The following is a 107,700-nucleotide window of genomic DNA, read 5'->3' as shown; positions in this document are numbered from 1 at the left end:
GAAACTCCCCTCCTTTTCTTAGAATAGAATTTTGTTGTAACTATTATAAAAAATAAAAAAAAATTAGCGACGCTTATTTTCCTAACCTAAATGACATGCTTGCATTGGAGCTAAGCAGTGTTCCTTTTTCGTTTGCTATGATGATGTGGTACGGTTCTTTTCTCTAGTTTCATACAAAAACTCAATATCGTGGACCAACTCTATGAACAGTAGATATTCACCTTTGAAGTTGCCCAATAGGCACCTTATTTAACAATCAATTCTTAATCATCACAAGCGTCTGGTCCTCTTTAATTGATTATCAAATACGTATGCACAAATTCATATATTTATCTCTCCATCACCAACTCCCTGCCCCCAACAAACAATCCTATCTATATAAAAATATAAAAGAAGAAAATTAATTCCTTTAAATGTGCAACACGTGTTGCATTGTACGGTTAACTTTTAATTTGCAATATTAAAAAATAATCTTACATGTGAACTACACCATGACTAAAATGGCGAGGAAAATATCAAAGTGTATGGCATTTAGCTTCAGCGGCAGAGTACTTATTCTCTCACATCTTCCGCAAGAGTTTTATTTTTTTTGTTTTCATCCCCTTTGAATTAGTAGTTAAGTTAGTAGTTGGTGAATACGTGCATCTGTTTGAATTTTGAACCACACAGTAGTTTTCTTAATAAACTCCAATCTTTTATAATAATAAAAACTCCAATTTTCTATTAGACTGATCTCTCTCTCTCACTCAGCATAAAACAAAGAAAGACACCAACATAAAAATACGCATGCATCATACGTGGAATGATAATATTCCACATGCACATGTTACCTACCATCTCAGAAAATTCCAAAAGCCACATAAAATAAAGAAAATAATGTCGAAATCCCTCGGATTAATAATTACGTGGATTAATGTCTTCTAGTGCGTAATTTGTCCTTTGCCAATATTGTAGAGTCCATTTTCATATTGTTTGTGTCGACGGATTCTGAGCTTTTGTATTTAGTTATAGCGTCTGCCTACCAAAGAAATTTTTTAAGCCACTAATTAAGACCATTCACAATGATGCTCTCTATTTCTTAGCTAAAATTTAGTTAAGAATATAAGAAAGCTATTTTAGGAGCTCTCTAAAAAATTTCAACTCCAACCATACTCCCTAATTTGGAGAGTCGTAAATGCTATAACTCTTTTTAATTGGTTCATCTCTATTAAAAATAAAATAAAAAATAGTTAACATTAAATAAAGGTTTGAAATATTCATTAAATAAAGCAACATTAAATTATAGGGAGTCACTAGGAGTCCTTTCTCTCTCTCAGATTTAGGAGCTCCTAGAGGACTCTCTATTTTAGGAGGTAAATAGGGAGCGTGGTTGGAGTTGCATTTTTACGATTCCTCCCTAAAATTTGTCTAAGGAGGTGGTTTAGGGAGCCCATTGTGAATGCTCTAATTGGCTAAAAATATAAAAACCCACATAAAGTTTGGCAAATAGAGCTCTCTTGGGGTGACATACTAGCTTTTTTGTTGCCAGCGCTTTTACAACTTTTGTCAAAATAATCGGCACAAAGCATGTCTGGCTTTGCTGCTACACTTCAAAAGCTGAAAGCGCATGCCTAACTTTATAATAACTATAGCTGATTAAAGTTCATAGACGCCATTAGAGAAACTTGCAATGCACATGTGGCGTTCTCGAGCTTTGAGCCCGTGACCAGAGTACAAAGAAAATGCATCCATGTAAGATTATGAGAAAGACTCAAATTATTGTGGGTTCTAGAGGAGCTTGAAGTGGAGTATATGATTTTTTTTTTCTCCAAATACAAGCGATACTAAAAAAGGAAGAAATGCGAACGAAGAATGTCAGATGCAAAAGTAGTTGGTCTTGATCATTTGAGATATAAGCTCCTTATAAAATATATGATGTTAATTAGAAATTAATGTTTTAATTCACATATATTTTTTAATAGGAGATTCACAATCTGATGAAAGTGAGGTCTAGATTCAAGGAAAAACAGCAAGAAATATGATAATTGAATGTTGCTCCTCTTTCCATGGGGTTCCTACTTTTATTAGTTATGATTCATTTTTACTCTCCAATCATTTCGTTTTCATTCCATTCATCTTCTCCTTTTCTATTCTTATTATATGATTAATTGTAACGGTGCTTAAATTTGTACCCGAGTTTTATGTCTAAATGAAGAAATTGTAACGTGCAGGAATTGAAAGACGACATAAACTGAAAAACAAGTTGGAAAACCAAAACAAAACTTGCGTATAAACTCAAGAACCATTATAATAAATAAACCTGAATAAATATGATCTTCAAAAGACAGCCATCAACTTCATTATTGCATTTAAACAAAAAAGTATCTTATATATTAGGCGTGTCCTATCACGTCTTTACTTCATGCGCAAGGCTTCAACCAACACATGCTTCCAAAAACTTGGTACACTATTCACTTCAACGGTCCAAATCAAGCGATTCCAATTCTCTAGTCTCATCACATTATTTATATATATGGTCCATGATGATCTTGATAACCTAAAGGACCACCCTTGTGCCATCACATCTGGTCTGATATGAATACGACCTAAACCAACCAATCGCATGAAGCTGACTTAGACCAACCAGTCAACACAATAAAAAAAACAAAATGCACGTAATGTATGACGAAAAATACTTAACTCATTACACGTAAGGAGCCAAGAAATGTCACGATACATTTCTCCAATTGGCCATGAGCAGGCCTCGCGATCAAATTTATAGGTGAAGCTTCATTTTCCCTTATGGAAATTTCACAAGTAGTCGAAAACATGAAATGTCAGCCGCCGGATTAGAGGACCATTTCAATGATAATGTAGGGCTACACAATTGATGGGGTCGTACCGTACGTCTTCCTCAACATAGCCATTTCCATTTTGTTAACTAAGAGGCATCCTCTGCGGTCTGATAAGCAACCACCAGCTAATTTTTCCTTCTAAATATGAAAAAATTTACATGGATGTTCGGAAATTTGCAATTTGCAGAAATTTGGACATTTGAGCACTTAAATTCCCATGGTTTGTATTCTACTAAAAGTTGTATATTTTATTTTATTTTTTCTTTTTCTTTCCTATTCTACCTTTATCTTACATTAATTATTTTTTATCTTTATACTTAATTTTCCAACTTGAACTCCATTGTTTAGGCAAAATTATATGGTCCACCTGACACAAACACTCATGTCCTAGAAATAAACCTTGCAGCCATAGTTTTTTTTTTTTTTTTTTTGAAAAGGAATTAAATTTGAATGCAAAAGACAATAAAATACAGAGATGGCTAAAGTGACCACAAAGAAACAGAAAACAAAGAAAGAATTGCTAGACTAAACAAAATCCTCATATACTCAACACTAGAGCTCAAATTAAAATCACAACATGACTTGCCAAAAAAAAAAAAAAAAACATGTCTGGTGGCTAGGAAAATTCAACCATACAAGTGCAAACAAAAGTTATAATAACAAGTAAACCAAAGTCATATCAAACAAATCCAACCAAATTGATTCAATAATGCTTCAAAAGTATTAAAAAGCAAAAGGAAGTGTAAGTAGAGAAAAAATAAAACTTTAATGTAAGGTAAGGGTATAATAGGAAAGAGAAATAACAATAAATAACAAAATTGATTAAAAAGTATTAAAAAAACAAAAAAGAGTGTAAGTGAAGAAAATATGAGTGAGAAAATCAACTCCTTTTCATAAATTACGTGGAATAATTTGAAATAATATTCCATTATGCTTCTGTACTTCACTAAAAGGCCCTTTTTAATGACTGGTGAAAATGCCCTTTAAAAAAAGTTAGGATAATGAAATTTATATTAGTAGCAAATCAATAAACGTACAAGTTAATACTTTTAATTTTGAGGATGAATCAAACTTAAGACCAAATTATGAATTAAAAACAAAACTTCCTATGTTCAATGTACTAACATATTTTTAACCATTTAAACTAAAAGCCAAACTAACCCCATCAAAACCAATTTGACTAACATTGGCAGGAAAATCCATCAAATACTTTTGGCCTCCCAAGGGGAAAAAAAAAAGATTACTTCCTCCATCCCTACAAGAAAATACTCATTCTTCCTGTAAATTACAATTTGACACATATACAAAAATAATTCATTAAAAACATAAAAAGAAAAACTTATGCACACGTGTCACATTGCTATTAGGAAGAATATAGGAGCTTCTACTTACTACTTACATGATAAAGAGAGAAGTATTTCCAAAACGAAATCTTTAGATCCCAAACCCCCTTAAAAAATGAAAAGATAAAAACCCAAGATTTTCATCATCTTATACACAAAAATAAGGGGAAAAAGGAATCTATATATCCAACTTGGCATTATATATTTCATCTTCTTATATAAGATGATATTTTTAAAAATAATTCCACTATATATTCCTGACAATCCCAGGAGTACTTTCACAATTGTTTGGATGCATATCAATGCTCGATCATAAATATTAATGAAACGAAAATAAATAAATAAGCATATCCAAATTCTAGACACATATATGCTTTTCCCTACCAAGATCCAGATTGAACTGAGCCATACATAACAATGCGCACCAGCCTATACATATGATTGCTTTTCTTACTGGACAGAACGGGACAAAAGTTATCAGAAATGGTATCAAACTTTGTTGTGCGCTTTAGAGATTTTCCACTAATAAAGATAGAGCTCAGATTAGATAAAATTTCAGACACAGCCCCCTTTGTGGCTTTATTTTCCCTGCAGAACGCAGCCCGAGATAGAGAAAAATAGTTGTAAGCTTCTTGATCAAGAAAAAATAAAACCAAAATTGCAAGTCGTATTTCCTCCCTTTTCCCCTCTTCAACTTTAAAATTTAGAGGCATACAGTTATTTCACTCGTGTATATATCGTTCCTCTCACAAAATCTAATAATTTTTTCGGTAGGTAAAAAGCGTACGTCTATAAAACTCATTGTATGTAAGAATTTCGGTACTTTTTTTTTCGGTGAGACTGAGTTGGGGTCTCATATCCTTGCTTCTTCAAACTTTGGCAGACACTATGGAGTAAATACCTTTGTTTCTTTAAAACTTTTTCAGACCTATCACAATATTTATAACCAGCCAAAATGACCGTCCCCTATCAGTGTATATCAGCAGCCAAAAATGACCGTCCCCATTCGAGCTCCCACGTGATATTGCCTACCCTTTCAATAAAACACACATACATACACTGTTGAGTGCCAAAATATATATACCTACAAATTTTTTGTAATTATATATACTACACAAATTCATTCTTGTGCTCTCTCTCTCTCTCTCTCTCTCATAACCATGAAAAACACTTGAACTTCATTGTCGTTGTGGTCCATGATCCCAGAATTAAAGTGTACTCTCATACTTGCCAAAGCCTTTCTCAACCGAAGTTTATTTATAATTGAGTTCTCTTGAACTCATTATATTAATATTATGAGTCTGAGAAATTCTGAGGTCAGTCCATAGAAGAAAAAAAATCCGTCAGCAAAAAACTACAAGAGAGAGAGAGAGAGAGAGAGAGAGAGAGAGAGAGAGAGAGAGAGAGAGACTGAAGCTTTAATCTGGATAGAAGCATGGGTTGGGAAGACATGCTTGACTTTCAGACTGCTATAAGTAAGTTTTATCAGTGTTCTTCTTCTTCTCTTTGTTTTTTGTATTTCTTGTTGCCAGTTTTCTTGGTGTAATCGTCGTCACCATCACCAAACTAATGGAGAATAAGAGTTTAATGGGTTATTCTTAAAATAAATCCAAAATTTTAGAACGGAAATGACTTTTTGCTATTTGGTCAAGAACCCTTTGTAGCTTTGCCTCCCTATTTTCATAAAGTTCATTATAGCTGACCATGTATATAGCTAACAACACCCCGATATATTTGCCAAGTAGTGTTCACAAGCTCTTCATTAATTTGTGTTATAGACTTGACTGGACCTTTTGGTTTGTGGTTATAGTAGTAGTTTTGATTAATTAATCACACTTTGCAAGTCCTGACTGGTTATTGTCTTTGTTGGCCAAAGATATAGAGAATGGATAGGGGTAGTTTTTTTTGTAATGCAGTGTTGTGGTACTCTTTTTCTTTGACCCGATTTTCTTCTTTGATGTTTTTTTTATGGAAAGGTTTTAACGATGCCACATTTTCACACTGCACATGGATCCGGTATTTCTAGTTGTATGTTTTCTTCGTCCTTGGTGGATGAGATACGTCCATTTTATACACATTCATCATAATTTTTATCTACTTAGCGCACTCTTACACATACTAAAGATGAATCAAACTACGTGGCGATGTAGAGATAATGATATAGATGAAACTTCAAGTTCTTATGAAGGGAATTTTCAAGTAAAATATGAGGGTTAGAAGCAGTGAAATCATCAACATATCAGAAGACATGACTATAGATTTTCAACAAAATGGTAGCAGACACATACTGTACAGATTACAGAACTGCTTAAAAGACAGTATTAAGGAAAAAAAATTGATTTGTATAAATTACGACAATTACTTGCACTGCATTGGACCGAAATATGCGTGACCAGATTTGTTTTGTGTGGCAGATTTTACGCTTCCTCAATTTCAGTCAGAATGGCTCCAGCAAAATTTGCCCTGCTTGTCTGAGCACACTAGCATAGTTATGCAACTTAGTTTCCTTGGAATCTCAGTACTACATTTTCTGAAAAATAATATGGACCTAATCTGCAAACGAAGAACAAAGTTCCCAGATCAAGGCACAGAGAAGCATGGCATTGGCATACGCTTCAGCACCACTCACAAAACCAGCATGGCTTGTTCTCTTTTTCTGATGGGAACTCATTTCGTAGTGCTTCTGTTGTTACTCAATGGAAGTGTGACTTACTGCAACCATAAACTTCGTGCTTATTTATCGGAGAGTATGCAAGTCATATCATGGACAATTTCATCTGTTGCAGTATACTGGATTGTGACTATCAAGTCCATCAAGTTCCCTTGGCTACTAAGAGCATGGTGGCTTTGCAACTTCTTCTTGTCCATTATCTCTGTGGCTGTTGATACTCATCTCCGAATCACGTACCATGGTGAGCTTAGATTACAAGATTATGCTGGCTTCCTCAGTCTCCTTGCATCCATCTGCCTGTTTGGTATTTCAATACGTGGGAAGACAGGACTAACCTTCATTGTCCCAAATGGCATCACTGAACCACTTCTCAATGGAAAAGGTGATAAACATTCAGAAGGGAAAAAAGAGTCTCTATATGGAAAATCTACTCTTCTCCAACTCATCACATTCTCTTGGCTCAACCCCTTGTTTGCCGTTGGAATCAAGAAACCCCTCGAACCAGATGAAATCCCAGATGTCGATATCAAAGACTCTGCTGAATTTCTGTCTCACTCATTTGATGAGAGACTAAAATATGTTCAGGAGAGAGATGGAATCACAAACCGAACAATCTACAAGACAATGATCTTATTCATCTGGAAGAAAGCAACAATCAACGCAATGCTTGCTGTAATAAGTGCTGGAGCATCATATGTTGGCCCATACCTCATTGATGACTTTGTAAAATTTCTGAATCAGAAGAACACTCGAAGCTTACAGAGTGGCTACATTCTTGCACTTGCCTTCCTAGGAGCTAAGATGGTTGAGATGATAACACAGAGGCAATGGATTTTCGGGGCTCGACAGCTAGGCCTTCACCTTAGAGCTGCACTTATATCTCAAATTTACAAAAAGGGCTTAGTTCTGTCAAGCCAATCCCGCCAGAGCCACACTAGTGGAGAAGTCATCAATTATATGAGTGTAGATATCCAAAGAGTCACAGACTTCATCTGGTACTTAAACATAATATGGATGATGCCCGTTCAACTCTCATTAGCAATTTACATTCTTCATACGAACCTCGGCATGGGTTCAGTTGCTACATTAGCAGCAACTTTTGCAGTACTGCTTTGCAACATACCAATGACCACTATCCAGAAAGGATACCAGACTAGGATCATGGAAGCAAAGGACACCAGGATGAAAGCCACATCAGAAGTTCTTCGAAGCATGAAGACAATCAAACTTCAGGCATGGGATACTCAGTTCCTACACAAGTTAGAAAACTTGAGAAAAATAGAGTACGATTGGCTATGGAAGTCACTAAGACTGTTCGCAATTGGGGCTTTCGTCTTCTGGGGATCACCCACATTTATCTCTGTGGTGACTTTTGGAGCTTGCATGTTTATGGGGATAGAACTCACAGCAGGCAGAGTTTTATCAGCATTGGCCACCTTCAGAATGTTACAAGACCCTATATTCAATCTACCTGATTTGCTCTCCGCGATTGCACAGGGAAAGGTTTCCGCAGATAGAGTAGCTTCCTATCTCCAGGAGGATGAAATTCAGCAGGATTCCATTGAGCATGTTCCAAAAGATCAGATGGAGTTTGCAATTGAGATAGAAAATGGAAAGTTCAGCTGGGATACTATGTCAAGCAGCATAACTCTTGATTCAATACAGTTAAAAGTGAAGAGGGGTATGAAAGTGGCAATTTGTGGGACTGTAGGATCAGGAAAATCTAGCCTGCTGTCATCCATTCTTGGAGAAATACAGAAAGTTTCAGGGACAGTAAAGATCAGTGGTACCAAGGCTTATGTTCCTCAATCTCCATGGATACTGACAGGAAATATCAGGGAGAACATTCTGTTTGGAAATGCATATGACAGGAACAGGTACGACAGAACCATTAAAGCATGTGCTTTGGAAAAGGATTTTGAGCTATTCTCCTGTGGTGATTTAACAGAAATTGGAGAGAGAGGAATAAATATGAGTGGAGGACAGAAGCAAAGGATACAAATTGCTCGAGCAGTTTACCAGGACGCTGATATATATTTGCTTGATGACCCTTTTAGTGCTGTTGATGCTCACACAGGCACCCAACTTTTTGAGGTTAGTCTTCCTGGACTTGCTGTGTCAGGAGCAACAACATGAGGATTCTACTTAAAGTAGATCCTGTTATCAAACGTTTCCTAGTTTGATGAAGCAACAGCCTGGTGAATTATGACACTGATTATAGTTTGTATACTCTTGCAGGACTGCATGATGGGAATTCTCAGGGAAAAAACTATACTATATGTCACCCACCAAGTTGAGTTTCTCCCGGCCGCAGACTACGTTCTGGTAAGCGTATAAATTATCTCTAATTCATCAGTCTTTTTTTCTTGGTTTCCTGTTTGGTGATATTTCCTTAGTCACTTGTGAAAATGGACCACGGAAAATATACAACATATAATGTTACTGAAAATTAGCTTATGTTTTGATCCCTACTAGTCAATGGGTAACCTAATAAATAATATGGGTTTGATAATATATACGCTTCATGATTCCAAGTTCAAAGAACCATCCACAATTCTTAGGGTTGTGAGGAACTTGAATCAGAGTTAAACTAATATGGGTTTCAACAGGTTATGAAAGATGGAAAAATCGCACAAGCTGGAAGATTTGAAGAAATTCTAAGACAAAATATAGGATTTGAACTTTTGGTTGGTGCTCATAGCCGAGCTCTAGAGTCAATCCTCACAGTTGAAAATACTAATGCAACTTCTCAAGGTCCAACACCGGACGGTGAATCCAACATTGAGTCCACTTCAAATGCTGAACTACAACAGACACGACATGAATCAGAGCATAATCTCTCCCTAGAGATAACAGAAAAAGAAGGAAAGCTAGTGCAAGATGAAGAGAGAGAAAAAGGAAGCATCGGAAGAGAAGTTTACTGGTCTTATTTGACCACTGTGAAAGGTGGAGTGCTAATACCTATCATACTCTTGGCACAGTCATCATTCCAAATACTACAGGTAGCTAGTAACTACTGGATGGCATGGGCTTCACCTCCTACAAGTGAGACTGAGCCTAAACTGGAGATGAGTTCCATACTACTTGTTTATGTACTACTTGCCGTTGGAAGTTCACTTTGCGTGCTGCTGCGATCCTCACTAGTAGCAGTAGCAGGACTTTCAACAGCACAGAAGCTCTTCACAAATATGCTACATAGTGTACTCCGAGCTCCAATGTCATTTTTCGATTCAACCCCAACTGGAAGAATCTTAAACCGGGTAAGTTATAATTAAATATGCATGATTTTGAGCTCACATCACTCTCCAGAAGGACCACTACTACCCCAAGGAATGAGAACCAATAATTCATGGTACACAGGCTCATATAATTCAAACTCAAAATTTGGATTTATGATCGAGAATAAATTCACATGTTAAAGAATTAGTAAATACCTAGACGAAGTAGACTGAAGGAGCGACAAGTCAACAAATCAAAATATAAATGTCTGATAAAAGAAATGTATCTGTCTGTCTCTGTGTGTGTGTCTAAAAGAGAGGTGCAGGACTGAAAAGCCCTTTATTTCATTGTGCAGGCATCGACTGATCAAAGTGTTCTAGATTTGGAAATGGCAAACAAATTAGGTTGGTGTGCTTTCTCAATAATACAGATTTTAGGGACCATTGCAGTAATGTCGCAAGTAGCCTGGGAAGTCTTCGTAATCTTCATTCCAGTAACTGCAGTCTGCATATGGTACCAAGTAAGGACTTCTATCTCCTCTTAACATATAATCAATGTAAAGATGATTAGTTAATTTTAAGCAACACAGAAAACGGAAAACGGAATGGAAAATTCCCATACAATCTCAGTGTTCAAGTTCCTCTTCTAAACAACAACATTAAATCATGGATATATTATGATATATTATAGTATTAAAACTTAATTCGTGAAACTTTTCAATAATCAGAAAAGCAACACATAAAACCATTAAGGAAATTATGTAAGAAAAGAAAATTGAACTTGTTTGAAATTCTACTGATCAAGAAAACATGATACAAATGTTAAGTGGCTTCCAAATGAGTCCTCTGTGTGTGCATGTGTGTGTGAATCTGGATGAATGATCTCAATTAGGGGTATTGACTGAAAATTTGATAATTGTTACTTCAGCAATACTACATACCAACAGCACGAGAACTGGCACGGCTATCAGGCATAGAAAGAGCTCCAATCCTCCACCACTTTGCAGAGTCACTAGCAGGAGCAGCAACAATCCGTGCTTTTGATCAAAAAGAGCGTTTCAGTCATACAAATCTCATTCTTATTGACAACCACTCAAGGCCATGGTTTCATAATATGTCAGCAATGGAATGGCTTTCCTTCAGACTAAATCTACTCTCGAACTTTGTTTTCGCCTTCTCTTTGGTTTTGCTGGTGACCCTGCCCGAAGGAGTTATCAATCCAAGTGAGTATCATGATCATTCAAACAAGCAAATTCATTCATCTGCTGTTTTGTTTCCGGGCCCGACTTTTAACAAACAAAATTACGTTTCTTTTGTGAAAGAAAAATTATTTAGTCATAAGCAGAGCACTTACACAGAATTAACTTTGTATTTTTTCTTTTCATTCAAACAGGCATTGCAGGGTTGGCGGTAACATATGGAATAAATTTGAATGTTTTGCAAGCTTCTGTTATATGGAACATATGCAACGCAGAAAATAAGATGATCTCAGTTGAAAGAATTCTACAGTATTCAAACCTAACAAGTGAAGCACCTCTGTTAATTGAAGAGTCCAGGCCACCAATCAATTGGCCAGATGTTGGAACAATTTGTTTCAAAAATCTGCAGGTAAGCCTCTGGAAGATTTTAAATCATGGGACCAAAAGATTAAAACTTTTCATTCAATTCTGCACAGTCCTTATACACACATTTGGCTGCCGTGCAGATTCGTTATGCTGAACATCTTCCATCGGTGCTGAAAAACATTAGCTGCACATTCCCAGGACATAAAAAAGTTGGTGTTGTAGGAAGGACAGGAAGTGGGAAATCAACCCTCATACAGGCCATTTTCAGGGTAGTTGAGCCTAGAGAAGGAAGCATTATAATTGATGATGTGGACATTTGCAAGATTGGCCTTCATGACTTAAGATCAAGGCTTAGCATCATTCCACAGGACCCAACAATGTTTGAAGGAACGGTTAGAGGAAACCTTGACCCGCTAGAGCAATATTCCGATAGTGATGTTTGGGAGGTAATTATTCTTATCAAATAAGCATTAACAAGCTACAGATGATGAGTTATTTATTCCACAAATGAAAATTACTTCGAATCGATAGTCACCTTTATAACTATTGAAAACAAACTCCCAAATTTTCAGGCTCTAAATAAATGTCAGCTAGGTGATCTGGTGCGTGCAAAGGAACAGAAGTTGGATGCCTCAGGTCAGATTCATTATTTCGGACTGTTATTAAACATAAGTTCTCTAGTAAACTTCTAACATGCATGACTCTAACAGTGGTCGAAAATGGAGAAAATTGGAGTGTGGGCCAAAGACAGTTAGTTTGTCTTGGAAGAGCCTTGCTAAAGAAAAGCAAAATTCTGGTGTTGGATGAAGCAACAGCATCAGTTGATTCTGCAACTGATGGAGTGATACAGAAGGTCATCAGTCGAGAATTCAAAGATCGAACGGTTGTTACAATAGCTCACAGAATCCACACAGTAATTGACAGTGATCTCGTTTTGGTGCTCAGTGATGGTAAGTATAAACACAAACACATTCACACACATGTATGCAAGCATGCAATATATAGGAAACTAGAAAGCCATAAACACAATGTACACACCATATTAATTCAGAGACGTACATTAAGATAATTGCAAGAGAGTTTAAGCAATTTTTGTGCAAACAGGACGGGTTGCTGAATACGACACGCCAGCCAAGCTACTAGAGAGAGAAGAGTCCTTGTTTTCTAAACTCATAAAGGAGTACTCGATGAGATCCCAGAGCTTCAACAACTTAGCAAATCTACAAAATTAAACCCTGCTTGATGGATCAATAGGAGATCCCAAGGCATAATTCAAAGAACCATGAATTGGGCTAGGATCATTTTATACCAATGTCTGAAACTTTGATTGGAGCCAAATGAATTGTAGCTGTTATAGTCACTTCTACAATGTAAACTAGAAGCCCAAATTCATGTTTCTTCTCATAGATGCAGCATTCAAGAGATTATGAATTTTATATCAATGTCAAAATAAACAAAGGTGTTCTCTGGGGGATCTGTTATATCTATATCAAGTTTGTAAGTAGCAGAGTTTACCAATTTAAGCATTTTGGCTGATAAAAGAATTCCAAGAATCTTCTGGCAACTTATCTGCATTGAATTGTGTAAACAATGTGTTAGATTCCAAACCCAGAAAAATTCCAACGTAACCCTTCAGAAAGAATTTCATCATTTATATTTTCTATTAATACCCACCTTTTTGCTGACCCATAGTATAGAAAAAACAACTCTGCAATTTTACTTTTTGAGGTTAAAAGTTTGCTCTTCTGTCAAAAGACAAAATCATTTTCATTTACTTTTTATGTCAATCCATAACCCATGTACACACCCATCTTCTTCAACTCACTCTCTCTTATCTTTTGTGTTGGGGCATTTGGAATGCAAGGGTAAATGACTTGGTTATAAATGGAAAACTAATCACTCTGCCGGATTGCATTGAATTGTTGCTGCATGCATTGGTGTGAGGTTACAGATTGCCAGAGACTTGGGTTTAGAAAGGTTAATTATTCTTGAATGGATGTTAAGAATTTAATCTCCAAATTATCAAGTGAAGGATATATTTTCATATAACCTTTGAAAAATGGCAGCTGCTATATTTGATTTTCTCTCCATAGCCTTAAATGCTAGTTTGACTAGTGTGCACTGTGTAGTTAAGTCCCTATAAAAGGAATATCAGTTTGTACATTTCATTTGCAATCCATTCCAGCTGAATTGTACTCAGCCAATACAGCTGAGTGTTTTCTCAAATATCTTGCTTGATTTCTTTACATTTCTTTTCCATTTCTTCGACAGTGAAAATGAGAGAGGTGTGATATAGTTTGTAAACTTATTGCCCGCGTTATTTGGTATTAGTTTGTACACTTTATACCAACAATCACTTCTAAACATCGTCTTAGTTTTGTACCTAAATTGGTGTAAACAACACATGAATTAGTAAAAAAACTTCTGCAACGAAATGTTCTTCTCAGTCTCCTTCTTCATTACCTTACCAACTGCCATCTCAAAATCTTCTTGCATTACATGAACCCTCCTCTACCTCAAAGCAAACATCCCGGCTTCTGTGCAAACAGCCTGCAGCCAGGAGAGCGAAGACAGTGTTTTAATATGTGCACACAAAACCCTGACTTCCTAAGAAACCTCTGAGATATAAAATACCTTCATCTCTGCACCAGATGCACCATTCATCTTCTCTGCAATCCTCTTCAAATCAACTCCACGCCTTAAATTCATTTTCCTTGAATGTATTTTCATGATCTTCCAACGAGACTGCAGTTTGTTATATGCATTAGTAAGTATTCTTTTTAAATAAAAGCTATGACTTCTATGAAATTTCCTGTTCTTTGTTGCACCCTCATCAGATAACAACTTTAAATAAGTGGACTTATATTACATAAATGCGAATCGTTTAGCAGTGACCAACCTCCGTTAACGACATACAAGAGCGAAACTTAAATGTACACCTATGAATGCATAAATAAACCCCCTAATATTAATCCATGGTGTAGTGAGTGGCATGTACCTGTTCAGTAGGATTTGGAAATTTAATCTTCCTGTCAATTCTTCCTGGCCTAAGGAGTGCTTGATCCAGAATATCAATACGATTTGTGGCCATTATAACCTGTATAACCCATAATTTAAAAATGGTGGTTGTCATATGAAAGATATGTTAGAAATATTACATTGCGTTTCAATATCAATGAATCCACATTCTGTATAGCACCTTGATGTTGCTTGATGCCTCAAATCCATCCAGCTGGCTGAGAAGCTCTAGCATAGTCCGCTGCACCTCACTGTCTGTTCCACCACCAGATTGCACACGAGCAGATCCAATACTGTCAATTTCATCCGTGAAAATAATACATGGAGCATATTTCCTAAACAAAATATAAAGTTAGAATACAGTAAGTAAATGGGAAGCAGAAGGATAAGACGAAGCAGATTAGCAGCCATAAGTCTATGCAATAATTATATTTCATTTCATTCAATTTGGCAGGCTAAAAAGAAGCAGATCAGCGAATAATCCACAAACAAAATCTTTGCAGCCGAGAAAGGTAAACATATATTCAAAAGCTCAGGGACCAAAAAGCTATTGTTCTTTTGTTTCTTTTAGTTGCCACTAGCAAGGATACCCTATTTACTGTATGAATATATTTCAATACCATTGATGCCTAACGTCACAATTACAAATAAAAAGCTTATTCTAGTTCAGAACTTCTCTTCATGAATTAGATCCTCACAGTAAATCTGAGCATAGAATAAGACTCGAGAAATAGAGCAACAAATTTCAAAAAGAAGGTAACAAACATAACAAGTGGAGACAGAGAAACAGAAAATCATGATTAGTCTCCATAAAAAGAGATCAAAACAAACCTGGCCAGGAAAAAAAGTTCTCTAACCATCTTAGCGCCTACCCCAATGTACTTCTGAGCTAACTTAGTTGCAGAAATGTGCCCGAAAGAACATTTAGCGTGATGAGCTACAGCCCGAGCCAACAGTGTTTTCCCAGTGCCAGGGGGCCCATAAAGCAGGATGTGCTGTCATATGGAAGAGTGAGTTTCAGGGCACAAATGTAACACTTAGTGCTTACCAAGTAAGCAAAGAACAAACGCAAGAACTTGGCAGCATATATCTACCTTTGGTTCAGCTATACCAAGGAGCTCAAATAATTCAGGATGTCTGATTGGAAGTTCAATGACCTGGGAAGATGATCACATACCATTAATGATGAATGCAGAAGAATGCGAAGAAATAATGTAACAGAAACCAATCCAAATCACAAAAACCACACGAGCAATGAATTGTAAATTCAGAGAGTAAGAATGTGCAGAAGAAAACCTCCTTTATTTCTTTTATTTGCTCATCAAGACCACCAATCATATCATATGTACATTCAGGATTATTTTGAACTTTCGAAAGTTTGAAGACAGGATCAATTTTTTTTTTGCAGTATTGCATGAATAGTATAGCTGCGTCTTCGGAGAGCAATTCTTGTTGATAGTTGGAGCTCTATGACATCAATGTTTTCATCAACATCAACAACATGCATCCCTTGTCCAACAATCTGGAAATTGAAAAGAAACAGAAGTGGGCACAAAAAAAAAAAAAGTATCAAACAACTTAGTTAGCATACCGAAGGGTGAAAACAAGCGTACAAATAAAGCTGATGTTAGCAAAGAAAATGCACAACCACTCACCCTAACCAAAACCATGTGCTTGTCAATTACTTGTCTAACTAAACCAACATGAGAATAAGATCCAGGGTCCTGAAGCAGCTGGACTTCTTCCTTAATCTTTCTCACTGTTCAATTCACAAAATTCAATTTATCAATCCAACAAAATAATTCCATGAACACAAGATCCACATTTTACATTCACATTGTAACTAAGACGAAACTCAGATTCAATAGTTGACATCATGGTTGGCATAACCAGAAAAAAAGTTGCTTCCTCGCTTAAGTATATAAACAATAGATGCTTTTGCTTAAAACATATTACTAACCGAAACCAAAGAACGAAACTTTTCATTAGATCCCAGTTCCCACAATAGAAACAGGGTTGTATCTCAACATTTACTAAAATAATCACGCCCAGAAACAGATTCGAATCCAAATTTTTAGAACCCAATTACAAACATACCCAAGAAAGTCAGTACCAAATTCCAGTTTTCAATCTATGGTATTTCCTCAGAGAAAACGATAGTTTTGATATATTGGTGAACTCAAAATGTCTTCTTTCTTATCAATATTTACACCCCCAATCCCAAATATTACTACACTAGCAAAATCAAGAAACAACATCACAGAGCAAGAATCGAATCAGAAAACCCTAAGGACCAGTACCAATCGCAAAACACTAAGAATCAGCGTGAGGGCTTAAAATGTGAGATAAAAATTGAACCTTGTGAGTTGAGAATGCTGGTTTCAGCTTCGAGGTGAAGGAGATTCTGCTCCTTCTGGTGGAGCTGGTGCAGGACGTCGTGGATTTTTCGGATATAGTAGCGTCTGATACCCTTGAATTGGGTGACAGCCATGGGAGATTCTTGAGAGCTTTTAGTTTCTTTCAGGTGTTTTCTGTAACCCAAGACTGAAAATGCCAAACTTCAAACGTAGTAGAGACTTGACTTACATTCCAAGTCATTACAGGGATTTGATTAGGATACGTGTTATATTCAGTTAGAAACTGTTTGTGGTCAGTTTGATTACTAGAATTAGTTAGTTGTTTGTTAATTTAGGCGCCAAAACGGTCTCTCTTTTTTTGTTTTTTGTTTTTCTTTAGATACAAGCGATATTCTAAACTACAAAGAAGATGGGGTTTCTTACATACACTATCAATGTGTCATGAGGGTTCGACAGAAGATCATTAATATGCAAGGTAAAGGCTTTTTTTATGAGATTTTCTATTTAAACCCCACACTTCTCTTAGTTCACCCCATGTTTTAAGTTCACCCCAACTTTTAATTTAAATTTTCACAATTTCTAAGAAAACCCCACTATCTTCCCAAACTACCCTTAAATACACCCCAAACTAAAAAAATAAAAACTAAAAGATATTTTCTATTTAAATCTCACAATTTTCTTTGTTCTCAGCAAAAAAAAACACAAACAAATGAAACTCCAAATCTGAAATTTAATATTTTCTAGAGAAAGAAAACAATTTTACCTTTCTCCAAGAAAGGTAACTGGAATTCTAACACTTGGGTATTGTTGAGTTGAGAGAGAGAGAGAGAGTTTGTAAACAGGAAGTTGGAAGGAGGTTTTTAAAACTTAATATAAATAGTGGTGGGGTGTGTAGGGTTGTGTGTATAGATATACTAGGGTTAATTATTAAGTTGGATGACCTTTTTTTGTCTTTTTATACAATAATAAAACTTACAGCTTAATGATTTAAGTATTAGGGTGAACAAAGAAAAGTGCGGGGTTTAAATAGAAAATCTCTTTTTTATTGGGCTAAACTCTGTTGGTAAAAAAGAAAAAATTAATTCCTCCCTTTAACATTATCATTTTCTATATAAAAGGAAAAAAAACGCAACGAACATTATAGTTTCACGGATTTGGACATATCCATTTAGGCCTTTCCGTTTCCAATTTATAACGCGAAGGAGACCCAAAAGGCCAACCAAAGCGAAGTGGACGCTGGTAGTGGTAAATGGCACTTCGAAGCCTGAGCTCATTTACAGCCGTCCGATTCGAAGCTCCCAAATCCAACGGTGCTCCTATTCCTCCTCCACGGCATCAAGACCCTTTGCCCCGACTCTCCGTCACCAAGCCCTCTTGGGTCGTCCGCACAGAGGCAAGTTATCAAGTTCAACACTTTAATACTTCATATCCTTCTTTTTCTTTCTTTTGGCTCCTATGAAAATGGTGGGAAGTGAGAGAATGCAAGTAAAAGTAGGGAATTTAAAGAGTTGATGTTCAGATGTTGGGCTTCCAGAACGACCAGATGGGTGCTCTGTGTTGGGTTTGTTTAAAATGGAATTTTTAGTAGGTGAAGAATTATATGTTTTGGTTTTCAAAAACTCTGCTTTTAGTTGGGTTTTCTGTATTCTTGTTGATTATTATGATTATGATTTTGAATATATTCATCAAGTTTGGTTCACTCATATAGTGACTCTTTCAGGATGGGATTTCATTATCAGATTTGGAACTGTGAAATACGATAGAAATTTATGCACTGAAATCATCGTGTTCTGGTAGAACCATCCACTGACATTAACACTGAACCATATTTGTGAATATATGCTCCTAATACCTTTTTTTATTTATTTTAAAACTATTACATATATTCAAGTGCCTATATTGACATTAGTTTGTTTGTAACTTTGTAAGAGTTTATCAAAATTATCTCCACTAACATTAAGTTGGGAACTTACTAAATTCAAAGGGATGCAAATATGACGTATTATTTCATGTTTTCTATGTTTAACTTTTCGACCACCTCTGTTTGTTGCAGTCAAATGTTCACAGAGAAGTAAGAAGGAAGCCGGATCCACCTTGTGAGGTCTGCACAGGGAGTGGAAGGGTCAATTGCCACGATTGTTATGGAACAGGTCTATCTCTTTCTTTCCCTCTTATGTACACAATGTGTTCTATGTATTCTCATTTGCTCATCTTTCAGAATTTGGATAATTGACTTTAATTTGACACGAGCAGATGTTGAATTGTCTCCTTTAGTGTAGCTTGTGTGCCACCCTAGAAGGTCTGCTTTTTCTTTATGAACTTAAAACCCGAATATTTCAATAGTTCTGAATCATACAACAAATTTAGTTCAGCTTTCCAAAGTTATGAAAGTTGTACATGAATTGCAGCCAAAAGTTCCTCGAGCCTTTGACATCTTGACCAAAAAAATGCTTTAAGATTTTTACATGTTCCCACAGAAGTCTGACGGTTTTTGAGAGAGGTTGAGATTCAAAAGTTTCACCATCAGTGTATGCAACTAACTGTGGGGAACTGAACTTCACCATCACATTTGTTCATTACTATGAATACTTAACTGGCCCCTGTTTAAAGTTTTTGAATACAATTGTGTTTTACTTACATAAGGATTTCACTCACCTATAGAAGTAGTTTTCAGATGCACACATCTTGCCTTTACTTAATAAGATCCAATTTATCAGGGGATCACAACCTAACTTCAGCTGACCTGTGATGTACACATTCTTGTTAAAAGAATTTCTTAACCAACGCTGAGGTTAGGCAGGTCAATATACAGCAAACATATGAACATGATCCTGCTTTATACAGATGTACTGGTCATTTGCACCCAGTCCTTTTTTTCTTTTTTCCTTTCTCTATTGGTGAAATTTTAAATTCAGACTAAACCCCTCACCCAACTGCAACTCAACCTTTAAGCTTTGAATTTAGCTCAAATGTACTCAATACTCTGGTCCGGAAAGTAGATGTTTAAAATCCTGATATCTATTGAAAGACAAGGAGATCCGCTGTGTATACGTTGGTTAGTGACGTTTTGAGCAGATTTCTTGAAAGGGCTCAAGAATTCAATCTAATACGTGGGTTTGTTTTTGGACAAGACTATGTAGAAGTTTCTCATCTCCAGTTCGCTGACGACACTATTTTTTTTCTGGACGACAAGGAGGAGTCTTGGGTAAATTTGCTGGAGGTGTTGGATTTGTTTAGTAAGGTCTCAGGAAAGAAAATAAATAAGGCTAAAAGTTCCCTCTTCGGAATTAATTTCAGTAACGATTCTCTGGAAGCCATTGCCAGTAGCTGGGGTTGTGAGGTGGGTAGTTGGCCTATGGTGTATTTGGGTCTTCCTCTTGGAGGAAATCCAAGAATTCTTACATTCTGGAACCCAGTAGTGTAAAAGGTAGAGAAACGATTACAAAATGGAAACGGGCTTGTTTATCGAAAGGCGGAAGGCTAACTCTAATTCAGGCGGTGTTAAGTAATATCCCCTCATATTTTTTGTCTCTTTTCAAAATGCATGTAGGTGTTGCTGCCAAGGTGGAACAACTGATGCGCAACTTCTTGTGGGAGGGAGCAGAGGAAGGAAAGAATGTCCACCTTGTGAATTGGGAGCGGGTGTCCAGAATTAGGGAAGCAGGAGAGCTTGGCATTGGGTCCTTGAGAGAAAGAAACGAAGCCTTGAGGGCAAAATGGTTGTGGAGATTTCCAATTGTAACCAATGCTACGTGGGATAAGGTAATTAAGAGCAAATATGGACTAGACTCCGATGGTTGGGATTCTAAACAGACAGTAACAGGTTCTTGTAGGAATACTTGGCTTGATATTTCGAAAGGGTATAAATCTTTTTTTCAGTGTTGCTGATTTTCTGTTGGCAATGGAGAAAAGGTTAGATTTTGGGAGGAATATTGGTTGAAGGAAGGTTTATTGTGGGAATTATTTCCTAGAATATTCTCCCTGTCCAGGAAAAAGGATCAATGTATTTCAGACTTTGTTATCGACGCAGTGATACCTCACAATTGGGATTTTGGTTTCAGAAGGAATTTGACTGATGCCGAGATTGCAGAAGTGATATTACTTCTGGATATTCAAAGAGAGGTACGTCTAATTCATACGAGATCGGACAGATTTGGGAGATTGAGGACCATGGGTCGTTTTTGTGCAAATCATTTAGGTCTTTTATCCTGTCTAACGGCACGAGGGATGTTTTCTCCCCTTTCGCCTTAGTTTGGAAGGCGAAGACTCCCCCGAAAGTTAAGTTCCTTCAGTGGCTGGTTGCGAATGGGAAAGTTAACACTTGCGATCTTATTCAAAGGAGGAGCCCGAAGATGTGTTTATCTCCTTACTGGTGCATTCTGTACAAGTCGTGCGCTGCGCAGAAAACATTGATCATCTATTCATTCACTGTTCGTACTCACTAAATCTATGGTGGAAACTGTTAAACGAACTCAGAGCCGTTTGGGTGATCCCTAGAGGTTGTATTGAGCTCCTTAGTCCCAAACTGACAGTTCTGAGGAAGGGGAAGAGAGCTCGAACTTTACGGGACTGTCTTGTTGATGCTATTTTCTGGAATTTATGGCTGGAACGCAACAGAAGAATTTTTCAGGGGTATGATGGAGTGAGATCCGAAGAACCATGGGATAGAGTAAAATTTTGGGCTTCTCTTTGGGCATCTGTCTCTGGGCATTTTAAGGATTACCATTATTCTATTATCTTGAGAGACATGAGTGCTGTCTTAGGATAAGTTTACTTAAGTTGTGCTTTAGCTTCTAACCTATCCTTGGTTGGAGTAGTTTTAGATGAATCTTTCTTGCTTCGTGCTTATAATGAGCAGGTTCTCTCTTTGGTGTATAATTGAGGATAGCTTTTCCTCTTGACAATCAATACAAATGTTTCCATTCAAAAATAAAATAAAATAAAATTGAGTGCAGTCCTGCTGCACCAGCTTTCGCAATAGATTTCAGACTTGCTTGGATGTTTCTTTGTTCTGTTTTGAGTGTTTGGCTAGGTCTGTGGGTTCTTATGTCTGTTTCCAAATGCTTTTTATTTATTTATTTGTTGTTTTTGTTCAGATTCTTATATTTTTTTATCATCTATATGAAAGGGAGGACAAACTCAGTTGACATGCGAATACTCCCCAAAGGGGAATGGCCAAAATGGTGATCTATCAAGACTTCCCATACATTTTATACTGAGAATTCTACCCTGTTCTGAATATGCTCACATAAACTGCCTTCAACCACTCTTGCAGGTGCAGGACTTGTGGTGGAAGTGGTTTAGGTTACTGCTCCCGCTGCCTCGGGACTGGAGAGTATCGATATTTAATGGGCTTTCAATTCATGAAGATGGATTCTTCTCATAACCGAGACAACAAGAATGAGGTTCAAAGGAATCAAGACCGCCGTACTGCTGCAGATTTCTATGAAGAATAGGTAACTTTAAGCCCTAAAATGTGAAAGCTCAGTCAGGGTAGAAAACAACCCTTGTGTATAGAGCAGATTTGTTAAGAACGGTAATAAAATAGTGAGGGAAAAGCAGAGAGTGAGAATGGGAGATAGCAACCCATGGTGTATGTATACATATCAGTAGACAGAGTCTATTCTGTGCCAAAATTTGGTTTTGCCAAGTGGAAATGCTATTAATGCAGATAGAAAATTGAGGGCTATAGAGGTTCAACTATTATTCAATACAGATTGTTTTATACTGTCGGAGTCAAAACTAAAAGAAACATTCCACACAGTAAACATTCCATACGGTTTTATTGGTTCTCTCATACTTGGATCTTAAGGAATAAAAGTATTTTATTATACAGTTAAAGGCAAAAGTTGCCTGCATCGACCAAAACGTTGACGATATGACCTGGGGTGTTAAAACGAGACTTTCAGCTCTTTGCGTCACAGTACGGTAACGGTGCCTGCCCATTGGTACTTAGTCTGCTGGTCCTTGAAAGCTAGGGTTTAAGCTCTGCTGTGAAGAGGGGCATATTTTCAACAGTCAGGTAAGCATTCAAGCTCTGTAAACCCTAAATTTGATCCAAAATCATAGTTCTGTATAACCAGAACTCAATGATTTATAGGAGGAAGCTGTGCCCAATAAATTTTTGTAGACTCACCAAAACCCCCACCTTCTAACAATCTGATCTGGACAATATTTCTATAAGTATGGATCATCCCAAACATAATACTTACTTGTTTTGACAAGCTTATCCTTTTGAGAGTGAGATCCTCCGGAATCAGTTTTGAAGCCTTGTAATTGATAACGTCAGCGTACCAAGGGTCCTTGGCGTCAAGGGTGAAGAGTTGCTCATCGGGGAAACTTTCACGTAGAGGAAGGACGTCCTCTTCTTCATTGGATCCGTGCACTAGCCTACTCAAATGCTCAGCCACCACATTTTCACTCCCTTTCTTGTCTCTAATCACCAAATCGAATTCTTGAAGTAAGAGAGTCCACCTAATCAATCGCGGCTTGGCTTCCTTCTTTTGGAGGAGGTACCTTAGTGCTGCACGATCAAAGAATACAATTACTTTAGTGCCAATAAGATATGATCTAAATTTCTCTAAAGCAAAAATAACAGCAAGCAACTCCTTTTCCGTAGTTGAACAATTCAACTGAGCATCATTCAAAGTCAGGGAGGCATAATAGATGACATGTGGTACATTGTGCACTCTTTGTCCAAGAACGGCCCTCACTATATAATCTGAGGCGTCACACATCAACTCAAAGGGAGAATTCCAATATGGAGGCTACATGATAACGGCAGACGTCAAGAGCTCCTTAAGCTTGTTAAATGCAGCCAAGCACTCTTCATTAAACTCGAATTCCACATCTTTGCCAAGCAACCGACATAGGGGCCTTGATATCTTTGAAAAGTCCTTGATGAAACGCCTATAGAACCCTGCATGTCCTAGGAATGACCTAATCTCCTTCACGGTTTTGGGGGGCTTCAAGCCTCTCACAATGTCGATTTTTGCCTTGTCCACTTCAATTCCCCTACAAGAGATAATGTGACCTAATACAATACCCTGCTGTACCATGAAGTGACACTTCTCCCAATGGAGTACTAAATTGCATTCTTGACACCTTTTCAAAACTAAAGAGAGGTTGTGAAGACAAATATCAAATGAATAACCAAAAACGGAAAAATCATCCATAAATACCTCTATTATCTCCTCCACCATATTAGAAAAAATGGACATCATGCAACATTGAAAAGTGGCAGGTACGTTACATAAACCAAAAGGCATACGCCTATAAGCAAACGTATCAAATGGACAGGTGAAGGTGGCCTTTTCTTGATCTTCCGGAGATATGGCAATTTGATTGTATCCAGAGTATTCATCCAAGAAGAAATAATGACTATGACCTGCAAGATGCCCAAGCATTTGATCAATAAATGGTAACAAAAAGTGATCCTTACGTGTCGTGGTATTTAGCTTTCTATAATCTATGCATACTCTCCAACCCGTGTCAATAGAAGCCTTCTTCATGACTATTCAATTCAATAAACCAAGAGAGAATAAGCAACTACTACTAAAAGCTTTCAGCGGAATAGGTTTTCACTTTTCAATCATGCGACTAGGAAAGCAGAGAAAAGATCAACTGTTGAAGTGAATCTTCATATGTGAGCTTAGTAGCCTACACTAAGTTACAAAACATCAGTACATCTTGCTCTTAACAAAATTTCTTTTGATTTCGATTTTTCTTTCTATTGTTTGGTTTCTTTAAAACTAAATAGAATAAATAATAAAAAATAATTATTTAAAAATAAAAATAAAATAGAAAAGAAAAAGAAAGTCAGCCAGCCACCTATGTCAAGAAGGATGGGGCCTCCATGATGGAAGCTAAGCTAGCTGCATGGATTGACACGCCCAATTACGGTAGACCATTTTATAAAAAACTAAAAAGAACATTTTATATATTCTAAGTACGGGTGGGCATTGGAACCCCAAAACTGCAAAATCGAACCAAACCAATTCGAAAAAAAAAACTGAATTAAACCGTGTTGACCCAAAAAGTAAAAAACGGAGACAAATCCGAACCAAATCGGTTCGGATCGATTTTAGTTCCGATTTTCCTCAGGAACCGAGTTCAATCCAAACCGGTCCAATAGAATTAATTTATATTTTTTATATTATATATATATATTTATATTTGATATTATATATATTTTCATACGTGGCGAAGTTTGATTGGGTGTGTATCTGCTACCATAGGTAAGCGCACACACAGGATTACACCAAAAAGGCCCTTACTTACGTTTTCACTTTCTTCGTTCATTCCTCTCCTCCCGTTCGTTTCTTCCTCCCATTTCGTTTCATACTCACCAGCCGCCCGATTCCAAACCTCTCTCGACCATCACGTCACGCCTCTCTACTGCGCTCTTCTCTCGGCCTCTCTCGATGCCGTCACAGTCGATTCTCTCTCTCTATCTCTTTATTTTATTTTATTTTATTTTATTTTGCCCCAATTCGATTTTCTGACTCTCTCTGTTTCTCCAGCAAATCGGAGATCCCATTCTCTCGTAGCGTCCACCTCTTCATCTCGTATAGCTCTTTGTCTCTGTCTCTCTCAGGTCTGTTCATCTTCTCTCTCTCTCTCTCTCTCTCTCTCTCTCTCTCTCTAAACTCATCTTCGATTCTGTGACTAGGGTTTTGTATCTGTTTGGGTATTTAGGTTTTGATTGCGTGTGCATCTGTTTACCCGCTCCTTGCGGAAAATCAATGCTGGAGGAGCTACCGATTGTTGTTTGCAGATTTATTTTTTGATTTTCTGTTTTTGATTTTCTGATTTTCTGATTATTTTGATTTTTATTCATTGAATATGTCATGTCTTGTTCTGGAAAAACCATCACGTACTCCTTGTTAGGATTTTTGGCTCGTCAAATATGTCCTAGTTGGTTTATGATTGTTTTAGGAAAATTAGAGGTATACCAATTCTTGTCCTAGAGGGATTAGGAAAGAATTTCAGTTTTCCTTATTCAATTTAGGTTTGGATTTCTAGAATTCTATTAGGATTTGGATAAGTGTAATTTCCTAATCTACTTAGGAATAGGAATCCAATCAGCCTTGGGACATGTAAGCCAACTCTATATCTATAAATAGGGTGTGGCAAGGCTTATTTTAAGGAGAGGAAAAACAGCCAGAGATAGCCAAGAGTTTTGAGATTAGTTCTAGGGTTGCAAAAGTTCTGTAATCTCTATTATTAATCAAAGGAGCGGTGATTTCTCTACCTAGAGAAATCACAACTGGACGTAGGCAAAAGTTCTGCCGAACCAGTATAATTCTTGTGTGTTTCTAAGTGTTTTAATATTTGCTAGTTTAGTCTATTGCCGTTGGTTACATCAAAGAACAAGATCTAGAAGGCGAGTTATTTAACAAGTGGTATCAGAGCCTAGGTTAAGGGGTTCTACGATGTCTAAAGGGAAGATGAATGCGGATCTAGGACCTGCGTTAAAGCCCTTTGACGGCAAGGATGACTTCACGGATTGGCAAAGGATGATGAAGAACGTACTGATACAGCAAGATTTGGATGATGCACTCAGCGGTGAGAAGCCAACAGGCATGACAGACACGGCATGGACTAAGGTTCTCAAGAAAGCCAAGAGTTCCATCGAGATCCATCTCACAAGATCAGTTCGGTCACACATCACAGAAAAGATGACTGCCCAAGAAGCATGGGAAAAGTTGGAGAATGTTTATATGGGCAAAATCGTGTCCAATAAACTTTTTCTAAAGGATGAACTATTCGGACTTCAACTGGAAGAAGGAGGTGATATTGAAGATCACGTATGCAGGTTTCAAAATTGCATAACTAATCTTCAGAAGGTCGAAGAAACTTACAAAGATGATGATATGGCTATCATCTTGCTGAGGTCTCTACCTTCGTCTTTCAAGCACTTTCGAACAACTCTAATGTTTGGAAAAGAGTCCCTGAAGCTTGAAGACGTGATTCAAGCTCTTCAGTCATATGCTAAACTAGATGATATAACCGAAAGCTCTCAAGGCCTTTATGCCAAAGGCAAGGAGAGGGGGCGGGAAAAGACAAAGGAAGAGAAAAGCAGGCAACAGAGGTAGGTCAAAATCCAAGAAGAAAAAGGAAAAGAAGGAAGGTTGCTTCGAATGTGGTTCAGCCGATCATTGGAAGAGGAACTGCAAGATTTGGAAAGAGAAGAAAGCCAAGAGGGAAAGGAAGCTCGGGTTCAGCTAGTGCAGTCACCGAGCATGAGAGTGACGGGGAGCTTCTTTCAGTAACATCAGGCTCCAAGGCTTTCACAAATTGGATTTTGGATACCGGATGCACTTTCATATGTGTGCAGTAAGAGAATGGTTCGATACTTACAAAGAAGTCATGTAGCGGGGAAGTTTTAATGGGGGACGATTCTTCATGTCTTGTAAAAGGAATCGGCACTGTTCAAATCAGAATGTTTGATGGGATGATACGAGTTTTGGGGAACGTTAGATATGTCCCTAGACTAAGAAAGAATTTGATTTCCTTAGGTACTTTAGATGAGGCCGGCTGTGGGTATGAGTCTAAAAAGGGAAGACTCAGGGTAGCCAAAGGATCACTGGTGGTAATGCGGGGTGACCTACAACCCAATAAGCTGTATAAGTTAATTGGGACCACTATAGTTGGGGAGCAGCTGTTTCTGTAAATCAAGGTATAGAAGACAAGACTGAACTCTGGCATCATATGCTCGGGCACATAAGCCAGAAAGGGTTGCAAGAATTACACAAGCAAGGCCTGTTGGAAGGCGTGTCATCTTGCAAACTGGACTTTTGTGAATATTGTGTTCTTGGAAAGCAAAGGAAGGTATCATTCACGAGTAGCAGTGCAGATAACCGAAGCAAGGAGCAACTCAGCTATATTCACTCAGATGTTTGGGGCCCTGCACCAACCAAATCAAATGGTGGAGCCAGGTATTTTGTTACTTTCATGGATGATTTTTCTAGGAAGGTTTGGGTTTATTTCATGAAGCAGAAATCCGAGGTTTTTGCAAAGTTCAAGGAATGGAAAACAGAAACCGAGAATCAAAGCTGGAAGAAAGATCAAGTACTTGAGAAGTGACAATGGAGGTGAATATACAAGTAATGAGTTTACCGATTACTGCAAGCAAGAAGGCATCACAAGGCACTTCACAGTAAAGAAGAATCCCCAACAAAATGGAGCTGCTGAGAGGATGAACCGAACTCTCATGGAGAGAGAGAGGAGCATGCGATTTCATGCAGGATTGCCTGATAGTTTTTGGGTAGAAGCTGTTAATCATGCAAGTTATTTGATTAACAGATCACCATCTACAGATTCTCGATTTTAAGAGTGCAGAAGAGGTATGGTCTGAGAAGTCGGTGGACTATTCCAAGCTCAGGGTATTCGGCTGCAGTGCTTATGCACATATTCCAAGCTCATAGTCAATTTCATATATGTTGATCTAGACAATTCTAGGATCGTGTAGGATTCGACGGATCTTGAATCAGAGTCCCTGATAACCCGAAAATGCCAACCCTAGGTTTAGGTTTATAGTAACCGTCTGATTGTGTGATCGTGAGCAATCCAACTGTCCGATCGAGACCAAACTCTCGGGACATGTGTCCTAAGCATATTGGAACTTTTAGGAACTCTTGGATTGGAATTGGGAGGTCATGGACCCCACGGGCCTGGGTTGACTTTTTGGGACTTTATCGCTTTTTAGTCCCGGATTTTTGTAGACCATTCTAAACATGAGGAAAGCTTATGATGGTTTAATGAAGCACACAGGCTCAGGCAGTGAGTGGACTTTTGTTTTTATAAATGAATTTAAGCAATTCAATTTCATTATTTGATCTTGAATTAATAAATATTAAATAGCTCGAGTTTTTCTAGCATATTTTGCTGAGGTTAAATATTTTATTTATATGCTGCCGAGTTGAGAACACTTAAAGAACATGGAAAATAAGAATTTCAGAGAACTATCAGATGGGATGGCAACAGAGTTTTAAGATAAAAAGAATTTGTTTTATTTATCCCAAACCCTTCAGAAATTTATATTTTCTTAAAACCACCCTAGGTACCCAAATATAATAAATGTTGCCTTCGGTGCTTCTGTTGCCTTCAGATAATTTGGTTGCATTCGATTAGGTCAACATGCTTGACTATGCCCCACGAGTCTTAGGGATATCTGGACCGTGTGGAGCAGATGCGGATCGGACTAAACGCGTCCCGAATCTTGCGAGGATCGGGCTCGGGTCGACTTTGTGCTACCGAGACACAGGAGGACGTGTTACCAATGGTGACACGAGGAATTGACAGTTATTTGTGGGATTAAACGGAAATAAAGGAATTGACGCCTAGATATGAATGCGTGATTTTTGTACAAATATAGATAAAGAACTTGTTTAAGTTTTTTTGCAACTGTTTTTACTGCGGGGTTAGTACGTTCATAGTTAGTTTCAAAACTTTATTTTTGGTCGACTCACGTTTTCAATGTTTACGCCCTGTGCGAGGCGTGCACCAGTGAGCCACCACCGGTCAGATTTCCACCTTTCGTCTCATCTTTTGCCGATGTAAGGTTATGTAGAATGGAATTATACCTATAAATTAATATGTTTAGTTGCTCTGGTGTTGCCCTAGGATTCAAATTTAACTGTTGGAATGTAAATATATGCATGCTGGCAATTGGTTATATAAATATATGTTTGTTTTACAGGTGTAAACTTGGGAAGTGATCGATTTACAAGGGAGACTCGGCAGAAGTCGAACCTAAAATAATTTGAATTTTGAATAGAAAGGCAATTTGGTCATTTGAGCCCGGCACCTGCCAGTGTCGGACACGCAACAGGGTTCGCTCGAATTCCAAAGTGGAATTTGGGTCGGGTCCTGTCACATGATAGTCATCTTGGAATATGTCGGAAACATTACCAATGAGAGAAGTCAAATTATTGAAACATTTGGGAATAGCACCTGAAAAGTTGTTGGGGAATATGTCCAATAAAAAATTTGGATCGCAATCGTAGTAGGTACAACATGGATACATTTGATCCTCCTATCCAGGAGGTATGCTCCCAGATAATTTGTTGTCTCCAAGATCGATAATTTTCAAAACGGAGCAATTGTGCAAAGAATCGGGAATATTACTGCCAAAATTGTTGTTATTTAACTTCAATATTTCAAGACAACTTAACAGCCCTAATGAAGTGGGAATATTACCAGAGAGATTGTTGTAGGCAGCATCTACAAGGCTTATCTGCCTCCTTGAACTCCATCGCGAGGGAATTCTCCAGAAATATGATTGCACCTCAAGGAAAGGACTGTCAAGTTTTGCATGTTGCAAATAGAAGGTGGAATTGTACCATTCAAATGATTCTCCGAGATATACAATTCTTTAAAGTTAGGCATTAGCTGGTCAATATTCGAGGGAATTGGCATGGAAAATAAATTGCTTTTGAGATCAAGGAAGGTGGTATAAGTGGACCATAGTGGGAGTGGGCCCTCAAGTTGATTATGATCCAAATTTAATGAACGTAACTTCAGAAATCTCATCAATTGGTTGGATGAAAGCCTTCCTCGGAATTGGTTGTGAGATAAATCTAGGTATACGAGTTGGGAAGATAGCTTCAACAATCATTCCTCTAGTATAGAATCTGATATTCCAATTCTCCTAAGGGTGACATCTGCCAGTTCAGTCTGACAATGAAACCATACCCCAAAACAAGGACCTACTTTACAGTTTCTAATCCCAATATTGTGTAGCTTGAAAGGAGGAAACCAATCATAAGACATGTTGAAAACGAGGGACATGGGCTTTTGTATGTCATCGAAATAGTTTCCTATTGAAAGACTTTTCAAGTTGGTGAGATTAATGAAATGGGCTTCCGTTATATTGCCTTCCCAAGAATTCCCAGACAGATAGAGATCAATTAGCTCGGAGAGTTGTCCCAGACTTTGTGGAAATGAAGAAGTATTGAAATCATTAGCTGAAAGATCAAGGACCGAAAGTGAGGTGAAGTTAATCCTCTGTAGAGATAGTGGATGGCTTACTAATCCACAATAGAAAAGTGTAACTCCAGTAAGGAAGGAAGCATGTTAACAACATGCGGCCAATTTGTGTTGCTATGAAGATCCATTCCATTGAGATTGAGGTATTTTAGGGAAGAGAGATGAGAAAGCCAATTCAAGTTTGGAATGTCTTTTCAGTGGATAAGAATAATCACCTGAAATCCAGATAGTTCAATATGATAAGTTACCAAGAGAAGGGGGAATCTCTCCTACAAACTCTGCAAAGGAGATATTGAGATACCTCAGAGTTGTTTCCCTTCAAAATTATTCAAACTTAAGTCCATGTAATGCAAGTGTTTCAAGCTAAGCAAAGAAGAATTTATCTTACCCCCAAGCAAGACTTGTTATAAGCCAACTCGTCCCACTCTTCATCATACCAGACATATGGATATGGATTGCGGAGATCAATCTGGGAAACATGACCGGTGCAGTTGTTGCATGAAATCCCTTCCCAGCGGCAGCAATCATGACCCACCCAAGAAGAAAGCCTACCAGATGGATCAGTAAGATCTTGTCTGAAGCTCACAAGTGCTTTCCTTTCTTCCTCAATGCTTATTGATTTCGCTTTCACATCAGTACTGGTTGCAAGTCCAATACCCAATAAGCACAACGAAAGGAGCAAATAGTGAGAAATATTGATGAGGTGATGGATTTTCATTTTTTTTGGAATCAAGTTTTCTCAATTTGATGAAGATAAGCACACAATAAGTGAACTCGATCATGCATTTATACAAGGCTGCGATAGCGCGTGTAAAAATCAAAACCATATCAACGGTCCAAGTCCTCAACCTATTTTGCAAGGTTGCAAGTCCAATCAGGTACATGGAATTAGTGCCACAATGTATCGTATCATGATTATAAATTTATATTCTTCATTTCTCTTGACACAGCCACAATGTTTTCTTTAATACTCATGATGCTGCTACTATATTATGCCCAAATATTCCCTTTTATTTATGCTATTTCGACACAAATGGGTTTTCAGTTTTATTTTCATTTTTTAAAGCTAAGTGAAACATGTAGTAGAAAAATTAAATCAAATGCCAAATGCCAAATGGTGTTATTACATCAAATGTTGTTCCACTCTGAAATTTCAAACAATGCGAGATAGGGGGTTCTCTAGTCTAGTCTCCACGTGACAAATTTAAGCACATAAAAGCTCCTATATATCAATCAAGAGTCTCACAATTTTTGTTTTGTGCATGGTGCCAAAGCATGCTCTCATTCAGTGGCTCCCTCCTTGGACAACGACTTACATCCACTGGGCTATATACTCTTTTAGATATGGAAATCTTGGATATCCAAATATAAGTCTTTGGTGACCAGTAGCTTTGAGAATTAATACATATGCCGTGAAGACTTTGAGGGTCTCCATAGCATCCATTAGCGATCAGATAAGTTATTTGTGGTTTATTTTTTCCTTCTGTTTTTCTTGTTTTGTTTTGAATGGGTTGTTGTTATTCAAGGCTTCTAGCTAGTACATATATATATATCTTTAAGGTCACTAGTCTATATATAAGTCTTGGTATGTGTACATGTGTTTAGTATTACACCACTTAATATACTCAACTTCTATACATATGTATCTAATATAGAGCAATCTTAAGGACCATTAATGTCACATAAAAAAACATTAAAGAAGAAATGTGATAATTTCGCGAACCTCGGGAACCATTTACCATAAAAATAGAAGAACCAAAACTTAATTATCATTGTTTACCTTAGAGATTGTTGTATGCAACATCTATAGTTAGATTTTATGCTCAAGGAAATTCTCCTGATAACTCGATACTTCTCAGAGAAAGGACTATCAAGTTTTGCATGTTGCAAATAGAGTGGAATAGTACCATTCAAATTATTCTCAGCAAGATACAATGCCACAAATTATGGAAATTGTTGGTCCAAATTCAATGGAATTGGCCCCAAAAAACAAAACGAATTGGAATTGAAGTGAGTTGGTTGTAAAACAAATTCAAATAATAGACTGGAAGATATTTAGAAGAACCAGTAGTCTTCTGTCATGGAATCTGAGATTCCAGTACCGTGAAGTTTGACAAAGAAAAGTTGAATTTGAGACTGGAGCATATATTAAGGGACATGATCTCGGAGGAAGGAAAAAAAAAAAGGAATTGTCATGTGTATTTAGCATATATTTTATTAACTTTATTTTATTTTATTGTGTCTTTGAATTTACAGTGCGTCAAGTTGTTATTCTCTTAGGAAGTTCTTTGGTCTTGTTTTCTTCTTCATCATCCTTGTAACTTCTCGTAAGTTCTCTCTCATATCCCCCAATTAACAAAACGTTATATATATATATATACACGTTGAGAAGCACTTAACTTAATTATCATACCAATTAATATATTAAGATTTGTGATGAATTAATATTAACCCTATACTATTTAATGCATATAAACACACCCAAAATAAACCCAAAAATCGACAACTATCGATTTTTTCAATTCAACAATTATATTGTATTACAGTTTTGCCCTTTTGGGTGCAATTTTGAGAAACAGCCGACTTAAATTTTTTATTTTATTTTATAATCTTTTATTTAATAACAAACTATGTTGTAGATTGAAGAGGAATAAGAAGAAGAAGAAGAGCATCGACCATGGCGTGCATGAGCTGATGACTCGTGGAGTAGCATGTGCAGCTCCTAGCTCATCTTCTTCTGCCAATCCTTTCGGTGCTCTAGGCAACGCTCTTATCGATCGGTTCTTCTTCTAAGACTTAGGTTCGTCGTCTTCCTCGTCCCTTCTTTCACTTTCACTTTCTCTTCTCCATTTCAAATTTTCAATCCTCAACTGGCCTCAACGGAGTCATTTTCTCAAGCTTTCGTTTGATTCACAAGCAGGAAAAGGTTGAAGGAGATACCTCATCCACGCCCATAGCTTCTTAGCCATAATTTTATCCAGACGCTCATGGCCACGTGCTGCACCAGATCTAAGAGTAGGCTCACAAGGATGAGCTTAAGAAGAACGAAGAGACCATTTCAAGGTCATGTGAATCATATTAGTATGATCCGGTTTGATTATCACCGAATTTCGAAGCTCGTTGAGCAGTTTCTTTGCGATTTTGTGATTGATTTGAATATGTCTACGGGTTTTTTCCTTAGTTTTGCATTTCGTTTACAAATTGCAATAAATAAATTGATTTTAAAAAAATCTGAAAATTACTTGCTTGCTTATTTGTGTTAGTTCTAATATGATTTGTAATGCTAGTACTGTGTTTCTAGTTCTTAGCAGAATGGTTGAGCATCTACATAAACATTTACTGTTTTTATGTACATGCTAAGCTACTGTTAGTTAGCAATTTTTGTTTCAGTCTTACCATTGCTTTTGCTATTACAGAAGGATAATAATGTTGTTTGCTTGTTAAATTACTTTTTCAACGGGTTGAGACCTTTAAGTTATCTAGCCTGGTTTTGCTGTTGTGTATATATATTTTTAATGTGAAAATATATTGTATTATGCCTTTCAGAATAATGAACTGTTAATGAAGGCACTGTCAATGCTAATCAATCTTAACAATCCAGATCTTATCTTGTTTGTTGGAGAGGCACTGGTTGGAAATAATGTTGTTGATCAACTTTCAAAGTTTAATCAGGTTTGAGTTCCATATTCATGGTTTTTTATAGTATTGTCCAATTAGGGTTTGTTTGTTGATTCAAATGCAACTTCTTCTTCTTGTTTGAGTATTGATTTTGAATGGAATGGAGTTGTACACTTTTATCTTACCTATTATGCAAATGAAATGATGTAGTTGTTAACTTCCAGTAAGTGGTATGCACAGTTGTTATATTGTTCATACCCTGCAACTGAGTTGATTTCTATGACGTAGTATTAACAGTGTACGTCTATGCCATAGTATTAACATATTTTCAGTAACAAAGCATGCTCTATATTTTTCTCTATATATAGCTGTGCACTTGAAGTTTATAATATGCAGAATGTGATTTTTATTTGGAAGATTGTTCTATGACATAGTATTAACAGTGCACTTTTTTCTTTTTCTTTTTTCCTTATAGAGGTATCTTGCTATTACTAGTATTATTCTTCTCAAAGTTTTCCATCTTTAGTGTACCTCATTTTTTTTTAAATACTGTTTTAAGGTTTTGGGTTTCTTTGTTAACCCCTTTTCATTTGGATAGTTTGAAAATTTGCAGTTTTGGCTTTGGTTGAACTATGATAAAAATGGTCGGGTTGTGAATTTCTCTAGTTCTAATTTTGCTGATGTTTGGTCTTTTGTTGTAAACGATTTTGAATCCTCAAGTCTAGTACATGCCTTATGTTCTGTTGCTTTGACACTATTTCTTATGACATGTTGATTTGACATAACTTGTTGCATTATTGGTTCTTGTAGTTGGTGTCATATAAAGAGTTTTTTTAGGTATGTTTTTTTATTTGTAGGTTTGAGACTTGAAGTCTGTTGATCAATAACATATTTGTCAAGGTAGATACCCCTGCATAGATTATCTATGAATAAAATTAGCAAGAATGTGTTCGTTTTAAAACTTTAGATGCTATAATGCTAGATAATTGAGGAGTAATGTGGTAAGTGTTGTATCAATATTTCATAATTTTCAGCAATTTAGAATTTCTTCTTTGCAAAGCTTGGCCATTGCGAATTTTGGCAGTGCCAATGGATGCCACAGCGAACGAAACCCCAACTATACAATCCCATAACATTCCTGACGAGCCAATGACCACTATTGTTGTTGCCACTCTTATACCAACATTCGAAAGGCGGCAATGCCATTGCTTTAGGACCTCCATCCCCGGAGAATTCCCTTTAGCTGCCAACCCCTCCATTGTCCTTCATGTCCTTACTGCATGCAATTTGGATCCTCAAGACCTTGCAAAGCTAGAGGCAAGTGACCTGTTGCTCTAAAGTTTGGTAATGTATCGGTGTTTTAAATCTTAGAATTGATAATGCTGCTGGTTTGATTTTGGATGTGTGTGTTGCATGCAACATGCTCATTTTTCAAGCAACCTGCAAACTTTGCTCCTGACTTTGAATTGTCCATATCAGAGCATGCTGCTCTGGACATGTGCCAAAAGAGAGGTATATTTAAGCCAATGACAGCAGAGCAACGTCAAGAATTGAAGCAAAGATTTGGGGGTTTCATGAAAATCTGAAGTTCTTGTTGACTGGAGAGGCATGTTTCAGAAGGGAGAAATCACAGGCAATAGCAGGCTGGGTCACAGTGCTGTAACTTCAAAAGGAGCTGTCTATTCATTTGGCTCTAACAACTCAGGACAGCTTGGACATGGAACCACTAAAGAGGAATGGCAACCTCGGCAAATCAGGTTCCCAATTCTTGATCACTCATTAGACCTTATTCTGTAAAATGCAAGAAAAAGGAAAGAGAACTATTAGTTGACTTAAAAGAAAAGTTAATGGAACTCCGTTCATTGCAGATCTCTGAAAGGCATTCGAATTGTTCAAGCAGCTGCTGGGGCTGGCAGGAAAATGTTGATTAGTGATGCTGGGAAAGTTTATGCCTTTGGAAAGGACTCAAGATGGTTCTATGACATAGTAATAACAAGATAGTTCTATGACATAGTATAAACAATGTACTTCTATGAAAGGGTATAACAATGTTTTTTCTATGGAATGGTATTAATAATGTACTTCTATGGAATGGTATACATTTATGACATGGTATTAACAATGTACTTCTGGCTTGCTGGGCTTGTTTTGGGCTTTTTTGAGTTTTTTTTGTGTTGGGCTTGTTTTAAGTTAATCTATGGCAGATATGTAATTTATAGTAACTTCAACACTCATTTCATATGTAATAAATGGTCTTTTGGTATGTTTCTAAATTGAAATTCATGGTTTTTTATAATTTCAGCTCCTATTTGAGTGTATTACTAAAGCTCCCCAAACTAAAACAGGTAAACAACAGGATACAACAAACCAAAAGCAATCAAACCAAATTTTGCACAATTGGAAAGAAAATCATCAAAACCATTAATTAGAAAGCCAGTGGTGAGGCCAGCCTTGATCTTCTCGATGGTACCAACATCTAGCTTAAATGATTTGGCCAAGATCACATCATCAATTCCAGTGGTAAAAACAGTTTGGTGGCACTGTAACTGCTCTAGCACTTGCACTTCCGAATGCTGCAATGGCTGTGGCTGGCAATTGAGGATCTGAATTATACTGATAATGAACTAATCCCTTGGGAAATATAAACAGATCTCCAGTTTGAAGCTTTTGAGTGTACAGATTGTGTTTCATGTCAATTAGGCCAACTTCCAAAGAACCATCAACAAGGAACAAAAGTCCAGTTGCGTCCCGGCGAGTGTGAGGTGGGAACAATGTGTTTGGAGGAAATTGAAGCACTGCATATATATGACTCACTCTGTCCACTAAGGCCAGGGAACTCAACTAGGCTTGCTTTCGATGCCTTGAACGTTTTGGGAGCTTGATTGAAAATTCCAGGGAATCCAATGAATGTGAAGAAGGTTCCATAAATTGTTCCGTTGGAATTCGGTGGGACTACAAAGTCAGAAATTATGTTAGGTTAGGAACACTTGCTAGGGCCATTTTGGATGTGGGTAAGGGCAATGTACTAATATCAGTGTTTTCAAAGGCATGCCTTCGCGCGCGCTCCGGTGCGGCGGGAGGAAAACGCCCCAAGCGGTCGGCTGTTTCGCAAGTTGCACGTTTAGTGCTGGGAAGGCGTTGCAAGGCGTGAGAAGGCGGAGCAAGGCATGAGAAGGCGTTGCAGATCTGGAAACGACTCGATCTGGAAGAAATTGAAAGTCTGCAAATTTTCTGCAAGGAAGACAACCTCGCGAGGAAGACGACTCGATTTTTTTTTTTTTTAGGTTTGTAATGAAACGACGTCGTTTTGGTTGCAGTGTTTTAAAAACAATCTTATAGTGAAACGACGTCGTTTCACTTGGAGGGTGTTGAAAAATAAAAATTAATATCTTTCTTAAGTCCAACCGGCTGTATCTTTCTTAATATCGTTTTAAAAACAACCTTTATTGTAATAGGCAAGAATTAAGATCTTTCTTATTCTTTCCTAACTCCAACCGGCTGTAGCTTTTGTACTTACCTTTTTTTTTTTTTTTCCTTTCTTTCTCTAAATTAATATATTAACACATGGACTATATATATATTGTGTAGTACAACCCTAATTTCTACCCTTACCAGATAACTCCATCAATTTCAAGAATTCTCTTCATTTTGAATAAATATATATTGAATAAATATTTTATGTTTTGGGATTGATTATTATGTTTTGAATGACAATTAGTACTTATATTTAATTATATTTAAAAGATTGTTATGGTTGAATAAGAATTAGTTGTACAATTTAATCGTATTGTATTATTCATAAATTTTTCTTATTAAAATAACTTAATGTTCAAAAGGCTTACGCCTCTATGCTTCAAGGCTTACGCCTTGCATAGCACTACTAAAAACGCCTCGCTTATACGCCTCGCCTTTGAAAACATTGACTAATATTATCACTAATTGAACAAATCTCATAGCAGCCATTTTAGATAACTTTTAAAAATGGTTATGAAGACCAACAATCTGGGATTGTATAACTTGGTATAGGGTTAATATGTAGGAGCTGATCAGTTTCTATTGTTGTCTGTGTCTTTCCATTTCCCTGTTTTCTTCTTATTTGGCCTGGTAGCCACAAGCCGGCAATAGATATATGCTTATTGGAGCTGTAAATTGCTCAATAGAACATCAACTTAATTAATTTGACTGAACTTCTGAGGATATATATGGATTGAAAGGCATAGTCTGACATGGCAGCTAGCTACAGATAGCCAGGTAGAAAATCCGGTTAGGGTTTATAATTATCTGAAGTTTTTCGACTTATGAAATGAGAGGAGTTTTTTCAAGACTCTCCTTTCTCTCTCTTCTGCATGCAAAGCTCTTATATCTGTGTATGTAGACAGCAAATATGTACTGTGTACAGTAGAATATGCCACAACCGCCATGCTGGGTTGAACATATCATAAAAAGGCTTAGGATGGTTATTTTGCAGCAACAATATCAGGGTATATTCTAGTATACAGCTGGTGGCCATGCATTCAGAAAGATTTCAGCGGACTTAAGGCTCTATGCATAGAGCATATGCTAGCTTAGCTATTCTAGACAAAAAAAAAAGATGTTTTGGGTTCGGATGCTCTATAACTTCTACATTTCTATATATATATATATCTAAATTTAAAAACAAAGTTTTGATGATGCTTTAGTTTATTAGGACAAACCTGTGAAAAAAAATAGAAATTCATGCATTGGTTTTGAACTTTAGCATGTCCGCTAATATTAACAACTTAACATTGTGTTTTGAGCATCCTAATTAATCCGGTAGCATATTTATTTTGCAGCATTTTTCTTAGAGTACCCAAAATCTTATGTCTTCGTACATATACGGTATACCAGATGAAAGTAGAAAAGGACTGATCTTGTGGTTCAATTATTATACAATTCAGGTTATTGTTTTATAATTTCAGAGTCAAAAGACTGGACAAAAGATCCAAATGTTTTTGAAAGAGCAGTAGAAGTACTTTATTAAAAAATAGAATTAAAGGGAAAAGCTGCATACATCAACCAGACAAAACAAGTAGAAACATCAGCAAGTAATTTAATTAAATATTTATTTTCTCAATTTGGAGCTAGTTGGTGAAGCCAGCCTTGATCTTCTCTATGGTACCAACATCAGTCTTGAATGATTTGGCAAGAATGGCATCATCAATGCCCATGGTAAAAATAGCCGGCGGCACTGTAACTGCTCTAGCACTTGAACTTCCGAATGCTGCAATGGCTGTGGCTGGTCTTTGAGGGTCTGAATTATACTGATAATGAACTAATCCCTTGGGAAAAATAAACAGATTTCCACTTTGAAGCTTTTGAGTGTATAGATTGTTTTTTGTGTCGATTAGGCCTACTTCCAAGGTACCATCAACAAGGAACAAAAGTCCAGTCGCGTCTGGGCGGGTGTGAGGTGGGAATAGTGTGTTTGGAGGAAACTGAAGCACTGCATATGACACACTCCGGCCAGTAAGGGCAGGGAACTCAACTAGGCTTGCTTTCGATCCCTTAAAAGTTTCGGGAGCTTGATCGAAAATTCCACGAAATCCAGTGAAAGTGAAAAACGATCCATCAATTGTGCCGTTGAAATTCGGTGGGACTATAAAGTCAGAAATGATATCAGGATCACTTGCTACTGCCCTTTTGAAGGTTGGCAGAGCAAATGCAAATATCATCACTAATTGAATAAATGTCATAGCAGCCATTGTGGATAATTGGAATGGTATATAATGCTGCTAGTTTTTGTTGAAATGTAAGTAGTGAGCTGATAGGAAATGGAATTAAGCCTGGTCAGCTAATGGTGTATTCTCTTAGTCAATCAAAATGAGTGGTGTTAGGCTTTAGTAGTAAAAAGGCTTATAAGCCACGTGTAATGTTTTTATTAAGCAGTTATAGATGAAGGGCTGAGATACAAAGTGATGTAATTGTATCCAGCTAGACATATAGCTCACATATAGTGTGCTCATTTAAAAATAATACAGAACAGTGCGATAGAAAATTCATACGAATTGATTCATTCTCTGCTCTCTCTTTTATCTCTGCATTCTTTCTTCTCTCTCAACCTATTCAAAACTCTAACATGGCCTCAGAGCCAGGTTGGATCATTTAGATCTGGGCGTAATCTGTGAAGGCACTGAGCTCAATCAAGCTCACGAAGCTCTGTGAAGGTTGCGAGGCGTTAGCATCGAGAAGAGAGATCAATTGATTCGGACCAAAGGATGTGCAGGTGGCAGGCTCGGAGGTGAGAACTCCACTTTTCTCTGGTGAGAACTACGAGTTACTGGAGGATTAAGATGACAACGATTTTCAAATCGCTTGGGCTATGGAGTCTGGTAGAAAAGGGGATTCCAACTCCTGATTCGAAGAAGAAGAAAGCGGTGAAGAGGCATCGGACGAAGAACCGATCGAGATGATCTGTGCTCATGAGGGCGAAGGCTCTGGGCATCATCAAAACGCAGTTTCTGACCAGATCTTCCCTCGGATTGCCAACGCTGACTCAGCCAAGATGGCGTGGAATTTGCTTCATGGTGAATATCACGGTGGGGATCAAGTCAGGTCAGTGAAACTTCAGAATCTCAGACGAGAATTTGAGTATATGAGAATGCGTGAAGGTGAACAATTAACTGCATACCTTACTCGATTAAATGAACTGATAAATCAAATAAAAACGTTTGGAGAAGTGTTATCAAACGAGAGGCTGGTTCAAAAGGTGTTAATCAGTCTTAGTAGAGTATATGATCCTATCTGCTTGGTGATTGAAAATACAAAGAGTTTGGAGACTATTGAACTGCAGGAGGTTATTGCAATATTGAAGAGTCAAGAGCAGCGGTTTGATGTGCATAATGTAGATATAGCTGAGAAGGCATTTGGTTCTTTCTCAGTTGAAACAAAAGGGCAGAATAAGAACGGCTTTCAAACTGGTTCTGCTAAGTCTCAGAAAAATTGGAAGTTGAATAACAAACCATGGGAGTCTAGGCAGAAGCCACAACAAGTCTGGTGCTGCACAGACCTCAAATGGATCACAATATGTGCATCAAGATGGAGTGAAGCCTCAATGCAAAGTTTGCTCGAAATTCCATTTTGGGGAATGTAGATATAAGGGCCAATCTAAGTGCTATAAGTGTGATAGATTTGGACATTGGGCTAGAGATTGTACTGCAAACAAAGGAGTGCAGAAACCAAACAATGCAAGTCAAGTAGAAGTAAAAGGATATCCGTTTTTTGCTAATTGTGCAATTTCAGAGAAGAGTGCAAATGGAGAATGGTATGTAGACAGTGGCTGTAGTAATCATATGACTGGGAACAAGGAGCTGTTAATTGACATAAATCCAAGTGTCACAGGCAAAGTACAAATGCCAACAGGGGAGCTTGTAAGCATAGCTGGCATGGGCACTTTAGTGCTTGACACAAACTCTGGTACAAAGTTTATCAAGGAGGTCATGTATCTGCTTGGTTTGAGAGAGAACTTGTTAAGTGTGGGTCAAATGGATGAACATGGTTACCATTTGGTGTTTGGAAGCAATATGTGCAGTATTTTTGATGATGCTTCACTGGAAAACCTTATTATGAAGGTGGAAATGAGAAAGAATAGATGTTATCCATTGTCTTTGTCTTCAAATGCCTATGTTGCATTAAGAGCTGGTGTGTCTCACTTTACCTGGATTTGGCACAAGAGAATGGGGCATTTGCATTTAAAAGGGCTGAACCAGCTCAAGGAAAAGGAGATGGTGCATGGTCTGCCACATCTGGAAGCTGTAGATGGAGTCTGTGAAGGCTGTCAGTTTGGGAAACAACATAGAGAATGGTTTCCTAAGAACCAAGCATGGAGGGCAAGTACACCCCTTGAGCTAATTCACATGGACTTGTGTGGACCAATGCAAACTGAGTCCCTGGCAGGTAATAAATATTTTATGTTGCTCATAGACGATTTTACAAGGATGACTTGGGTCTACTTCTTGAGATACAAGTCGGATGCACTAAATTGTTTTCAAAAATTCAAGTCTATGGTGGAGTTGCAGAGTAGTTACAAAGTGAAATGTGTTCGAAGTGATAGAGGGGGTGAGTTCACATCTTGTGAATTCAATAAACTGTGTGAAGATGGAGGAATTCAAAGACAGTTCACCATGGCTTACACACCCCAGCAGAATGGAGTGGTAGAAAGGAAGAATAGGACAGTGGTGGAGATGGCTAAGGCTATGCTTCATGAGAAGGGGCTGCCTTATTACTTATGGGCAGAAGCTGTACACACTGCAGTGTACATTCTGAACAGGTGTCCTACCAAGGCTCTTAGAGACAAGACTCCTTTTGAAGCGTATAGTACAAGAAAACCAGGTGTTGCTCATTTGAAGGTATTTGGCAGTGTGTGTTTTGTGCATAAACCAGAAGAAAGTAGACAGAAGTTGGATGCCAAAAGCACAAGGGGAGTGTTTGTTGGATATGCAACATGTGAGAAGGGTTATAGAGTGTTTGACCCTGCCACTAGAAAACTTATATTGTCAAGAGATATTGTTTTTGATGAAGGAGCAACCTGGAATTGGAAGGAAACAACTGAAAATTTTGTGATAATGGTGAATGAAGAAGTGCAGCCTAGGAATACTCTAGTGGAAATGTTTGAGACACCTGCAGGAAATAGAAATTCTGGTTTCATACCTTTAGACTCAGTTTCTTATGGAGGATCAAGCAAGGCAAGCAGCAGATTAGAAGACACTCAGAACTTTGATCACACTCCTTTGAAATGGAGGAAGTTGGATGACATTTTGGCACAATGCAATCTGTGCACAATGGAGCCTGAGAAGTTTGAAGAAGCTGTGAAGGATGAGTCATGGATGAAGGCAATGAAAGATGAGTTGAACATGATAGAAAAGAATGATACATGGGAGCTTGTTGACAGGCCTATGGATAAACCAGTGATTGGGGTTAAATGGGTGTTTAAAACTAAGCTAAATCTGGATGGTTCAGTTCAGAAAAATAAGGCAAGGTTAGTAGCTAAAGGATACTCTCAGAAACCAGGGGTGGACTACAATGAAACGTTTGCACCTGTGGCTAGATTAGACACAATCCGAACTCTAATTGCACTAGCTGCACAGAAGAGTTGGCAGCTGTACCAATTAGATGTTAAGTCAGCTTTTCTAAATGGTGTCTTAGAGGAAGAAGTGTATGTAGATCAGCCGGAGGGATTTGTGATGAAGGGGAGTGAAAGCAAGGTTTACAAGCTGCACAAAGCTCTCTATGGATTGAAACAAGCGCCAAGAGCTTGGTATAGTGAAATTGATGGTTATTTTGCTGAGTGTGGTTTCACAAAGAGCCAAAGTGAAGCTACTCTTTATGTCAAAGCAAGAGGTGAAGCAAGCATATTGATAGTATCCATTTATGTAGATGATATTGTCTACACTGGAAATGATCAAGAGATGTTAGAAGACTTCAAGAAGGACATGAAGGAGAAATATGAAATGACTGATTTGGGGCTCTTGCATCACTTCTTAGGAATGGGAGTCATTCAAACACCAGCAAGCATATTCATTCATCAGAAGAAATACGCAACAACTTTGTTAAACAGATTTGGTTTGAGTGAGTGTAAACCGGTGTCTATTCCACTAGTTACCTCGGAGAAACTAAGTAAGGATGATGGGAGTGGTTTGGCAAGTGAAGAGCAATATAGAAGGATTGTTGGGAGTCTGCTGTATCTCACAGCTACTAGACCCGACATTATGTTTGCAGCTAGTCTGCTTGCAAGGTTTATGCATTGTCCCACTAGCAAACACCTTGGAACAGCAAAACGTGTCCTTAGATATGCAAAAGGAACCTTGGATTATGGTCTGGAGTATGTGAAAGGAAAAGGGGCAGTTCTAATTGGCTATTGCGACAGCGATTGGAGTGGCTCAATGGATGATAGCAAGAGCACATCTGGATACACTTTTTCTTTTGGGAGTGGAGTGTTTGCTTGGGCCTCAGTCAAGCAAAATTGTGTTGCACTCTCTATTGCAGAAGCTGAATACATCAGTGTCTCTGAAGCAACAACACAAGCAATTTGGTTGAGATTTGTCCTAGAAAACTTTGGAGAACTTCAAACAGAAGCTACACCTCTCCACTGTGACAACATTTCAGCTATTGCCATTACAAGGAATCCTGTTTTCCATCAAAACCAAGCATATTGATCGGAGGTATCATTTTATTAAAGATGCTTTGCAAGATGGAACTGTGGATTTGATCTATTGTCCTTCGAATGAGCAGCTAGCAGATATTTTTACAAAGGCTTTGGCCAAGGATCGGTTTAGCTATCTTAGAGAGAAGCTTGGTGTGAAATCAGCTCACAACTTAAAGGGGAGTGTTGAAATGTAAGTAGTGAGCTGATAGGAAATGGAATTAAGCCTGGTCAGCTAATGGTGTATTCTCTTAGTCAATCAAAATGACTGGTGTTAGGCTTTAGTAGTAAAAAGGCTTATAAGCCACGTGTAATGTTTTTATTAAGCAGTTATAGATGAAGGGCTGAGATACAAAGTGATGTAATTGTATCCAGCTAGACATATAGCTCACATATAGTGTGCTCATTTAAAAATAATACAGAACAGTGCAATAGAAAATTCATACGAATTGATTCATTCTCTGCTCTCTCTTTTATCTCTGCATTCTTTCTTCTCTCTCAACCTATTCAAAACTCTAACAGTTTTGTATATGGTTTTTGGTTCATCTCACTAACTAGCTAGCATGGTATTAATATGCATTTCTAGGAGCTGATATGTTTCTATCGCTTCTACAGTTAGTCGGTGGGATGAATTTTTCTATGTCATTTCTCTGTTTTCTTCTTCTTGTTCTTATTCAGAAGCCACAAGCCGGCAAAGCATATAAGCTTAGAGGAACTGTATACAGCTAACTAGCAACATCACGTATATGGTTTGGAAGGCATATATTGTTGGCGGCTGTAGATAAACAGAAGTTCTTGGACGTATGAAAACGAGAGAAGCAACAAGGTTCGAGTTTTTGCAATTGATTTGTGAATAAAGTTTTCTGTTGAGCAAATGCTGAATTGTTTACTTCACTTGTCTCTTATTTACGTTCATTTTTGTTTCCATTTCTTATGTAAACGCTGTAGTATTTACATATTACGAACGAATATAAGGATATTTTTTGTTGTTTCTTTGTACGAAACAACATTTAGACCAAGTCCTATGAAATAAAGACACACAATAACCAATGAAGAAATAAAGAAAGGACCATGTAGGTTACCACAAACTTTTGAGTGGAGAACTTCATTTCATCTAACATAAGAACATTAGACAAAACAGTCAAATTAATAAATGTATATCCTAAACTGAGGATGAAGGGCTTGAATAAAGTGCAAACATACAAGAAAGTTAACAAAGGACAGAGTGTGGTAGATGAACTCTAATCTGGAGTTGGTGACCTTGCTCTCCTTTTTGCTTTGCTTGTCCACCTTATCCTTGTAGGAAGTCACCTTAGGCATAGTCATGGGCATCATCCTTTGTCACGTATCCTGGTATGGTAGTTGTGGGAACTAAATTTTAGCAAAACCCTAGGTCAAATATTTCCTTCTATTTGGGGATTATTTGATTTGGGGATTCTTGCCTTGAATTAGGGATTTGATGTATCCTCATCAAATCCCTAATTGATTTAAATATCCCAAAATTAGGAAAAATAATTCCTTTCCCAATAAGGATTATTTTTACCCAAACCCTAGCCCTCCAAGGCTCTATAAATATGAAGTTATGCAAGGCATGAAGTAAGCCATTCTAAGCTCTCAAATTACTGCAGAAATTCCCCTCATTGCCGCCTCCTCTCTCTCTCTCTCTCTCTCTCTCTCTCTCTCTCTCTCTCTCTCTCTCTCTTATACAAGGCTCCGGTCACCACACACGGCTCCGGTCGCCAGTTCACACCATACATACATCTCTGTACCCTTTTTTAGCAATTCTTTCTCTATGAATCAATCGAACTAACTTAGGCATCAAAGGGCCTTTGGCTAACATCCCCCGGGTGTGGTCCTTTTACTCCAATTGATTTTGCAGGGAGAAAGAGTTTGAGGAAGGAGAACGGGGAATCTATTGATCGAATATTCTAAGGGATGAAAATCACTCCCACAAATTGGTGTTTTGATTGAGAGCGCAAAATAATACTCAAAGCATGCTCCAAATCTATTTTCCACACTTTGTTTCAATCAACACCACCATGACAAGGCCGTCTCATGGTTTTATGGTGGAAACCTCACTGCAATCGCACGGGACAGTGGCTGCCAGTGACTTGCAGCAGCCTCCTATGGCTGCCTGCACGTTCCAGCAGTCTCGGACAAGTTTCAGCAGCCTCCCATGGCTGCCAGTGCGTTCCAGCAGCTCCTCGGCGAGTTCCAGTAGGAGCCTCCCATGGCTGCTAGCGAGTTCCAGCAACCCCTCGTGGCTGCCCATGCCATACAACCACCTCTAGTAGCTTCACAGCCATTACAACCTTGCAGCCACCGGAAATGGCCTTTAAGACAGTTTTGCTGCTCCAAACAGCTGCTGTAGCAATTGGGCAGCCACCAAACTATGAGGCCAGCTCCTTGCAGCCGCAAATCACCTCCGTGAACCACCAAATAGCGGCTGGAATTGCCACACCACTTGAGGCCGCACCAAGCCACTGCTCTGTGGCCTCCTCCGTCCTGCAACAACAAGGGCTAGGCGCCAACGCCGCCACCTATGACGGTGCCACCATTCTTGGCTACCTCAACGCCTTCTCAGGCCATTCCCCGATCTTGGAGAAAATCCATTCGCTCCCTCCTTTGCAAGCACACTTGACGTATGCACCCATGTACACATCTAATGAAGCCCTAACCCATATGCCATTGGGCCCGATCCACACCTCTCTTCCCGACCCGCTCAGTCAAGTAGGCCTTAACTCACGATTCGATCAACTCACATGGAGGGCCAACGACCAAAATAATCTAATTGGCCAATTACTCAGGCATATCAACTTGAATCAAAGCCCCAGCCTTGGATCCCATGACAAGGAGAGAAGGATCCACGAGCATAACGGCGAGCATTTTGAGAGATCCCGGACTGGTCGAACAAAGACAACAGCAAGGAGATAACGAGATCGTCTGAAGAAATGCATAATTTTTAAGCCGTACTCTGAGTCGGTCGACGATCCGTTCGAGGTTAAGTCCAAGGACCAATGTGCACGAAAGGTTGGGCCTATAATCCAATACACATGCTCGCTTGGGCCTACAAGGAAGTATCCATTCTAGGCTGGGCCTATTAGAAGCACGAGTTCGTGAACAATTGCATGACGAGCGTAACGACCGAGGCTCACCAACCCTATCGAGAACCGACTCACGACGACAAGCTGTAGAGGAATCCTTGCAAGCTCAATCTACAAATTTGCCCCACAGGCAGGATAACCAAGAAGGTCAACCCTTACGAGCCAATGAGGAAGTCAATCAGCGTCACCCAAATCGTGAAGCTCACCCACATGACTGACAAGCCATGTGCGCAGAGGATGTCGAGAAGCTTGTGAACAACCGGCTTCGAGATTTAAAGATCGGATAAGGTTTCGAAGATGCCCTGCGCAGGAAAGTGGACCAAGCAAACTCCACACCATTCACCACTGAAATCGAGTAGGCTGCTCCCCCGAAGCTATTCTTAACACCTTCGTTCACTCACTTCAAAGGGGATTCCGATCCCGAGAGCCATCTGAAACACTTCAAAAGTGTTATGATTATCTACAAGGCTAACAACGCGCTGATGTGCAAAGTGTTTATCATGACTTTGCGAGGAGCTGCCGGGATTGGTTTCACACCCTACCGTCTGTGTCGATCAGCAGCTTCAAGGAGCTAGCTTACATCTTCACCAAAGAATACACATCTTACTGGACGATCAAGAAGAACCCTAGCCACTTGTTTAATCTACATAAGAAGTCCGATGAATCCCTTCGAGATTACATCAAAAGGTTCAAAGCAGAAAAGGCAAACATTGTAGGATGTAATGACCAAATTGCATCATCAGCCTTCAAGAAGGGCTTGTCAGCTGAGCACAACTTATTCCGCGAGCTAACTATCGTTATCAGCTGGGAGACTCAAATGCAAATCGGGTCTAAATTCAAGGACTAATAAAACGATTTACCCTAAAAGTTAAAGACTAAAACAAGAAGGCATTAATTCAAGAACAATGAGACAAATTGATTCAACAACAAGAAAGAAGAAACTCCTCTAATCAGAGATTATGGTGGAATTTCATGTCAAATTTGTGAAGAAGAATTTAAAAAATGTAGCAAATCTGAATCCAATAAACCATACGCAGAAAGACAGATGGACCGGCAATTCATTAATTAATAGCAAATCTGATTGCACTATACCCTTTAAAGGGCATTTTCGGCATCTCTTATGAGCTCGTGTTTTGATAATTTTCCTGACCAGTATCCACGTGGCCATCAATTATTCCAAAATCAACCCTTATTCCAAAACTAATCCCCATATTGAAACCTAATTCCCAAATTGCATAGGAGACAAATGAACCCAAATCGAAACCTAATCCCCGCATCACATCCATTAAATAGCACAGTGGAGGGAATCATGTCTAGGTTGTGTGTTGAGATGGCTTGGGCTTTGCGTAATTTTGGAAGACGTGGTCCTCGATACATATTAAGTTACTTAGACCATCTCCAATCATGAGGACCAAACCCAAATTTTATGATTATAGCTTCCAAAAACCTTCTCCAAAAACCTTCACCAAATTCTGCCCAACTCTCCAATCCAAGCGGAATATATGTGGGGCCCAAGTCGAAGCCAACTTGCGCAACAAAACACGAAGTTAGGATTCTCCTCAATCCAATTCAACAAAGCAACAATTTCACATAAGAATAGCAGAGTCGATGACATTTCTCTCCTTGGCCCTCTGTTGCGCATATCATAGTTCCAGATTCTACAACAACCTTCAACAAAGCCCTCATCGCCCACAAAAATGGCCCCAACAAGGCCTCTTTGCTTTCGATCTTGTTCAGCATAAGAAAAGCCATGGCCTTTACTTATGCCTTCACCTTCGCCCCCATTTAGAGCTTTCAACCCTCTTCACCACATTTGGATGGGATTGCAAGTTTGAAGGGTGATGAACAAATTATATCGTCAGCCGGAGAAAAATAAAAGCTTGCAGGGAAGTAATATATAATAATAATAATAATGCTCAATCTTTTTTCCTTGTTCCCATAATCCACCAATCAAACTTCCAACAACACCGAAATCGAATTTTCCAGAAAACTGGAGGGTTCCAATAGAAAAACATGTTTAGAGATTTTGGGCTTAGAATGTGTTTTACTGTGATTAACTTTTTTTTAAAATGTTTTTTTGTTTAAATTAAATTAAAAGTAAAAGTAAAAGAAAATAAATGTTTAAACTAGTTTTTTTATGAACAATCCAAGGGTGGGTGAGTATAAATCTCTTGGACCACAATCCAAGGGTGGGTGACTATAAATCTCTTGAACTCATGTAGTCCAAGAGAACGGGACTGTCAAATTTGAATTGAACTTACAACGTCTTTTCCCTCCCATTTTCATCTTGTTGTCAAAGACTAGAATGTTCTTTCTTATAAAAAATAAAAATAATAAAAATTGGTTAAGCTATTTTAATCCCTGTAGTTTAAGTTTTCATTGGTAAAACCAACTAGTTAGTGTCATAATCAAGTGAAAAGAGAGAAACAATTTTTATTTCTTTATGGATGATCCATACAACAGTGTTAATTAAGCAATACATGAGTTGTTACAACTTACAAGAACTGTTAGGCCTGACAGAAAGAGATTAAGATAACTAACTGTGAGATTGTGATGGTTGTGTTGAGAGGCACTGTCTTCTGAAAATGGGATGATTGTTTGTGCTTTGACTTTGAGACCTTAACATTTGTAGAGGAAACATGCAAAATATCTACGGCTGAGATTGAGATGAGAGAATTTGATCCAGCGATTGTGACAACGATTTTGGTAAGATAATCTTATCAGATGAATACGGATAGAATATTATAATGAATTAGACTAACTCCATCTATCATTATAACTTTCTGACAAAAGTATATGAGAAATGTAGAAAGCCCATGATGAATTGGACATATATCCAACTATCATCATAAGTTCTGTCAAAAAGAGATAAGAAAGTGATGGAAGCCCATAATGAATCGAACCAATATTCAGCTATCATCATAACTTACAAAAGTCATAGGTAGATAAATTAGGGCTGGGCACGGTTTGGTACGGTATGGTGGCAAGGTGATCTTGGTCTCGGATCTGGAAATTATAACCGATACAGGACGATACGGTGGTGGGGTTATAGTTTTGTGATACAGATCGTATTGGTATGAAACAGTACCATTTTCGGTACCAGACATAAACAACCAATTTGAGTTTGAGTCTTCGATTTAGGGTTTCCAGTTCCATACACAAAAAGCGATAGGGAGGCTTCGTCGATTTGGGGCTTTCCAGATAGAGAGAGAGTTCAACAATTCGTCAATTTGCGGCTTCAAAGACAAAGAGAGATCAAGAGATCGACAATTTGTCAATTTGGGGTTTCAAAGACACAGAGAGAGAGAGTGAGAGAGTGACACAGAGAGAGATCGAGTCGAAAGTTTAAGGCTTCAAGATTGATTTAATCAAGTGAGACAAAGATCAAATTCAAGAGATTGAGTGAGACAGAGATCGAGAGAGTGAGAGAGTGAGATAGAGACGGAGATCCAGGTGAGAGAGTGAGACAAAGACAGAGATCCAGATGAGAAGAAGGGTTTGGTTTTTCGATCGATCGAGGGCGATCGAGAGTTTGAGAGAGAGAGAGAGAGAGAGAGAGAGAGAGAGAGAGAGAGAGAGAAAGAAAGAGATAGATAGATAGATAGATAGATAGATAGATAGATAGAGAGCTAGTTGGGAGTGGGAGGAGAGTTCGAGAAAGTCTGTATGGGTGTGAGAGATCGAGTAGAGAATGAAAAATTCACATAATATTTGTGTTTTTTTTACTATTCGGTATGGTACGGTGGCAAACGGTGTGTAATATACAGTACCACTCCATGTCATATAAGGGTGATACTGATGCGGTATGATATCGTATTAAGCCCGTGGCCAAATCAAACGGTATGAAATGTACGATGTTGTTCACCCGTTTTGTGATCACTCCTGTGGTGGAATGGCAAAGTTCCCCACTACCTTGTGAACTATTGGCTGGTCAGCAAGTCAGCTTTCTTTGGTGTATGAGCGTGCCACGCTAGCAATGAAGATTCTAGCAGACTTATTCTAGAATAGATAACTTGCGCCCCAAGTTACTGATTTCTATAAACAAACGATTGTGAATTTAGGTGAGGAATATCTCCCAAGTAAGTTCTTTTCTTGCCTCAGACTAGTGAGGACTTTAACAATTTATCTCAGTATAAAGAGGTTGTTCTGGCCAGAATGGTTGATGGAATTTAAGTTGTCTTAGGCAGAACTGCCTTTTACAAAACTATAAATATAAATATCCAAGCTAGAAAGAAGAAAGGACATTTGGAACTCCATTTCTGCCTGGATAGAGGGTTCTGATTCGGGCCGGATTTGGAAATATACAAATTTGGGGACTGTTAACAACCTGCTAAGCTTCAGCTATAGATCGATACCAAAGGTTAATTTTGGCGAGCTTTAATACACTTCAAGCTTTTGTGAGGCTTCAGTGGGTAGAACTGTGGCTTTTAGTCTGTAAGGGCGTATGGCTGTTCTCGAGGACTTGATGGGCTAGAGATGCATCTGTAAAATTTGTTGAGGTTTTCATGTTTGGGAAAAGCTCAAGCTCTACTGTCTTGGTTTTTTGCTGAACCAAATTTGTAACGAGAGAAATCTCGTTTTGAATGACTTATTTTCTAAGTCTGAACCTTGAGAATTCTGATCTAAAGCTGGTTTTCACTTGGAATTCAAGTGAGCTTCTGGTTGATTTTGAGTTGTTTGTTTGATTAATGACTTGAGTGTTGGATTGATTGTCCTTTGGCCCTGTTCACTCCTTCTCGTATTTATAAGAAATGTTTTTCTGGAGTAGGGTGTTTCTTTTAATAATGGGCGGCAAATCTTTTCAAAGATCTGCAAAGAGATACAAGAGAGGGAAGGATTTAATTTAATTATGTCAGATAGGCTTTTATCAATCAATCTTTGAGATCACTTCCCAGTTTTTTAAAAAAAAGAAGCCTAATTCCTTTTCCCACTTTAATAGCCCCTTGTGAGATTTCAACCGTGATGGTTAGTTTGATTTCAGATGAATAACTCTTTGTCCTCCTGCTTATCTCTTTTTTTGAAAATATGGCATGTGTATCTCTAGAAAGGATGGTGCCTTCTTGGAGTGGAATCAATATTTTTGAATATATAAGAAGGATTTTGATCTTCTGGTAGCAGAAATTCAAAGAAGTCCTTTTGCCATTGACCTGCTTTAATTAATTCTCAATCAACTCAGTTGACTTTGTTGACTTTTCCATTTTGGTAGTCACGTGGGTTCTGAAAACATGTCTCTTCCTTTTTTTTCTTTTAATCATCTGGGCCCATTCTAATTTGTAGAGCCTAAAGGTAATCGCTTTTCTTTGGGGCCCAAGTTTTCTTGCCACATTTTGATGAGTCTTGGGCTGGCCTATCTGGATTTTGGGCTTTGCCTTCCGTTTGCAAAAGCCCAAACGCTTGAGTCATGTAGCTTTTATTCGGGCTTTCTCCGTGTTGGGTGTGTGCATTTAATTTAGGCCCAAACAGATGTGACACAGTATTAGTACGATTTCGGTATATCCGATACAGATGCCTAGCTCTAGCTAAAATATTATTTTTGGAGTCCGAATTTCTATTCTTTTAGTAGAAATGTTCATAATAATAAATTAAAAAAACTAACATAACATAAATATGCATTAAAACAAAATAAGTTAACAACAATAAAAATTTGCAAGTAAACATTACATATATATTTTACTAATCCAAACCATCTATTTTATAGATATTCATTCAAAGATCATCTCTACAAAAAAATCATTTGAATCAGATATCATTTGACCACTCAATTAAATATTTGAAATGTAAATACTTTCTTGAAGCACCGTATTCATTGATTTTGTTTGTCTCAATTATTAGATGTCTTGATGATTTTCAATTTGCATGATTTTTTATAAGGATGATCTCTGAATGAAGAGGTGAAAAATAGATGGTTTGGATCGTTGAAATTTTTTTTGTAGAGGACCTTAAAGGGTGTCCTTCAAATAAATTATTTGAGAGATCCCTCAATAGAAGGAGATTGTATGTGTGATCTTGTGTGTGTGTGTGTATATATATATATCCCCAAATATATAGCCTCCATTGTGAAAAGATACCTTAAGAGTCCGAAATATTCCACTGGAGCTCTACATGGGGCTCTATCTACCCATTTTAGAGCCCCATTTACGGACTATGATTAGGGATATAGCTTAACTCTCGAGCTACTACTGAGCTGTCGAACGGTAAGTTAGGTGATGCTGATTGTAGGGGTGCCGAAGGGCATTGAAGAATGGGAGAACAACAGAAGCCTTTTGTGTCAATTCTAACAGACGGCGCCAAATTGTTGATCCTAAAAAATGGACGGACAAGCTTGAGTCTAACTTAGTGATGAAGTATGATGGATGAAGAGAAGAAGGGAGAAGCCTGTGACTAAAGATCAAGCCTAGCCTCGGGGATCCCTTTCTAAGTGGAGAGTGGTCTCCTTTTATAGGTGAGGGGGAGTCCTCACTTCTTGTAATGAGAGACTCTTTGCCTTACTTAGAGTTACTTCTAGTTGTTTGGTCAAATATGGTATAAACAGTATAAAAGAAAACATCTTCAACCCTCAAATTATTTAGTGGGAAAATTACCCTTCATCATGTTCTTCAAACGTTCATGTCAATCCATGGAGATAAGGGGGGGAAGCTTCAACAAGAGGGATAAAACTGGAATTTTGGAGGAAAGTTTTGTTAGACAAGTGGTTTCCACAAAGTTGGGTTGTGAATTAAAGTCCCCAAAGAAAAAGGTAACATTATTTGTTTAGTTATTGCTTAGTGGAAACTTTCAACCACGTATGGTTTGTGTTGCTTTTTCTCTCATTTGGGCTTGTTTCCTTTTGTCTGCAAATCATTAGGATGGAGATTTAATCCATACAATATGCATGTGGGCATCTGGGCATATTTGAAGAGAATTTGGCAATAAAGCGTAGGTTTCCTGCTTTTTCCTTTAGAAAAATAAATAAAACTTAATGATATATGTTTTGAGATAAACTCGTTGGTGGTAGTGGTTGAATTTTTTCCAATTTAACTTTCAAATTAATATCGGTTAGATAGTTCCTTTTATTTATATCAATATTTTCAAATTTATTAATTGTTATGGTTTAAAATTAATTTGTTCAAAGGGACGCGTTCTTGCTCTCTCTCTCTCTCTCTCTCTCTCTCTCTCTCTCTCTCTCTCTCTCTCTCTATAGTTCTTGATCCCTTTGTTTTAGGTTCATTAAATTACCTACATTTTCTGACGTAACACATGCCTCCAAAGGGAAATTGTTGAACTTGCAAAATCTAGGTACATAATAATTAGCTATATAATCTAGGTACATAATAACAAGTTAAATCCTTTGGTTTTTTTTTTTTCCTCTAAAAGGAACTATAGGTGAATAATTAGCTATACAATCTAATGGTTGAAAAATTTAGGGTTTAGGTGTAATTATAATTGTTTGCATATTAGTGTGTGTTGATTGATTTTAATTAATGAATAGGTGCCCAAATAATAGGGATTAAATATAAATGCTAAAAAGTAGGGACTTTTAATGGAAATGCTATTAACGTGTGTTGACAAGTATGAATTGAAGATGGCATATATTATTTTCTAATATTAGGACAACTATTAAATACATTCAAATTTGAGTTTTTATTTTTTTTATTTTTATAATGGTTGAAAAATAGGTGGGTTTAAGTAATATAAGCGCCTCTTTTTTTAATATGAAAAATGTGAATTTACCATATTATCCTCATTTAATTAATAATTTTAATTCTTAATGTTTGAATTAACCAATGGTATTTTCTAGTATTTTGAATGTTTTACCATTCTCTGCCTTTTGCTTTATATATATAGATTAATAAGCGATAGAATATTATTGATGTGAAAAAACTAATACAAGTTCAGACTTCTTGATACGAGTTCAGACTTCTGGTAAGCGCCTATCTCTTAAGAACCCTAAACGAGAAATTGAAATGTAGTAATGACTAATTGATTCGGGTCTTCAATTTATGGCAAGTAAAAATTATTTTTGTTTACCTTAACAAAAAAGATAAGGAATTATGATTGATCTTTCAACATCAATATGAGATTTTGATCAAGTAAACGGCAGGCCAATTTACCTTAACCAAAAAGATCATGAATTGTGATTGATCTTTTAACATCTCAATTAGATTCTGAAGTAAACGGCAGGCCAATACTTGTGAGTTCCTATATAGGTCAAAGAAACAATATCTCACAGAAAGGAAGATTAAGAAGCCATCTTCTTTCCTCCAAACGGCAAAAGCTCCTTCTTAGAAGCCATTAAAACTTAAGGTACCAATCTTACTATTCTCTTCTCCTTACTTTAACCGTTTATATAATTTCATTGCTATGCCTCTTTTGCTTTGCTTGCACATTTAAAATTAAATCACTCTTTAAATGGGGGTTCCCTACTTGTCTGTACTTTAAGTTCATATTGCCTATTCTGCTTCTGATGTGCATCATCGTTTACAAAACCATCAAAACAGAGAAAAACAAAAAGCCTACTATGCACATATACATATAACTCTTTGTACTGATCCCAAATTATCTTTAAACAATAAAAAACTAAGTCTTCTGTTTTCTTTTGTAGAGCAGACGAATATGGGTCGCGGAAGGCTGAAGATGGAACTCATTGCGAACGAGAGATCTCGAAAAACAACGTTTCAAAAGAGAAGCAAGGGAATGATGAAGAAGGCTTATGAGTTTTCAACTCTTTGCGAAGTGGATGTGTGCATCATCATTTACGGCCCAAAGCTGACTGATCGGCCTCCAGAACTCCAAACTTGGCCCCAAAATTCGGAACAAGTCGATCGTATAATCAACAAGTACAAAGCCAGCACCATGAGCAAACCGGCCAAGAAAACCTTCGATTTGTCGGACTTGTTGATGGACCGAAAGAACAAGGTCTATGCTGATATTTACAGAGCCCGTAAGGAGATGTATGAGGCAAAGTACCCAACATGGGACGAACGTATCGAAAGTTTCTCCGAGAATCAACTCGAGGCACTTCTGGATAAGTTAGATGCTAAGCTTGAGTCCGGCAAGAGAACATTACTTAATAAGAGGAACGGAGCTGCTCAACGAGTACTTGTAACGAAAAAAGAATGGATGGGTGGAAACCCTAACATGGGTGAATCCTCAAGCCAAAAGGAGCCTTGTAATTCTTACATGCAGGATCATTATCATGAAGAGGACCAAAACCCCACGAGCTCTTTGAACAATAATGCGGTGGATATGCTCCAGCCATTTGCAGTCTCATCATTTGATCATCATCAGCCTTCTGATCAAACGCTTCCATTTGATAATTCGGATCAACATTTGAATAATCTTATGGCTCCTAATCCGAGTTCGATGGCAATGTGGATGTTGATGGAGGGCAACTATAACTATAGTACTCTTCAGTACAGGGCAGGGGATCCCAGCAGTCAATCACCATTGGAGGGGTATCACTGTAATTACAGTGATCAAATGAATATGAATATGATGATGACGAATAATAATATTGGTCCTCTAAGCTCCTCATCCATGAGCCACTACTATGCCCGTCTCATGCAGCCTGCAGTGCCCTACATGCATCAGATGATGCCGCCCAGTCTTTCATCTCATCAACTTCAAGTGCATACTTCTCAAGTCAAAGAAGATCAGTACGAAGATATCAACCAATATCTGGTCATGAACAACAAGATGGGTTAGCGAATTACATTGATGATTCACCAATTATTGCTGTGGAGTTTTAAAATTTTTTATGACTTTTGAGGGTTGAGTTTACTGCTCCTTGTTTCATGTTCTGGTGTATCGTTATCTAACTACACAGTTTCAATGGGAAATTTCGTTTTTTTTTTTTTTTTTTTGGCTAAGACATTTATGTGGAGGTCTTTGATTTTTATTTTTATTTTTTTTTCCTTCTATTTCTACTAATCAATTTATTTATGTGGTTGTTATTTAATAATTCCAAGCACATTTTTCATAAAATAAAAAAGCAATTTTCTGGAAGCTAACACATCATCTGGAATTTCTGTTTGCTCAAGCAGCAAACCATGCATGGTTAGGACTTTTCAACAACTTGCTGGAATATGATATGATGGTGGAATTAATTCAAGAACAATGAGACTGACTGATTCAACATCAAGAAAGAACAAAGTCCACTAATAAGATATGATGGTGGAATTTCATGTGAAAAAGAAATTTAAAAATGTTAGCAAATCTAATTGCATTAAACTACATATACAAAGACAGATGGACCCCCATTCATTAATTGGAAACTTTCAAAAAAAAAGAGCAAGTTCGTGATTTTTCTTCAAATTTGAAGTACAAGTGGGGGTGTTAATCCATTCAAAATGTGTTCATACTTAGCCACTCTGCATCTAATCCAATGCAAATTAATTGTGAATTTTCCAATCCCATACAATATGATATGTCTTGGGTTAAGATTATCATTAACGTTTGGAGGGCAGGACTGGACTGGACTATTTCAATTAAAATAAACAAGAGTTATGGTCATTGTTTGGTGTGCTAGGACTGGACTGGACTATTTTAATTAAAATTGACAAGAGTTATGGCGTTGTTTGGCGTGCTGGAACTAGACTTATTAAATTGGACAACAATCCAATATATTGTGTTTAACAAGTCTCATCTAAAAAGTGGAACTCATAAAGACTAGCTTAGACTGGACTTCAATCCAATCCAAACTCTGGGCCACCAAACAAGTTATCTAACGAACATAATTCTATCAATTAGTATAAGATAGTCTAGGGTAGGCTTTTGTGAATTAGGATAACTAACAGAATTTAGTCATCACAAGATAAAGGCCTTTTTTTTAACACTTGCAATTAAGGGCCCTAGTTTTATCACAAGAAAAAACTGCAAAGTCCAATCCAATCCAATCCAACTTATCGTAATTGATTAGTTAAACCGGTTCTCTCTGGTTAGTACAAACTGCAGGTTCTGCTGATTTGGGATAAATAAATAGAGCGTTTAGTGCAATTTTAAGCTTTAATTTCTTGAAGTAATATCAGGCTTCCAAATCCAAGGCTATTATGCGATCTTGGATTGAACAAAAGTGTTTTATTAAAAGAATACCAAGCCGAATAAACAACAGGATGATACAAAAAATAAATAAATAAATAAACGAAACAAAAATTAATCACAGTAAGAAAACTATTGAAGCCTTTGTCATTAGGAGCTAGTGAGTGAGGCCAGCCTTGATCTTCTCAATGGTGCCAACATCAGTGTTGAATGATTTGGCAAGGATCACGTCGTCAATGCCAGTGGTGAAAACAGCCGGCAGCACGGTAACTGCTCTAGCACTTGAACTTCCGAATGCTGCAATGGCTGTGGCTGGTCTTTGAGGGTCTGAATTACACTGATAATGAACTAATCCCTTGGGAAAAATAAACAGATCTCCAGTTTGAAGCTTTTGAGTGTATAGGTTGTTTTTCGTGTCGATTAGCCCTACTTCCAAGGAACCATCAACAAGGAACAAAAGTCCAGTTGCATCCGGGCGGGTGTGAGGTGGGAAGAGTGTGTTTGGAGGAAATTGAAGCACTGCATACGACACACTCTGACCATTCAGGGCAGGGAACTCAACCAGGCTTGCTTTTGACCCCTTAAATGTTTTGGGAGCTTGATCGAAAATGCCACGAAAGCCAGTGAATGTGAAAAAGGATCCATCAATCGTGCCGTTGAAATTCTGGGAGACTATGAAGTCAGAAATGATATCAGGATCACTTGCTAGTGCCCTTATGGAGGTTGACATTGCCGGGGCAAGTACTAATATGATAAGTGATTGAACCAATCTCATAGCAGCAGCAGCAGCCGTTGTAGATTTCAGTTTGTTTCTGGTTGATATCTCTAATTTGCTGTTATGGTAATGGTATTTATATGCTTTCCTTAATGAGCAGGTTCTGTTGATGTTTTAGTGTTGAAATTTTCTATGTCATTTCCCTGTTCTCTTTTGGTTGGCCTCATTGAAAAGGCACAAGCCGGCAGAGATATTGCCTCTTGGAGTTGTAGGCAGCTTAATTACAACATCAAACTTAGATCAAAGAGACGGAACTTCTGAGGATGCATGGATTGAGAGGCATAATCTGACATGGAAGCTACACATAGGCAGCTATCTTAAGTTCTTGGACGTATGGAACATGAGATGAGATCTTGTAAATCTCTCCAGTTCAGCTCTCTGTCGCTTCCTGTCTCTCTCTCTCCCCTGCATGCAAAGATTAGGAACCCATACATGTAACATACATATAATAGAATATGCTAGTTTTGGCGGTGATGGATATAAGTATTGTTTTGATTTGATTCAAGAGCAACAATATTTGGGTATATATTCTATTGCAGCCTTTCACAAATGCCTTAGAACCCGTAATCAGAGATAAAGGCACCAACTAACTCTTAGTCTAGAGATAAATGCTCTCAACCACTTAATCTAGAAGCCCCTTTGCTTCATCATGAAGGCACTCCTCTGACGTGCACTGCTTCTTATCAAAACAAAACTGAACAAAGCTAGTTCAAACAATAGCCTCAGACATGTCCTAAGAGTGTTTAGGAACTTGTAGCTCTTTACCACACCACATCTGAGGCCCTAAGTTTGATTTCCCCCTTCCCCAATATCGAATGTATTAAAAAAAAAAATGCTGCCAAATGCTTTCAAATAATCAATTTTTTAAAGCTTCAATTGAAATTAGTGTTTTCTTATACTAGAGAAGTACTGCTTCCTGGAAAAAACCACCGATCAACATGCAAACGTTGTGTTTTATGAGCGTTCAGCTTATGACCAAAAAATAGTTGAGAGTTGCCTCGGAAAGTTACTTTCCATGCCAAAGTACTGAATATAATTACTATGCATGGGTCAATACATCACTGATCTAACTCAGCAAAATAAAACACAAAATCTCACAAGCAATGGCGAAGAGGGGAGAAAAGAAGAAAGTTACAGAAAAACATACATAAATAAAGCCCTACATTCCCCTTCTCTAATTAGCTTTACCTGACTACATTTTGCTAAGTATTGGAAATTATACTAAGGCTTTGCCGGCTCTTCGGGTAAATCATCTTCGTCATGGTAAATGTTCTCGGCCATCTGCCAGATTTGGAGTATGTTATCTTCAGCAACACTAGCAACAACCCAATCTTCACATGGGTTCCACGAAAAATCAGATATTTTACTGGTGTGACCTCCATGAATAAAAAGCAACTCCGGTGGACCATCTTCAGCATCCTCTGGTGTCTGCTCTTCGTCGATTCTGTAACAGAACCAAAGTTATAACACTTAGGTCAAGATTTATTTTATATGCAATGCAAATATAATATAACAGAGAATGATAATTTTTTTTTAAAACTTAAAGGACATCATAATTATACAGGTGTGGATGCTTATCCAACCCATGTTTGAAAATTCTTTCTTTAGTGGAAAAACAGAAAGAATTAATAGAGATGCGCAGCAAAGACACAAACAAGTACACTGGTCTTCCTCATATTTAAGCTAGGATAGTAACTAAGGCTTTGTAGCATGGTGGTGACCAGGAATAACAAATGAGCGGGAGGAGAGTCATAATGGTATTGACCAAGATAGGTACATTTTTTACTACATGGCCAAGGATATCTCAGTCTTCTAATGTGAGGCCTCCATTGGCTTCATTGGCTCTAGGATTTTGTTTTGTGGGCTTAATACTTTAGTTTGTTTACTCTCTTTGGTTCATTCCTAGGTCCAAGAATAACCAACAAGCTTGGACGAGCTTGGCTGTGTGCCTGCTCAACAAGAACATTCAGGCTATATACTTGGCACTTCAAACATTAAGAGGAAGATGCCCTCTGTGCGCTCTGATGCCTAAGGCCCATTCTTCAGTATAATGCCTTAGGCTCCCCTAGTTAGGGTTAATGATTCTTATTTTCCTCATGCAGACATATCTCATCTTGTAACATGTAATAGGTTTGATTTAGTTGGCCCACATCTATCCCAGTTCTTACTGACTGGTTTCCCAACTAAACCACTAAATTCTAGAGCCATGACCTAAATGCTTGCATGAAACAGCACTTAATGTATTGATTTCTGTTAGAATACCACAAGTTCGAGTGAAGATCACCTCTCCCTATAAATTAAAAACAAAAGCTGATAATCGGTTATTTAAGGAATACCTGCTAAGATCCCACACCATGAGTCGCCTGCCAAGACAACAAGAAGCTAAGATAGTTTCATTTTTCGGATTCCAACCGACTTGGAAAACCTCCTCCTGAATACACCACAATAAAAATTTGAGATCAGATCTATAGGTTGATTATATCAAAGATAATTTTAGACATCCAAATTTATCAGTTCCAAGGAAGGATCCTTACTTATGGCAATCAAAGGTGTGGAGAGCAGTATTGATTTTGCGTAGATCAAACAGCTTAACAGTTTTGTCAGTGGATCCAGTTGCAACAACCCATTCATTGAAGGGATTGAAAGCCAAACAGTTAACCTAACATAACATCACACGGACAAACTACTTCAAAATTGTCCAAAATTGTCAAGGATATAATATCACGTAAAGAAACAACCCATTCGTTACTTCCAGTCAGATAAAGAAAACTATAAACCTTATAAACTCTTGAAAATTCAAAAATGTAAAGGATATATTAATTTACACAAAGGTTGTGAGCCCTAAAGTCTAGATGCAAGAGAACCACAGAGGAGGCATTGGCCCGCAGAGGTATTCACATCTAACCACGGCATAAAAGAATATGTTAACTATCTCAAAAATCCATTGCATGCTCTTATTTCTATTAGGTGGCCCAGAACCTAAATCCACTGCAACAAATTGGGCAAGTTATCTAGTATTATCAAAATGTCACCAATACAATTTCCCTTTTAGTTTCTCAGTACTCATAGATAAAAGCTCACATCCTAGCTTTCATGAATAATTATTGTCGTCTCAGTCCTTCCCAGGCTTCCAAATATATCTCCAGATTTTCATCAGGCTTTTTAATATTTTACCAGATTATTTCTTTGTTTGAAATAGGCTTCAGATAAGTACTAACCTTACATCAGAACCATGACAATGAAAACAATTTTGAATTACAATGATCACTCATTATTTCCTAGTATACATGTATTTAGGAAAATCACTTGGACAACTAAACTCCACTGGTTAAAACACTTCAACTGGTTGATTAAAAAAAATAGCTAAAGGCACCAATATGACAGTATTCAAAATGTATAAGTTCAAATGTTAGAACAGAACTAAGACATGAACAAACATGAAAGTACCAAGATTGACATATAAATCTGGAATGCAGAAACATCAATTCTCTATAGCAATGAGAGAATATTAACATCACTCACTTCACTTTGATGAGCAACTACAGATTGGACAGGCTTGGTAACAGATGGAGTCCGGAGATCCCATATAAGAAGGTATTGATCATCACCAACAGAACCAAATAAGTATTCATGCCTCAAATGCCATGCTACGTCTTCTACCACACCTTCATGAACCTAATCCAGCAAGCATTTCAAACAATGGTAAACTTTTACATATAAGATGCAGAGAAGTGGCAAATGTATATAAGTATTTTTCTAGAAAGAGCTATCTTATTGCATCCAAATCAGAACACTGAAGCCGTCCATTTTAATGATAGCCTTCCTTTGGTTCATGTGAAATTCTAGCCTTTTCTTTACCTAAAGCTAAAAGGAACAGCTGTACACAATAATCGATATTAAATGTTACACATGCTCTGATAAGATTCATTTCTCCAAATGAACACTATGTGCAACATAGATGTAGAGGCATACCTTAAATATTTGCATAGCCTCAAGGGTTTTGTTCTTGGGAGTTGCGTTAATGTCCCACAGGCATATCTGAGCATCATCAGAACCACTGAGTAAATGACCCTGCTTGAACTTACTCCATGATAAACCATATCCTTCAGTGCTGTGGCCCCTCAGCCTCAAGTCAGGACTGCATGCACCATCTAAAGGAGGCTTAGATGGGTGTTTGCTATAATCGAACACAAAAACTTCAGCATTGACTGTCTTTGTGGCAATAATAAATGGATTCTGAGGCATATAACGAGCCCGATTAACCTCTCCATCATGATTTATTTGCTGGATTATTTGCACCTGCAAGAAAATTTAAGACCATATACTTGAGCCCGTTTAGACATAGAACGATAGAAACAACTACAGCATACGCCAAGGGGCAGTGTTTTACTGCAGTTATTAAAGTGCCATACTGTCAGCAATGCAGCTCATGAATCCAAACCAGAGCATAAACCAATTGCCTCATTACATTATTGTTGTTAGTTTCAGTGATTCTAGGTAGCTGTTAGTACTTTCTACTTCAAGTAAGTGCATTCCTCCCTCATCGAGTCAACTTGGGACACAATTGAAAAAGCTGGTGTGTTTTCTCCATATTGGAGACACCAAATATCCCTTTTATTTCATTCTTTCTTCAATTCAAGCTATGTGCTTATCATAGAACATGTTTTGTTATAAATCAAATTTTTAGAATGACCAACAAAAAAAAAAATATTCCCACTTTCTTTCAAGTTTCTACAATGTGATTAACGTGCCAGTACTTCTTATTTCTTATAAATTGATAAAAATGTATAAATAAATAAATAAAATTCAAAATTTCTTGTATTTTCCAGCACTATCTTTACAACCAAACAGGCCAGCATTCCAAAAATACCCAAATTCGAAATCTTTAGCACATCAGTATGAACTGCTTATATTCCTTAATATGAAATTCTTAAACCCTATCCGAAAAATGAACAACTTAAGACCACAAAATCAAGCCTTACCTTGCCATTGGCGCAACCAAAACCGCCAACCTCAGCTCGATCATCATCATAATGGCGAGCATCGTTCTCTGCGTCCTCCAATGGCAGCTGTACCTGAGCAAGCATAAGGTAATTAGGCTCGTTCTCGGAGGTATGGGTCCCCAGAATCATCTTCTGCACCGAATAGTCCTTCCCTGGAGGCTCTTCTCGGTCCGGAAGCCACTCGACTGTAAGCGAAGGCCATTCTAGGGCATGGGTTATAACCAGATCGTACAAGAAAGGTGTGTTCTTTTTCCATATCTTGTACTCCTCGTTTATCAGCCTCTCCTCAATCTCTCCCCTCATTTCTTCCTCGTCTTTTCCCATGCTCTTTCTTCCACTTTCCCAGAGATTCTCGGATTTTTTTCGAGAATTGTTGAATCTGAAGTCGGGGGTTATTGGCGGGAATTTGGCCGAAACAAACCCTAAATAGAGGGTTTGAGAAGAGAGTGAGAAAGAAAGAGAGAGAGAGAGAGAGAGTTTGTGAGTATTTGGAACTTTTGAGAGAGATGTTGGGCTTTGCTGGCGGGTCTTCAGTCTCTGAAGTCTTACGCTGATGGTTATAGTAATTTAGTAATTTTTTATTTACTATAATTTCTCAAGTTTTTTTTGTGGGACTGTAATTTCTCAAGATAATTGTTGTGCTCCTCAAATAGTCTCGCGTAGCACTCTTTGGTCCTGTTACTTTGATCCACAAATTTGGTCTCCCTTTTTATAATTTCACATTCACACGCGGGTTACACACCATTATATTTTAGGGCAAATTGTGTGCAATAAATATCACGTGCACATACGCATGATGAAGAATTTTTTTTATATTATAAAAAACAGTAATTTGGATGCACTATTCTTTGGCGCAATAATATCAGAAAGAAACACCAAACTCTTTTCACTCATAAAATTTAGAGACCTGTAACACTCATGTAGCCTATGTATGTTATATTAATATTTTTTTTGTCAAAAACTGCGACTTTTAGACTTTTTTTGTTTTTTGTTTTTTGTTTTCTGTTTTTTGGTTTTTTTATCAACGAAAATAAGAAATACAAATTTGAGATCTCTTCTAACATTAAGAATAGAACACCTGAGGTTCTGTGCTTGAATCCCTGGATTTTTTTACCATTGGGTTCATTGTATTTCATTGACGAATTTATTGATGGATCCAACTCCGAGCAATTTTCGGCCGGTGGCTTTCCATTAGAACCCAGTTTTAAGAATGATTGATTTTGCCTCTCATTTTCGAGAGTGGCATTCAGCTGACCTATTTTCAGGTACACTGGCCATGTTTGATAGGGGAGAATAGATTGGACTAGTAAAATATACTCATATTTCATGTGGCAATCAAGGAATAGTATGAGTGTTGTTTTCTAACTTGGAGGATTAGGATGGACTATTCATAAGAGGTTCATATACCTAAAACTTATCTCTACTAATCCCACCATTTTCAAGGGGATTAGTGGGGATAAGTTTTAGACATCAATCTCATATGAATAGTCCACCTTAATCCTTCAAGTTAGAAGACAACACCCACATTCTTCCTTGCACCTGAAATCTAAGCATTTTACTGGTCCAAGCTTAGTCCAAGCTAATCCTCCCTATCAAACATGGCCTGGGAAAGTCTTCCAAAAAAATTCTGCTTCAGTTCAGCTTCAACACTAAAATCTCGAGAAGAAAACACAATTCCTTGCCACACATTTTTACACACATGTTGAAACAATAAAGATCACAACTTTTTGTTGGATGACAATTAAAGCCATATTAAGATAGTAATGATTGAATGAGAAAAACAAAACGCAAGCAATAATATGATTGATTACTTGACAAAATGGGAGCTTACAAGGACAAAACAGTGATATCATACAACAATGCTGATTACGTAATATAGTTCACCAAACATTTTCCTCTAAAGGGAGAAAAAAGGGAAATGAGATTCAATGATGCCCTAGGAGGGGTTCAATTCAAGCGCTGATAAGTGTCTTCCAATCAACTTCCGATTGTACAAAGTTTCGAAACAACAACCTATAAAGCAGGGCCTCTATCTGGAAAAATAATACTTTTATTTTTCTATTGACAATCTTGTTTCCGACAAGGTAGCTATTTGGCAGTAACAGTCTAACAGAAGCTGGGAGGCGCACCGCCGACATGAATTTGATCAATCAATGCCCAAGGTGGAAAAGGGTTCAAGGACACCCTGACAAAAATTCAGAATGAAACAACTCTCAGAATTGCTTTCCGGAGTTAAATGGTAAAAGCTATGAAAACATTTAATTCCTCTCCTATAAAAACTAAGAGGGTAATCGAGTATATTAATAGAACTCAAAGGGAAGTATAGAAGTAGAAGCATATGCTTCAGAACATGGAGCATAGACACACGAGATATCCGTCAGAGAATTGGATGGTACAGGACATTTTTTCCCCTTTGGTACTGATTCTATTTCAATAGGATCCATTTCACCAGTTGAATGCAGAACAAACAAATCAATTGAATTTGTTTATGTAACAGTGTGGAATGAACTAATTTCATTCATTATCAATATTAAACCAATTTTACTTAAATATGCTACTCACAGAGCAGTCATCATGAACACGCCATATGGTCTCGCCCAGAAGATTTGCTACTGACAAGACAGTTAGCTGGGGAAAATAATTCTGCTCTGACACTGGAATGGTATTTGTTATGATCACCTCTTGAAACAAACCACTAGACAGCCTCTCTATAGCAGGAGGGCTGCAAAAAGGAAAAGCGAAAGTAAATATTCATGTAAGCAATAAAGAATGCATAAATACTAAATGGGATTCTAAATACTAAATGGAATATTCCAGCATGCTATTGTAAACGGTGACTATGTGATGCAGAACATCACTATGGCTTATAACAATAGCAAAAGTCATGATTAGATTCATGCAGAAAGGAGGTATCAACAAAACAAAGGCTTTGACTAGAACTCATTCCTTAAATGTCAATCAACTAGAAATGACAATCATATATCAAATCTGCAGATACTTTATTGGATCCTTTCACCTAATTGTTGAAACAGAGGATGGCAAGATACACATTCACACCTTTGTTTATACTTTCAACAGAGGGTGTTCCTTCGACCATCAGGTCGCTTTGGGCAAGCCATACCTTTACGATAAAGGCACTCTCTCTCACATTCAAGTCAATATGTACCATATAAGATTAACAAAAAAGAACTAATGGTTGTTGGCACCAGTGGATATTGTCAAGATCACAACCTTTGCTTAAAAAAAATTCTCTATATGTCATACCAAAAGAGTGAAAGTGGAGATTCATGCACCAGATAAATTCAACATACCTAAAAACCGCATGTGTACTGCAGGCATAGACTTCCCTGGCGCCCTCTTGATGTAGTAAAGCTGCACCCTTCGTGATAGTCCCTATATGCCACAAGCCAAACAATAATACTTTGTTGCAAGAATAACAACGAAGGATATAACTGCAAAGACTAGTTGAGAACATAAGAAATAATTATGAGAACATAAATCAATTCAAAAACCATGACAGTGAACTAAAATAATTTGTGGCAATTGTAGCTAAAATTGTAACAGAATTAGAGGTTGCATGGACAAACTTACGATTCCCTAAAACTAGAATATACAAGAAGATTTTTTGCGTTTTCACTAATGCATAGTTAACAACTGATGCACTAATTGGAAGTACAAATTGTATATTAATAACTCGATTTGGAAGAACTCTAAGAACTGCATATTGACTGACTCCAGGTACATTTTTTTTTTAAGAACTCCAGGTACATTTCACACTGGTGGTCTCAGTATGGGCCCCACTGAAGCGTGGAATGCACAGACAGTCAAAATTGAGCAGTCGCACACAGGGACAGCTGTCCTTAGCATCTCTGTACGATTTGATTTCCAGGTCTGTCAGATAACTCCCATGTGTAGGCTTTGGCACAATTACATCTTAAACCCACCTAAAAGACTATCAAATGAGGAATAACCCACTTCTCCAAGCTTTCAAGAAGCATTTGAAGGCTCTACACATGAATCAAGTCTCTCCATCAAAAAGGAAAATTGTTTCCTGGGGTTAAGAAAAATTGTTTACACCTACAGAAGAGCTATACTATTATTTACAGGTTGAGACATAGTTGTCCTTTCTTTTGAAACCCCTATTTCTAATTTAACTATGCTAATGATGACTTCCCTTCCCATGACATTTGCGTCAATAGGCAAGATCCTTCTTTTTGCACTAAAATCCACCTCTCTCAATTAACTTGGTTGATTATCATTTCTCCAGAATATAGCTTTACCATCATGAGCTAGGCTCAACATCAGTATTTAATGTTCTATGTTATTTTATATAATTTTCTTCAAAGGTACTATTTATGTTCTATGTTATAAAACATATTAGAGCATGTACAAACTAACCAGCTGTGTCAATCATGTCATCCACCATAACTGCTACTTTTCCCTTCACGTCACCTATCAAATTCATCACCTGCAAAGTAGTTCATGTTATAGAAATGAGTTGCAATATATGTTTCCGTATGGAACTATAAAAAAAAAAAAAGACTTAAAAAGTAAAACTTATGCATAGGTGAATGATGGAAGAAGAAAAGAAAACAGAAAGAAAGGGTGTGTGTGTCATTCTTAAACATCAAGACTTCTGAGAAACAGAGCACAGGGATTGTTCTGAGAAAAATTGTAATACCTTGCAAGGGGGTGGAGGAAGTTTAATGGCTGGGTAGAGATGGTAGAAATGCAATCAAGTAACCATATTTTTCAAGGTGAAGTAGTGACAATGGATATGTCTTGACTCAGAGCTAAACAACAGTTAGAACAACAATAGGAGGTCTTAAGTTAACAAAAAGATTGATATCTCAGATAAAATAGGGTGACATTACAAATGAAAAGGTCAAGGAGTATCAACTGAGAAACAAGGAGCGGTAGTTTTTAAGATTGATTTCAGAAAAGCGTAGAACCATTGATTGGGATTTCCTAGATCTTGAGCTGGATAGAAAAGATTTTGGAAGGAGATGGAGGTTGTCGATCAATGGATATTTAGCTCAGTTAATTTTTGAGTTATTATAATAGCTTTTCAGATTTATTTTTGAGCTGGATAGAAAACATTGATTAATGTTTGCGAGAATAATTGGAAGCAGGTGGTAGTCATTGATCGGTGAGTGCCTGAAACTGAAATCAGTTAAATCTTCAGTAAAAATTAATGAAGACCAAAAGGGAGTTTTGGCGCATTTAGAAAGCCTAGCCAGCTGGATCTCCTTTTCCCCTTTTATGTTCATGTTAATAATTTGATGTCGAGTAGGAAAATGGAAAATGGATGCAATCGGTACTAAGTAGCAGGCTACCTATTTCATGTCTATTTGTAGATCCTTGTGTAGGAGAGTGATGAAAGGAGGAAGGATGATTTCATTAGTTGGGATAACGTGCAAAGATCTATAGAAAAATTGTCACAAAAGAACCAAATATCTAAAACTCCAAATAATTATAGAATATGCATATTATGAAGAAACAATTACTATTACCTATAACATTTATAAGTTATGATGAAAAAGTTTAAAGAGTCATTGCACTTGTAATATCTAACTTCGGACTCTAGAAAGAACAAATAAAATCAGAGAAAAATCATCGCTTTCACTTGTTACAAGACTTCAAAATCATGACTTGGTAACTCAAGTGTGCTTATCTGTGATCACATTTGGCCTCAAAATATATAATTGTTAAGTTTTCATTTCTTGTGCAACATCATCAGATAAACTTGGTCCCTCGTAGTCTGCATCAGCTTATCTAAGCTTGATATACGATGAGGTTTCACAAAGATTTATCTTTGCAACAATTTCATGTGTCACTTCAAGATATTGTGAGAACAAGAAAATTATAGGAGGTAACTGTAACAACTTCATCTGAATAGTTCGTACCTCTGCCACATTGTGCCCATGTCGTCTTTTATCAACAATGGCTAGGGGAGCGTCAGATAATTTTTTTGCAAATGCACGAGCTCTAGCAACACCCCCAACATCTGGTGAGACCACTACCAAATCATCAGAGCATATAGTCTTGCTGGCGAGGTAATCAAGGATCACAGGCTGGATATACATAAAGGAAAATTACATATAAAAAAGGTGAATACATAAGAGGAAATGTCCAAAAATTAGAACTCCAAAATTAATGCTACTTAGAATCTTATTAATATAATTGTAGCATTGCTTTCTTAAAAGATGTTGAGATAGAAATATCGCTTTCAGCCAATTTTAAATTTCATGTCAATTCAACTTTATTTCATTTCAGGTGGCCAAATAGCATTCTTGTAAGAGTCCAACACCCTGGTCTGTGAACAATGAAACAAAAGAAACCAAATTATTACAGGTCTATTACCTGGCCATATACATGATCCACAGGAATATCAAAATATCCCATAGACTGCCCAGAATGAAGATCACATGCAAGAACACGATTTGCACCTGCTTCTGTAATCAAATTTGCAACAAGTTTGGCTGCAATAGATTCACGCCCTTGAGTCTGGAACAAACACCATTCAAGATAATAAGTAAAACAAACTTGAACTTAAAACTGGTTCAACCCTTACATCCCAATTTCAACTAAAATCAGCTAAGCATTGTGGGATTTGCCACATAATGCATTTGCACATATGTTATTAACTCAGGAATCTAAACTTCTGACTATTCATGATCCTATGTAATAGCCCAACCTATTTCCTGAAATAATTCGCGTATAAATTATATTCAGTCTCAATCTTAATGCTAATGGGCTGAAATTTCTTAATGGATGTAAACAAACCCGATTTAAGGAATCTATCTTAAGTTTCCCTCGTATATCTACAAACTTAAGATACACATAGATAAATTAATTCTCTACATCATAAATCACAACAGATGATTGACCAAAAATGTTATGGGGAGTAAAGTTAAACCTGAAGAAGGTACGATAATTACAAGCAATTAGTTGAGGGACAAGTTTCAGGTTATCAACAATAAAATTTTAAAGCCCAGACTCCAATACCAACTTATTTGTACGAAGTTCCTCAATCTACCATAGGAAAAACACAATTAATTCCAGCTCATCTATGATAATTCTTTTTATTCAACAATTGCCGTCCATCAGACTTAAACTCATGACCTCCAGCAAATGGAGACTATTTGAGACTGATGGATGATATTTAATGCAATAACTCTTCATAAAGAAATTTAGTCAAATTTGTATTAGGAGTCTAGGACAACATGCATCAATCATTCCCAGAACCTCATATCTTTTTATGCTCAATATATAATATTATGAAGTTACCTTTCTATCAGCCCTGGCATATCCAAAATATGGAATCACAGCAGTAATATTCTTGGCTGACGCCCTCCGACAGGCATCAATCATTATCAGAAGCTCCATAAGGTTTTCATTTGCAGGAGGGCATGTGGGTTGCACAAGATATACATCACACCCTCTCACACTTTCTTGCAACTGAACATATATCTCTCCATCAGCAAAGCGTTTTATCTTAATCTTTCCAAGTTCCAGACCCATGTTGCAAGCAATTTCCTATCAAAAACACAAAAGTACATCAGACATTCTGCAATCAAAGGATTTATATGTTTACAATACATTATGGCTCTATTTGTTGTAGCTGAAAATAGTTCCATGCAGAAGTTTCTTAAATTATTAATAAATAAATAAACAATTTGATGTTTGTTTGAATGGAAAAATTCCTTGGAAATATGAGCATTTCTTTAGATTGTACCTCAGGAAATTTTTTCTCAAAAAACAAAGAAAGACAGGAAAACTTTTCCCGGTCTGCCAAAGAGCGAAAGATAAGATCAAGAGAGTTTCTCCACTTTGAATAACAAATCACCATATGAAAACAAATATTAATAAACATAAATGGTAAATTTGTTTAAATGAATACCTGAGAAAGCGCAGGGTTTGCAGTGCCGGAAAATATCCTGAGTCTGGTATCGTTCTTGGTAGTTGCATTCACCAAATGCTTTTCCGTGGCCAAAAAGTTGGGCGCCATTTCTTCAGTCTTCAAGAGTGGAGTGGATGGCTTACCATTTGCATATTTCAAAGGCTCTCCCACATTACACCTCTACAATACATTATTCAGAATAAACAAATTTTAATCATATTGACAAAAAAATTGAACTGATAAAGAGGGAAAACCTCCTATTTTCAGACTCGAACGCTCAAATTGAAACTAATTATTCGAAATAAAGAAAAGAATTCTAGACATAGAAAATAATATAATGAAAGAAATGAAATGAAAGCTTATCCTGGAAAAAGAAAGAAAACAAGAAAGAAAAGAAAGCTTTGTAGTGGCTTACCACGCCGTTTGGGGCTGCGATTCGAGAGCAAGACCGGTTAGGGAGAAAAGTGCGAGTGCGTAGAGATTCGCGAGAAGCGAGAGAGGATGGCGAAGCTGAGTGAAGCAGCGAAGTCATTTCTTTGAGAGTAGCAATCAGTTCTAGAGAGAGAGAGAGAGAGAGAGAGAGAGAGAGAGAGAGGAGGAGGAGTCTGAATGAGGGTTTAGGGTTTTGGAGGTTTGGGATTTTATTGAAGGTTTAGAGAGCTCATAATTGGCGGAGACTGGTGGTGGAGAGTTTGGTATTTCTCAGCTGTTTCCAGTGGCGCGGGATGTAGTTCAGGTAGTAGAAGAAACGGTGTTAGTTGGCACCATTAACATTTCGTACGGATTATGACAAAATTCCATCTTTAATATTTCTTTTTTTTAGTTAATTTCCTTTTATACCCAAAAAGATTAGGAAGACCACATGTATAGGCACCTTGTCTAACATCCGTGTATTCGCGTAGTGAAAACTTAATCACGAGGATTGAGTTTTTTTCCATCACATGAGCAATAGTGACATATGGCTCACATGGATAATTTGTACAATTTAGCTTAGAACATCAAGTGAACAATGTGGCATATCTATGAGAACACTTCCTCGGCCCAGCATGTTGAGACCAGAGCGTGACTAGGGAGCGAGTTCTTAAAAACTCCCATTTGATCGTTGGGGTTCTTAGGAGCTTCCTGTTCATCTACCACATTGATTTTTCCTCCTTAGGCTTCACACCAAGTCTCACACACATACTATCTATGTGTCATAGGAATTTGAACCTAAAACTACTAGTCTGCAAGTGAAGACTCTTTTCAACTCGGCTAGATACTATTGGCAATTACATTAGGGAGTTAAGTTGTCTAAGTTGTGTAAGTTGAAAGGTAAGGAAGTTTGAATTCAGTTACGTTTACCCAATTTATCAATCAATCTAACTTAGGATTTTTAAGTTATAAAAGATGAAACTTTCAAATTTAAATAAATAAATATCGTTATTCTATAGATTTGTATAGTAGTATGATGGGGGATGCAACGCACATATGTTGAAGGAAAAATAACTCCGAAAGTATTATCGAAGTTGCTCTTCAAAATTTGTTACTTCTTCTTGATAAATTTAAGAGGAAAAGTAGAAAAACGCTTCACAGTTACACATGCGACAGACAGACTGCTTCCAAATCAATGGAGGCATTTACTTTAGGCTCAATGCACCTTGTGGTCAAGAGATTGATGGTCACTAAAAGGATGCAGTGAGCAAGCATCCTGCGGTAAGTCCAGCAATCATGACAAAATCCCATACGGTAAAAGCGCAGCAGCCACAATCCTCCCTTCCTCATTGAGTATATTGTAGGTTGATACAGCATTTTTCTGAAACAAAGGAAGACAAGTATTATGAATTTGGTAGTAGAATCACCATTGATACCAAAGCCCATTCCAACTGGAGCACCACCTAAGTTTAATGCAAATAAAAAAGTTATCACAGAGAGTGAATTATAAGCACCCATATATTTCAGGAAGCAAGACGCTTCTGGGGGCTGTAGTATTTGGTTGTGGTCATGGACAAGGTGGACACAACATAGTTACTACAACATCTGAGGTGATATCGGCTTTGCTTAGAAAACTATGTTGGTCATTTATTTGTCAGATGAATCCAAACACTACATGCCCTGTTTATACCAAAATGAACACCCAATGAACATCAACCACGTGGACTATTCCAGGCTCGTGTGCCTTGCACTCACCTTCGATCTTTGTACCTACCGATCACAACATTAGGGCAACCTTGCCCACTCTGGCACGTGGCATCTCCATGATTGACGCCCAAAAGTTGGGGTTGAATTGCCCGGGCATAGCCGATCTGGGCTAGGATCCTCTGCCGCAACGGCGAACGCCTTACTGCACAAGGACGCGTCGGTAAAGAAAACTACCGCCGGCGCTAAGGGACTCGGTAGGGCCGGTATCCTCATCCGCAAGTCGGGAATGCGGTACTCGGCTCGAAGCTTGGCAATCTCGATCGGTAATCTTGTTCGGCCCCGGATAGTCTACGCCGAATAGGTTTTCCTTGGCACCCCATGGGCACCCTAGGGTTGCTTGGGTACACCACCGATACCTTGGGTCCGGATGGCGGCGACTACCGATTCTCCACGCCCAGTGGAGGTCTCCGATCGACGGCTACCGCTTTCGCCTCCGGGCATCGAGGCCCACGTGGCGGCCGTCAGAGACAATGGACAATGGGGCGGGAGCGGTCATTAGCCCATTCCCGACTCGTGTGTTGGAATGAAGTGGGCCCTTCGCCGAGTATCTCGGCGTGATATCACTCCCGCCCTCGGCATCAGGCCTGCCGCTTCACCGTCGGAGTCAAAGAGACCGTCAACGACTCCTCGTCGAAGCGCGTTGGGCTCGCGCTCGAATATGACTCACTATCGGACATCTACAAAAAGAAGAAGGAAACTAAGGCTCATGCGGATGCTATCCTACCGATTCCTACATCGCTACCTATGGCGACTAGACTACCGAATGGAACCCTATGGTCGGTCTAGTTCGAACCAGGAAGGACATAACCTAAAAAGCATGTAAAGAGAAGGGTGCGAACGGTACCTTAGGGTGTGCCACGAGATAAGCGCTTCTCTGCTCTTACGGATGCTTCACTACCGTTCGCAATGCCGGAATCGCCTCTCATACCGTTCGAATCGCAGAATCGCCTCGTTACCGTTAGCTCGCCGGAAATCGCCTCAGATGAGCTCTCACTTCGCTAGATGCAAAGTGAGTGCGCATCAGGTTATCCCTATTTATAGGGAAGTGTTTGGCAAGTACTCCTCGAAACCAAGCGGCGCGTGTCGCGCGGCGTCATCATTACTTTCGCCACGCGTGTCACTCACCCAATAGAGAATCGGCGGCACGCGAGGCGCGAAGTCAGCGCTCGGGACGTCTCTTCGCCCGTCGGATCGACGCGACCCCGATTTCGCCAACGCCTGAGTGGTCATGCGGAAGGAACAAGGTTTTGCCCTCCCCAAGTTACCGAAACAGTAAGGCCATGTTTCCTCAGGACGAATTCAAATCCCTTCCAAGACTCTCGCAAGGGGACTTGGGGACTCTGTTTATACCAAAATGAACACCCAATGAACATCAACCACGTGGACTATTCGGGCTACGTGTGCCTTGGCACTCACCTTCGCCTGTACCTCACCGATCACAACATTAGGCAACCTTGCCCACTGGCACGTGGCATCTCCACGATTGGCCGAGTCCCACATCGAAACTCTAAGCAAATTGCACACCTCCCAAGGCCTATAAAGAGGACACCTATCGGCTGAAGGTAATCAATGAGAACTTACGGCTGCTGCATATTGATCTGCAGTTTAATCTTACTAAATCGTTTACTTAAGCATCGGAGAGCCTTCGGCGGTACACACCGGTGCCTAGGATTTACCGTGTGTTTGCTATCTTACAGATCGCACACCCTACCGAGGACATCAGATACCAAAGAGACTTAATCACTAAGTTACGCGGGAAAGTGCCGAACCATTTTTCTACGTCAACAACATTAGGGAGTTAAGTTGTCTAAGTTGTGTAAGTTGAAAGGTAAGGAAGTTTGAATTCAATTACGTTTACCCAATTTATCAATCAATCTAACTTAGGATTTTTAAGTTATAAAAGATGAAACTTTCAAATTTAAATAAATAAATATCGTTATTCTATAGATTTGTATAGTAGTATGATGGGGGATGCAACGCACATATGTTGAAGGAAAAATAACTCCGAAAGTATTATCGAAGTTGCTCTTCAAAATTTGTTACTTCTTCTTGATAAATTTAAGAGGAAAAGTAGAAAACGCTTCACAGATTACACATGACAGATTGCTTCCAAATCAATGGAGGCATTTACTTTAGGCTCAATGCACCTTGTGGTCAAGAGATTGATGGTCACTAAAAGGATGCAGTGAGCAAGCATCCTGCGGTAAGTCCAGCAATCATGACAAAATCCCATACGGTAAAAGCGCAGCAGCCACAATCCTCCCTTCCTCATTGAGTATATTGTAGGTTGATACAGCATTTTTCTGAAACAAAGGAAGACAAGTATTATGAATTTGGTAGTAGAATCACCATTGATACCAAAGCCCATTCCAACTGGAGCACCACCTAAGTTTAATGCAAATAAAAAAGTTATCACAGAGAGTGAATTATAAGCACCCATATATTTCAGGAAGCAAGACGCTTCTGGGGGCTGTAGTATTTGGTTGTGGTCATGGACAAGGTGGACACAACATAGTTACTACAACATCTGAGGTGATATCGGCTTTGCTTAGAAAACTATGTTGGTCATTTATTTGTCAGATGAATCCAAACACTACATGACCATGACAAGCATAATGCAAGAAATAATGAAGTCAGAGAAAAGAAAAAAAAGTAACAACGAAGTATACCGAGTCAATGGCTTCTAATTTCATTCCAGTAGACCGGATGAAGCGTTGTAGTTCAGGACTTACAGGTTCAATGTACCTCCCACAGCCAAGAATCAAAATCTCTGAAATTTCAAAAGAAGCGGTCAATACTGCTACAACAGAACTTATCATTTAAACTGTAGCTGAAAGAAGCTAAATTTCAGAATAAAGAGTAAACCCAGTTATCATATTTCCAGTGATTGTGATGCGATCTAAAAGCTATTAACACACGGGTTGTCATTAGTCATTATTTACTTGGGGACACAAATTTACAGTACAACTTTTTTTTTTGGGTCGAATTTTTTACAGAACAACTAGATCAAGACCAGTCATTCATTTCTGCATTTGTGAAGTGATATGGAGAAAGGAGGATAGTAGGGATGTGCTACTGTCTCTGCTTTCACCAGGTCATTACCATTATCCTCAGATATGATAGGACTTCACAAAACTACACCATTTGTGTTTCCAGTTTCTACAATGTTATTTCGTTAAATTTGTTTTCCCATCATCTTCTCAATTAGTTTCCTAACATCCCTTCACCTTCATCTTCGCATCTACACACCAATTATATTTCTCAAAAGGGAGACGGGAACGGTAAGGCATCCTACCTTCCTCTCTCCTTAAATTGTTTTGTTTTTGCAGATGAGAAAGGAGCTGAACTTAGAAGTATGCATGAAGAAGCTCTAAAGCATGTCACATAGACTAGTAGCACAGTATGAAGCATGATCAAAGATGTATCAAAAATCACATTTTCTTTTAAACTGGATATCTGCCCAATATATTGGGAATAAAGCCAAACAACTCAAATGAATGAGAAAGCTAGTTTCTGCACTTATGACTTTGTACTTAAGCAGAATGTACTTATGAGTCACGACCTTGTACTGAATAAATGTTTTCCTAATGATCCGTATATGATTATTAGCGGGGTTCCCTAGGATTTTTAAACAATTTTTTTTAATAGAAACATTGTATTGATAAAAAGAAGGATAAGCAATCCTCCTTACCAAATACAGACAGAAAAGATCAGACTCCTTAGAGTCGAATGATGTTAAACAAAATTGGAAAACAAAGCTAAAAACCACAATCCAGGATTGAATATAAGAAAACTGAGATGATATCTTAAATTGAAACATTTAAGCTACTTGTAGTAAGGAAATTTGCCCCTTTAAATTGTCTATATGTCTATTCAGAATAATCTGCGGGGGACAACCTAAAACAAGGTACATATGAAGCATAACAGGATTCAAATGCAATTTGAAATTTACCTGGCACAGGTCGCACGGTTTGGAAGATGGACAGGCTGAATCACAGCATAAAATCCATTAAATTGTCAGTTACTTCTGCCTCACAATTAACATGTTCCACAGTTCTAGTAACTAAAACAATTTCATGCATTCATACATAAATGTACACAGATGCATATATACATGTATCATGTATGGATGGAAAACTAGAACAATAATTTAAACATCCACTTCGATTTTTTGGGGTGCAATTTTCTCAATAAAAGAAAGAAAAATAAAATTGAAATGCTAATAACAACCTTGAGCCATATCCTTCACATGTTCTAAATATTATTCTTTAAGTAAATATTTTTACTAAGAACAAACAAGAGAAAGAAAGAATGATAGAGTAAACACCTATCAGGAGTGATTTCAGAGAATTTCTTGGGAGCCCAAGACATCAACATGTTTCCAACACAAAGCAAGCTTCCTTCATAGTCCACCCCATTCACTGTGAACCCTGAGTCCGTGTACCTTCACACAGAGAGTGGCAAAATGGTAATTAGTGGTAGTTGTGGAAGAGCCAAAAACCAAAGAAAGAAGACACAGCAGGAGAATACCGTTGAAATCGAAGCTGGTCATTAGGGACGTTGTCAATGAGATTGATCTGATCGTAGAGAGAGAAGGCGCGTCTAAGCGAAGGCAGCGATTGTTGGCATGTGGGTTTTGGCTGGGCTTCCTTTTGGAGGCTCCGAATGAGGTTTGGCAGTCTTGCTCTCGTCCCCATTTATGCCTCTCTCTGTGTGGCAATGAAATGGGTTGGTTTGCTTTGCTTTGTATGTGTTAATTCACATATGCACTATTCAAACATGGAGTTCTAAAAAGACCCAGAAATCAAAATCTCTGAAATTCATCAAAGAAATTAGTTTTAGCTGAAAAATTCAAGAGGGAATCAAAGAAGATGAAAAATTAAACATGTGTTGAGTTCAAATCTAAAAAATGTTGAAGCGGTTCTTACCTTGATGATTTTTATTGGTTGGATGACTGGTAGCAAAGCATCGTAGAGGTTGCCATAGAGCTCAACGGTGGGAATATACAACAGCAGAGCGAGCTTGGCGCGGACCATATGGGTTTGGGTCACGGGCCGGTTCATTTGGCCCAGAGCTCGCAGGTCAGTCTTTAGTCCACTTCAGGTAGATTTAGCAACCTTCAGGGGGCCCAAAAACTAGATCCAAGGTGAGACGACTCGGGTCACGGACCACTATCATCTCAAAGCTTCAACACCATCCATACGGTGCATTACTCTAATTTAGAAGAATGGGAATTTGAACTCGAATGCAAGAAAGTAGACACATTAAGACCATCTCCAACCCAAAGGGTGGAAACTCAATTTTTGAGTTTTGAGTCCAAAAAACTTCTCCAACCCATGTATTTTGGGGGGTGGAAATTTGAGAAATCTCAAATTTTGGTGGAATTCCAGTCCCAATATTGCCTAGACTCATATTTTTTGTGGGCCCAAAATCTTTTTTTTTTCTTGGCTGGAAGCCCACACGTGCTGACCAACATTGCTGGGCCCGCTAACATTTCTGTTTGGGCATGCAAATAAAGCTGGCGCACATTTCAATCTTGTTGGGCAATGCTATATTTCAAAACAAATCTGATTTGCCGTTTTTTTTTCACTAAAAGTGAAATTCTATTATGTTTTGGATTTTAATTTTTTTAGGTAAAAATTTTAGAAAATTAAATCACGAGTGTTGAAATAAAAATAATGTTAAGAAAAATTAACAAGAAAAAAAAAATTTAGGGGTTAATCATTCTTAAATAATTTAATAAAGTTGCAGACTCAAATTATAAGTCTGCAAGGTTGAAGGAAAAAAAAATTTGAGTCATGAAAATACATAAATAGTTGTATTTTGAAGGGTGAAAATTTGAGTTTAGCCCCAACATGGTTGAAGATGGCCTAATTGGCCTAATTCAAAATTGCAATTGGAGTTGAGTTTTTTAAACTTCTCTGTTTACCATGTCATAGAGTTGGTTTTTGACCTAAAACCATCTTACATGTTGGGGTTTAGAATTCTCCAAATATGGTTTTGGTTCATAATTTGTTTATGTTATAATGTTCTTTGGTTTCTAAGTTCGAAACCCTTCGGCGCATTTTTTAATTTTTTTTCACCTATACTTCTAGCTCAACTTACACAGACTCGTTAATTGTTGGCTTATATCTTCCTTTGGAGGCCTTTTGCTTGGAGCCCTATGCAGTCATACAACCTACACACCTAAGAGGGCGGGCCTGTTAGATGGATTGCTAGTAATTTTCTATCATCCCTTTGTTTGGATGAAGGAATTGAAAATTACATAGAATTTTAAAATGATGGAATTTAGATTTCCATCATTTCAATTTCTAGCAATTGAAGATTTCAGTATTTGGATTTATGTATGTCGAATTTTGTAAATGGCACTATGAAAATTGTGAAATGAGGCCTATTTTGGTGAAAATTAAACTCGGGAATTTGATGCCCCAATTTCCACGACTTTTTCCGCCGTCATTTAATAAATTTTGTACTTAAGTTGCCAAACAAGTGAATTGTCAATTTCTCCTCTTAAATTCCAAACTTTTAGCTAAATTTTGAGTTATTTTTCCTCATCTAAATAGAGGAATGTCTATTTAGGTAATTTTATAACATAACGAAATTCTAATTCAATTTTAATAAAAGAAGTGGTTAGAAAATAAGAATGAGGGTGAGAATAGCACCACTTTTTGTTTAAATAGAAAAATAAATAAGGAAGACCAAGTGTACCACATGCAAACTTGAAGCAAGGAAAGACATTGTGTTACACATAGTAGGGTACATTATATATATATATATATATATATATATGAAAGATTAAATTATATTTTACATATTATTGTTTGAAAACACCTTGTGCTCAACATGGAGAAATGAAAAAGGCATTTCTCCAGTATCATTGCAACTCTACTAGAACCATGTCCCTAAGAATTCACCCGCCTATGTATGATCTCTCTCACAACATCATGAGACCGACTCCACACTAAGACCACTACGCATTTTGTCAAAAATATATAACCGGCACATACAATAATCTTTACCTCTTCTCAGACCCTCTATTTATTACCCGACGTAGCATCATTCCACCAAACCCGAGCGAAAATTGATGAAACCAAATCAATTTATCAGACTCCAAGTTCAGGTTGCCCAATATTGTGCACGCCATTGTCATTTCCACCCTTTGCTTCAAACTCGATATACTTGTACCACTTGGCACATATAATATACACCAAAAGATCAGCCGTTGTCAAAGCTGCCAAGAGAAAGTAGAATCTATCCAAATGACCCTTGTTTAGGTTTCCAGGGATCCATCCTGGCATTTCATCTCTAGTAGAAACTTTCATCACAATTGTAACAAGCAAGCTACTCACATAGTTCCCAAGTGATATTGAAGTCATGCAAAGTGCACTCCCAAAGCTCTTCAACCCATCAGGTGCTTGTCCATTGAAGAACTCCAATTGACCAACATACATGAACACTTCTGATGCTCCTACAAGCACAAACTGAGGAACTTGCCAAAATATGCTCAATGAGCTTGGATTTTCACAATTGTTGCATTCTTTGACTGCATATTTTAACCTGAACACCTCCACAACTCCAGCTGAAACCATTGCCATGATTGCAATGACAAGACCAATCCCCATCCTTTGAAGCTCAGTGAGTTTTTTCTTTCTAAGCCTGCCAAAAAGCGGATCGAGAAACCGCCTGGAGATGAAGATAAAAGCCGCTACGCTGAGAATGTCGAAGCTTGACATGCTGGCTGGGGGAATGTGGAACCCTGAAACGGTGGTCTTCATTGAGGCACCTTGTTCTACAAAGAGTGATGCCATTTGAGTGAAAACTACAGAGTAAAGTATTGTGCACAACCAAATTGGGAGGAGTCTCAGTATGCATTTCACTTCTTCTACTTGTGTCACTGTGCAGAGGCGCCATGGATTGTGAGCTCCCTTGTCCATTTCGTTCATCTCCTTTGATGTGATGACTGCTGCTCTATCCAAGAATCTGGTGAAAATGATCAAAACATATGGATTTTGTTTAGCACTTATTAAAATTACTGAATTAAGAGACCTATATTTGGAGTTCTTTTGGTATTTTAGTGATTTTTTTTTTTTTTTTGCGTGGTTTTAATAAAAACAGTATAGCATAAAAGTGTTTCATACAAAAGCAGTCCCGCACACATTCGTGTGACTATTGATGTTATCTATTAAAAATATAATTTGTTCCTAAAAATAAAAAATTCTAGAAAAGCATATGAACTTACTTGAATCCATGGGTGTGAACTATGTTCCTATCATTTGGAGAGCATTCCTTCCCATCTTCCTCGTACAAATCCTCCCCACTTGGCATCATCTCAACCTTCCATTTTCTTGTTGCAGCAACCATCACCCGGCAAAACCTAGAGAGAGGGTTGCCCTGAGGCTTGAAATGCCTGTACCTTGGAGTACCACAAAGAAACAGGACCAATGCAATGGCAGCAGAGCCAGTGGATGCCCAAAACCCTAGAGTCCACATTCCTTTATCCTCAAAGTAGCCCAAGATTGTGTTTGAAAAGAGAGAGCCAAGATTTAAAGCCAAGTAGAAGTAGCTAAAGAAGGCTATCTTTGACTGCCCTTCTTTGGGGTCCCCTTGGTCATCAAACTGGTCCGCCCCAAATGTAGCTATGTTAGGTTGGTAGCCTCCATTTCCTAGGGCAATAAGGTATATAGAGATGTAGAACAATCCGATTACAAAGGCTGAGTGGTCTCCACATGGAGTATTTTTATCACCGCAGCCTTTCGGCTTGAGTAAGAATATGTAGGTCGATAGTGATAACATCGACAAACCCTGTGGAAAAAAAAAAAAAAAAGAACAAACAAACAAACAAATTTACATGAGTATATACTTGCAAGAAAAATATAGATAATGTTGAACACAATATACCTAAAGAAGAGGAAAGAGAAGACAATCTATAGAGTTGAATTTTATTTATTTTTTAATCACAAGGGCATGAAGCTAGAATTGTAAAGTTAAGGGGGCCGAAGTAGAAAATATATACAAATATATAAAACATCTAAGTATTCAATAATTACATGTTTAGAGTTAAATATTTATAATTTAGTCATGTTTAATTTGTTTCAGAGAGAACTATAACTTAAATTATAAGTTATTTATTACAAATTCTATATGTTATATATAATATAATAGAGGAGAGATAAAAATATGGGTGGCCAGGGCCACTCCAGGCCTAAGAGTGGCTCCGCTAAGGTATAAATTATTTCTACCACTTATATGCAAGTGAATCTCATCTTTGTGAAAGATGTAGTTAATCTTAGTTTTAGAATAATTCTCATCTTTCAAGTGTTTTTTCAAACAAGCACTTTGATTTTTTATAAAATTTTTGACGTTCTTCAAATAAAAGCAATTCCAATAAAAGCATTTATAAGCAAAAGTGGGTCCTACAAAAGCAAACTCCAAACTTGCCGTAAAACAGAAAAATATGATCATATGAGGTACATAATGAAAGACAGCACAAGTCTTCTACCTACCCCAGTAGGGGTCAGTGAGTGACTGAGGAAAGCGCCAAGAAGAGAGGAGGTAGTCACACCAATCTTTATTATTATTATTATTTTTCAATAAACCATGTGATCCCTATTATTCACAGAGAATAAATATACAAATATTTGAGATTGCGGGCTTGTTCGGCACGGCATCTTAAAAGGCTAAAAGCACTATATAGTATAAAATTAAAAGTGCTTTTGGATCATAAAAGCTTCGAGGAGTAACTGGCCATAAAACAGAAAAATATAATCATATGATGTACATAATGAAAGACACAAGTCTTGTACCTCCCCCAGTTGGAGTCACTGAGGAAAGCGCCAAGAAGAGAAAAGAGGAAGTCACACCGATCTTTATTATTATCATTTTTCAATAAAACCATGTGATCCTTATTATTCACAGAGAATAAATATATTCCATACAAATATTTGAGATTGAGGGCTTGTTGGGCACGGCATCTTAAAAGGCTAAAAGCACTGTATAGTATTTGGTAGAAAATTTTAAAAATACTTATGGATCATAAAAGCTTCGAGGAGTGTGATTCTGGATAGACTAATAATCGCTTCTATGAAGAATCACTTCTTCATATAATCATGTTAAGTGATTTTAAGTAAATTTATGGAGAAACACATTGGAGGTGATCATCCCCATAATCGCTTAAAATCACTTAAAGTAATTATATGAAGAAGCACGTGGGAGATGATTCTCTCCGTAAATGATTCTAGCGCACCCAAAATCACTCCCAAATAAGCCCTTCTATAATGCAGTTCCAAGTGTTTTTTTTGTGAAGCACGTTAATTTTTAATAAAAATCAGAAAAATATGATGAATACTATTTTTGAATGGCAAGTATAGCAAATAACTTACAATGACAAAAATAAGTTGAAAGACAGCACAAGTCTTGTACCTCCCCCAGTAGGAATCACTGAGGAAAGCGCCAAGAAGAGAGAAGAGGTAAACAGTTCCAGTCCATTTGCTGACATTATTTGCAGCCTCTGCGTTGTCTTGGCCCAGCACCCTCGTCAACATCAACACCAAGTTCACTCCTACTCCAAAGAATGCCAGCGTTGCCAGCCCTTGATTCACTGATGATCAGATCATGATCAGATTACGAAATTTTAAATTTTAAATATAAAAAAAAAGAAAAAAAAAAAGAAGCTGATTCTGATACGCAATAATTAACCAATTGTTTAGGGTGGTTGATCATAATTAGTAGATGATTAGACATAAATCAATTTGTGTGCTTTTTTTAAAAATGATGATTATAAGCACTTATTGATTAATAATGGAGAGCAGGCTATGGTCACATAATAATATGCTGGCCACATATAGAAGAAGAACGATACATGACATTGTACTCCGTTGACAAGAGAACACGTGGCGGTGTGATCATAACACATAAATTTCTCCACCCCCTACCCTTCTCCTTGGACCATTTGGGCAAACTAGTTGTGCTTAGAAGTCAAAAAAACCAGCTATGGTTGATTTTATTTTAGCTAAAGTCATCTATTATAAATCATAAGTATCACATCATTAGAAAGGAAAAGAAAAAGACCTCAAAAAAGTATCACATGATTTTGGTGGTCCAACTAATCAGAAAATAAAATTACTTCAGAAATACATGAAGTTCAATTTTCTTTTATAGAAACCTCATAAATTGTATTAATTAAGAAAATATTACATCATCGTTTAAAATGGAAGACAACCAAACATGATCGTCTTTCATCCAAACAACTAACTCAGAACAAGATAAAGCAAAATAGATAGTTAAACTAATCGTGTTGCTAATTAGTATAGTTAAGGATAGGGTTAAATACCTAATATGAGAGTTGCAGCAACCCATGTTCCAGTTCTCCCTCGGACTGCAGGGCGACCGTACCAATCAGTGGTTCCATCTAGGGTACAAACTTCTTTGATCTTTTGGTTCTTTTCCTCAACATATTCCTGAAATTTTGAATTTGTGACGATAAGTTAGCGCTATAAATTATCCATCTAAATGCAATATTTATTTATGTTCAAATCAATGATTTTGATACGCACCCCGCTAAAATCCCGATGACCAAATTCCAATGGTGTTACAATTTGACATGTTTTATTGTTAAATTATCACGTAGAATTTCAATTATTTCATAGTTGTTAGCAAATTATTCATGCCTCAAAACATCAACAAAAGGTAATTAATATACCAATTTGGAAAAGGAAAAGGTAATATCTGTATCTTAGCACTCATGAATAATGCACCGTGTCATTTTAGTCTTCAAATACAATTTGAATTCAGTGATATCCAAGTCACGAGTGCACTTTCGTTTTACACTAGTACTCCATATCTTACCAAGTGAATCTTACAGAGTATTATATATGATTAAGATCTTTATTCCTTTTTTTGGAACCATCTGCCCTCTCACTCCTAGAGGCTAGAATATCATTCACTACCCACTGATCATAGAAGCATGCAAAACTTCAACGAGTTGCCGTATATAACGATCCGCTTCTATTCTCGGAGCTGAGGTATATGAAGAATGGCTTTTTGGTCCCTTTCGTCCAGTGGTCAGGACATCGCAACGAGTTGCCGTATATACGATGTCCATGCCTCAATTAATATACATGTTAGTCATCAATTTCGTGATACATGTAACATCACTCGTCAGAAATCATCATATGCGGTAATATTCACTAACCTGGTCATCTTTGCAAACATTTAAGCATGGCATAACCAAAAGGAGGAGCAAAAAGATGTGTGTGTGTGTGTGTGTGTGTGTGTGTGTGTGTGTGTGTGAGAGAGAGAGAGAGAGAGAGAGAGAGAGAGAAGGGGGGGGGGGGTGTGGAACAAGAAGATTTGTTCGAAGGTAGGAAGTACAGAGGATGACAAGATCTTATTGTAGGGAGGAAGTAGGATTCCTTCTCCATTTCGTTCCTTATAGGCTAATTAGGGCTTGTAGTGCTGGGCTTCGCATAAAAATTGTTTTTTCTGATATCTTTGTCGTCAGTGCACTTTCGTTTTACATTACAGCTTCTTACACAAGTGAATCTTACAGAAGTATTATATATAAATTAAGATCTTTGATCTTTATATACACGTGTTTTCACACACACAACTGCTGCATGCACCACACAGAGATATGCAAGGTAACATATATATATATATATATATATCTTTAATATATATAATATATGGTATATATTCACTAACCTGGTCATCTTTGCAAACATTCAAGCAGGCCATTGCCATTTATTTGGCTAAAGCTTCAAGGAGCAAAACGATGAGAGAGAGAGAGAGAGAGAGAGAGAGAGAGAGAGAATCAAATATATTGGAGGAACAATAAGATGAAGTGTTTGTTCGAAGGTGAGGAGGAAGTAGGAGTGGGGGGATATATATAGAGGATGGCAAGATTACATGAACGGCTAGGATTACATGTGGAAAGGTACGTGGAAACTAAGACAAAGAGCCCCAGCTGTTCACAGGAAAATTGGTCGACCAAGTAGGTGAAAAGGAAATGTACAGGAAGGAAACATGGAAATGGATTGGATTGGACTGGTCTAAATAGAAAAGACGGGCTCAAGCTTTAGGGTAAAAAGAAGCGTGACATTGTTGGATACAGTCATCCTCCTCATCACAGCACAACACAACACAACACATCATTTTCACGTGAGGCTGTCTTTGATATCGACGTGTTTGAAACATGCCTGTACTGTTTTTTATGAATTGTTAATTTTCTGCACGACTGTTTTTCACCAAAGTTTGGGTGTTCCATTTTGTTTTTTTGTATGTGGTTTCTTTTTGTGAGTTTGATGGGCCAACAAACATATATGATATTATGCGTGATTGTCCACTTCTTTTTGGCTTCTTTTGAGGACTTAATTTGACCGTAAAACATATGTAAGGCCCGACTTAAAGGAAAATGGAGAGTAGCCAATTATGAAAATATCTTCCAATGAACCCTATTTTTTATATATAATAGAGAAATTTATAAATAAACTCAATCCTAGACATGTATTTATAAAAAAACCCAAGTACTTATTTAAACATGAAACACACCTAAAATCAACCCCAAAGTCAACTTTTTGGGTGTGTTTATAAATGGGTTTTGAGTGTGTGTAATGATGGGTTTTGGGTGTGTTTATAAAGTGTTTTGGGTGTTGAGTTTTTTTATAATTTCAACCTCCATTTTGGGTGTTTTAGTGAAACTCCCTATATATATATATATATATATATATATATATCGAGAACATTGAGGATCCTCAAATAAGTTTATTTGATGAACACCCCTTATAGGCCCCACTCCGGATTGTATTTCACTAATCCAAACCGTCTATTTTGTAGATACTCATTCAAAGATCATCTCTACAAAAAATCACTTGAATCCGATATCATTCGACCACTAAATTGAGTTATTGAAATTTTAGTACTTTCTTGGAGCACCGTATTCATTGATTTTGTAAGACACAATTGGATGTCGAAATGATTTCAGATTTATCTAATTTTTTGTAAGGATCATCTATGAATGAAAACCTAAGAAATAGATGGTTTGGATCATTAAGAAAAAAATTGTAGGGTACCCTAAAGGGCGTCCCTCAAATAAAATTATTTGAGGATCCTCAATAGAAGAGATGTATATATATATATATATATATATATATATATATATATATAGAGAGAGTTCCATTGAGGATCCTCAAATAAGCTTATTTGAGGACACCCTTATAGGCCTACTCGGATTGTATTTCACTAATCCAAACTATCTATTTTGTAGATACACATTCAAAGATCATCTCTACAAAAAATCACTTGAATCCGATATCATTTGACCATTCAATTGAGTTATTGAAATTTTAGTACTTTCTTGAAGCACTCGTGTTCATTGATTTTGTAGGACCCAATTGGATGTCGAAACGGTTTCCGATTTGTCTAAGTTTTTCTAAGGATGATCTATGAATGAGGACCTAAAAAATAGATGGTTTGGATCATTGAAAATTGTAGGGTACCCTAAAGGCGTCCCTCAAATAAAATTATTTGAGGGATCCCTCAATAGAAGGGGATTGTATATATATATATATATATATATATATAGTCTCCTTCTATTGAAAGATTCTTTAAATAATTTTATTTGAGAGACACCCTTCAGGGTTCCCTACAAATATATTTTTCAACGATTGAAACCATCTATTTTTTAATTCTACATTCATAGATCATCCTTGCAAAAATTTAGACAAATTAGAAACCGTTTTAATATCCAATTGTATCCTACAAAATCAATGAATACAGTGCTTTAAGAAAGTACTAAAATTTCAATAATTCAATTGAGTGGTCAAATGATATTAGATTCAAGTGATTTTTTTGTAGAGATGATCTTTGAATGAGTATCTACAAAATAGACGTTTGGATTAGTGAAATACAATACGGAGTGCTTCCTACAAGGATGTCCCTCAAATAAGTTATTTGAAGGATCCCTCAATGGAATATATATATATATATATATATATATAGACGGATCCATGATTTCAAAATGGGATAAACTACCTTATTTGAAGGGGTGTTAGGAGTAGGCTTGGGTGGGGCTGTATTAGATATTTTGGGCTGAAAAAAATACCCAATGTAGTGCTATAGTCATAACCCTGGACCGTCCCTGTATTTTTCTAAGTCACCGATACTGATAGTGAAAGTGAAGTAATTTCACCTCGTATTCAAGATTTTCATTAATATTGATCCAAAATAAAGAAGAGGAAGAACAAGTAAGGATGACACCCCCCCAACGTTAGTAAGTGTTTTAAGTCCCTAATTAAATTAAATCTAACCAAAATAAACTCTAATTAACCTAGCCATGTGCTAACCCTGGACAAATTGGTAGTCACGATTAATATCAAAATACGGGTTGATATATCTGTAAATTTAAGGACTGATATTATCTACATGGCCGATATTTTTATTCTAGGTAATAGCAAAGTTTTTTTAAAAGGTTTTGGCCATGGAGATGGTAGTGATAAAAGTATGGTAAGATATTTGTGAGACATTAATTGAAGTAAACAGTTAATTTTTTTATATTAAAAAATAAATAAATCTACATCAGAAAATACAAAAAAGGAATGTAATCCTATTTTGGCAGAAAAGTCAGAGGATTTATATGAATGACAATAAATGCAAAGATTAAATCCAACTTTTATTTCTTATTAATTTTGGACTTATCCCGAATTTTAAAGGATGGACGACCGATCCTAATATCAACGAATGAGAATGAAAATGGGGTTGAATAAGGGAAAAATAGGACAAAATTAATTAAAAATGTCACCATCTTGGATTAAAAAAAGAGAGAAGATAATTGGAGTGAATAATGAGGAATTTTTTGGGTCATGTGGACTTCATTTTGCAGCCAGTAGATTTGGCCTGAACAAATACATTTTTTTCTCCAATTATGTTCTGTTTTAAATTATTATATTATTTATTTATTAGAATAGAATTATTGGGTGTAGTGGATAAATAAATTTCTATGCTAAAAATTGCCCACTCAAGCTTAAAAGTAGTGGTTCAGAGTACATGGACATTCTGGTTTGAGGGCCACACCAGAAAGTTCTAAATAAAGAGGGGGAAAAAGTAATCTGATTTTTAAACACCGGATTAATCTTCATTAATTCTTGAGGATGCATGCATCAATAGATTATCAAGAAAAATTAGTCACCTAAAAACAGCTTAAATTCTAGTCAAGGTACTGGCATGTTAAGGCCAGGTGTACTTACAGGACTTTGGGTCGGGTCGTGGGATTCAACTTTGAAACTTCTTCTATAACACTAAGAAAAGCAGTATCATTAGAGCAAGTAATTAGTTAATACGTATGATTTGAGGCATTAATAAACTTGTTTTACATGATTTATAAGATATAACTTATACGTCAAGCAATTTCAAAGTATTTCTGTAATTAAGAACCAATAATTGTTTGAATTGGTTTTGGGTACACCTGTAACCTTATCAATTTTTTTGATTTTTTTTAAACATCATAATAAAATTAAAATAAGAAACATGGGCAAGTTGTTCCCTTTTTTCCTGGTTTCCCTTAAACCTTGTTTACATGAAATTTTGAGTGCTCAAAACCTTAATCGACTAGTTATTTCTTATCATATTGAAATGTTTTAATTTCTTCCATCGTCGCCTTATACACCAACTACCTCTTTATCTAATAATATTTCTTTTCTTATAATTGAAATGATAAGTTCAAATCCCTTTGATACACGATAGTCTTGTAGGGATTTTTAACCCCGAGTAGATGGCGAAGTCACATACGTATATGTCATCTTTAAAACCTTGTATTTAAATAGAGAGCTTATATTTTAATAGAGCGGATCATGATGGGTACCCAAATAAAATTCCTTTATATGACACATTCCATGTATTCTAATGTGGAACTCGAACAACTTTTTCCTACTTTATCCGGTGCATAACTCCACACGAATTTGACAAACTTTGAAGTAAACTATACCAGATCGAGCAAGTTGCGATATTTTTTTCAGATCAAAACACATGTTTTAAATATTACAAGTGCTCAAGTGGATCCATGGTGGTGGGTGGCTTGTGTCCAAGGAGACAACTTAAAGTCAATGTCATGCTTAAAGCTACAAATTTTCTATATTTTTTTCTCTAATCACATTCAACCAGTCATTTTCATACATAATTTTCAAAGCTAAACCCTAGCTGTGTATAGGGTTAGACTTGAAGTCCAGATTCGCTTTTGTAATAAGTGAATGTGAAAAGCAGCTGCTGCTATGAAATTCAGTCACGGCTCTTTCCTATTGCAACATGTTGCTTGTTGCTTATCACTTTTTTAACATGATAAAGATTAATCAGCTTATGAATAAGCAGGAGCCAATATACATCTTCTTTCTATAGATTTTTTATTTGTTATTGTTATTGTTTTTGCTTTTTGGTGTTGGGTCCAGGTGTTGTGTCAGCAAGTTGAATTTAATCAAATTTGATTGCAGATTTTCAAACTTGTTTGATGACCTTTCCATTAGCTGTCTTGTCTTGGATAACCATATTTTGACTTTAATATATGAATTCAAGTGATAATCACTCTCAAGATTTGATAATCTTGGGATTTGACTATGCCGAAATTATGATTCAGCATTGGAAATTTGTTGTGTCTAGGGTTCGTGAGGCCCTATCAATTTTGGTGGAGTTACATTTATTTTTTTGTTTCTTGGTGTAGAGTAGTCTTTACTTTGGACTCCTCCACTTTAATTCTTATGCTTGTAATTTCAACAAATTTGTAGTTTTGGTCCTCCTTGGCTAATTTTCATGATGAATTTGCTATAGTGATTAATTAAATGGTTGATTATTTTGTTATATTTAAAAAAAGGCTTATTTATTGTTTCACCCTCTAAAACGGACATTTAGTCTCACTTTACCCCCTTAAACTGAAATTTTCTCACTTAACCCCCAAAATCTCTAAAAGTTGCTAAAATTTTCTCACTTTGCCACTTTTGTCCATTGCCGTCCACAAAACCGTTAAGGGTGCTGACATGGCACAAGCATTCTAGTAGTTTTAGCTATCTATTTTATCTCCTCTCTGCCTCTCTCTCCTCCCTCACCTAACCCCCTTCGCACCCCACCCATTCCCCTCTTATCTCTTATCTCTTCTTCGTGCCTCTCTCTCTCTCTCTCTCTCTCTCTCTCTCTCTCTCTCTCTCTCTCTCATTGTCTCTGTTAAGAGGGAAATATAGGGAGTGATTGTCGAGGAGATTTTAAAAAAAAAAATTGAGTGGTGGTGGTTTAGGTGTGTTGAGTAATTCCATGGAGGTTAGGTTTGGGGTGGGGATTGGGTTTGGCGAGGGGAGGGGAGAGAAGAGAGAAGATAGGAGAAAGGAGAGGGGTAGGGGTGGGGGTGGGTGCGATGTTGGTTGGGTCCAAGAGGAGAGAAGAGAGAAAGGTAGAGGGACTAAGGGAGAGAGAGAATAGGGAAGATAAGGAACTAAAATTACTAGAATGTCCATGCCATGTCATCACATTTAACGGTTTTGTGGATGGAAATAGATGAAAGTGTTACAATGAGAAAATTTCAGCAATTTTTAGAGATTCATGGGGTTAAATGAGAAAATTTTAGTTTGATAGTTTAAAGTAAGACCGTGTGTCTGTTCCAAAGGATGAAACAATAAATAAGCCTTAAAAAGAAAAGGACAAGGATTTTCATAAAGTCCGGCTTGAGCCAGCTGCCCTAGCCCATTAGCACTATATCGGGCTCAATATCCTTCCTATAAGCCTATTGTTTTTGGGCAAATAGTCTTTTTTTTTTTCGGATTATACGGTTGGGAAATCATCTTAACCAATGTAGCCCAATGAGAGTAGATACCATCAACCAAGTAATAACCCAGATTGTATTCATTTCCACTGACAACATATTGGATATGGGGAGACACTCCATTGACTATGTCATTGAACAACGGGGAACAAGCTAGGACGTTGATATCGTTGTTCGATCCGGCGACTCCAAAAAAGGCATGCCATATCCAAGTGTCATACGAGGCCACTGCCTCTAGAACGACAGTTGGCTTATGCTTGTAGCTGGTAAATTGGCCTGAACAAGCAGTGGAACAGTTCTTCCATTCCCAATGCATGCAGTCAAAGACCGCCTAACATGCCTAGGAATCCTCTGTGACTAGCCTTGTGCAAAAGCCTGTAAAGGTCGGCCGGATTTAGAGAATGGAGGTACCACTGGCCATATACACGGCTTCAATAATGAAACAAAACTTTCTCAAACATTAAAGGGCTATAGATTCACCCAATCTACAGTACTCGTTGGTGGAGTCTGCCGAGCCTCCATATGCGAGCATTCGAATAATGGCCGTTAGCTTCTGCTCTTGAGATAGACTTTGTTGTCCATAAGCGTCTATCTTATGGGTAAAGTATGGCTTATGTGCAACAATATCATTCAAGATGCGATTGAGAAACTCTTTTCTCATGCGGAACCATATGCAAAAGTCCACTGGGGGATAAAGTAGTCCTCCATGAGACTCTTATGATGTTTTTCTCTCTTCCGATTCTTGTATTAACGGCCTACAACAGAACCACTATGTTTGGATTGTTGAGCATATTGCTCCAATAAAAACGTATGGTATTAAACGGCTATTGCAACCCTCTGTTGATGAAGGTCATCATCATCATAATCATAAATTTTGTATAGCATTCCCATGTGAATTCATTGTAAGAAGAAGAATGAGATTGAAGGAGATTATGTGGTCAATTCGGTAGAATAACACTTCTTAAATAGACAAGAAAATGAGATGAACTACATATTTGAAAATAATTCAATGAAGATAGGAAAAGATAGGGAAAGATAAGGGAATCCAATAAAGTGGGATGAACAAAGATGAGCAATGGTTCAGAATATGATTGAAACAAGACAAGATGGGAAATGATTCAAAAAATAATTGAATGAAGATTGGAAAAGATAGGGAAAGATAAGGGAATCTAATAAAGTGAGATAGACAAAGTTGAGCAATGGTTCAGAACATGATTGAAACAAGACAATAGAGATGGGAAAGGGTTCAGAAAATAATTGAAGAACACAAGTGGAGGTGGCAAAAGTTCAGAATATTATTGAATGATGATAAATGAATCCAATGAAGTAAAAGTAAAAGTAAAAATGGAAGAAAATTATGGCAATGGCTTCAATAAAGGGTTCGAATTATTCCGGGCATACGCAAAAGTAGCAACTCCAGGGATTGCTGCAGCTTTTAAAAAAATCGTGTGGTTCCATTATTTTTAATATAAATTGTGTGCTACTTGTTTTTACTTTCAAAGTCCATGAAAAAAATGTTGTTGTACTTGTTTTTATTTTTAAGTGAAATTCTATTATGTTTTAGAATTTTAATTTTTTTAGGTAAAAATGTTTAGAAAATTAAATCATGAATGTTGAAACAAAAATAATGTCAAGAAAAATTAACGAGAAAAAAAATTTAGAGGTTAATAATTCTTAAACAATTTAATAAACTTGCGACTCAAATTATGAGTCTGCAAGGTTAGAGAAAAAAAAAATTTGAGTCTTGAAGATACATGAATAGTTGTATTTTGGAGGATAGAAATTTGAGTTTAGCCCCAATATGGTTGGAGATGGCCTAAACATGCCAATATGGGCATTACATTCTTTGTAAAAAAATTTGGATTAACTACACTTTAGTCCCTGGAGGTTTAGTGTCAATATCGAAATGGGCCCCAAGGTTTCATTTTCATCAATTTCGTACCCAACATTTCGAAATAGTAGCAATTGACATCAGCCGTTACATTGACAGTCAAAGTCAGCCGTTAAATGCTGACGTGGCAATCGTGGGACCCACCTAATAACCAAATAGCAATTAGAAAGAGACGAGACGATGGGCAATTTCGGAAACAAAAACAAAAACGAGTTCAAAGGCTTCGATTACCAAGTTTTGAAAAATCGAACAAAATCAGATTGATTGGATTCGTGTTTTCGGGAGCAAAGGAGCGAGGAACAAAGTGGAGGGAAACTGACGAAGAGGATCCGATTGGCTGGCGAAATGAATGAAGAGGCGCCGATGTGTTGAGTGCGGAAAGGCTGCTACAATTCGAACCTCTTGGACAGAGATTCAATCCTGGGAGGTGATTTCCATGTGTGCAGCAAAGGTACGTGAGACTAAGAAGGGTTTTAAGGGTTGTCAATTCTGGGCATGGTTTGATCCGGCCATGTGTGAACAGTCGAAGGCAGTGATTCCTAGGCTTCTAAAATCACGGAATAAGCTGGAGAAGTCAGTGGCAAAGGCAAGACAAAGAGAAAAGGTCGTTTGGGTGTTGTTGGTGGCTTCGTGGGTTCTATTTGCAAGCATCATTTTGGGAGGGATGTCTGGATGTGGAGTGAACAAAAAGAGGAGCTTGGAATTAGCTTCTGCCATTGAATGAATGTATTGCTTGTGGGTTGGTTAGAGTATTTTCTGTGATTTAGTAAGTGTTGGGTTGTTAGTAGCATTTTGTAATGGTTTAATTGTTATGTAAGGGTTTAGGGTTATAGGGTTATAGGGTTTTAGGGTTTTAGGGGTAAGGCTTAAGGGCTTAATTGCTGACTTTTTGTAAGTTGATGAAGTGAATGGAATGACAAAATTTGTAGAAAATGGAATGGCAAAAATAATGTAGCAGGGAAAGCCAATTGTAGAAAATGTGTGAAGGTAAATTTTTTTTCTATTCATGCCAATTGTACAAAAATGGATGCACCTGGAACAGAAAAATGGAATGGCAAAAATAATTCAATTCATGTACATACAAACAAAAATGGATGCACCTGGAACAGCCTGCTAGAATGACCAAAATAATGAAGCAAAGTGGCTGTAAAACTCAGAAAATTCTGCATTCAAAATGGGCTCAAAATAGCCAGATAATAACATTGCATATCGTACATATTTCATGTTCATTCAAATTCATTCCAAAACATCATCTTCAGTGGATGTATTTGCATTCACAGTGGTTGAGACTTATGTGAATGCCATTACATCCATAAAAAAAAGTCAGCACTTAAGTTATACAAGAACTGCCAATCTAACAAATCAAACCAAAATAAAAAACCTATTTATCAAAAACAAAAACCTCCTAATCACAAACTGCCAGTCTAACAAATCAAACCAAAATCATCAAATAGCTCTTTCAGTCAGCTTCAATGCACAACATTTGATCCTGCAGTTGAAACAGAAATTGATGCATGAGGACATGAAGGGAAGGCTGGTTGTGCTGCAGAAATGGCATGTCCTTTCTTACTTGGTTTTGGCTTCCCTTTTTGCACATGCCTTGGAGGCTTGGATATTTGCTTTAGGGTGTTTGGATCACCAGCTAGAGTGGATGTGTCAGATGGAGTGGTCTACAACATAAAAACTATATGAGTTTGCAACAAAAGCTTAAGGTTATTAAGGGATAGAATTGAACAAGATTGAGTTGCTATACCTGGGTATTTTCAGTACCCCTCTTCCTCTTAGTTGCAGGTTTGGCTTTTGGGGGAAAATTCCTATGGCAAGTCCTCTTATTGTGCCTTTTTTTACCACATTAGCCACATTTGAGAGAGTCCTGTGTGTTGGGAATGCGAGACAATGTAGTTTTAGATTGGTTGTTTGATGCTCTCATCTTCATCTTGCCCTTGTACTCTTCATGCTCTTTGTTTCTATATTTTCTTGGCCTTCCAAGCTGTTTAGAGTAAGAAGGAGGAAGACATGGAGGAAAGTCACTCATATCCCACATATCCATCCCATTCATAGGCAGTATGAGATTCTCATATGTCTTCAAGTAAGTTGTTTTCAAATAGTAGTCATCCACAAAATCCATGACATTAAGACCCTCTTTATAATTTATGGCTGCAATAGCATGAACACAAGGCCATCCCTGCAAATCCCAAGCTCTACAAGAACAAGTTCTCAATTCCAAGTCCACAATATATTGTGCATGGCCACCAAGCTGACACTTGGAATTTACCTCAACCTGACCACATTGCCACACAAGCACCTGCCTTGGCTTTATTTCCCTCCACATTCTTAGATATCCTTAGGCAGATAGGCTTGTTGCAGTTCAGCATTTTGTCCCTTCTTCCTTGTATTCTCCTCATCAACTTACATCTAATATACTCAAACATTGACAGAATTGGTCTATACCTACATTCCAATATGGTAGCATTGAAAGACTCGCAAAGATTATTCAACAACATGTCACACTTCAAATGAGTGTTGAAGTGTGACTTGGACCAATGCCTTTGAGGTTTATCTGGACTGGTTAGCCATTCATATGCATCATTTGACAGTTTTTTCAGGTCTTCCATGCCCCTTGTAAAGTGGGGGACAGTGATTGCATATGATGCTTCCCAAAACTTGTTTATGAGACTTTTTGCTTTGAAAAGCAGCTTATAGTTGGAAAACAAGTGTCTTGCACAGAACCGGTGGTCACAATTAGGGACCACTTGCTGAAAAGCAGGCAGTAAACCTTTTTGTTTGTCGATATAAAGGTGAAGCCAAATTGATTCACAATCTCACAGTCCTTAACCAATAGCTTCCAGAAACCAAATCCAAGATTCCTTGCACTCTGATTCCACAACTGCATAAGCAATTACCCAGGTTTCATTATTGGCATCTATGCCCACAGCAGTTAACAGTTGCCCTGCATAAACACTCTTCAAAAAGCACCCTTCTAAACCTATAATAGGCCTACACCCAGCTTTGAAGCCTTCCTTAGCAGCTCCTAAACAAACATACAACCTTTGAAACTTTGGTTGCCCCAGCTGTTGTTGGAAATCACACTTAACCATTGCTGTGGTTCCTGGGTTACTCTTCCTTAATTCCTAACAGTAATCCCAAATTCTTGAATATTGTTCATTGAAACTATCCTCAATCAGCTTTAGTGCCTTATGTTTTGCCCTATACACTTCTTGTCTTGACACCCCTGTATTATAATCCTTCTCAACAGCCTGCTTGAATGACCTGACGCCACTGGGGATTAGCCTTCAAACTGTCAACATATTTCTTGCTTATCCATGTTGACTTCACAGTAGGGTTCTCCCATACCTGTGTACATGTGTGCTCACCTACATATGTCTTCACTTGCAATGTGTTGTCATGTTGCATTTTTGAAGCATATATCATCCACCCACAATCTGGGTCCCCACAAACTGCCTTCAGCTTCAAAGCCTCATTCCTAATAAACATTACATCCCTATTCTGCAATATGGAGTATTCTCTGACAGCTGCCCTAAACACCTTATAATCACTAAACAACATCCCAGTCTCAAACTTTGGATCTGCCATGTCAGTTGCAGCATTGAACTCTGGCCAATTCTTATCAACTTCTTCATCAGAATTATACTTGGATAATCCCTGCACTCAGAATCTTCAGAATCCAATTCAACATCTGTAGGCCAATCAGGAGCAGCCTCATTCCCAGTTTTTTTAACCCCTGTCCATTCAGTTTGGTCATCCACCCATTCATCAAAACAAACATCATCTTCATCTTCATTGAAGTTTTTGGGAATCATATAATCTGAGTCCTCACTATCACTATCATAAGCATCATCATCTTCATCTTCAAAGTCTGCAGCATTTGTCATTCTTCTTCCACTTCTCAACATCATGGAATGCCTTTGAACCTCGGTCCTGACGCCATCAACCCTTCCTTTCACAACTTTGTCTTTATGGTGAACAGTCTTTGTCCTCCTCAAACTGCCGCATCTTTTTTTACCAAATGCACGCTTCACCCTATGTGACATCTCTTTATCCTTGCCTTTGCCTTTATCAGAACAACCTTGACTTGGCTTTTCTTGGCCCTTGTCAGAATTCTCATCATTATTCACAGTGGCAGTTTCTTTGCCTTGTTTAGAAGCTTCATCAATCAACCCATCTTCATTCAGCCCATCTTCATTCAGCCTTTCTTCATTCAACTCTTTGCCTTCTCCACCTGCTTCTTCATTTAACTCTTCTATTACAACACTTGTTTTTTTTCACCTTTTGCACCTTACCAACTCCCCCACCCACTGGAACAATGGCACCATAATTGTCATCAAGCTCTTGTAAAACTACCCCAGTATTGGTCCCAAAATTATCATCCAGATTTATAAATATATTTAAATCCACTTGACTGTAAAACTGCTCTTGACTGCATGCCAAGACATGTTCTAGGAATATATTTATCACCCTAGTGTCTAGCACAAATACTAGCATGTCTATGACATCTGTATCCTCACTCAGCTTAACTAGGTCACCATCAAAACTATCACCTGGAATACTGTACCAGTAGTTAATCAAACCTTCGTGCCCTAACTCCTTCACCATGGCATCTATCTCAGTCATTGACATTCTATCCTTATCACAATAATCAAACCAATCCACAGACTCATTCACATAATAGTTACCTTTTATTTCATCATTGTGGTACATTTGAATAGAAAATCCTGCCTAATCCCCTGCAGGTCGAAAGCCACACATGAATTTTACCAATTTTACCCAAAAATAATACATGTACTCTTGTTTACAAATAAACACATACAAATACACATACAAATACAAATAAAAATAAAAATACATATACATATATACAAATGCATATATACAAACAGACACATACAAACACACATATACAAATGTAGGTTTCTATGTCAGTCCACACATAAACTAAAGGTAAGATTCACAATGGTTGTAGGACCACATACAAAAGCCAAAGTTTACTTCCGCATACCACCTACCATTCACACCATTCCATCCACCAATTAAATAAACAAAGTGATACCGACACCTAACTCGAAACTCACAATCCATTATAAAAGCCAAACTTTCAGTCGACACCAAACTCGAAACTGACTCTATTTGAACAGTAAGCCATACGTACCGTAGAAAGGTTCTCCATATCCTTCCGGACGAAATCCCTAACTCATATTCTTCAGATCTTTCGGAAACCTCCGATTCAGTATGTTTTTTTGCAGTCTATTTCAAATTTCTGCACTCCAAAATATGAACAAACCATCAAACCCTCAAACCTTCTCCTCTATGTCTGTCTGTCTCAGTACACGAACACAACTCAGAAACTGAGTTTCTTCAATTTTTCCAATCCTGTTAATGGAAGCACGCCTTAGAACATGTGTGTATGTGTGTGTTTTTTTTTCTTTCCGAAATTGCCCATCGTCTCGTCTCTTTTTAATTACTGTTTGGTTATGAGGTGGGTCCCACGATTGCCACGTCAGCATTTAATGACCGACTTTGACGGTCAATGTAACGGCTGGTGTCAATTGGTAATATTTGAAATGTTTGGCATGAAATTGATGAAAATGAAACATTGGGGCCCATTTTGATACTGACACTAAACCTCCAGGGACTAAAGTGTAGTTAATCCAAAAAAATTTGATGGTTGAACACAATTAATAAAGTGAGAACGGAAAAGTTTGATTTTGGTTGATTATTTACAAATGAATGACTATTTATAGAGTTTGTGATGAGTTTTAGGATTGGATATAATTTAGATAATTTTAAATTATTATTTTGACTATTGGATTTTAAATTATTATTATTTTTGACCCGTTAAAATCAGTCTGGAAAAGTCTGGACTGTTAGATCAATTCTGCCCGTTGGGTTTGCTGCCGGAAAAATCAGGCCGAAGTTCGCCTGGTTGAGGGCCTAAGTTATTTTATTTACCGCCCAAATACAGCTCTTGGGGCTAATTGGCACAATGTGTTGGAGTTGGCCTGGCCTAACACGCAGGTCCATGGACAAACTTTTGACTTACGTGTGTTCTGTTTTGGGCTTTTGGCTTTTAGGCGAAAAGGGCAATTTTTTCAATTCGGGCTTTTTGAGAACTTTGAAAGAAAATTCTAAATGCGCGTTGGATGGATCCTCCTCGGTCTCGCTACGCGTGCTGTTGTCAGCTGACCATGTGCGTCTTCGTCTTCCTCTGAATCCTGAGTTTGATGTCAGCTTCCCATTTTGAACTTGAACGGCTCAACCCCACAACCCCACCAAAACATAACTCTCTCACTTTCTCTCTCTCACTCTCAGTCCCCACTTCTCTTTGTTGACTTTTTCCTCCATTTTCACACACACAAAAACACCCACTTCACTTCAGCTGGTCCAAGTTCCATAGACTTTGACAAAGAAACAAAAAGAAAGCAAGCAGTGGTGGCATGTAGCACTCAGCAATGGGCTGCTTCCAGTCCAAAACAGCACACCTCCCTTCCCCAGACCAAGACCCTCCTGTCACAGATCCAGGTTTTTATCTTTTGCTTCTCTTACTCTTTTCATTTCCTTTTCTGGGTTTCAAAGTTTCAATATTTTCTTGTCATAAAATGATTTAAACAAGCAAAACAATTGATTAGTGTTTGAACAATAACTGTTTTGATGTGAAAGCTAATGGAGAGGAATTAGAAGATGAACAAGCAGTTCCTGCTTTCAAAGAGTTCAGTCTAGCAGAGCTAAGAGCAGCCACCAATGGGTTCAACTCAGAACTTATAGTCTCCGAGAGTGGTGAGAAGGCGCCCAATGTTGTTTACAGAGGCAAGCTTCGCAATAATCGATTGGTGGCCATTAAACGCTTTTCTAAGCAATCTTGGCCCGACCCACATCAATTTTTGGTATGTCATTGCCACTGAGGTTGTGTATTTTATGTGCTTGTGTTTTTGCGTAAGTGGGTGTAAACTAATGGGGTTTTTTTGGATTGTATGTAGGCGGAGGCTGCCGGGGTTGGCAAGGTTAGACACAAACGTTTGGTGAATTTGATCGGGTGTTGTGCTGAGGGAGATGAGAGGCTGTTGGTGGCAGAGTACATGCCTAATGATACTCTCTCAAAGCACCTCTTTCACTGTATAATTTTATCTTCTTTATGCATATTTCTGCTTATAAACTATTTATTTTAGATAAACAGTAGTGTTGCTACTTTTCTACAAGCCCCATAATTTTGGAACATATAATATGATTTAGTTTTGCTTGGGTCAATCGTTGAGTTGCAACTTTATTTGGAAGTGATCACCAATCATAAATGAACATGGTTAGCTGTATCCAAGGACTCTAACTAGTCACTTAGCTCTAGCAATAGTCCTTTTTCTGGTGTAAGTATTGTGTATCTTAAGTGTTTTATATGTAAGTTACATATGTTAAATGAGATGCCCATAGTATTTGGTGCTATTGCTAGGGTCTGTGCTATAGGTATTTCTGTTTATTAATTTCTTTCACATGTTCTTTATTGTAGGGGAGAAACAGCCATTGCCATGGGATATGCGTGTGAGAGTTGCATACTATATTGCACAAGCCCTTGATCATTGCAATACAGAAAACCGAAAACTGTATCATGACTTAAATGCATACAGAGTTCTCTTTGATGAGGTACACAATATTCAAACACAATGCTTTAGTGCTTCATTGACTTCAAAACCTAATTATTGGAATCAAGATAGGGCCTTACTGAAACTTTCTTTTTCTGAACTGGTTGAGTACCTGTGGCTGATTCTCTCGTTCACATTGACAGAGCATATTTTGTGGTGTTAATATTGAACTTACCCTAATTATTGTTGAACTTAATTTTTGATTGGATCATAGGATGGTGACCCGCGGTTGTCTAGCTTTGGTCTGATAAAAAATAGCCGAGATGGAAAAAGCTATAGCACTAACTTGGCTTATACTCCACCTGAATTTTTGCGGACAGGTATGCCATTTTTTCAGCATATAGCATTAGATTCTTATTTGTGACAAGATTTCAATATGATGATATTTGATCTTGTGTCATAATGGTTAGTGATATTCATGAGAGCATAAAATAAAATAACTAGTCAAATGATGTTAGGTTATACTTAGAAGTTAAAACCCAAAAGAAAATAGGGAAAAAAACAAAGCTATTACAGAGAGCGATAGTAAAGCTTAACATGATAGGTTCTAACTGGTGAAGTTAGATCAAGATGTGAAAGATATTCCCTGAAACTCACATTTTGTTATCATGTGCTTCCTATGGTTTGAGGATTACCATTTACCAATACGAAAGACCCAGAGGCTTTATTCTCTAGTTCCCCTAAGCAAGCTTCAATTTCCCTGCCTTCCAAAGAAAGTGAAGTCTCTTGCCTGATTTCAACATAGAGGAAATATTTTGACTTTCCATTCTTGATTTTGTTACACGATCAGTCTTGTTAAAAATAATAATGCCATTGATGATTAAAATGCAATTAAGTCTCTTTTTCTTCTTTTTTGGCCTTTTGTTTTGGATATAAAACTGAATTTCACTAATTGAAAGAGAAAGTAAAATGTGGTGGAGAAGATATCCACTGAGCCTGATGAACTAAAACCTGCTTACTCCACTGACAAGACCAACGACACCAACAGATAAGACTTCCAATACAACGTATCACAGCAATGAAACTGAAAAAAGAGAGCAGAATTCCAATCAGACCATATTGCCGAAAAAGAACTATCCCTAAACTCTCGAAAAGTGCACTGGTAGCAGAATGATAGGATAATTTATGGTATGTTTCAGATAATAGTTACAAAACAAATACCATTATCTTTTCTAAATAATAAAATGTATGGTTTTTGCAGGTAGGGTCATTCCAGAGAGTGTGATCTACAGTTATGGAACTGTTCTTCTTGACCTTTTGAGTGGAAAACATATCCCTCCTAGCCATGTATACATTCTTCACATATTTTATCTTTAATTTTCTTCACTATCTCAAGCTTCATGGAATGTTCACTCTTTAGGTCAATCATGTGATATTTAAATTTATTGTCAAATCATGCTGACGATCTGCTGTTAGAGAATCTAAAGAGAGTGAATGGAAAGGCAATAAGGCAAGAGTAAGAGGGGTAATATTTCCAGAGGCAGTGGTAGTAATCAACCCCCACTAAAATTCCTCCAAACACAAAGGAAAAGAGTGTTACATTATGAGCCTCCAGTGGCAGCGTCATCCCATAGGCCATATAGATCTTCGGTTGAAAAAAAATAAGAATTAAAGATGTGTTGTTGAGGGTAATACTAAAGAGACAATGGTTTTACTTATAAGTAATACGAGATTGTTTCCCTATATAGTCATCCTCCTATTGTTTCAAACATAATTTTTGCAGCTCCACAAGTAGGTACAAGCATTGTCTCTCGTTGTTGTCTAAATTGGATCACATTTTGACATTTAATTCTTATAGACTAATCATATGCCTACATTTATGTTAACTTGGGATGGTAGTACTTACACCATCTGCATATGGAATCAAGACTAAATACTTGAGCAGAAATAATGGAGTACATAGGTAGCTAATGGCTATAAACAAAAATGAAAAACCAATGGATGCTCCATAATGTGCGAGGGATGGACTTGACCAACAAAATTGACCATTGTTAATTTTATGGTTATACCAAGGGCTACACTGTCTTTTCAAATGAGTTGATGCTTTAAACAACTGTTTGAGCCTAGCCTCATTGTTGAGAAGCTATTGAGGGCCATATAGTTGGTCATGAATAAAGTAGCAACAAGTCCCATCAACACAGTAACCAACTGTGTTGTAGCTACCCTGCTAACTATTGTCTACTTGCGGCAAGTCTAAGCACTACATATAGCTTTCTTTGCAATTAATGATGTGTAAGACTGTTTGTTCTTCGATGTCATGGAATCATCGATTGTTATGGTGTTTCATTGTCTTTAACGATTGGAGCACACATGTCGTGTACAAATTCTTACTTTGCGGAATTATCTTTCTTGTTGTTTCCTAGGCACTGGACTTGATAAGGGGAAAAAATTTGTTATTATTAATGGATTCATCCTTAGAAGGACAATATGCCAATGAAGATGCAACTGAGTTGGTTGAACTGGCCTCAAAATGTCTTCAATATGAGGCTAAAGATCGACCAGAGATCACATTTCTTCTTTCAGCTGTAGCCCCCCTCCAAAAGCAGACAGAGGTATTTTGAAGAGCCTTTGTGCCTGATTGAAAGCTAGGATTTTGTGATAACTTGGTTTGTAATTACTTCTTATGTTTTATGCTTACTAAGATGTTCATTTGCTCACATTGGTATTTTAGGTTGCCTCACTTGTTCTAATGGGTTTAACTAAAACTCCAGTGGTGCTGCCAACCATGCTTTCTCCCCTTGGAAAGGCTTGTGTACGGATGGACCTTTCTGCAGTTCATGAGATTTTGCTAAAAACTGGTTATAGAGATGAAGAGGGTGCAGAAAATGAAGTGAGTTTCTTTTCTTCTCTATGTAGGTGAACCACACACACACACACACACACACATATATATAACTTAAATATGATAATCTTACCATATTAAGTAATTAAAGAAGGCAACCTTCTTCCATTAAGTAAAGTTTCTTGAGCAAATGCCGCTATTTTACCTAAAACTTGGTTGATGGTCGACATCAGTTTTGCTTAGCCTCTGTAACACATCTCTTTAAATATAGTTTTATGTCTTAAACTATGTTCTTAGTAGTTAGCTTTTCTATAGGACTATTTTTTTTAGTTTTAATTTATAAATGCTTGTGAGTTGTAATCTTACATAATGATCACTTTCACTGCAAATGTGTTCTAAAGCTGTCATTTCAAGAGTGGACACAACAAGTGCAAGATATGTTGAATACCAAGAAATTTGGGGATATTGCGTTTAGAGACAAGGATTTTAAAAATGCTGTGGAGTATTATTCAAAGGTATTTTCTTTAATTTCTATTGTTCGTTACATTTACTATTATTCTTTAAAGCAGAATTTGATTCCTATGATGTACTGCTCTAGTTAGCAATTTCTGATATTAAAATCTTGAAATGGGGATGCCATGTTCCTTAAAGCATCTTTTGACTGTAAGATTTTTATTTTCCATTAAAGTGGAATAGTCCTTTTACAAAATCTTTCTGGCTCTTAAAATCATACGAGCAGAAAATGACAAACAAATTATCCAGAAACTCCTACTTTCCATATGGGAGGTGCCACTGATGCGATTGTTGTCCGGTTACCATTTGATACACAGTCCAAAGGAATCTTTCTATTTGGGGGACATGATGAACCACAGACCACAGAAAAGATTTTCTGGGGAACGAACTACTTTATAAACACATTTAAGCAATTTTTGGTTTTTGGAATACAAACACATTTAAGAGTTAATATAAGGAAAAGGTGACCTGAACCGTGAGCACTTGCAGACATGTCAATATATTCTCAGCAAAAAAAATAAATAAATAAAAATCAGTCTATTTCTATCTTTATAATTGTATTTTAATATTTGATAATTGTTACTTGCTCAGTTGGTTTCCATGATGTCTGTTCCTTCGGGTACCGTATTTGTGAGGCGAGCCCTCGCCTACTTAATGAATGGACAGCCAGAATTAGCTTTGAGAGATGCCATGCAAGCTCAGGTGTGCTTGCCCGAGTGGCCAACTGCCTTCTACATGCAGGCTCTCGCCCTCTCCAAACTGGGAATGGAAACTGATGCTCAGGACATGCTAAACGACGGAGCTTCCTTTGAAGCGAAGAAGCAAAACAGCTGGCGCAATTAGATTATGAAGCTGAGGAGATGGTGGTGCCAGGTCTTCGAATTTTCAGCCACTTTTCACCCTGATGCTGTTGCTGCTTAGGGTCCATGATCAAATGTAAGCAGGTTAGATTGAGGGTTATTTTACGTTGACACCCTCATCTTCCAGTTGGAAAAGTAGTTCTACACAAATGTATAACCAAAATTTCAGATGAGAAATAAGTAACTAGATTTGTAATCACTCAAATTTACGAAGTTCAGTTTTCTAACTTGGATTTTTGTGTACCTGTACACCCAGAAACCCTCAAGAAACATGTCCATGAATCTCCCTTTCTGGGAGTGTCAGCTACTTGGTAAAATGTATATTTTTTTAATGTGCATAAAATTCAGTGAGCTACTCTTTTTAAATACCAAGGTATTAGTGAAAAATTTCACATTGAAATTTAGGACTTCCTGCTCGGCTGCCAGACGTCGAGACGTACATTTTATGCAACAATTTCAAT

At 37.5% G+C, this 107,700-nt stretch overlaps 10 protein-coding genes and 3 pseudogenes across 13 annotated transcripts; 4 read left to right on the top strand and 9 right to left on the bottom strand.

Moving 5' to 3' along the window:
* The first annotated feature begins 5,278 nt into the window (after positions 1 to 5,278).
* On the top strand, positions 5,279 to 13,175 carry LOC103331405 (putative ABC transporter C family member 15). The gene is made up of 11 exons (XM_008234028.3): positions 5,279 to 5,652; positions 6,592 to 8,942; positions 9,087 to 9,173; positions 9,458 to 10,108; positions 10,423 to 10,587; positions 10,995 to 11,289; positions 11,460 to 11,674; positions 11,772 to 12,077; positions 12,204 to 12,267; positions 12,342 to 12,581; positions 12,736 to 13,175. The coding sequence occupies exons 1-11, from the start codon at positions 5,613 to 5,615 to the stop codon at positions 12,861 to 12,863; spliced, it is 4,542 nt and encodes a 1,513-aa protein (XP_008232250.3). The 5' UTR covers positions 5,279 to 5,612; the 3' UTR covers positions 12,864 to 13,175.
* A 682-nt stretch (positions 13,176 to 13,857) lies between these two features.
* Positions 13,858 to 17,225, bottom strand: LOC148917128 (26S proteasome regulatory subunit 8 homolog A-like; annotated as a pseudogene). The gene is made up of 9 exons (XR_016127116.1): positions 17,008 to 17,225; positions 16,305 to 16,408; positions 15,946 to 16,171; positions 15,744 to 15,806; positions 15,481 to 15,644; positions 14,831 to 14,984; positions 14,630 to 14,728; positions 14,266 to 14,376; positions 13,858 to 14,181 (listed from the first exon to the last, which is right to left on the bottom strand). The product of XR_016127116.1 is annotated as a 26S proteasome regulatory subunit 8 homolog A-like (transcript).
* A 927-nt stretch (positions 17,226 to 18,152) lies between these two features.
* Positions 18,153 to 22,695, top strand: LOC103331404 (uncharacterized). 2 transcript variants are annotated; one of them, XM_008234026.3, is made up of 4 exons: positions 18,175 to 18,399; positions 19,060 to 19,156; positions 22,135 to 22,189; positions 22,282 to 22,695. In XM_008234026.3, exons 1-4 carry the CDS (start codon positions 18,256 to 18,258, stop codon positions 22,460 to 22,462), a joined length of 477 nt encoding a protein of 158 aa, XP_008232248.1. In that variant the 5' UTR covers positions 18,175 to 18,255; the 3' UTR covers positions 22,463 to 22,695. The 2 variants fall into 2 exon arrangements, with proteins under 2 accessions (XP_008232247.2, XP_008232248.1); XM_008234025.3 differs by lacking the exons at positions 22,135 to 22,189; positions 22,282 to 22,695 and adding an exon at positions 20,557 to 21,984 and having other exon boundaries at positions 18,153 to 18,399.
* Positions 22,696 to 30,623: 7,928 nt separating this feature from the next.
* Positions 30,624 to 31,726, bottom strand: LOC148917127 (receptor-like protein EIX2; annotated as a pseudogene).
* Positions 31,727 to 36,952: 5,226 nt separating this feature from the next.
* Positions 36,953 to 37,587, bottom strand: LOC103331434 (putative germin-like protein 9-2; annotated as a pseudogene).
* A 2,131-nt stretch (positions 37,588 to 39,718) lies between these two features.
* LOC103331433 (putative germin-like protein 9-2) lies at positions 39,719 to 40,339 on the bottom strand. The gene has a single exon (XM_008234056.2). The coding sequence runs from the start codon at positions 40,337 to 40,339 to the stop codon at positions 39,719 to 39,721; it is 621 nt and encodes a 206-aa protein (XP_008232278.2).
* Positions 40,340 to 56,471: 16,132 nt separating this feature from the next.
* LOC148917126 (uncharacterized) lies at positions 56,472 to 57,563 on the top strand. The gene has a single exon (XM_089052370.1). It carries the CDS (start codon positions 56,472 to 56,474, stop codon positions 57,561 to 57,563), a length of 1,092 nt encoding a protein of 363 aa, XP_088908496.1.
* A 1,362-nt stretch (positions 57,564 to 58,925) lies between these two features.
* On the bottom strand, positions 58,926 to 59,815 carry LOC148917125 (putative germin-like protein 9-2). The gene has a single exon (XM_089052001.1). The coding sequence runs from the start codon at positions 59,668 to 59,670 to the stop codon at positions 59,053 to 59,055; it is 618 nt and encodes a 205-aa protein (XP_088908127.1). The 5' UTR covers positions 59,671 to 59,815; the 3' UTR covers positions 58,926 to 59,052.
* Positions 59,816 to 60,680: 865 nt separating this feature from the next.
* Positions 60,681 to 65,199, bottom strand: LOC148917124 (histone-binding protein MSI1). Its single transcript, XM_089052002.1, has 6 exons — positions 64,653 to 65,199; positions 63,643 to 63,969; positions 63,193 to 63,345; positions 62,206 to 62,329; positions 62,007 to 62,103; positions 60,681 to 61,114 (listed from the first exon to the last, which is right to left on the bottom strand). Exons 1-6 carry the CDS (start codon positions 64,995 to 64,997, stop codon positions 60,892 to 60,894), a joined length of 1,269 nt encoding a protein of 422 aa, XP_088908128.1. The 5' UTR covers positions 64,998 to 65,199; the 3' UTR covers positions 60,681 to 60,891.
* Positions 65,200 to 66,440: 1,241 nt separating this feature from the next.
* On the bottom strand, positions 66,441 to 73,355 carry LOC103331401 (ribose-phosphate pyrophosphokinase 1). The gene is made up of 9 exons (XM_008234021.3): positions 72,992 to 73,355; positions 72,577 to 72,756; positions 71,964 to 72,212; positions 71,037 to 71,180; positions 70,580 to 70,747; positions 69,072 to 69,141; positions 67,985 to 68,066; positions 67,236 to 67,395; positions 66,441 to 66,858 (listed from the first exon to the last, which is right to left on the bottom strand). The coding sequence occupies exons 1-9, from the start codon at positions 73,106 to 73,108 to the stop codon at positions 66,820 to 66,822; spliced, it is 1,209 nt and encodes a 402-aa protein (XP_008232243.1). The 5' UTR covers positions 73,109 to 73,355; the 3' UTR covers positions 66,441 to 66,819.
* Positions 73,356 to 76,671: 3,316 nt separating this feature from the next.
* Positions 76,672 to 79,840, bottom strand: LOC148917123 (uncharacterized). Its single transcript, XM_089052000.1, has 6 exons — positions 79,683 to 79,840; positions 79,285 to 79,567; positions 79,082 to 79,198; positions 78,707 to 78,741; positions 77,424 to 77,524; positions 76,672 to 77,057 (listed from the first exon to the last, which is right to left on the bottom strand). The coding sequence occupies exons 2-6, from the start codon at positions 79,449 to 79,451 to the stop codon at positions 76,971 to 76,973; spliced, it is 507 nt and encodes a 168-aa protein (XP_088908126.1). The 5' UTR covers positions 79,452 to 79,567; positions 79,683 to 79,840; the 3' UTR covers positions 76,672 to 76,970.
* Positions 79,841 to 81,503: 1,663 nt separating this feature from the next.
* Positions 81,504 to 87,625, bottom strand: LOC148917122 (protein NRT1/ PTR FAMILY 7.3-like). Of its 2 annotated transcripts, none has more exons than XM_089051998.1 (5): positions 87,457 to 87,625; positions 86,084 to 86,210; positions 85,134 to 85,351; positions 82,994 to 83,556; positions 81,504 to 82,734 (listed from the first exon to the last, which is right to left on the bottom strand). In XM_089051998.1, the coding sequence occupies exons 1-5, from the start codon at positions 87,493 to 87,495 to the stop codon at positions 81,858 to 81,860; spliced, it is 1,824 nt and encodes a 607-aa protein (XP_088908124.1). In that variant the 5' UTR covers positions 87,496 to 87,625; the 3' UTR covers positions 81,504 to 81,857. The 2 variants fall into 2 exon arrangements, with proteins under 2 accessions (XP_088908124.1, XP_088908125.1); XM_089051999.1 differs by lacking the exon at positions 87,457 to 87,625 and adding an exon at positions 86,945 to 86,992.
* Positions 87,626 to 101,647: 14,022 nt separating this feature from the next.
* On the top strand, positions 101,648 to 107,605 carry LOC148917121 (serine/threonine-protein kinase BSK2-like). Its single transcript, XM_089052578.1, has 10 exons — positions 101,648 to 101,975; positions 102,114 to 102,337; positions 102,431 to 102,566; positions 102,952 to 103,085; positions 103,299 to 103,404; positions 104,286 to 104,371; positions 105,448 to 105,636; positions 105,756 to 105,914; positions 106,268 to 106,381; positions 106,971 to 107,605. The coding sequence occupies exons 1-10, from the start codon at positions 101,906 to 101,908 to the stop codon at positions 107,220 to 107,222; spliced, it is 1,470 nt and encodes a 489-aa protein (XP_088908704.1). The 5' UTR covers positions 101,648 to 101,905; the 3' UTR covers positions 107,223 to 107,605.
* Positions 107,606 to 107,700: the final 95 nt, after the last annotated feature.

Source organism: Prunus mume, linkage group LG5 (assembly GCF_029339155.1).
Source record: "Prunus mume cultivar Tortuosa linkage group LG5, ASM2933915v1, whole genome shotgun sequence".
In the NCBI taxonomy this organism is placed as follows: Eukaryota; Viridiplantae; Streptophyta; class Magnoliopsida; order Rosales; family Rosaceae; genus Prunus; species Prunus mume.
The sequence above is the reverse complement of the archived record's forward strand: the minus strand, read 5'-3'. Positions and strand labels throughout refer to the sequence as shown.

Coding starts and splice junctions, on each gene's coding strand:
- LOC103331405 (XM_008234028.3), top strand. CDS start 5,613: ATGGGTTGGGAAGACATGCTTGACTTTCAGACTGCTATAA. Junction 10,109..10,422: donor CTGGAAGAATCTTAAACCGG/GTAAGTTATAAT, acceptor TTCATTGTGCAG/GCATCGACTGATCAAAGTGT. Junction 10,588..10,994: donor CAGTCTGCATATGGTACCAA/GTAAGGACTTCT, acceptor TTGTTACTTCAG/CAATACTACATACCAACAGC.
- LOC103331404 (XM_008234025.3), top strand. CDS start 18,256: ATGGCACTTCGAAGCCTGAGCTCATTTACAGCCGTCCGATTCGAAGCT. Junction 18,400..19,059: donor CTTGGGTCGTCCGCACAGAG/GCAAGTTATCAA, acceptor TGTTTGTTGCAG/TCAAATGTTCACAGAGAAGT. Junction 19,157..20,556: donor CCACGATTGTTATGGAACAG/GTCTATCTCTTT, acceptor AAATGCATGTAG/GTGTTGCTGCCAAGGTGGAA.
- LOC148917126 (XM_089052370.1), top strand. CDS start 56,472: ATGGGTCGCGGAAGGCTGAAGATGGAACTCATTGCGAACGAGAGATCT.
- LOC148917123 (XM_089052000.1), bottom strand. CDS start 79,451: ATGGGGACGAGAGCAAGACTGCCAAACCTCATTCGGAGCCTCCAAAAG. Junction 77,525..78,706: donor AACCGTGCGACCTGTGCCAG/GTAAATTTCAAA, acceptor TTGAAATTTCAG/AGATTTTGATTCTTGGCTGT. Junction 77,058..77,423: donor AATTAGAAGCCATTGACTCG/GTATACTTCGTT, acceptor CCTTTGTTTCAG/AAAAATGCTGTATCAACCTA.
- LOC103331433 (XM_008234056.2), bottom strand. CDS start 40,339: ATGGCTGCTATGACATTTATTCAATTAGTGATGATATTTGCATTTGCT.
- LOC148917124 (XM_089052002.1), bottom strand. CDS start 64,997: ATGGGAAAAGACGAGGAAGAAATGAGGGGAGAGATTGAGGAGAGGCTG. Junction 62,330..63,192: donor TAGTTGCTCATCAAAGTGAA/GTGAGTGATGTT, acceptor ATGTTATGTTAG/GTTAACTGTTTGGCTTTCAA. Junction 62,104..62,205: donor CCACACCTTTGATTGCCATA/AGTAAGGATCCT, acceptor TGTGGTGTATTC/AGGAGGAGGTTTTCCAAGTC.
- LOC148917125 (XM_089052001.1), bottom strand. CDS start 59,670: ATGAGATTGGTTCAATCACTTATCATATTAGTACTTGCCCCGGCAATG.
- LOC148917121 (XM_089052578.1), top strand. CDS start 101,906: ATGGGCTGCTTCCAGTCCAAAACAGCACACCTCCCTTCCCCAGACCAA. Junction 103,405..104,285: donor ACCTGAATTTTTGCGGACAG/GTATGCCATTTT, acceptor TGGTTTTTGCAG/GTAGGGTCATTCCAGAGAGT. Junction 105,637..105,755: donor CCCTCCAAAAGCAGACAGAG/GTATTTTGAAGA, acceptor TTGGTATTTTAG/GTTGCCTCACTTGTTCTAAT.
- LOC103331401 (XM_008234021.3), bottom strand. CDS start 73,108: ATGACTTCGCTGCTTCACTCAGCTTCGCCATCCTCTCTCGCTTCTCGC. Junction 69,142..70,579: donor ATGGGCACAATGTGGCAGAG/GTACGAACTATT, acceptor ACTACTTTGCAG/GTGATGAATTTGATAGGTGA. Junction 67,396..67,984: donor AGTACACATGCGGTTTTTAG/GTATGTTGAATT, acceptor TCCTTTTTGCAG/CCCTCCTGCTATAGAGAGGC.
- LOC148917122 (XM_089051998.1), bottom strand. CDS start 87,495: ATGGCAATGGCCTGCTTGAATGTTTGCAAAGATGACCAG. Junction 85,352..86,083: donor TGCTGCAACTCTCATATTAG/GTATTTAACCCT, acceptor TCTGATCATCAG/TGAATCAAGGGCTGGCAACG. Junction 82,735..82,993: donor GTTCACACCCATGGATTCAA/GTAAGTTCATAT, acceptor CATTTTCACCAG/ATTCTTGGATAGAGCAGCAG.